The following is a 110,856-nucleotide window of genomic DNA, read 5'->3' on the forward strand; positions in this document are numbered from 1 at the left end:
AGAGCCAGTACCTGAGTCCTAATAGTCTAGCCCTTTATCTTATGACTTAATTGCTTTACTATCTTTAAAAGACATTGTTATGCTGAGTGTGGTGTGTATGTCTTTAATCCCAGCACAAGGGAGGCAGAGGCATGAATTCAAGGCCAGCCTGACCTACATAGTGAGTTCCGAGTTCCAAGACAGCCAGAGCTATATAGTGAGACCTTGTCTTGAAATAAGAAGACATCATTCGGTGCTGTTGTGTTAAGTATCATGGCTTATCTACTGTAGCCTAAGAATGTCTCTGCTTCTCTCCCATATTCTTTCCCTTTATTCCTGTCTTCTCTGGTAACAAGCAATAGAGGGAAAGTGAAGGGTAGGCTAGGATTAGGAAAGGCTATAGCTCTGTAGACTCTTCTCCCAAGGAAAAGTGTGGGGAGTGGGAGCAGAAAAAGTAGGTAAGAGTGAAGATGGATAAGGATATGGACCAGCAGCTGGATTTCTGCGCAACTTATTTTTTCAGTATTGTTGGGAAAGCTCAGCTTTCAGCTATAACCTAAATAGCAGATTTTGAGAACTGGCTGTTTTTCTTAACTAATCCACATAATCTCTAGTCTATTGTTTCTATTCTTGGTAATGTCTTTAGAACATTAATTGTATCCATGTGAATTGAATGTGATTTCAACCTAATAAGTTTATATTCCTTTTGTGTTCATTTTGATTTAGAAGTATCCATGACTGCTTTTTAAATTATCTCCCAAGAAACACGAAAACCTTTTATAGGAACTTTTGTTAACTCTGTCCATGGTTTCTTGAGGTAAAGTTTGAATAAATCTAATTATGGCAGTCAGTTGTAGAGTGCTTGCCTTGCCTCCATGAGGCCTGGTTAAGACTGGGTTTGTGAAAGATCTCTTTGGATAAAGAGGCCTTGTAGAGGAGGTATATTTTCAGGTTTGGTTGTTGAATTACTTTTTTTTCCCTTAAAAGTCTTTTTCCATACAATATGTTTTGACCACGTTTTCCCTCCCTCAACTTCTCCCAGATCCTCTTCCCTTCCTATCTTAGTGGTTTTTTTCTCTCTCTCAAACAAAATATCATAAAACCAAAAACATAAAACAAAATCAAAACAAACCTAAAAGCCAGAAAGAGATAGAAAGCCTGCAAAACAGAAAACAGTGACAAAAACCCTGGGGTTCATTTGTGTTGGCCGGCTACTGCTGGGCACAGGGCCTGCTCTAGAGTGCGGTTGACATGCCCAGTGTCCTCCACAGGGGAAACTGGTTTCCCTCTCCCAGCAGGTGTCAGTCACAGATAGCATCTGCACCCCTCCACTCAGTCTGCTGCATTACATTTTATCTCCAACTATGACCAAATTTCTGTTTTGTCTAATAGAACAGAAATTGTGTACAAATCATATTTAATATATACTCCTTAGTTTTTAGTTTTACTTATTAGGGTTTGAAGTTTAAATTTAAATACACACACACACACACACACACACACACACACACACACACTAGATTAGGTTATAGAGTACAGATTTCTTTTTCCCCCGGTTCTTTGAGAGAGGGTTTCTCTGTGTAACAGTCCTGGCTGTCCTGGAACTCCCTTTGTAAACCAGGCCGACCTGGAACTCATGTCTGCCTGCCTCTGCCTCCCAAGTGCTGGGATTAAAGGTGTGTGCCCCCACACCTGGGCTGAATTACAGATTGAATTGAAAGTATTTGAATAGTTTTAAATTTGTTAAGTAAAGGCCCAATTCTTGCTTTTTCTACTTTAAAAGGATGTAAATTATTTAGAAATCTTAAGTGGTTTATCTGCAATTAAATGAGAGTATATTTAAAGTACATTACATGATAAATTTTAATTGTCTTATAGTGGTAGTATATTAGATTGAAAAGGAAATAACTTACCTAAGAAGCCTTCCATTATAACTGCTTCATCCTTTCAGAAAGGTTGGTGTCTGTATAGTCTTCTGAGTAATATCAGCATTTGTTCGTTTATTGATTGACTGGTTAGTTGATTAATCGTGCTAAGGATTGAACACAGGGCCTTGCACATTCTTGGCAGGCAAGCAATATACTTCTGAGCTATACTCCAACCCAAATTATAAATTTCTTTTTCTAAGTTATTGGAATTTTAAGAAAAGGTAGTACATTTAGAAATTTAAATACTCCATAGATTAAGTAGGTAGAAACTAAAGAGGCAGTAAACACAAGAAGAACTTGGAAAGCTGTTTTGAATAGATCTTATATCGTTCATGTTTATTGGGTTAGTAAGTACTTGATCTCATTCACTTTTCTCTAGGAATTTGGTGTAGTCTCAAACACAAGATTGATCGCTGCTACTACTTCTGTATGTAAGTGCAAAAAGAATATTCTGTTTTAAGGATGAAATGTAAAGAAAGCTGTAACATACAGATTTTGTTTTGTGTTGTTTTTATGAGCCACATGCACGTGAATTTATTACGGCTCCAAAGACTATCTTTAGCATCATAGACAGGAAAAAAAAATGTTTGAAAAGCTGTTTTTACTGATGTAGTGATGTAGACCTTTAATTTCATTGCTTGGGAGGTGGAGGTAAAGGATTAGGAGTTTAGGGCTAGCTTTACCTACATAGTGATTTTTGGGCCAACCTGGGTTATATGAGATTAACTCTAAAAAGGGGGAGGGAAGTTTTTGTTTTTGTTATTTTAATTTATTTTCATTTTATGTTCATTGGTGTTTTGCCTGAATGTGTGTCTATATGAGGATGTCAGAAGCCCTGGAACTGGAGTTATAGACAGGTGTTAGCTGCCATGTGGGTGCTGGGAATTGAATTCAGCTCCTCCAGTGCTTTTAACTGCTGAGCCATCTCTCCAGCCCTGACATTTCTTTTCGATTTATATTTACTATTTTATGTGTATGAGTGTTTTGTCTGCGTATATATCTATGCACTACATTTGTACTTGGTGCCCAAGGAAGTGATGAGCTTCCTTGTGGGTGCTAGGAATTGAACCTGGGTCCTGGGCAACAAGAAGTACTCTTAACTACTGAGCCAACTCTCCAGCCTAAAAAAACAAGTTTTTATGTTCATCACGATATTGCTTTTTTTTTTTTTGAGACCAAGTCTCCTCTGAAACTTGGACTCCTCTAGCTTTTACTTACCAAGAAGGATTGCTAATCTCCTGGTGAGATTACAGGTGGGCCATCATGCCTAGTTTAAGACAATACTTTTAAGTGGTAAAAAAAAAATTAGTTGTAATGATGGGAATAATGTATTTCAAACCTTCAAGTTGTATGGTACAGAAAAGAATGTGACTGTGTAGATAGACAGTCATCTGAGTTAATTTTTGTTTGTTTGTTGGCTTTTTGAGCCAGGATGTCATTATACATACATATATAGCCCTGGCTGTCCTGGAACTCACAGAGATTTGCCTCTGGGATTAAAGACTTTTATCATCACATCTAGCAACACTTGTGTTTTTAAAGATTTTTTTTAATTATGTGTAGGTGTGTGTTTGCATGTGGGTATATGCATTTGAGTGTAGGTGCCAAGGAGGCCAGAGGCATCATCAGTCCTCGTAGCTGGAATTATATAGAGTTGTGAACTGCCTGGTGTGGGTACTGAGAACCAAACTCAGGTCCTCTGAAAAAGTGATCTTAACTGCTGATTTCATCTCTAGCCCCAGTTAGGTTAACTTTTACCCCATTTCTGTCTCTTTGTACTTGTGTCTGTCTCTATCCAGTTACATAACCTTTTTAAATAAGTTGCTCCACCTGTTGGCCTTAGTTTGGTTTGTTTGCTTTTAGACTTTTGAGACAGATACTCACTGTTGTAGCACTCGCTGGCTTGACTCATGATAGTTCTCTTCCCTGAACTCCTAAATGCTGAGATTACAGGCATAACGCACCATCTTTCCCAATTCATATCAAGCCTTTTTTAAATTTTCATGTGTGTGTGGTTTGCCATGTATGTATGCATATTTGTATGTGGTAGGCATATGTACTTGTGTGTGCATACACGCCAAGACCTGAGGTTGATGTATAGACTCCTCCTTTGTTTTTCTTCCCCCTTAATTTGTTGAGGCAGGGTCTCTCCATTAACCCAGAACTTGCCAATATGGCTAGTCTTGCCACTACAGCTTACTGTGGGGGAGCCCTGTCTGCTTTCTGCTGGAATCACTGATGGACTGCCACACATGAGATTTATGTGTCTGTAGCACTTCAACTGCTGAAACATCTTCCTAGACGACATCTTAGGCTTAAGGGTAGAAATTTGCTGTAAAACTTTAATTACACCATACATATGTCACCTTAATGATGCTTTGAATTGTTTTCTGGAAACATATTTAATCTATTGTCTAATCTGCAAGATGGAGAGTTACGATGAGGATAAAACCAGTCAGTATGAGCAGCATATTGAGCAATGCCTTGCTATTTCTTTTCTAGGATTATTATAATAAAATACCAGATTGGATTTTTAAACAGAAAGGTATTTTCTCAAAGTTCTAGAGTCTGAAGGTCCAAAAACCAAGGCACCGACAAGTTTGGTTTCTCATGTGGCTCCCTTGTTTGGCTTTTATGGTTATTCTTTCATTGCCCTTTGTGTACCTGCACCTTTATTTTCTTTCTTTCTTTCTTTCTTTCTTTCTTTCTTTCTTTCTTTTTTCTTTTTTTTTTTAAGATTTGTTTATTTGATGCGTATGAGTATCTTGCCTGCATGTACATCATGCTGGTGCTGTGGAGATGAGAGAGAGAATATTGTATCCCCTGAAACTGGAATGATAGACGCAGTGATGGCTATGTAGATGCTAAGAACCAAACCTGGGTCCTCAGCAAGAGCAGCAAGTGTTCTTAACCACTGAGCCATCTCTCTACCCATCCCCCATGTGTCTTCCACATCATATTAAAACAGCAGTAGTCGGGGGTGTGCCTTTAGTCCCAGCACTTGGGAGACAAGAGCAGGCAGATCTCTAAGTTTGAGGCCAGCCTGGTCTACCTAGTGAGTTCCAGGACAGCCAGAGCTACTTAGTGAGACCCTGGATGGGTTGGGGGAGGGACCAGCAGGTAGACATTCTGTTGCTGTGAAGAATATTGAGTGAAGCAGTTCTTTTGTTGTTGGCTATTTTGTCTTGTTTGTTGAGCAGTTTTAAAGGAAGGATTTATTTTGACTCATAGCTTCAGAAGTTTCTGTCTGTGGTTTGCTGCTTCCATCACTTTTAAGCCTCTAGTGAGGCAGAAACATCACAAGGAAAGGGTGTGACAGGGGAGAGCTATTTACTTCATGATGGCCAAGAAGCAGAGAGTGGAGGAGACTGAGGACAAGAAGTATCTCTTTAGGGACACTCCGCCAGGGATCCTCATCCTCTAATTAGGCCTACCACCAACAGCTCTACCACCTCCCATTGAGACGTTCAGTTAGGACTCTATCAGTGTTTAGAAACTTCATCTTTCAGCGATAGCATCCTCCAGCTGATGACTTAGCCTTCAACATATGAGTCACGGGGGATACTTTATGTCCAAACCACATCAAGCCATCCTTTGACCTAATTTAACCTTTACCTCTTTTTAAAAATGATTTATTATGTGTATGTGTTTGGTGTTTGCATGTGCATGTGGGCACCCGAAGAAGCCAGAAAAAGGGTGTTGCATTCCTTGGAGCTGTAGTTACAGGGAGATGTAAGCCCCCTCACATGGGTTGAGAACTGAACTCTGATGCTCTGCAAGAGCAGTGAGTGTTCTTAACCGTTGAGCCTCTTTATTGCTGTAAAGGTCTTCTCCAGCTATAATCCCCTTCTGAGATGATAGGGGTAGGACTTAAGCATGTAAATTATTGATTTTGTTTGTTTTAGTTTTTGAGACAGTTTTACTACATAGCCTTGGAGAGATGACTCAACCCGATGACCTGAGTTTGATCCCTAGAACCCATAAGTTGTCCTCTAAATTCCACCCACATCATGGTGTACGTATGTGCATGCACAAACACAGAATAAATAATAAATGTTTAAAAATGTGGATCCAGTGGTAGTTGTGTATGTCTTTAATCCCAGCACTGTAGAGGTAGAGGCAGGTGGATCTCTGAGTTCAAGGCCAGCCTGGTCTACACAGTGAGTTCCAGGATAGCCAGAGCTAAAAAAAAAAAAAAAAAAAAAAAAGTGGATCATATTATTTTAGCATAGGTGGAATAGAAGCTGATGGCATAAGGTAAATCTAACCTCAGTGGAGGTGTTAGTTAGGCCCGGCTAGCTCAGTCAGTAGAGCATGAGACTCTTAATCTCAGGGCCGTGGGTTGGAGCCCCACGTTGGATGCCAAATGTAGATGAACAGTCTTATTAAATAGGAAACACAGAGCCAATTGCAGAGTTGAAAGCCCAAGAGATCACAGCAATAGCTAAGAGCTAAAAACACTTTCTTACCCTTCACTGCCGCTGCTGTCCTTCCCTCAGCAAAGAGGCCTACTTCCTGTGTCTGTCCTTTTATTGACTTTCTGTTCTGCCTTCTCATTGGTTGTAAACCCAGCCACATGACCTCCTCATCACTGCCTGTCTGTACAGACCTCCAGGTCTTCTGTGGTTGGTATTGAGATTAAAGGCGTGTGTCTGCCATGCTGGCTGTATCCTTGAATGCACAAAGATCCGCCTAACTCTGCCTCCCAAGTGCTGCGATTAAAGGTGTGTGCCACCATCGCCCAGCTTCTGCTATGGCTTGCTATTAGCTCTGACTCCCAGGCAACTTTATTAACATACAAATAAAATCACATTTCAGTACAAATAAAATATCACCATATTGGTGGTATAGAAGCTGACGGCATAAGGTAAATCTAACTTCAGTGGTGTTAAGTGTCCAAATCCAGGGTTTAGTGATGTGTATCGATTACAAACTTTTTTTGAAACAGGATCTCACTATCTAGACCAGACTTGCCTCAGACTCAGAAAGGTCTACCTGCCCTCCCTATTGCTGCGATTAAAAGCATAAACCACTGTGCTGATCCTGTACAGACATTATTTTACCTTGTTGATTCTCTGCCATTAATAGGAATCTGTTTTATTTGTATATTTTATACCCTACTTACATATAAAGGAATTCTAAAACCCAGAAACTTAAATGGAAACATTTTCAAAATAAGGAAAAGAAAGAATATGAATTTCCTCATGTTGAAATAGTTCTAGGTTTCAGATCTTGGCAGATGTTACCTAAATTAGGTGTACAGTTCTTAATTTATAAAATACCCTTTTTGAAAATGTAATACAGAAAATGCACAGAATTTCCCTTATTTTGAGTGAAGGAAGTCACTTGTACCAACGGAAGGATCTATAAACCAGAGCTGCTGGAGCTGCTAGTTGCTACCCTAATTGGCTTAAAAGTATTGTAACCTAATGACTTGAATACAGTTTTCTCAATAGTACTTAAGTATGTGTAACTCTTGACCTCTTGAGGAGATAACAGTGGTTTTTCGTATGTACTTCATTAGTGAGTACAAATGGTAACAATGTTGTATAACAAAATGACTGCATGGATCATGGTGTAGCAGATCTCTATTACCTTGAGGCCTGCCTTGCTTACATAGTAGGTTCCAGGCTAGCCAAGACTATATAATGATACCTTGTCTCAAACAAAAAACTAACAATAAATAAATACATTATGTATTTGTTTATGAATAAATACATTTACATATTTATGTCTTGGTAAAGAAGCACTTGTATGCTCAGAAAATATCAATTAGTTTAAAAACAAATTCTTTAGTCTCAGATAATCACAGATAATTTTGGTATATTATCCTAACTTCCCTCCCATTTTTTTATAGGTTGCTATATAGGTGTCCTGTATTCATTCTAAGATAAATACAGGCAAACAGAAAAATACCACTCTAGAGTTGAAAAGATTTTAGAGATGTTAAAATCTAGTGATTTTTTTTCAGTCTTTTAATCTTTTAAAAAACAGCAGAAGCTTTTTCCTTTTCTTCCTCTCTCTCTTTCCATAGCCTTCCCTCCCTGCCTCCCCTCTTCCCTTTTCCTTTACCTCTGCAGTCTTCTTGCCTATAACTCCAAGTGCTGGGAGTGAAGGCACCTGGCACCATTCCAGCATGAACCTTTATTTGAAATAAATTTGAAGCTCTCCAATTGTATAGGCAAGCTCATCACTCAATCTTTGTCCTTCCTGGAAACAAAGCTCTAAATCTTTTAAGTATTTCTGAGAGCTCCTACTGGAGGTAATAAATACAGCCTACCTTCTAATATTTTGTGCTATGTTAAAGGAATTTTGGATAAATTCATTTTGGCATTTTCTTGATTTTAATTGTTTTGTTTTGTTTCTTATAGTAAAAACTAGATTTTCATATGCTTTTCCAAAGGAATTTCCATACAGGATGAATCATGTAAGTATATTAAATAAAATTTTACATTAACTAACTTCATTTTATATTAGAATAAACTTCATAGTCTCTTAAGAATGGGAGTTTCAAGTAATATAAAATATAGACATTATTGTACATTAAATCTCAGTAACTTAAAAAATAAATAAATAAAAGTTAGGCGGTGGTAATGCATGCTTTTTTTAATCTTAGCACTTGGGAGAGAGGCAGAGGCAGGTGGATGGATCTCAGTAAGTTCAAGGCCAGCCTGATCTACAAAGTGAGATCTAGGACAGCTAGGAATCTAAAAAAACAAACAAACAAACAAATCTCAATAACTTCTCTCTGTATGTTTTTTTCTGGTAATAGTTAACAGTAGTGATTTTTAATCTTAGATGCCAGTTAAATCCCCTTAGGAAGTTTTTGGTTTTTGTTGGTAGGGATGGGGGAGGGGTTGGTTTTTTGAGATAGGGTTTCTCTGTGTAGTCCTGGCTGTCTTGGAACTCTCTAACTCCCTCTATAGACCAGGCTGCCATCTGTCTCCTGAGTATTGAGATTAAAGGTGCATGTCACCATGCCCAGCTTAAATTTGAAGTTTCTAACAGTTCTAACAGGTTTTTTGTTGTTGTTTTGTTTTGTTTTAAAGTAGCAAGAATTCTGGGGTGGTAGCTCAGTAGTAGAGTAAATGTTTAGCATATATGGGACTTTGGGTTCAATTCCAAGTTACTACCACCATGATACTGCCTTCACCTTATAAGGATTTAAAACATGTAACAGTAAAATGCTATTTATTTATTTATTTATTTATTTATTTTGGCAACACTCCCTATTTGCTGTTTACTCTAAGCACTGGGGAGGCAGAGGCAGGCAAATCTCTGTGGCTTTGAGGCCAGCGTAGTCTACGTAGTTAGGCCCTGACTCAAAAAACAGACAAAACTCATAATTTTTGTGATTGTTAATGCTAATATAAGTTACTGTGTTTTTTTTCTTGATTTAGAAATTTTATGTAAGACTGGTAAATGACTTAATTTGCTTGTATCTGTAAGTTGTTAAACAACAAAGAATATTCATGTAATTATGCTTATTTTCACTGGATTTTTTTTAACAGATTCTAGAATGTGAATTTTACCTTTTAGAATTAATGGTATGTATATTTTTCATAATACAGTAAAACAATTTAATGAGTTTTTCTGAAGGGAGGTAAATTTTAAATTTATCCAAATGATACATGATGGCAAAATCATAGAAATATAATAGCATCATCACTTATTCCTTTCTGAGACCTATAAAATAATTTGTATATCTTACTTGTGCTTGAAAAAAATTCCTTTTATTTTATTACAACTATAATAAAGACTACAAGCAAAGAAGCCAGGAAGTTAAACCACTGTAAACTGTGTGCACAGTTTGTGTATGAGTGCAGAGTTAAAGGTAGATTGTGTCTTGGGGCAGAATTCTGCTCCTCTATGAGAATTATGGATCTCTAGGCTAGTAAGAGGTGTCAGTGTGTTGCAGATGTGACACTTTGAGTCTCTAAGGAAAAAATGGATGCTGACTGTCTGCCAACTGATTTACCAAGGTGTATTCCAGAGAAAGCACTGCCTTCACTACCACAGTAGTTCAGGGTCATATTTGAGTAAGAGAATAAAAAGGAAGCAAGTATGAGATAGAGAAATTAATCTGAAATACACAGAACAATTAGTTGGAAAATGATATGGTTTTGTGTTGTAATAAACCTGCTTTTATACATATATTTTTAAACGTTTCTAGGATTGTTGCTTGATAGTGTATCATCCTTATAGACCTTTGCTCCAGTACGTGCAGGACATGGGCCAAGAGGACGTGCTGCTTCCCCTTGCATGGTAACTAGAGCAGAAGTTACTCCCCTGTAACATGGTACTAGACGGAGGGTTGATAACTGAATGTGTGGTGTGGTATTATAAAGTGCCCCAAGACATTTTATAGTCAGCAGCTATCTGCTTGTGAAGTTTGAATGGCTACAGTGGTATAAGTCATAAAGATATACCTATTTGATAAGTGTTTCTTTTCATGTTTTATATGAAAACATGACTTTACATGAAAATTAAGAGTAATTTTTTTCAAATAATACTTTTTGATTGGATTCAATGTAAACCCATTTCAAATGGTTTTTTTATTTTACTTTTTATTTTCCAAAAATGTGAAAAATTTATTTTACATAATTAGTTGTGGGGTCCCAAAATCGAAAATAAGTTAGTTTCCTATTCAGTAGTGGGTATCACTTTGTTGTCACATTCACGCATCCATTGTTTTGCTCTGTTTTCATGTTTGTGGCTGTTCTCAGTAATAGAACAGGGTTGTGAGTGTACAAAGATGGGAGAAGTTCCATAGTCAGTGACGTAAACATGCTGTTAGTAATATTAAGATTTACATTTCTGCAGGAGGATAGTGAATGATACCTACCGCACGGATCTTTGTCTGCTGTATCCGCCTTTCATGATAGCTTTGGGTATGTAAATTTGGAGTGCCTTCATTGGTTAAGCTGTTTCTGCCTATTTACGTTATGCTAAAATACATCTCACCTGAGTGTAAATTCTGTTTTTATGCAGTAGACTAATCCTTGAATGTGAGCTTTCAGTAATGCGCACTACAACAGATTAGCATTATTGTCCCCTCAGCCCACTTCTTTGGTAATTTTTCCCCCTTTAGTTATTTAAAGAATTTTAATCAGTACCTAAACAATGTTTTTTTGTGTGCTTAAAGGGGAAAAGTCAGGTTTAAATCTGCTGTTATTAGTTGTCTTTAAGTATCTGGTTTTGATTTCCATTTCTGGATCCAAGAGCTTAAGGAAAGAAGCATCTGTGCTTGTGTTGCTAGGAGAAGTTAGCTGGCATCCCACATCGTGGAGAAGGGATGCAGTGATGGGCTAGAGGGGACTAGATTTAGACATTGCTTTCTTTACACTTGTAGAAACAGTTAGCTAATTTTTCTGAGTTTGTAAAGTTGTGGGAGGGATAATAACTTTATAAAGAATTGTTTCAGTAGTTAAGTGAAATCTCTAAATAATAATAGAACACCAAATGTCTGTTATATCCTAGGCACTTAATAGTTTCTGCTCCCTTTTTCTCTCCTGTTGATTTTCATGGCTCCTTTCTTACATCCCTCCCCCTTTCTTTAAATTAATCCAGACTTCTTTTTCTTTTAATTTTTCCTCATACTTAATTTCACTGGATGGATTTCCCCTCTTTCTTTTCAGTTACGTCTTTTTTAATTGTTCTTTTAGATTTATTTTATTTTATATGTATGAGTATTTTGGCAGCACATATATATATGTAACACACTAATGCCGTAAGCCCTTGGAGGCCAGAAGAGGGCACCAGATCCCCTGGAACTGAAGTTAGAGATAGTTGTGAGCCCCTTGTAGATGCTAGGAATTGAACAGAAGTCCTCTGCAAGAGCATCTCTCCAGCCCCGCTTTTCCGTTATTTCATAAACATTGCTGGTTTTCACCTTTATAGTAGAGGCACACATGAGCTATACTTAGCACTTCTGCAGAACTGGTGGCTCTTTTAAAACACTGGACTTGGTGGGATTCTGAAGTAACACCAGTGAGAAAAGATGCTGGCTTTGTATAGATAGGAAGGAAGAAATAGCAGGGCACATGGTATGATTTTGCCATCTGTGTGTAGTCTATGTTCCCCTTAGGTAGTCTTACTGAAATGTGTGGCTTTTGTAATCTTTTATGTGTTGAAACAGTAAAGTAAATGTGTTTATGTGTGAGCATTGGCAAGTTCGTGTAAAGGTCAGGTACACATAGTAGAGGTTAGAGGTCAACCCTTGTCATTCTTCAGGAGTCTTTTTTTTCTTCTTTTCTTTTTTTTTTTTTTTTTTTTGGTTTCTGTGTTTAGTCCTTGCTGCCCTAGAACTCACTCTGTAGACCAGGCTGGCCCCAAACTCAGAGATTCACCTGCCTCTGCCTCCTAAGTGCTGGGATTAAAGGTGTGCACCACCACTACCCTTGAAACAGGGTATCTTACTGGGACCTAGGGCTCATTTATTAGACTAGTCTGACTGGCCAGTGAGCCCCAGAAACTACAAGTGTTTGCCATCATGTCCAACCTTTTCTTCTCTCATTTTCTTGTATGTGTATGGGTGTTTTGCTTACATGTATGCCTATGCATTGTGTGCATGCTTTGCAGAAGCCAGAAGAGTGTATTGGCTCCTCATGATTGAGTAATAGTTGGTTGAGTCATCATATGGCTACTGGGAATTGAACCAGATACTCTAGAAGAGCAGCTAGTGCTCTTAGCTTGTTGAGCCATCTCTCCAGCCCTAGTCTCATGCCAACACCTTTATTTAATGTGGGTGTTGGAAATCGAACCAGGTTTTTATGTCTGCACTGCAAGCGCTTCACCAAGTACACTGTCTCTACAGCCTAAACCTGTTCAGCTCAGATCTTGTGCCTGATCAACTTTTCGTGTCCTTACATAGCTCCATTTGACACTTTACTGACACCTCAGACTCTAATCACCAATAAGCTCATTAGCCTTGCCCAGAATCTATTACCTTTTTAAATGTTGTTGCTGGTGTGGTGATTAGTGCTAGTTAGTAACTTTAGTTGGAAACTAACTAGTTTCCAAGTAAGGGTTCTTTGATCTTAGCTATAGTGTGGGTTTTTATAATCTTTTAGGTGTTGAAACATTAAAATAAATGTGTTTATGTGTGAGCATAATTCTTCAGGAGTCAACTTTTTTTTTCTTTTTCGTTTTTCTGTCCCTTCTGTAATCTAGCCATCTTTTTCATCCAGTTTGGTGATGAGTCTCCAGCATCCTTATGCTTATTAGAGTTATATCATATCCTACATATTATTGGGCTTGTGATTCTAAATACAAGCTAACATCCCTCACACTCTCACAGGGACTATTTGGCATCCAAACAGATGGACTTGGATTTTATAGTGAAATGATATGCTATTGGCATCTCATGGGTATAGAAGCCAGGGATGCTGTTCAGCATATTTTGTTTTGTTTTGTTTGTTTTTGTTTTTCGAGACAGAGTTTCTCTGTGTAGTTTTGTTGCCTGTCTTTGTTCTCACTCTATAGAACAGGCTGGCCTCAAACTCACAGAGATCCGCCTGCCTCTGTTTCCCAAGTGCTGGGATTAAAGTCCTGCGCCGCCACCACCAGCCCGCTGCTGTTCAGCATTCTTTACCACACAAGACAGTTTTGTTTTTTTTTTTAAGATTTATTTATTTATTTTATAGATATGAGTGTTCTATCTGCATGTACAACTTTATATCAGAAGAGAGACATCAGATCCCAGTATAGATGGTTGTGAGCCACCATGTGGTTGCTGGGAATTGAACTCAAGACCCCAGGAAGAGCAGCCACTGCTCTTAATCGCTGAGCCATCTCTCCAAACCCCAAGACAGTCTTAAAAGCTTGTCTAACCAAACATGACCATCATGCATAGGTCAATAAATGCTTAAGTGAAATTTAGCTTTTTAAAATTTAGATTATATCCCCTAAGGATGGGTTCCATTAATTGAAAGCTAAAGATTAAGGTCTAGGGATGGAGAGTCTGGGATAGACATTCTGGGGTATTACATTTGGGTGAGGTCTGCTTCTATAGACAGCCAAAGGCCACCAGGTCATTAGTAATATCCACTCCCAGCTTTCTGGATAGAAGCATTTTATTTGCTCCTTTAATTAACATTCCTGGTTCCCCCAGCAATCTGTGGGTGCAAGGACTTTTGTGCCCCCAACACACATTTTTAAGACTTGCAGTACGTTGGTGAGGTGGGCTGTGTTTTCTGTTACTGGCTCGGGGTGTGATTTGAATACTTAGCACTACTGTTCATAAGTGAATTTTCCTATTTATTTTTCTTGGTTGGAGTTGTTTCTCTTGTACAAGTCTGCCTTCAAGGCCCCACACCTGACCAGTATACAGTGAAGACAGGGTGTAAAGAACTATCCTGCAGCCAGAAGTTTTTCTGTATATCATTAAATTAATAAATGGTCCATTAAATATTGATACACAGTATAAAGTGTTTGTAATCTCAACATTGTAACTTACTTTAGAAAGAGTATTGGAAAGTATGATAAAATCTTTATGAAAATCTTTAGTTCTAAGACTGTTTGCTGTTAAATTTGAACAATTGTTTCTATTTTTTTTTTTTTCTAGCTTGCCTACATGTAGCCTGTGTTGTACAACAGAAAGATGCTAGGCAGTGGTTTGCGGAACTTTCTGTGGACATGGAGAAGGTACTCTTGTCTTCTTTTTAAAACATAGTCTCGCTGTGCAGCCCCACCTTTCCTGGAACTTGCTATGGAGATCAGGCTGGCTCCGATGCATGGAAATCCATCTACCTCTCCCAAATGTTGGGATTGAGGCATGTGCCACCATGCTCTGCATGATGTATGTTCTTTATATGCTAATACCTTGCTAGTTTTTACTACTGAAAGTTTTTCAAATATTTTCTTCTAGATTTTGGAAATAATCAGGGTTATTTTAAAACTATATGAGCAGTGGAAGAATTTTGATGAGAGAAAAGAGATGGCAACTATTCTTAGTAAGATGCCAAAACCAAAACCACCTCCAAACAGGTATATTTTAGACCTAATTACTGATTTGATTTCATTGTGTAGTGTACTCAATTATATTTTTCTTAGATTGTGCTATGTTTCATTTTTTTCTAAAAACTTATACTAAAATTTCTTGATTTCTGCCTGTGTAATTTCTGTCTTGATAAGTTGAAGATGTCTCAGTTTTAAGATCAATTCTCTGTCTAGCAACTTCCTAATGCAATGGAGGTCTATTACAGGTATCCCTCAACATATAGTCACATTCTGTACATAAATGGAACTGGGTTAGGCAAACTTATTTGAAATTCAGAGGTAAAAGGCTCAAAAATAATTCTTTCCTCTTCTTTCATTAATGATTATTTTATACATCTCAGTAACCATTTTCAAAAATTTTGATGATCTGATATATGAAAGATAATAAATTTTGACTTCTGAGTGATCCTATGATCCATAGCACACAGTTACATATAATTTTGTAAAAGTGAACCTCCTCTGCTAAGAAGTTTTTGTTGTTTTAATTGAATCTTCTCACTTAGTTGAGTGGCCCTCTGCCCTCACTGTGCAAATCATTCAAGGAAGAGAAAGGTGAGAAGGGAAATGAATGCTGTTGGCTTAGTTGTTACTTTAAAAGGTCATGAACACTAAGATGCACTTATAGACTGCTCTGGTTACAGTGATATTACAGTTGAGAAGAAAATGATGCTTACTGTTACTAGGAGCTGCTTAAAGCAGTCATTCAAACAGCTACCTTTGGATGCGTTTTTTACAGAAGCTCCCTGAGTGATTCTCCACTAATGGCAGGGCCTGAAGCTGCAAGATGATGATGGACAAGATAAGGCAATCTCCTATTGTCACAGTTACTGGTATTTTCAGCTTTAGTTATTTTTATTTTAATATTCAGCATTTTTTCTAGGCAATTACCATATTTTTTAATGTATAAAGGTTTGTTATTATCATATGATTTTATGATGTCATTGGACAGCAGGTTTTTTTGTTTTTGTTTTTGTTTTTTTTGAAAGACACTTTGGATTTTCCTAAAGAATAGAAGTAGAGTTTTACATGTCTGATTTGATTTTGTAGGAAATTTGTCCAGAACTTGTAATCTCTATGTTGAGTGATACCTGTAATAATAGTGAAATCCCAAGTGCTAACTTACATCTCTGAATGTGTATGGACACTAACTTCCAGAATGCTTGTTGTGTATGAGGGCCCAAAGTTACAGAAGAATAAAAACATAAAACCAAATGTTAGTTTTCTGGATTTTAATTTTCTACACCTGTGTCTTGTAGTCAGGAATGTCTTTGTTTTGTAGAATTGTGCCACAGAATAATAAACTTCAGAAACTAGTAGTATTATCAGGTGTTGAAAATGAATCTTTTAATTGGCATAAAATTTCTTTCTTCCCCATTTGAACAGTGAAGGAGAGCAGGGTCCAAATGGAAGTCAGAACTCTAGCTACAGCCAATCTTAAAACACCCTGAAGAATCCTGTAGTGGACCACTTGGAAGTAAAGCATTGGACAGTTTGAGTAATGTCTTCATTGGAAATCAGATGCAAACGAATAGCTTGTTTCTATCAAGCCTATTGGGAATTGACTTAATTTTCACAAAATAAGTTTTCCTTACTTAATTTGATTCTAGTGTGTAATTTATTAAATCGTAATTATAAAATTTAGTAAAGCTCTAAGGGGACATTTTAGACATACATAGACATTTCAGAGTTAACTTCTCTCACACACAAATGTATACACACACAATAATACTGGTTTTTGATTAGGATAATTGAAGTTTTTTACTAATAGCTTATTTTTTTAATTAAGGCAAGAGACATGAAATGTCATTTGTTTAAAATTCTCTTTGGACATTAAGGGACCAAGAAAATGGACATAAAAAGTCAGTAAGAGCCCTTCACCCTTCCCAGTTAAATTTTAAAACTTTATTCTTAAATAAATTAAATCTTAGGGAAAATTGTGATGTGTTGGGATGATATTTATAATTTGAGGGAGATTAATCAAGAACTTACTAATTCTTAATATGTATTTTATTCAATATTTTTTGTATCATCACAGAAGATACTAGCCCAACCTGTTAAAAAAGTGCAATATGTATAGTATGCTTTGACATTTTAAAGGTTATATTGACTTATTAGCTGCTTTGAAATGCTGTGAAACCTGAAAGAAAAAGTTATTTGCAATTAATTCAGTTAATAAGCATTTTAAAAGTTCAATTTGGTTAAACAACGAAGTTGAAATTTTGGTGAAAATGTTCATCTTTAGTCTGTACTGGAAATTTTTATGAGGTACATACACCCCATTCTTAATTTTGTGTTTTAGTGTGAGCTGACAGATGTACAGTAAGTATTCTAAATCAAAAATCTAGTCAGAGCGTGGCGGTGGTGGGGCACCTTTAATCCCAGCACTTGGGAGGCAGAGCCAGGTGGATCTCTGTGAGTTCGAGGCCAGCCTGGTCTACAGAGCGAGATCTAGGACAGGCACCAAAGCTACACAGAGAAACCCTGTCTCAAAAAAATAAAACAAAACAAAAACCTAGTCAGGTTTCAGGCTAGTGTGATACTGGCCGTTCTTAATTTTTATAAGTGTAGACTTCAGAATAAATGTTACATCTGTGGGACTGGTGTCACTGAAACTTCATAAATTACTCATTTTCTTCAGACTTGAAGGAAGAATGGCAAATAAAACTTGGAGTAATGGAATATTAATGTGTAGTTTTGCACTTTTAAAAAGTAAATCATGAAAAAAATTAAGCATTGACTTCCTAGTTAAAATTAGCAGAATAAAAGTTAAGTTCTTCAGCTGTATTTACTAGTGTCTTGAACTCATCTTGTTAAATTTTACTTAGGTTTTCTCAGAATCTTTCTGCATGTTAAATTAACGCCCATCATACTTTGTATAAAGGGGTGATTTCATGTGGTTTATGAATAGATTGTAAGGAAAGTCTTGATTCCTTATGGAGAACATCAGATGAGCTGGAAAGGAGACGACACATTGGCACCAGTATGGAACCTCCTAAGGCTGTATAAGATAAGAACAAGAAAACAAGCTCTCTGCAGGCCTTCAGGAGTGGATCTGAGCTTAGCTTGGATGCTTGGTGATTGCTCATCACAGTCATTGACTGTAGTTTTATCTTCAGGCCTTTTTTCTCCAGTGTATTTTCCAGTCTAACCTTCCTGTTTCATGGTTTTCTTCGCAATCTCTTATTGTCGAAAATTAAAAGTTTACAAGAGCAGACAGAGCAGTGTAATAAACCTCCGTGTGTGTATGATCTAGCCTCAGCAATTACTGATTCATAGTCAGTTTCTCCTTTTTTCAACTTTCACACCTGTCTCCAGTTTGCATATTATTTTGAAGAAAATTCCAGACATTATTTCATCTGTAAATATTTCAGTATGTGCTCCTGAAAGGAAATGGCTCCTTAAAACACTATAAAAGTACTTTTAAAGTTTTTTTAAAAATATTTTTTGTACTTTACTTAAAAGTAATGAAAATAATTATCAAATATTACATTAAAAGTTTCAGTTCCGAGCTGAGTGGTAGTGGCGCACGCCTTTAAACCCAGCACTTGGGAGGCAGAGCCAGGTGGATCTCTGTGAGTTCGAGGCCAGCCTGGTCTAGAGATCCAAGAGAGGCACCAAAACTACACAGAGAAACCCTGTTTCAAAAAGAAAAAAAAAAGTTTCAGTTCCCTGGGAGTTACAGAACAGTCTATGTATTCATTTATAAATCCTTTTACTTTTAGATTCATGGATTCTTCCTCCATGTTATTTAAAAAAAAATTCCTGGTTTTCATTTGTTAATCTATTAAGTCTCCCATAGCCTAAATTTTGCTGTGGGCATCCTTGGCATGCCATTTAGTGTGTTTTCTTTCTCCTTTGTTTTTTATAAATTGGCAATATGAAGGTTGATCGCATGGAGATCCTATTTGTTTTGGTAGACTACTGTATAAGGTGGCAGTCTCTTCCATCAGTAAGCACATAGTGGCTGTCGCTGTATTGTCACCCACATGACAAGTATTGTTTTTCAGAATCAATTACTGTCTTAGGCACACTGTCCAGTATCATAGCCACCAGCCACTTAGGGTTGAATGGTTACCGTGTGGCTTGTCTGAATGCAGATATGCTGTAAATGTACAAACATGTTGGATTTTAGGTACTTATTACAAAACAAAAGAATGTTAAAAATCTCAATTTGTTTATAACCATTATGTGTTTTAAATGATAATATTTTGGATACATAGAATTAAATAAAACATTATTCAAATTAATTTTTCTTGTTTCTTTTTAATTTTTTAAATGTAGGAACATTTAAAATCACAGAGTGGCTTGCATTGGACAGTGCTGCTGTCAGATAATAATGAGAATGTTAAGACTCCTGTCTCATTCCACCTACCTCTCATTCCCATTTCCTGCTTTTCTTTTTAACTTGTAGTCATTTCTCTGCTATTTACTTCAACATTTCCAGTTAGCAAGCTCCTAATATATATTATCGTTAATTTGAGCATTTACTGTATGTCAGATGCACATCGTGTGCTTAGTTTGAGCTAGTTCTCAGAGTAATTTACTTCAGAGATGAGAACTCATATCATATGAAGTAAGTGACAGCTTAGATACAGATTCTAATCCATAAAACCTGCTCATTGGAGCTCCAGACACGTTACCATGCTACCCTCCACTTACTCCCCCCATTGTATTTATTTCTCATTTATTTTCAATATTGAAGATTACCTAAATATGGAAGATGGACGGTCTTGTTTTCCCACACATTTCCCCCTCCCTCCTGTGATGGAATTTCTATCATTTAATTGTACAGTTTGAGCTGACCCACAGCTTTAGTACTAGCACTTAGGGTATGGAGTCAGGAGAGTCAGAAGTTCAAGTCTAACCTGGGCTACATATGAAGAGTTTGAGGCCAGCCTGAACTACCTGAGACAGTATCCCCAAATGACAATAAATTGTACAATGCTCAGTTATGTACAGATATATAGATAATAGTCTTCTATAATCTAATTTCTTTAGACTATTTTGCCTTTTATAATTGGCAGTTACCTTGGTTATAATTTGTTTAGTGTTTCTTGTTAGGTTATCCCAGAATTCTTTATTGTTTGTTCTTTACCATTCACACGTAGGGCGATTTGGCTGAATGTGTCATCTTCCAGGAGAGAATGACTGCCCTCAAGGCCGAGTGTCACTGCTGTGTAGAACTGACTAGATTGTGATCTCTCCACACACACCCCTTTATTCTCTTAGGTTGTTACCAAAGATAGGGGCATGTCAAGCCTTTAAGTAGCGCCTTGCTCTTGATTGAGAGTGCAGTTCATTCCCTGTCTAAGGGCATTAGACTTGTTGGCTGTTTTAAAGAGTTCTTTGTGCCATTTTGTTTTGTTTTTATCCAAGACAGTTTCTCCGTGTAGACCAGGCTGTCCTGGAACTCACAGAGATCTGCCTCCTCAGTGCAGGGATTAAGGCCTGCGCCACCACCCTGCTCTTTATTCCCTGTTTTAACAGTTTTCCTTTACAGCCCTTCTGTTTGGTTTAGTCACACTGTTGCAAGTTAGAATGTTGCCATAATTTAAAGGATCCTACATACTTGAGAAGACAAAGGTATTTGGAAAGTCTGTGTGTTAAAATAAGAGCAGCAGAGAATCAAGGATAAACAACTGTCCTCAGATTTGATCTTCAAAGAAAATAGGAACTTATGAATGCACTCAGTGAGATTCTACTAGGATATCATCTTCTGGAAGTTTCTCTTCTTCCACTTCTCCCTCCTTACTTAAATCTCTCTCATTTTCTCCTTTGCCTTGGTGCTTGCTGTGGGATTTTCACCAGACATGGGTGTAAGCCAATAAAATCTGTATTAGCTGGCTGGTGACTGCGCTGGGTATTCGGTATCCCAGTGTAGCCCTGAGCCTTTCTTGGGGGAGCTTTTCAGTACAAAAAAACACGTTCTGGGTTGACATACTTCAGTTAACACGAACAGTTAGCCAGAAGCAGAATTACAATAGCTAAAAAGCAAGCTTAGTACATTTAAAGACTTTCCCACAACTATATATGGACTTTGGTGGATTAGGCCTTTGTTTTTGTTTTGGCTTGTGGTTCTGTCTGCATGCTGAATTTTACAGCCCAAATGGAACTTCCATCGTGGCTGTGCTAAGGTCTAGGGCCCTGTTACAGTGCTGAAGCAACTTACAGTGTTGAAAAGGTCTTGGTAATTTAAAAGTATGTTTTTTTCAAACACAGGGAACAACTTACTTTGCTGGAAGGTATATAAATTGTTCACTTTTTCATTTGTATTGACTGATTGACTTAGGGTCTCCTTACACAGCCCAGGCTGGCCTCAAACACTGTTCTTGCCTCAGCCTCTATAATCCTGGGATTAAAGTTATGAGCCGCCAAGGTTGGCTTTAAGAATATAGCATTTGTGCCTGGCAGTGGTGGTATACACCTTAAATTGCAGCACTTGGGAGGCATAGGCAGGTGGATCTCTGAATTCAAGGCCAGCCTGACCTACAGAGCTAGTTCCAGGACAGCCAGATCTATACAAAGAAACCCTGTCTTGAAAAACCAAAAAAGAAAAAAAGAATACATCATTTGGGCTGGAGAGATGGTTCAGCAGTTAAGAGCACTAGCTGCTAGGTTGAATTCTCAACACTCACATGGCCCATCTGTGACTCCAGTTCCAGGGCATCTGATACCCTCTCCTGGCTTCTACAGGGGCCAATTATGCAAGTGATGCACAGACCTACATGCAGGCAAAATACCCATATACATAAAAATAATAACTTAAGGGTATTTTTTTAAAATAATACAGTATTTAGTGTAGGAGAGATGGCTTAGAGGTCTAAGAACATTTGATGCTCTTGCAGAGAACCCAGGTTCAATTTCCAGCACCCTTGTGGCAGCTTACAACCATCTGTAACAACAGTTCCAGGAGATTTGACTCCCTTTTCTGACATCTTTGGGCACTGCATGCATTCAGTGAACTACCAAGTGCAGGAAAAACAATCATAAAACTACACATAAAAACTTAAATCTTTTTTTAAAAAAGGATACAAAACTGCATTAGATGCTGAACCTGTATCCACTAAGTGTTCTGACACATACATAGTAAATAGCAAAAGAATACATTCTCACAGAATTGAAGAGGCCCCATGGAAATTATGAAAGTTAGTTGAGGAAGATGATGATGAAGGGAAGCTGAGGCATTTGGTTAATTCAGAATTTGGTCTATTGTTGCCACGTTTTCCATGGTTACCTCTGCTCCCTTGTAGATCTACTCAAAAGGTGAGCTCCCATGATTGAGATAAAGCAGCTACTCTTATAAATAAAGCATTAAATCATATGCTGTAGTTTTACATTTTGAAGCCTCTGACACCATGATAGTAACGGTTTTAATATCAGTCTAGAAGTGCTACTACAGGTCTTTTGGCACTTGGTAGGCTGGGGAAAAAGGATCTTGAGTTTGAGGGCACCCTAAACCATGTAGGGAGACCCTGTCTTAGAAAATGAAAACATCAGACTCCTCTTGTTTTAATTGTGGCCAAGTGCAGACAGTCATGTAAAGGAATGTGGTGGTGGTTGTTTTTGCTCTTTTTTGCAGGACCTGCCATCCAGATCCCAAATAAATCACACAGATGAATTCTTACTTGTAAATGCCTGGCCTTAGCTTGGCTTATTTCTTGCCAGCTTTCCTCAACTTAAATTATCTCATCTACCTTTTGCTTCTAGGCTCTTCCTATTCTCTTACTTCTGTAAATCTTACTCCATGGCTTGCTGTGTAGCTGGGTGGCTGGCCCCTGATGTCCTTCTCCTCTGGCTTCTAGACCTTGCCCAGATTTCTCCCTCTATATATTCTCTCTGCCTGCCAGCTCCACCTATACTTTCTCCGCCTTGCTATTGGCCAGTTCTTTATTAGACCAAGTGTTTTACACAGGCACAGTAACAGCTTCATAGAGTTAGTAACACACCTTAAAATACTTTTCCCCAACAGTATGGTAATCATCTAGGGTATTGCTGACTCATTCCATGGAACAGATGAAGATCACAGGGTAAGGATCTTCTCAATTGAGACTTAAAGAAGGCATCTCTTTGACTGTCTTTACCAGAACTTGGTTCCCAGGATAGTACCGGGACTGTCCTGTGTCTCATATCTAGGCCTCCCTGGTTTAAGTTTTGTAGCCAGAAGTTTTCCTGTGTCCCACCCAGTCTGCAGTTATTCAAGTAAACACACAGAGGCTTATATTAATTAAAACTGCTCGGCCACTAACTACTGACTACCTCTTACACTTAAACTCAGTCCATTTCTGTTAATCTCTATGTCTCCACATGTTTGGTGGCTTTACCTGTGTGCCATTACATGCTGCTCAGTCAGTGGGCTAGCATCCTGACTCAGCCTTCCTCTTCCCAGAATTCTTGTCTGATTATCCCACCTATACTTTCTGCCTGGCTACTGGCCAATCAGTGTTTCATTAAAGCTGTGTACAAAAGCATTATTCCACAGCAAAGTTCCAAAAGTACTTGTTGGAACTTGGATAGGTGGGTGATACATGCTGGTTAGTTTGAGGATCATGTAGCAAGTTACTTCAATGGACAGGCCTGGTGTACAAAACTGCTAAGGGCAATCCCAAAGGGCTAAGGATAATAACTTAAATCCAAGAAATAGGAGTTTCTTGCATTAGCTTAGTAAGGCAATATTTTTAGTAGCCTATTTATTCTTTCTACTTTTCTGGAAGACTGGTGATGCTGGGCACAGTGGAGGTTAAGTTGTATCCACAGTTCCTGGGAAACCTCCTGGAGTAACTTTGGCCTTGAAATCTGGCCTATTTCAACTCTGTATACTTTTAGGCACTCCAAACTTAGGAATTTTTTTTCATTTAGAAGAGTTACTACTTTCTGTGTCCTTTCCATCTGACAAGGAATGGTTCAATCCATCCAGTCAAAGTGTCCACTCATGCTGTAGGAGATGGTACTTTGTCCCCTGGTAGGTAGTTAATTCTTTTGGGTATTTTCTTTGCCTTTGCATACCAGGGAGAGGTAAGTGATTCATCTGGGAATTAGTCTTTTGGCAGGTCCCCACCTTTGGCCTATGTGAGCCAAGACTTCCAGCAGCTCAGTCCCCAAGAATATCTTTCTGGCTAACAGTCTTATTTATTTGGGGTTTCTATTGCTGTGAAGAGACACCCTGACCATGACAACTCTTAGAAAGAAAACATTTAATTGGGGTGGCTCACGTACAGTTCAGAGGTTTGGTCCATTATCATCATGATGGGGAGCATGACAGTACACAAGTAGACATGGTGCTAGCTATATCTTGATCAGAAGGCAACAGGAAGTGGACTTTGTGTCACACTGAAGAAAACTTGAGCAAAAGAGACCTCAAAGCCTGCCCCCACAGTGACACACTTCCTCCAACAATGTCACACCTCCTACTTCAACAAGGCCACTCCTCCCAAGAGTGCCGCTCCCTATGAGCTTATGGGGGCCAATTACAAACAAACTTCCACACTAACTGAATGGAGTTTTCCCTTTCCTGGTGATATATTTGGTGAAGGGAACTTTAGAATTTCCCATTGTATTGATTTAGACAACCATAAATGACAATTGGGGGCAGGCCACCATCTGTGGTGGTCCAGGCTGTAGCTGTTTTCCTGGGCTTCCTCTATCTTGGATGGAATGTGATGTGTCCTCAATAGAAGCAGGAAGTAGTCTCATAAGGGGGAACCTTTTCCTCTGTCCTGAGTGCCTCTGCCCTTGCACCTGCATCTGCTAAATTATTGCCCAAAACTGTCACTTTCTACATGCCTGGAAATTGGCCATCAGCTGAGAGTAATTGAGAGGCTTGGTCTTTGCTCTCCTTAAGCTCTCTGAAACACAATAAAGTGCTTTCTCTATGGTTTACCTGGGAGTCACCGTTCAAAGGAACTGCCTAGACTCCTGTGGGAACTTAGATGTGGGCCATGGTGGTAGTCATTATCATCAGCTACCACCCTCTCGGTTACCCTCTGTTTTTCCACTGGGGTCAAAGTCTTATCTGAAATGAACAAGAGCTGGGTGTGGTGGCACACAGCTTAGGAGGCAGAGGCAACCACACTGTGAAGCCCTATCCCAAAACAAAAACTAAGATGAGCATGACATCCCTCCAGGCCATGTCATAAAGACATTTAGATTCTGGAAGGCTTATTCCTATTGGTTGGGATTCTCTATGAACTACCTAATTCCATTTTGATATCTTTAAGCTCTGCTGCTAACAGAAGAGTCAGTGGATGTAGATGGGTCTTAATTCTCTCACCAACTCCTTGCTAGGGGAATAGCCCAGAAGCCTCACTCAGACTGAACTTCTCTAGGTTCTTCAGGCTATGGTGGGGGTCCAGGTGGAGCCAGGGCTGCCAGTTGGGGTGTATGGGTTTGAAGGAGCTGGGATGAGAAAAGGGGACTGAGGTGGTGGGATTACTGAGTTATGTAGGGGTCCCTGGTTTCAGAGGTGGGAGAGCTGAACTACAGATGATTGTCAAAATGGTGGACTCTGTCTGACAATAGCGGGCCAATTCCAGGCACTGTCAAAGATCAAAGTTGAACATAGGAACCTTGCACCATTTCCTCTGTTTTTGCAGAACTGGTCCAGTTGAAGGATGGTATACTTGAGGGCCCCAGGCAGCTTTTGTGTCCCACCACCACCACCCATTACCCAGGGGATATGGGAGAAATGCTGCTCAAGAAAATTGGAGTTTGTGTTTGTCTGAGTGTCTAATTCTGCGCCGTGAAGGCAGCCAAGTGAAGACTTGAGAGAAATCTTGGCATCTGTCCAATCTTCAATAAGGAGAAACAACAGAGAAGTCTTGGACTGGGGTCACCACTTCCCTACCCATATTCCCTAGGCCACTGGGGATAGGGGCCATCTCCAACGTGCCTATAGGACAGTATGTTCTCATCTGTCCCAGGGAGAGGGCAAAACAAGTAGTGAGATACCTTCTCCAAGGTTCCTCTGTGATTCATCTTGCTTGTAGAGACATGTCATCATGTGTCTGCCTACAGGGGCTCAGGCCCAGACACCCTATAGCTCTGTATTTAAGATACTTCTGGTGCTATGCTTTCCCAACACATTTGATTTGCCATCTGATTTCTTGCAAGAAAGAGTTTACAAAAACGTATCAGTCACAGAGATCCTCAATGGAGAGAGGCCATGCCTGGTGTAGTGAGTATCTAATTGGTAGGAAATAGAGAGGCCACAGTCTAAAGGACGATCAGGATAGAAGGGTCCTTGGTGAGCCAGGTGTGATCATCTGGTCTATCAAACCAGTTCCAGGACAGCCAGGACTACGCAGAGAGACCCTGTCTCAAAAAATAAGCAATCAAAAGATTAGAAGGGCCCATGGTGCAATCAGTAGATACTATTAGAGAAGTCTTGCAAGGATACTATTGGGCACTTAGATTACAGCATCCTCTGACCTCTGGATATACTTTGGCAGTAGCAATCAAGTCAAGGGCAGACTATAGAAAATTAAGCATTGGAAAGTGTTGACAAATGGTCGCACCACCCTCTATATTGCAGCTAAAAATGATTTTAGAGACAGAACATTATAAACTTGTTACTGCTGGATTTATAAAAAGATTGGACTTTAATTTGGGGTTGGGGATTTAGCTCAGTGGTAGAGCGCGTGCCTAGCAAGCGCAAGGCCCTGGGTTTGATTCTCAGCTCTGGCAAAAACAAAAAGATTGGACTTCATCCCTTTCTGCTCCAAGAGTTCCTTCACTCCCAGGCTTCCTTCGTATGATGCCAGGCACAGGCCAACCAAGAGGGTAGTAGGAAAAGTATGCTGAAGGACCATGGGGGACTTCATTGCTATCCTTTTTCATTTTAAAAGCTACCTGATCTAGTGTGCTTCTCTGTTGCACTAGAGGAAAGGAAGAGTTTATTTGGCTCACACTTCCATGTCACAGTGCATCATTAAGGGGCATCGGGGCAGGAACTCAGTGTAGGAATCTGGAGGCAAGAACTGGAGCAATCTGGAGGAACCCCATTTACTGAATTGTTCCCTGTGGCTTGCTGAGCCTGTTTTCTTACACTACGCAGGACTACCTGCCCAGGTCTGGCACTGCCCGCAGTGAGCTGGGCCCTCCCATGTCAATCAAGAAAATACCCCACAGGACAATCTGATGGAGGCAGTTCTTCCATTGAGATTTCCTCTTCCCAGATATGTCAGTTTTTGTCAGTTTGGCAAAAACCAATACTCTACCCCTCACACAGTTGTTAACCATTGATCTGGCTTCTGCATCTGCAAACATGGCACAAGAAGCTAGTCTTGGGAGGCTTCAGTTGAGAAACCAATCCCATGTAACTACAGAAGGGGTCAGAATGTCTGGGAGTGGGGTGAGAAAACAATAGAGCAGAAGCATGATCTTCCCCATGGTCCTTTCCCAGACTACAGTGATTGAAAGCAAATGGCCCCCATAGGCGCATATATTTGAATGCTTAGTTATCTGAGAGTGCCGCTATTTGGAAAGCCTTGGGAGATATGGCCTTTTGGGAGGAAGTGTGTCACTGGGGTGGGCTTTGAGGTTACAGAAGCCCAAGCCAGGTCCAATGTCTCTCCCTGTTCCTGCTGCCTGCTGATCCAGATGTAGAACTCTCAGCTCCTTCTCCAGCACCATGTCTGCTGCATGCCTTGAATATGGGTCTTCTCAAAACCCAGATGAGCCCTCAAGAACTATAAGGGTGTGCTCTTGGTCTAGGGAATGGCTGAGCATGTTCGGTGGGACAGGGAAGACAGAAAGCAACCGCCAGAGCTCTAATCAAGCAAGCAAGCAGCTCGCTTTGGTATGGGAGGCACCTGAGTGCTGGGAGTTGACTAAATGAACTCTGGATTGGGTATTTTATAGGCCCCCTAGATCCTCCCCTTTCCCTGTTGGTCCTGTTTAGATACCCACCCCCATGCCTTCTTGGCCATCGGTCCTCACAGTGTTTGCTGAGAACAAAAAACACTCTTAAGGAGTCCGTTCTCACTTTTCCTCTCTGTATGTACCTTGGACTCTTCCCTCAATAATAGACTCTATCCCCTAGAAAAGGTGGTGGTAATAAGTAACAGACATTAAATAGAATGTTAACAATGTTCTTAATACCTATGTTTCTCTTCCCTCAATGGAAACCATTCTGAAATTGGCATCTGTTATTTCCATAGCTATACCAAAATGCCTAATAAATGATAGCTATATGGTATGTTTCTATAATTTGCTCTTAATATAAAAACCTCTAGTTTTTCTTTTTTGTTTTTTTGAGACAGGGTTTTTCTGTGTGGCCCTGGCTGTCCTGGAACTCACTCTGTAGACCAAGCTGGCCTTGAACCCAGAGATCCACCTGCCTCTGCCTCCCACATGCTGGGAATAAAGGCAGAATTAGAACCTCTAATTTTTCATTGACATTAATCTTTTTTTTTTTTTTTTTTTTTTTGCCAGAGCTGAGGATCAAACCCAGGGCCTTGTGCTTGCTAGGCAAGCACTCTACCACTGAGCTAAATCCCCAACCCCAACATTAATCTTATTATGTGTGTCTAATCTGTTGTTAAGCCTGTTTAACATCTGTTGGGTGTTGTCTTTTGTTGTTATGTTTGGTTACCAGAAATCAGACCAGAGCCTTGTGTGCCCTGGCTAAATTTGCTATCCCTAAGCTACACCCCTAACCCTCTTTACATTTTTAGATAGGTTCTTATTAATTTGCTTAGGTTGGCTTTGAACTCATAATCCTTCTGCCCCAGCCTCCTGCATGACTAAGATTGTAGACATGCTTCAATGAGCCTGGCTTAGTTATTGTGTTTTAAGTTCTAGAATTCCTATTTGATACTTCTTGTGTTTTGATGTAGTTCCCCTTACTTTTGTCATCAAATTACTGAATATATTTTAGCTACTTTCCTTTTTTGTTGTTATAGTTACGTTAATCCTTGTGTCTGAAAGTCCAATATGTAAATCCTCTATGGTTCTGTTTCTACTCTCTTTTTTTTCTCTGAGGCAGTTTCGGATAGCTCAAACTTCCCTTGAACTCACTGTGTAGCTAAGGACCTTTAATTTTTAATCTTCCTGCCTTCACCTCCCAAGTGATGAGATTACAGACATATACCAACAACAGTCAACTCTTTTTTTCCTATTATTTTTCAATCATAAGATCATATTTATATAGCTGGGTGGTGGTGGTGGTGGTGGCGGTGGTGGCACACACCTTTAATCCCAGCACTCAGGAGGCAGAGCCAGGCAGATCTCTGTGATTTTGAGGCCAGCCTGGGCTACAGAGCAAGATTCAGGACAGGCACCAAAACTACACAGAGAAACTCTGTCTCAAAAAACCAAAAAAAAAAAAAAAAAAAAAAAAGAAAGAAAGAAAAAAAGAAGAAGATCATATTTACTGCTGGTGGTACATACCTTGAATCCCAACATTTGGGAAGCAGAGGCAGGTAATCTCTGTGAGTTTGAGGCCAGCCTGGTCTACATATTGAGTTCTAGGCCAGCCAGAGCTACATAGTAAGACCCTCTCTCAAAACAGAAATGAAAAAGACCCTGCTTACTGTGTAAAGTCTAAACATTCTATGTGAAAACTTTAGATAGCCTTTGGCTAACCACACACTGTGTCTTATAAGCTAAATTTGGTTTGTCACCTGCTGTTTTGGCCTGGCCTTGAGGTAAGAGTGCTTGCTATATTTTTAAATAGTTGATAGACTATTTGATGACACATGAACATATAAAACTTTGGTGTCCATAAGAAATTTTACTGGAATACAGTCACATTTCTATATATTCATCTATCATATGATCTGGAAGACACCTGTATTTAGTTGACTCAGTTCTTGAGGGGAGTGCTCAATTTGTGGCTTATTTGCACCTATTAGTTTGTAACTAAAAGCCTGGCACTTTATCCAAGTTCCTGTTAGTTCATGGGCCCAGTACTACCTTTCAGGGTCATCCTCTACAGCTCACTTTCTCCTTAAGAACATAGTTCTTTGAAAGCCTTGCTGTGGTTATATATTGTGTATCAAACAAAGCTTGCCTGAGGATCAGAGGACAGAGCCAGCCACTAGCTTAAACATAGAGGCCAGGCAGTGGTGGTGTGAGGAGACAGGAACTAAGGCCTTTTTGCTGAAAACCCAGAGCCTTTTGGCTGAGGACCCAGAGGCTTGCAGTCAGAGGACTCATGGAGATAGGATCTTACCTCTCATTCGGCCTGAGGATTGGGTAGTGGTGAGAAGTTTCTCTAGTGGCTTGTTCCTTTGTCTCTCTGATCTTTCAGCATTTACCCCAATATCTGGCTCCAGGTTTTTTATTATAAGACAGTTTAGAATTTGTGCAACACCTCACTGCTTCAGTAATGCCTTTAAGTAGGCTACCCCTTCCAACGCACATGTGTTGCTGCATTTCTAGTCTTCCAATGGCTTTCCATCTTATTTTAGAGAGCTTTGCTAGGTAGGTCCTACATCATTGAAAAGACTATATGAATGAAAGGGAAAAAAGAAAATGAGTCAGAAGAAGCAGGTAAGAAAACACACCTTTATTTTGCTGCTATTATGCCAGCACACTAACAAGTGTATAACTTAACATTCTAAAGAAATATACGCACACTAGAAGGAGTCAAACTGGGTAATTACTTGTTTTTATTCATTTTTAAATTGAGGTATATTACTTGTAAACACACATATCTTTTCGTTTGCTTTGATGAGTTTTGACACACACATGCCTGACATTTCCATCATGCCACAGAACATCTCTACTAGCCTACAAAATTTCCCGACCTCTTCCAGGTTAGTTTGCCTTCCATAGTCATAACCCGTGCAATTTTTATCCTCACATTAACTTTAATTTTTAAAATTAACTACATTGTTAATTATTCTGGCCACACCTTGCCATGAGTCTTCAGATGCTCTAAGTGTTTTCCTGTCCAGAGTTTACTTTGAGATCCTTTTCTTTTGAAACAGGGTCTCTGTAGTCCAGGCTGGCCTCAAACCTGAACAGCAGTCTGCCTGTCTCAGTCGCCTGAGTATTAGAACTACAAGTATGGGTCTAAAACTGATGCTTAGTTATTGTTTAAGATCAGGACTGCTTGTCAATACACTGTTTTCGCTTATAACATGATTGCACATAATTAGATAATGCAAGCTACCTGATCTTTCGGAATACCAAAGTACTTAAAAGTTAACTGTGGAATTTGTATATTTCAATGGCAATTCATATGATCTCAGTCCTCAATAGACTCTGAAAATGTTCAGGGGAGCAGTGTCTTCATTCACAGATGAGGAAAACAGTTGCCAAGTATAGCCTTTGGTGCTAAGACTGGAGTTTTCTTTTGCTTAATCCATTATCATTGGACACAAGGACAGAGTCTCTTATTCCAAAACTCAATTTTCTTGTTTTTTCTCTGACATTTCATAGGTTGCCCATTCCTTCCATCCTCCAGCATAATGTTGAGCACTGAAAATGTACAAAATAATGTTAGGTTTCAGAACAGAAGATTGAAAGAAACTTTGCAATAGCTACGCACCATACTATCTAGATTCTATACCTCTTTTTTAAAATGTTGGTTTTTGAGTAGGTTGGAAAAACACATCATGCCCTTGGTCTTTATACTGCTTTTATTAACAGTATTTTTTTTAACCCCTATGGTAATAGGGCTTAAATCCAGGGCCTTGTACATGTGAGGAACATGGTTTACCGCTGAATTATATCACCAGCTCCAAGACACCTGTTTTTTGTTTGTTTGTTTTTTGAGACAAATTATCAATTTAGGTCTGATAGGCTTTGAATTTTTGTCACATATGTGTATAGGTGTTTTGCCTGCTTGTCTGTACCCTACATGCATGCCTGGCGCCCAAAGAAGCCAGAAAAAGGCATCAGATCTCTTGGAACTGGAATTACAGACAGCTATGAGGTGCCATGTGGGTGCTGGGAATCAAACCTGTGTCCTCTGGCATTGCAGACAGTGCTCTTAACCATTGAGCAATCTCAATGTCCCCGCTCCCCCAGGAGATTCTTGAATAGACTAAGAGACGTTTATTTTTATTTTTGTTATGCTGGGGACTGAATCCAGGGCTTTTCACATCCTTCACAGTTATGCTACCACTGAGCTATAGTCCCAGCATCCCCAGCATCTACACAGTGTTGCAATCCACAGTGCTCAGTCCGGCCTTCCCTTCCTTCACATACCTGCTGAAGCCCAGTGATACTGCTGTGTCCATAGCCTTCTTACTTCTTATCCCAGCGAAACAGGAAAACACAAGACTGTCAGATTTGGATGGCTTCACTTCATGGTACTTCTCTTTGAAGTCCCTTGGATTCATCTGTAGGGCTTCACCTACCTCGTCCACTGGAAGAAAATGTTAAGGCATCCATTAAGTTTTGGATATAATCAGTTATTATGCCTACAAATGAATCAGTTTAAAACTCACATCACTTACATGGTATGTTGATTGATCCAGGTATTTTTCCATGCTCAATAATTTCCCATGCATCTCTAACATCAATTAACATAATGTTTTTGGAGTTCAATAGGGTTTTTAGTTCCCTATAAGTGACATCCTTAGAAAGAGCAGAGCAATGATGTCGGCTGCTTCCCCATATTGACTTCAAACCTATAAAAAAGTTTGGACAGCTTTAAAGTGACATTGGTCTTAACAGCTGTAAGTAGGTTATAGTTAGATGACAGAACTGAGTTCACTTTCTACTTTAATAAACTCTGGATACGTATTCTGTTCCTGGTTCCTGACTTGTAAGTGCATAGAACTTCTGAAAGTGGGAGATGATATCTTTCTTTTCATGAGGTAGACTCCGGTGGCCTAGACAGCTTTGGGGTGGCACTAATCACCCAAAAGCCCAAGCCATGAATAGAACTTGGATCTTTCATGCCTGGTCTTCCATGTAGTGGAGCGGAGCAAGGCTAGATTGAATTAGCAGTCAACAGTGCTTACATTATGGCACTTCCGTCAAAACCTTTTATTGATGGAGTCTGGAGCTCTCCTGAGTTAACATATCCATGCATTGCGAACATGGCACACCCCAGTTCCATGAAGACGGAGGAAACACTTACACTTAGGATTCCTCTAGATCTCACACCATGACTTCTTCAGCAGCTTACCCATCTGCATTCTTTAATAAATCATTGACAATAAACTGGTAGAAGTGCTTGCCTGAGTTCTGTTAGTGAATTAATGACATCGTGGGCATCTTTGATTTATGTTGGTCAGAAATAATGGTGGCCTGGACTTGGAAGTGGTGTCTGAAATGGGGACAGTTTTGTTGGAAAGCCCTTGTGGTGTCTTCAGTAACTCTGGGTTGTTGGTTCAGAATTAAATTTTAAGACTCAAATACAGAATTAGCATGGGTAGAAAACTATACATTTGGCATCAGAAGCTATTTGTGTGGGTACGTAGGGTAGGTAGCTCAGTAGTGGAGTGCTTGCTTATATAATATGTGAGGCTCCTTCCTGGCTCATCCCTAATATACCTAAGAAGAGAAAGGTGTCATGAGCAGAGCACAGAAAAACATTTTCCAATATGCACACATTCTGAGTGAGCAACAGGAGGCAGCCTGTCATCTTGCTCTGCATGCTTGACTGCTGGCCTTCTGACACTCCATAGTCCCTCAAAAACCCTTTAGCTAGCAAGGGCTTTGGAACATATCAAGCATTTAATCATTGTTATGAGTATAGTTTGTTAATCCCACTCTCAGTCAAATGACAATATGAAGAAAAATTTAACTTCATTTCCCTTTGCAAATAAAGATAGTAACTTGTATTCTGTTGTTGTACCAAAACTCCAGGACCAAAAGTAACTTGGGGAAGAAAGGGTTTGTTTCACCTTACAGCTCCTAAGTCCATCACGGAGGCAGGAACTGAAGCTGAGGCCATGGAGGAGCGCTGCAAGTTGTCCTGTTCTCCATGGCTTGCTCAACCTGCTCTTTATACACCCGAGATTACCTGCCCCCGTGGATAGGCCCCTCCCACATAAATCTTCAGTAAAGAAACTGCCCCGGCCGGGCATGGTGGTACACACCTTTAATCCCAGAATTTGGGGGAGCAGAGGCAGGTGGATCTCCTTGAGTTCAAGGCCAGTCTGGTCCACAAGCAAGTTGCAGGACAGCCAGACCTACATAGAGAAACTTTGTCTCTCAAAAAAAACTTTGTGTCAGGCCTGTAAAGCTTAAAAGTATTGATAATACCGAATATTGGCCAAGGTCTGTGGAAACGGAGTCTCTCACACATTGTCATTAAGAACTCCTAAAGGGCGACTAGAGAGATGGTTCAGTGGTTAAGAGCACTTACTGCTCTTCCAGAGGACCTGGGTTTGATTCCAACATTTGATGGTGGCTCACAGCCACCTGTAATTTCAGTTCTGAGGGATCCAGGACCATCTTTTTCCCTTCTTCAGGCACCAGGCATGTAAATGAGATAAACATGTGGACAAAATAGCCGTACACATAAAATAATAAAATATATATAGTTTATTGTTTTTTGAGACAAGGTCTGTCCTGGAACTCACTCTGTAGACCAGGCTGGCCTTGAACTCACAGAGATCTGCCTGGCTCTGCCTCCTGAGTGCTGGGATTAGTTTTAAATAGAACTTTTGAAGGGAATTAGCTGTAATACCATTTTAAGCATGTTTAGCCTTTTTGCCTCATGGCTTTACTTTTAGACATCTGGTCTACAGGAGCACGTGTGGGGTGACAGGACAACTTTTGGAGTCTGTTCTTCCACCTTTTCATGGGTTCCAGGATCCACATTAGGTCACCAGGCTTAGGTGGCAAACACCTTTACCCACTAAGCTATCTTATGAGCCCCAAGATGAGATTTAAAACTTTTTTTTTTTTTTTTTTACTGTAAGGTGTTCCCCCCGCCCATGTATGTGTCTAACATATGTGTGCAAATACCACATGTATATATCCCCTGGAGCTAGAGTTAGAAGCACTTGTGAGCCGCCTGACAGTGGCAATGGGAACTGAACTCAGGTTCTCTGGAAGAACAGTAAGTACTCTTAACCACTGAGCCATCTCTCCAGTTCAAGACTTATTTTTATATGTATCTGTGTGTACATGTGAGGAGGTTTCAACAGGTACCCTCAGAAGTCAGAAGAAGTGTCAGGTCCCTTAGAGCTGGAATTGTGGTTGGGAGCTGCCCCAAGTGGATGCTGGGAACTCAATTCAGGACTTCTTCAGGAGCAGCCTGAACTCTTAACCACTCAGACATCTCTCCAGCCCTCAGAATTAGATTTTTAAAAGTTCAGAATCAACCTACTCAAATTAAGGACAGCAGGCTAAATTTGCATTTTTTCTATGTGTTAGAAACTAGAAAACTATGTAATTTCATAAATTATGTTAAGCTTGGTTCTAGCACTGCTTACCAACATGGAAAATGTACCCACAACAAACAACTCTGGAAACTGGATCAAAGATAATTATTTTTCTGTAATCATCAGACCGACTTTTAACTTCCTATGATTCAACTGTACTCACTTGTGAGGTAGTAGGTAATAAAGACAGGTTTTCTTGTCTTTCCGTTCAGTGATCAAAGCCTGAAGCAACAGCATATTTTTCTTTCGTCTCACATTCCCCAAGTCTCTCGATGGTGTGAGCCTACACTGCACACTATTTATTTGCTTCAAGCTATAGGTGGTTTTGTATGCCATGTCCTCTACTTGTAAATTGACCACTGGGTCTGGTGTTCAACCAAAGACGCATTCATCATTGCTGACACTGAAGGAAAAAATGACTGTGTCTTAAGTTTTGGAGAATATATCTATATTCATCTATCTATCTATATCCCTTCTCAAGCCATGAGCCAAAATAAACCCCTTCTGAAATTGCTTTTGTCTGGTATTGTGTTATAGCACTGAGAAAACTAATGAATATATGCTGTTAGGTTTAAATAAAATAATGTATATACAGTGCAATCAATAATTATTGCTGTTTTCACGAACTATACCATACTGCTCCTTCTGAAAGAAACATCTCTCCCTTCATTTCTACAAGGGACACTGACTCTCCTTTCATATCTATTTAATATTTCTTGTCACTTTCCTATAACAATTTTATCCAGGTATCCATTCTAGTAAAATACTTGTTTGTGTACACAGGGTAGGGTACACAATGGTTATCAAATAATTTTATAATAAAAACCTGGAACTAAAATTTTTTATAAGTGACTGGTTAGTAAACTGTAGTATATCCCCACTATGGGATATATGCAGTTTTTAAAAACTAAATATCTATGTGAGTCAAAATATAGAAGTATATATACAATACACACATATAATACAAACTTTTATCTATGGAAAACCATATAAAAGCTTAAAAGAGTCATTATCGTACACATCTGAGGAGTGGAATGTGAGTATTTAAGGGAGATCTGTGGCTGTGCTATTTTTGGGGTTTTTTTTGTTTGTTTGTTTGTTTTGTTTTGTTTGCTTTGGTTTAGTGAGAATATAACCATGTACTATTTGTGTAACTTTTAAAATACACAAAGATGTCAGGTGGTGGTGGTGCCCACTTTTAATCCTAGCATGCAGGAGACAGAAGCAGGTGAATCTCTGTGAGTTTGAGGCCAGCCTGGTCTACAGAGAGTTCCAGAATAGGTTCCAAAGCTACACAGAAAAACCCTGTCTCAAAAAACCAAAACCAAATCAAAACAAACAAACAAAAAACCCACAAAGGCACCTTCCTCTGGCACTGTGCTCAAGTTAGATCTGAGGCTCTTTGCAGTTCAGTCACTCTGGACTGGGCTATGTACTTGTATCTGCTCGCCCGTCCACGTGCAGATGGTGAACTCCTTAGGGAGCTGTATCCTCTGCAAGAGGCCTGGCAGGTTTGGTTGTCTAGTATTGCTACACAACGGTGAAAGAAAACAATTTACACAGAAAAGCCCATCTTCAGTAACAAAAGACGTTAAAAAAGGAGCAAGGGAGGCTAGCTTGCTGGGGCGGGGAAGCTCCTTCTTTGGAAGAAAATAGACGTTAAAGAAGAGGCAGTGTTTAAAATAAGAAAATAATAAAATTTAAAAAGTGAAAAAAAAAAAAATAGAGGGGTGCAAGGAAGGTACTGAAGCCCTGGATTGAGCTTTAGACCCAGCTAGGTCAATAGCAACGACTTTCACTTCTTCTGTTTCCAAATTTGCAAAATTAATGGGAGATGGACCTGTTTTAACCGGGTGTGTGAGGGTGGAAGGTGGGGGACGGTCTGGTTCATGAAGAGATGAGCTCTGTTCCCCTGGTGGGTCACAATGGTAAGTTAAAAGGGTGGGTTTGTAATTAAGCCTCTCCGGAGCCTTCTTGCTGGCTCCTTTGTGTGGTGAATTGACCTTCATCACTCAAACTTGCACAATTCATTCTCATGATAAATAACCTTGGTGCCATGTTTACTCTATCGCTGTGTTCAACAGCGCATCTCCAGGCTGGGAGAGCATGGAATCTGGAAGATCAAAAGGAGCAAAAAGCGCATGTGGGCACTATATACCTACGTGCCAAGAGTAGGAGGCTTCACTTATATTATTAACTGGAAGTCTAAAGAGAGCACGCTCAATGTCATCCCCTCCCTGGCACCCGAAATCAGGTGGTTTTTGTTCCTTAGGGATCAAGCTCACCGCCAAGCGCAGCCTCCGCCGATCCGAACGCCACCCTGCGTGAGGTCCCAAGCACCCGCCTGGCCAACATCACCGTGGGCTTTCTGGGACCCCGGGCGCTGCTGACCACTTCCTTCTCGGCTCCTTCCTGGCTTCTCACCGCGGGCGCTGTCCAGGCTCTTGAGCGCCCCGCAGTCAGCACCGGCAGAACAGGGTACTGCCAAACAGTTAATATTTTACTTTATCTCAGGATGGTTTTTGGCAGTTTTATAGTGTTAGCTTTCCATTGCTACATTGACTAATCACCACATATTTACTAGCTTCAAACAACAGAAATGGATTATTTATAATTTTGAAGTTATCATACTTAACTGGAATAAATGTGTCCAAAAATATGTGTATGTTTTGAAAACTCCAGGGAAGATTTTATTTTAATTTACTTTTACCTGTTTTTCATGCCTTCTCGTGCTGAATTGTTCCTTGGTTCCTGGTCTTTATCTATCTTCAAAGCCATCTTAGCATCTTCACATCTCTCTGGCTGATCCTTGCACCTTGTAAGCCCTTTCATCTGCCTCTCCTCTCTTCTTCCTCTAAGGACCTTTACAATCAGACTACTGAAATAATCCAAGTCAGAATCCCCACTTGAGATGTTTAACATGTGATAAAATCTGCAAAATCTCTTTTACGAGGTGTGGCCATTTGAATAGGAATGACCTCCATAGGCGCAGGTATTTGAATGCTTAGGGAGTGGTATTAGGAAGTTTGGCCTGGTTGCAAGAAGTATGTCATGGGGGTGGGTTTTGAGGTTTCACATGCTTATGCCAGGCCAGGTGTGTCTCTCTTCCTGCTGCCTGCAGATCTGATGTAGAATTCTCAGCTCCTTCTCCAGCACCACATCTGCCTGCACACCACCATGTGTCCTGCCATGACGATAGAACATTGACTAAGACACCAGTTAAAGTAATACATTACAGGTTCCAGGGATTAGAACTCAGGGCATATTTGGGTGGGCTGGGGCTTTTTTTTCCACACAAGCCTTCTCATTACCTTAACTTTCTCCTCAGTTTAGTTGTCCAAAGATAATAAAAGCTGCATTGAACTGGAATTTATTGAGTTAAAAATTAACATATTAATTCAAACTGATATTAAAATGTATGTCCAAGGAATAATTCCATTAAATACACATTTTGAAATCACATTCTTTCTTTTTTTGTTGATTTTTTTGTTTTGTTTTGTTTTTTGTATTTTGTTTTTTTTTTGTTTTGTTTTGTTTTTTCGAGACAGGGTTTCTGTGTGTAGCTTTGCGCTTTTCCTGGAACTTGCTTTGTAGACCAGGCTGGCCTCGAACTCACAGAGATCCACCTGGCTCTGCCTCCCGAGTGCTGCGATTAAAGGTGTGCGCCATCATCACCCAACTTGTTTGTGTTTTTTGAAACAGGGTTTCTCTGTGTTGCCTTGGCTGTCCTGGAACTAGCTCTGTATACCAGGCTGGCCTCGAACTCACAGAAATCTGCCTGCCTCTGCCTCCCAAGTGTTGTGATTAGAGGTGTGCACCTTCACAGCCTGGCTGAAATCAGTCCATTTTCAATAGTTAAGTACTTTTTATTGTGTGTTAGGTGTACTGTGTACAGTTGTCTGTATGTGTATGTGATGTATGTACTTGTTAGAGTGGGTGTATATGTGTGTACAGAGGGTAGAAACTGATACTGGCTGTCTTTCCTCAACTGTACCACCTTTATTTTTTGAGACATGGTCTCTCACTGAACCTAAAGATGATCAATTTGAGGGGTACACAGATGTGGTACACAGACTATGTGAGCAAACACTCATATACATAAACTAAATAAATACAAAATCATTGTTTAAAAAAAGAGGAACAGTTAGGCTAGGCTGGCTAGCTACTGATCTTCAGGAATCAGCCTGTCTTTGTGCTCCCACCTGAGCCCTGGAGTTATAGGCACATCTGCTTCGTACATGGTTCTGAGATTTTGAACTCAAGTCCTCATGTTTGAATAGCAAGCGCTCCACCAATGGAGCCTTCATCTCCCTAGATCCAATAATTCAACAATTTATAAACCACATCAGATTCGAAATTCGAAGCCAATGCCATTATCTACTACTAGGTTTTTCCTAATCATTTAGAGTTTAAGTTTTTAAATTTAGGTGTGTGTGTGTGTGTGTGTGTGTGTGTGTGTGTGTGTGTGTGTAATGACAAGAACACATGCTATGTACCACAGTATGTATGCTATGTACCACACCACAACTTTATGGAGTCAGTTCTCCTTTAAACATTTATATGGGTTCTGGGGATTGAACCCAAGTTGTCATGCTTAGTGGCAGGCACCCTTACCTGCTAGGCTATCTTGCCAATCCTCTGTAGTATACATTTTTTTGTAGATTCCCTGTATGAGAGAAAAGGTGTGATGGTTAGCTTTCATTGTCAACTTAATGCAACTTAGAATCATCTGGGAAAAGTCTCAGTCTTGGATTGTTTACATTGGGTTGGTCAGTAGGTAGGTCATTGGGTTTGGGGACTACCCTAATTAGGTTAATTGATATAGGAAGACCACTGTGAGTAGCACCAATCCCTAAGCAGCACCCCCTCCCCAACTGTTTCAAGAGTGGAGAAATGGAAGGGCTGAGGAGATGAGTGAGCAGGGCACTGTGGCAGGAATCTTAAAAGGTCTTATTAATTAAAAACAAACCTGAGGCCAGTTATTGGGGTGAATGCTGGAAGATCAGAGAAGCAGAACAAGCCCATGGCTATCTCACCTTGCTAGTTCCTCAGGTGATCCTTTTTCCTCAGGCTAGAAGCTTCTGAGTCCTCCTCCACATGAATCTCAGCTGAACTGTGTTGCTCCAAAGCCTGAACACTTAACCAACCAAATGCTTAACTAACTACATGCTTTTCTCTCCAGTTCCTGGCCCTCACACCTTATATACCTTTCTCTTTCTGTCCGCACTCCCTGGGATTAAAGGTTGGGTTTCTGGGATTAAAGGCGTGGGTCACCATGCTTAGCTGTTTCTAAAGTGGCCTTGAACTCAGAGATCCACCTGGCTCTGCCTTCCAAGTGCTGGGATTAAAGGCGTGTGCTACCACCGCCCAACTTCTGTTATGGCTTGCTCTTCCTATTTTCTAGCCACCATTTTTGGCTTTGTTCTAGTGGCTGTATGTTCTTTGACCCCAGATATGTTTATTTTGGGGTACACATAATACCCACCACAGGGCACAAGGACTGGAGTTCAGTTCCTAGCATCTATGTTGCGACTCAATGCCGTTTTCTGACTTTGCAATCACACATGTAGACACTTGGCACTTACTCTCACACACATACATAAAAATAAATATTCTGTAAGCAGAGGTGGAGTTTTCTGTCCTGAGCCCTGTTCCCAAATACCTGCCAGCCACTTCCCAAATTACCCCATAGAGATTTATATAAATTATAAATGCTTGGCTGATTGTTCAGGCTTATTGCTAACTAGCTCTTACATTTAAATTAACCCATTTTATTAATCTATGTATCGTCACGTGGTTGTGTCTTTATTGGTCCTCTGGCATCTTGCTTCTTGGGCCGCTGGCTCCAGTCTCTCTTGGCTCCTCTTCTCTTCCTCTGAGTCCTCAGTTTGGTTGTTCCACCTAACCTTATCCTGCCTTGACAGAGACTAAACCGCTTTATTACCAATGAGAGTAATAAATATTCACAGTGTACAGAAGCTCATCCCACAGTAATATTCCGCTTAAAAATGGCAAAATCAGGGTTGGGGATTTAGCTCAGTGGTAGCCCTGGGTTCGTTCCTCAGCTCTGGCAAAAAATAAAATAAAATAAAATAAAAATAAAAATCAAGCTGTACACAAGCAAGTAAGCACCCATGTGTTCATTTCTCTCTGCTTGTGACTTGGTGTATTGTTAGAAATAAGTTCAGGGTTCCAAAGAAAGCGACCACCATTCCAACCTTACTCTTGATAAAGAGGGCATGCTTGGAAAATTGAACGCAGACAGGGAGTGCACTTGGTTTTTTTCTTGTTTGTTTGTTTGTTTGTTTTTGTTTTTTTGAGACACAGTTTCTCCGTGTAGTTTTGCTGCCTGTCCTGGATCTCGCTCTGTAGACCAGGCTGGCCTGCCTCCTCAAACTCACAGAGATCCACCTGGCTCTGCCTCCCAAGTGCTAGGATTAAAGGTGTGCACCACCACTGCTCAGCTTGTACTTGGTTTTTATTCAAACTTAGGTGGTGACTGTCTTTTCCCCATTGGCTGGGGTCTGTAGCATGAATCTTAAAAGTTCTTGTTGGGCTGGAGGGATAGCTCAGCCGTTAAAGGCTAGGCTCACAACCGAAAAAAAGTTCTTGTTAATAAAATCAAACGTGAGGCCAGGTATTGGGGTGAATGCTGGAATATCAAAGAAGCAGAATAAGCCACAGCTACCTCACCTACCAGTTCCTCAGCTGATCCTGTTTCCTCAGACTGGAAATGTCTCAGTCCTCCTCTAGAATGGATCTCAGCTGAACTGCTGCTCCAAAGTCTAAAAGCTTAACCAGCCAAATGCTTCTAGTCTCTGGTCCTCACCCCTTATATACCTTTCTGTTTTATACCATCACTCCCTGGGATTAAAGGCTCGCTTTCTGGAATTAAAGCAAGTCACCACGCCTGGCTGTATCCTTGAACAGATGGATTTCTGCCTCTGGAATGCTAGGATTAAAGGCGTGTGCTATCACTGCCTATCCTCATGTTTAATAGTGTGGCTGATCTGTCTCTGGCCCCCAGATAAGTTTATTTCAGGGAACACACAATATTTCGGAGAACATAATACCACCACATTCCCCCTTTTTTGTCTAAAATTTAAAAAAAGCTTAACTAATACAAGAAAAACTATCCAATTAGTATGTACAATATATACAGTCAAGAATTACATTAACAATGTTTAGTCCATTAACATTTGACAGATTCAGACAAAAAACTCCATTATACATATTAACAATGTCCAGTCCAGTAACATTTGATAAACTCAGACAAAAAAATTTTCATTACTTATCCTATTTAAAACTAGTTCCTTTTTAAATGTAGATTCAATAATTGACTTTTTTATCTTATCATATCCATATTCTATTTTTTTCTTTTCATAATAGATTCAGTAGTCTACCTTTTGTCATTTTTATATCTTCCCCTTTTTCTTTTTACAGTAGGTCCAGTGATTTACCCATTTATATTATTATTTCTTTATCTTTTTTCTCAGAGTAGATTCGATGATCTACTGAAAGACCCCCTCCAGTAGCTTGACTGCTGTAACGCCATTTTGCAAGGCTTAAACATAAAGAACAGGATATCTGCAGTTCAGGGGAAGAAGGCCAAACAGGAGTTCATAACTATGGTCGGCCACCCGGCCTTGGGAGAGAAACCATTGAGTCAAAACAGGATATCTATGGTGGGCCACCTGGCCTTGGGGAATAGACAGTTGGGCTAGGAAAACACCACTGTGCCCTAGACAAGGCCAAGTCAGCCGCACACATCCAAATTCCGAGATGTTCCCAAGTTCACCCTGGCCTTATTTGAATCAACCAATGGGAACCCTGTAACTATGCTTCTCGCTTCTGTAACCGTGCTTCTGCCCCTGGGATCCTATAAAAAAGTCCTTGGGTTCGGGGTCTCTCCTGAGGGAAGATCCCCCCCCTCCCCGGGAATCTTTCACTACCTCATATCTATATTCTCTTTTTTCTTTTTCTTTTTTTTTAAACAAAACCTCTGAATCTAATCTCCATGTTCAGCTTTTTTCCTGACTATTAACAATTAACAACTTGTAACCAACCATTGTAAACAATGACAATATTCAAAACTCATTAAACAACCAAAAACCTCCCATCCCACCTCTTGGGAACATGGGCGTCATTTTCTTAAAATTACTTCCTGCATCTTTAAGGAATCCTGAAAAGAAAAATTTTTGGGTTAATTGTCAAGTCCTAAGAGAGTTAGCTGTATCATTTGTCCAGTCTCTGCATAGTGGGAAAGTGCAGGGCTTGTTTCAAGTCCTTGTTCGAGTAGTCCGTCAGGCTGGATCATCTCAGCTAGCCATCTTGAAATTGTCTTGAGTGGTTTGTAGTCCAAAGCTGATCTTTCCGTGGTGTTAATCAGCTTAATGGCTTTACCATAGTCCAGGTGGCACCATCATTGTGGAGTCCCATCATCCTTTTGAAGATTTAAAAGTCGCTGTTAGGTGTAGTCATGGTTCTCTTTAGATTTAGTTTATTTATCTATTTGTTTGTTTGTTTGTTTGTCTATTTATTTATTTTGGTGCCTCCTCTGTGGTTTGGAGCAATCACAGTCTGATAAATGTCTGTCTCTCGGGACCATGAACGTTCTTCCCTAGAAGAGAACATCTTCACAGCAATTTCTCCCCAGCATTTGTCTTGTCAAACTTTTCCAAACTGACCTTTGCCGATGCTTTCTTGTAACACGATGGTCCTGGCAATTCTTCTCTGAACAAGCAGCAGTAAACCCTTTGTCCCAGGTAGCAGCATCATTGCAGTCACCAACACGATGAGAAGCAGCCGGCACCTCAGAGCAGCAGTCGATGCCTTCATGGTCCCACAGCTGCCACTGTTTGTGGCTTGGCCCTGGCTGAAGCTTCTCCTAGGTTGGTCTCAAACTCAGGATCCTCCTGCCTCTGCCTTCTTCAGTAAATCCAAGCAGTGTTGTTTCACCACAACTGGCTGAGGGTAGCTCGGGTTTGAGCAGGGGCCCTCAAGGCCACAGGCAAGCAGCTTTTTCTCGAATTCATACCACGAACGTTGGGTGCCAGATGTTTCATGAACCTTAAAAGTTCTTGTTAATAAAATCAAACGTGAGGCCAGGTATTGGGGTGAATGCTGGAAGATCAAAGAAGCAGAACAAGCCACAGCTACCTCACCTTACCAGTTCTTCAGCTCATTCTGTTTCCTCTGATCTCAGTCTTAACTGAAAAGAATTGGCGAACAGAAAATGAAGGAACTTGGGATCACTGCTCTAGGCCATCAAATTCCTCCAATACAGTAGTGGTTTAACTGAGTGCTGATGGAAATTAAAACATTTGAATAAAGTCTTATAAGTGGGGAGAGTAAAAAGATTTGAATTCCTTGCCCTAAATATAAGTTTCATGATATTTGATACAAAAGTTTTATATTTGATGTTCTTACAGTAGGATATTTCTTGCTGTCTTGAGTTCCTGCTGCCTAGACATCCCAACATGATGGACTTTTCTCCCCTAAATTGCCTGTTGATAAGGTATTTTATCACAGTAACAGAAATGAAATTGTAACAGGGCCCCAGACCTTAGTAGTCTTAGTAGACCTTAGCACAACTGACTCCATGGTGGAAGTACCATTCAGGCTGTACAATTCGGCATGTAGACAGCACCACCTACCAAAACTAAAACAAGGGCAGAATCCATCAAAGTCCATAGTACCATGAGAGTCTCTAAAGGTACTAACTTTGCTTTTTGGCTTCTGTAGTTCTTCTTTTGGCTAACTGTTCTTGTTAACTGAAATATGTAAACTTAGAACATGGTTTATTTGTGCTTAAAATCCCACCCTGAGAAAGGCTTGGGGCTACGCTGGGATCCTGAACAACACTCAGTGTAGTTGTTAGCTGAATAATAGACTTTTTTTTGGCTTGAAACCACGTCCAAGCAGTCTTCTCTGGTGAATCTCACAACAAAATGAGAACATGTAATATTATCTTTTTGAGTCTGAGACTTAACATGATCTCTAATTCCATTCTCTTGTCTGCTTATAGGCATTCCTAACTTCGAATGGGGATTGCAGTCTCTGGAGATTTTGGTCAGACTAAGAGTGTATCTGTTAGATATCAAGGCAGCTGAATGAAAATGGGCACAGTAAAGAAACCAAATTAGCCACTCCAGGAGTGGAAGGTTTTTGTTTTTGTTTTTTTTCAAAACTGCCAAGACTGTCTCCTGGGAAAGCAGGGAAAAGTGATGGGGGAAAGATTTCCAAAGTTAAATGAGAATAGGAGAAAGGGGCCTTGTGAGCAGGCACTGAGGGAGCCCAACCTAGCATTGACCTTGACAAGTTAATAGGCACCACAGTCATATGTTAATTGAGAGCCACTAGTTCTCTTGCCAGAGGTGAGAACAACTCCCTTCTTTTTTTTTTAAGCAAACAGGAACATTCCTCAAGCCCCCAGGGAATGGTGACTTTTGTCTAAATGCTGGACCTTGAGAAAAGGAATTTCTTGGGGGACCAGACAGTAGCCATGGGAAATTAAATATTTGGTGAATAATTGAAGAATTCTTAAATTTCTTTTTATTAAGAAGAGAATCTAAATTTTCATTTTAAAATTCAGCCCTTCTCCCTCTAACTGTAAACTGAGTCTTAAAATATGATACTTTAAATAGGACTTATTCCTGGTGCAATTTAATATGCAAATATTTTACATTAGCTCTTATGCCTCTTTTTCATATTCTATTTCAAATTCAATATTAACATATGATTTTTTATATTTATACAGACAATTTTGACTTTGAAATTACATCACACAACACAAACTGTTCTTATTGATGCAACATTTTCTTTCATCCTGGAAGGAACTCTCCTAAAAGATCATTGTGTATCCCCATGCCCAGCACGTTGACCCGCTTATTTGTATTCCACGGCATGTGTCCAATGCATGCTTCCTATAAACACAACGTAAACGAATAGCTAGCTCCTTCGACAAGTTTTCCCACAGAAATGAATTAGAAATTTTAAGGTAACAAACAGTCAGCTTTGAGCGCTTAACTATAGTCTTTTAACTTCAAACCCCTGCAAGAAGGACAGGCCAGAAGGACCAGAGCAGCTCATCCAAGCCAGCACCTGAACTCAGGCCCTATGGCCTTGTACCAGCCGGCTGCAAGGGGATAGATACCCTCTCATTGCATCCTCACTAGCTCCAGTTCGCTCTGACCTCCTCTCTTGCGGGAGACACAATCAGGATCCGAGCTTAGACTCAAAGGCCCGCCCCCAGCCCACCCAGAACACCAGACCCCGCCCTCGCCCCGCCCAGGACTCCAGGCCCCGCCTTCCCCGGTTGCCTGCCGCGCAGGCGCAGAAGCTCCTGTGTGTGAAGCTGCGGCCCGGCGGGCGGGGTGAGTCGGGGCCCAGGCTTTGGGGTCACTGCAACCCAAGTCTTCGCTTGGGCGGCGAGGCCTCCTTGTAGGTGGGCCAGCCTAGAAAGAGAGGTTTCCCACGTGCCCTCGCGTCCACAATCACAGCGGCGCCGGGCGGCCACCGGGCCGGGTCCTGGAGATTGCGGGAAGAGCCGGGGTCGGGGAGGGAACCAGGCCAAGTCCAGTCTTCACGGTGACCCGGGATCTGTTGTCCCCTTCGTGATCTATCCTTGCCCCGAATTCCACTCTGCTAACTTGGGGTGCATCAGTGGCTTCCCGAGGAAGGGAGCCTAACCACGGCTTTCTGGCAACACCGAATATTAGGGGTCGATCCTACCCGAGCCCACTTCTGGTTCCCCGGACTTCCGCAAGTCACTTTTACCCGCATCCAGTTTCAAGTGTCAAATGAGGATGATGAAATGATGACAGTGATGTATGTATCTCAGAGTAGTCGGGAGAAGGTTCTTGAATGTTTTGAGCCCGGGTATCTAAAGGAAGATGTTTACGTTTCCACTCCTCATGCTGGAGAATAGTCGCCCAAAACTTAAACGAATAGCATTTGGACATGGGATGCTTGTAGCCAGCTGAAAAGCAAAATATTAAATATACTAGCTGTACATACTGTGATAGAGAAAATGCAGATGCTAGGTAATGTTTAGGTTAAAAACATTTGAAGCTGATGGTTTGGCAGGTGAAGGCTTTGGCTGTGAAGCCTGATGGTTCAGTCTCTAGGACCCACGTGGTGAAAGAGTTCCTCACCGATGCAAATCGGAACGCGTGCACATCTTCACACACACACACACACACACACACACACACACACACACACGTAAATAGATTTTTTTAAAAAGCTGTAACACTTGATGTTTAGAAAACTTCACGGAAAAAAATAATAGCCAAAACATTTCATAATCAGGCCTGAGGCTTCTGTCATTTGTAGGGTCTGCCAGCAACCTTGGCCCTTGTTTGGCACCTGGAAACTTGGAGTTAGGGAGTGTTCTGATGTAGTAAATGTTCTATGCCCAACGTTATATTTTATGCCAAAATTACCAGTTACCATACAGATCACAGGTTCCAAGTCTCTAATGGGTTTCCCTGAGCTCAGATTCATAGCTGCTTGTTCCTTGTGAGGAGGAGAGTGTGTGCTCACTCACCGGAGAGGGAGAGAGCTTATGGAAGTTATGGAAAAGAGTCCTGGTCCATTCTAATCAGGTTGTAGACTCATTCAAATGCTCTATGAAATGTGCAAGAGTACAACCTACAACTATGTGCTGAATCCTTTGAATCCTTCTGTTGGCCAGGAGAGCCTTGGAGAGTTCCAGACACGACTTTGATAATGGAAAGTTAATGGATGCAGGTTTGTAAATTTAGAGATAGAAAGACCAGCTTTGCCATCTCATTGTGGGGAGAGTTGGAGGTTAAGGAGATTGAAAAGGGTTTGAAATGGCTAAGAAAAGTGCACAGAAGTTGTCCAGAGAGAGGTATGGTGGATAAGGCTAGGCCCAGTGTGCTTTCTTTCAAGACTTTCTGAATACATGAAAAAATGACGACTTTGTGTTCATCTAGAACTGACTTCTGCTGAATGGGTGGTGTAGTGTTTACTTACTTGAAGTTAAATGTGACCATGTGCTTTTCTTTAGTCAGCCAATAATCGCTTCAGGCCAAGCTTTAAGAATCAGCTTTGTATTAGAGCTTTACCCCTTACCCCATTCTGCTGTAGAATCGGAGCATTTGCTGAGATGTGTTAACAAGGACACCTGCATATACCACCCCCAACACACACATGCTTAAAAAAAATCATACAGGGAAAACAGTATTAAAAAAGAATGAAGAACTGTAACAGATGAAGTACAAATAGTGATTAAATCTTCATCCAGAAAACCCCTATAGAATATCCTGGGATTAGATAAGGAAATTAGAATACGTTAGGATAAAAGATACTAGGAAAACTTTTCCTACATATGATAGCGATGTCATGTAGGAGAATTGATTTTTTTTTTTAAACACATGCTTAAGTATTTAGGGATAAATTTTCATTATTTCTACAACTTATTTTCAGATACTTTAAAAAAAAAAATCATATGTAATAGGGCTAGAGAGACGGCACAGTGCTTAAGAGCATGTGCTGCTCTTGAGGAAGACCAGGGCTTGGTTCTCAGCACTCATACTGCGCAGCTTACATTTGCCTGTAACTCCTTGCAGGAGATCTGATGCTTTCTGCCCTCCACCGGTACCTGCATTAACATGCACATACCCGTGGACATACTCACACTTTAAAATTTTTAAAATTGTGTATTTCTATCCAGGTGCACACCCTTAATCTCAGCACTCTGGAGGCAGAGGCAGGCAGATCTGTGAGTTCAGGGCCAGCATGGTCTACAGAATTGAGTTCTAGGACAGCCAAAGCTACACAGAGAAACCCTGTCTTGAAAAACAAACCAACAAACAAACCCCAAAATTGTATGTTTCTTTACTGATATTTAGATAAAACAAATACAGCAAAATGGTAATACATGTGTAATCCAGATAGTGTATGAGTACTCACTCATTATATGGTTCTTTTAACTTTTGTAGATTTTAAAATTTTCATGATGAGAACTTGGAGAGAAAAGATGGCAGCTTAAAAACAGGAATTAATTTTTCTGTCACTAGTCCACTAGGTAGTGCAGCAATTAGGGCTCCTATTAGGTTTACAGTTTCTCTCCCCAGTCCAGTGGGAATCTTCCAGCAGCCCATTCTAAGAAGTAGTACTTATTTCCTTGATGAAAATTTTCCCTCTCAGACATCATGCATGCAGGGGGCATGTCTTAGTGTTGGGCATTTTTTTGTTTTGTTTTGTTTTGTTTTGTTTACTGTGCACTGAGTGGCTTTACAGCTAATATTAGTTAGTACTGAAGGCTGGCAAGCCCAAGGTGCTGGCAGATTTGTCTGTCCTTGCTACAAGCAAGGGTAAGGTAGACCCCAATTTAAAAAAGGTCTAGTTGTCTTGACATTCTTCTTGTTACCTCACATAAATGCCATGTTTTCTCTCTCATCTACTCTTGTTAGGGCTCATCTCCAAGTACTACTACACTGTGGATTAGATTAGATTTCTGTAGAAGGGTTTTCAGACACTTGGCGGGGGAGTGGGGATGGGGTTGGGTGTGGGGTGTGGAGGGGGTAGGGGTGTGTGGTAGTGGTGGTGGTAAAAACAGTCTGTAACAGAGTAGTTGGAGTGGGCTGTTTGTGTATTGTGTGTGCGTGTGCGTGTGTGTGTGTGTGTGCGTGTGTGTGTGTGTGTGTGTGTGGCAGTCCTGGGGTGAGAACCCAAGCTTTCATGCATGCTCCTCTACCATTGAGCTGTACTCTCAGTCCTGTGTATTGGTTTTGAGGTTTATTTTAGCTGATTTGTTTCCCTTTTTCTTCTGTTGAATTATAGACCAATCAAACTTGAATGTGCATTAAATACCTAAAAGTTTAATTTTGAAGATTAAAGTATCGTTATTTTTCTTTAAACTTTTTAGTAAATAACAGATGCGGGTAAAAGATCCCTCAAAAGACTTACCTGAGAAAGGCAAAAGAAATAAAAGACCGTTGCTTCCTCATGACGAAGATTCTTCAGATGACATTGCTGGTAAATTGAGAGGTTGGGGTAAAGAAGGAACAAGAGATGCATTTCAGTCAATAAGTTCAGTACTTTATTTTCACCATTTTCTACGTAAATCTGAGAACTAGCTTGTCTAGTTCCCCTCACAAAACCATTGTTGGTGTTATTATTGGGATTTTGTTTTAAGTTTGAAGTATATTAAAGTTGTCATATTGTTCTTTGTCTTTTCTCATGGCTAGAGCTGTCCTGCAACTTACTTTGTAGCCCAGGCTGGCCCCAAACTCACAGAGATCCTCCTGCCTCCATCTCTCGAGTGCTGGGATTAAAAGCGTGTACCACCACTGCCCAACTAGACTTGTGTTTCCTGAAAATGAACTTGGAATCTTTGTTTTCTATTCTTGTTATTTAATAATTGGAGGAAAGAAAGGAGGTTTTGGCTTTATGTCACCATTTGCAAAGTAGAAGGTTTCCATGTAGAGTTTTTATTTTATTTAAAATATAATACACCAGGCTAAGTATGGTGGTACATGCCCTTAATCCCAACATTTTCAGGAGGTAAAGGCAGGCAGATCTCTGAGTTTGAGGCCAGCCAGAGTTACATTACTGGTTTTTGCTTATTTAATATAAAAAAACTGTGGAAACTGGACTATTACAATTTTATATTCAGGAATATTCATCTAACCTATTTATCATATAAAATTTAGATAATTATATAATTTACAGAAACCTGAAGGAGATTTACTTAAAAACATAAAGAAAAATTATTTATATCTTCCCATGAAATGTTATCTTTAGTCCATGCACTTATTTCGAAGGTCACCAATGATTTCAGCCATACAAATCTGAATGGCAGCGTCAGAACATTTATGTTATCCTGGTCAGAACCCATCCCATGGATTATGGAGATGATGTCTAGAATAGAATGAGTTTTCTCTTTAGAATATTAAATTGTAAAGTTCATACAAAGTGATGACATTTGGTAAGCTGTTGCTCTGGGCTGCCTGGTCATTCATCAGCTTTCCCCAAATGTCCCTTTCTTTCAATGACACGGGTCCTTCCTAGTAGAATTACTCTTTTGTTTTGTTTTTGTTTTGTTTCTTTTTGAGCCATGGTCACTAGCCCTGGCTAGCCTCAAACTAACGGTGTAGCTGAAGCTAAATCGAACATCTGATTTTTATGCTTCCACCTCCCAAGTGCTTGGATTATAGGCTTGTGCCATAATACCTTGTTGTGGGATAGTGGTGCATAAACCTGGGGCCTTGGGCATGCTAGGTAAACATTTGCCTGAACTGGGAGCCTAAGGAAGTAGAACTAGTCCTTTCAGGTCTGTTTTTATGTTTCACCCTTGATGTAAAATTAGGAATTTTAATGTTTTACATATTTCATTGTAATTAAAATACCTAGTGAGGAATGACATTCATGTCTGAATAGAATTAATAACAGCTAGCTGCACAACTAACCTTTCTAGTTAATTAGTAGATGATTGTGGCTTTGTAAATGTAGTTTTGATGTGGATACCTGAGGTAGAGAAATTAAAGTGTCCAGGTATTTGAGGACAATATAAGTATTAACTAGACCCTTAGGAAAAGAATATAATTATTTGTATTTGTGCTTAGTTTAGCCATTTGTCTCTACATACAGTGGAAGCTTTTATAAATGATATTTAGGGACCAGACAAAAAATGTATCATGTGAGACTATTAAGAATTCTGAAGCCAGGCAATGGTGGTACATGCCTTTAATCCCAGCACTCGGGAGGCTGAAGCAGGTGGATCTCTGAGTTCGAAGCCATCCTGGTCTACAGAGGAAGCTCCAGGACAGCCAGACCTACATAGAGAAACCCTGTCTTGAAAAACTAAAAACGAAACAAAACAAAAACCTGTTTCCTGCAAATTATACCACCATTTGTTTTTCTGTATTCTAACGATGATGAAAATAGCAGCATAGCAAAACTAATGTATATAAAAAGATTTTATGTATCTTCAATTTTACTTCTTGGTACTAACAAATGAGCCCAGGGCCTGGTGTATGCTAAGTACCAGCTCTATCTCTGAGCTACACGCCTAGTCTAAATATATGCTTTCTTGCTATCTCTTGCAATACTGGAGAGTGACTGTATGGATACCTCTTTTAAGATAATTTTTATTATTTTTATTTATATGTTTGTGTCACACATATTTATTTGTCTTTGTCAGTGAATGTCATATGTGTATGGGTGCCTGTGAAGGCCAGAAAAAAGTGTGTTCCTTAGAACTGGAATTACAGGATTCTGTGAGCTTCCTGATGTCTGTGCTATGGAAGAGCAGAAACTGCTTAATGAACAGAAAGGACATTCAAAGTGCTTGATACATTATAGCTGTTCAGGAAATAGTCTTCTAAAAATATTTTTTTTGTTTCCTAGACAGGGTCTCACTATGTATCTCTGGCTGTCCTGAATTCATTCTGTAGACCAGGCTACACACCAATTCACAGAGCTCCGCCTCCCTCTGCCTCTAGAGTGCTGGGATTAAAGGCGTGCGCCACATCACCTGACTTAGTAAAATTAATCTTAATTGTATTTCTAGTTTTAAAGTAATTTTAGGTTAACATGAAGGTTTAAAGAAATACATAGAGGTCTCATTTAGCCTTCACTTGTCCTTTCCTAATGTTAACATCTGGCATTGCTATAATACAATTCGAAATTGATGGAACCATCCTTAACTTATTGAGATATCACCAGTTACATACGCATTGTATATGTGTTGGTATGTGTGTGCTTGCAATTTGATTATGTTTGTAGCTTTGTATACATCAGTGAGCCATGCTTATCACCATCCTATTATATGTTACCTATTTATATTCATACCCTGTCCTTATCTGCAGCTCCTAGCAACCACTAATCTCTTCTGTAATTACTCTATTTCAGGAATGTTATCTATGTGCATTTGTGTAATTATATGTCTTTATGAGTTACTTTGTTTTTGAATTTGTCCTTTTTATTTGCTTTCATTTTAATGATGCAGACTTTTGCTTACTGCCCTGGTTTGTTTGCTTGCCTTTTTTTTTTTTTCCGAGACAGGATTTTTCTGTGTAGCTTTGGAGGCTGTCCTGGAATTCACTCTGTAGACCAGGCTGGCCTTGAATCCACAGAGATCTGCCTGCCTCTGCCTCCCTCCTGAGTGCTGGGATTCAAGGTGTGCACCACCACCCAGCTCCTGGTCTGCTTTCTATGTCTTGATAAACACTGTGACTGGAAGCAACTTGAGGAGGAGAGTTCATTTCAGCTTATAGTTTATAATCTGTCATGAAGACAGTCAGAGCAGGACCATGGAAGCAGGAACTGAAGCAGAGGCCACGGAGGAACACTGCGTACTGGCTTGTTCCCTGTGGCTTGCTCAGCTTGCTTTCTTATACAACTCAGGACACCAGCCCAGAGATGGTACTGCCCATGTGGACTGGGCCTTCTCACATCAATCATTAATCAAGAAAATGCCTACAGACTTGCCTACTGGCCAATTGATGGAGACAGTATCTCAATTGAGGTTCTATCTTTCCAGACGACTTCAGCTTGTATCAAGTTAACGAACTAACCAGTACTCTTGCTAATGGTAATGCTTTTGCCCAGCAGAGAAAATGTTTTCATTTTGCCCCATATTATTCAGTAGGTTTAACGTGCCAACACGTCAGTTATGCTGTCAGTGTGAATCATGTGAAGAAGGCAGTAGCTGAGAATCTGTGGTCAGTTTGTTCAGAGTGCTTGAAAGAGAGAAGATTCTGTGATGGACAGCCAGTACTTCCCTCCGATGTTTGGTTGTGCCTCAAGTGTGGTTTTCAGGTAAGGAAGGTGTTATTTATATGTCGGTCTTTTCTTTTTTTTTTTAAAATGCCTACTATGAGTTGGACTTCTGGTGATATAGGCCTTAAAATGGATTCGTTTCATGTTTAGATTGTCATGCCAAGGCAGACTTAGGAATATTTAGAATTAAGTAAATATATGCTATGTTTAGAAGGTAATCATAATAGTGTAGTTCATAAATAGTTTTAAAAGGAATCTAACACGCTTGTTCTCATATCTAGACATGTTTTATCTTTTTTTTTTTCTTAAATTTAGGAAATGGATATAACCTTTTGGATTCCTTTTTCCATTCCTTTTAAACTTTTTTTTTCCATTAATTTACTCTGTGTGTGTCCGCGTGCATACCACAACACATTTGTGGGTGTCAGAGGATGGCGTACTGGAGTTGCTTCTCTGTTTACCCTCATACATGACCCAGGTATCAAATTTAGGTTGTCAGGATGGGCAGCAGGTACCTTTTCTCATTGATCCATCTCACCAGCCCTAATAAAGGAATTTTTCACTGAAATAAAAGTTGTGGAGCATGCCTTTGTTTTTCTTCCTTCTTGGAGCATGCCTTTGATCCCTGTAATTGGGAGGCAGAAGCAGGTGGATCTCTGAGTTTGAAGCCAGCCTGGTCTACAGGGCTGGTTATAGGACAACCAGGGCTACACTGAGAAACCCTATCTCAAAGATAGATAGATAGATAGATAGATAGATAGATAGATAGATAGATAGATAAAATAATTAAATACAGAAATTACGTCACTTCAGAGGTAGTGATTAATGCACAAGAAAGAAGCTCTCAAAATCAAGCCTATTTTCTTTACTGTGCTATCTCCAGCTTCCTGGCTTCAGAGTCCAGGGATGCTTCAGACATTATGTGTCACACAGCAATCTCCAAGCTCGTATGGAAGGAAGGAACAGCACAGCATAGCCCTTTCTTTTTGCAGATAGACGACCCTTTCCTAGACTCTTCCTCCCATGTAATACTTATTCCCTTTCTTATCTAGTGAGGGATTCCACCACCTTGGCCCTGTTTCCATGTTCGGTGGGCTTGAGGTGGAGGACTGGGAAATATATGTTTGGGGTGGGCACCCCTGGGTTAGCAGGATGCTCAGTGTCCCATAGTATATAATATCCAGGACGGCAAATGGTATGCATTCCTAAATGACAGAGAAATCAATCACCTGTATTATATAATGAACAGTAAGTTATTTACTTTACAAGTAATGAAATTTGGTAAAAATTTGTTAGTCTTTGAAACTGTTCCCTCTTGCTTGAAACTCAAACTCCTTAAGTACACTTTAAGATTTGATCAATTTGAAAGAAACTTATGTGTGAATCATACACATAACATGTTGTTCGTCGTCAGGGCTGTGGTAAAAATTCAGAAAGCCAGCATTCACTGAGACACTTCAAGAGCTCTGGGCCCGAGTCCCACTGTGTTACTGTCAGCCTGAGCACGTGGACCATATGGTAAGTGAGCTGTTGCCGGGACTTTATCTGCTGAAGATACTGACTGAGCTTTATGTAATATCAATGTATACATTTTTCTCTTGTACACAATCTGTGGGATAATTTAAGAAAAATAATTTTACCAATGGATATAAAGATTAAATTAAAAAAAAAATCCTACTTTCATATTTTCTTTGTACCATAAGAAGACCTCTGTCTTATTTAATTCTCTAAGCTCAGGTGGTTCAGGGATTCTCTAACCCACACAGTGATGGTTTTAAAATATTATTGGAGCCAAGTATGGTGTTCTACAACTGTAATCACAGCACTGGGGAAAAACAGGCAGGTGATTGTGAGTTCCAGATCAGCCTGTGCTCTATAGCTAGACCTGTCTCAGAAAGACCAAAAACTGGGGCCAGAGAAATGGTTCAGAGGTTAAGAGTGTGTGTGACAGGGCTGAAGAGGTGGTTCAGCAGTTCAGAGCCCTGCTGTTCTTCCGGAGCACTCAGGTACAATTCCCAGCACCCACAATGGTCTGTAACTCCTGTCCCAGGGATCGGCTGTTCTCTTCTGGCCTCTGTGGGTACTGCATGCACATGGTGCACAGACATATATTCAGACAAATACTCACACACACAAAATAAAAATAAGTAAGACTTAAAACAAAAACAAAAACAAAAACCAGGCATGATGATGTCCCAGCATTTGGGAGGCAGAGACAGGTGGATCTCTGTGAGTTGCAGGCTAGCCCAATCTACATTGAAAGTTCTAGGACAGCAAATGCTTTATAGAGAGACCCTACCTTTCTTTGTTGTTGTTGTTTTGTCTTGTTTTTTGAGACAGGGTTTATCTACTTCTCCAGAGACCCCACCAACACATGCACTCGCATACATACACAAGAATTGGGTACATGTATAAGTTGGGCTATATAACTGCTCTGCCTGAAGCCTTGTGACATTCTATGGCATTTAAGACAAACTGCAGAATTTGAACAGTGAGGATTTGTGTGAACTGTCTCTTGCTTATTTGCCCATCTTCTCCTTTGAGTTCCCTGTTTCTGTGCAATTTAAAGACAGAATTGTTAAGTGCATACTTTATATGTAATTATTGAAGGTGCTTCATAACATTGGCTTGCATTTTATCTTTTTCAGGTGTTATGAATGTAACGAAAAATTATTGACACAGTGTAACAAGAAGGTTTTGGCTCAGATAGTTGACTTTCTCCAGAAACATGTTTCTAAAACACAAACAGGTAACTTAAGCAGTTTGAATTAAAATATGGTTCACAATTTGCATAAAGAGTTCATAAAGAATACCATTGACCTTCCACACTCAGGAAGCAGAGGCAGGCAGATCTCTGTCCATTTGAGACTATCTTGGTCTACATAGGGTGTTCTAGGCCATCCAGGGTTATGTATTGAGAACCTACCTCAAATACAAAACAAATCACATCTTTGATGTCACTAGACTTCCCTCAGTCTGTAATTTGAGTGAAATTGCTGTCACACCTTCTTAGCCAGCAGTCCCATCATACGATCATGTAAGGTGTGTATATTTCTAATATGAGAAAGAGATGTGTGTAGCTGGCATAAGCTGTAAAATGTGAGAGTCCTAGTTTAAATTTAGTCTCCTATACTATCAGCTGTGGGTGTCTACTCCTTGGTTTCCTTATGATCAAATTGGGATAAGAATTCTATTTTGAGGAGTGTTGTGAAGCCTGACAGTAATACTTGGTGAAGATTTAAGAATGTTTGTGAACATACTGGACTCATTCCTGACACACATTTGTGGAACTGCTGTCTGTATTGTGTATTGCATCATTGCAGTGCTGTTCTGATCCTAGCTACTCAGATACAGGCTGGACTTCACTATTGAGGGACCAAGTTGCCTACCAGTCTGCTGCTTACTGGCTCCAACTTTTAAATTTTCAAGGATTTACATTTATTTGGGCCTGTGAGATGGCTCAGTGGGTAAAGATGCTTTCTGCCAAGGCTGATACTTTTGAGTTCAATCCCTGGGACCCACATGGAAGGAGGAGAGTCAGTGTGAGTGAGTATACATTCCAGGACACATGTGTGGAGCCCAGAGGACTACCTGTGAGAACTGGTTCTTCCTTTTCACCATGTGGGTTCTGGGGACCAGACTTATGTCATCATGCTTGGCAGCATGTTCGCATACCCGCTGAGCTACCTTGTTTGCCTTTGAGATGCCTTTGAAGAAATGAACTGCCAGCAACTGAAAGGTTTTTTAAAAATATAGTTATGATGAAAGTGCTAGGTTTGATTCCAGGGCCTTGTGCAGGGTAGGGAAACATCCTACCACTAAGCTACATCCTCAGCCCTTTAGTTGTTGTACAGGACAAAACAAAGAAGACCCCATAGTTTTCAGTTGAATTCCGGTGTGTAGTTGTCTTTGTTAGCTACCTACCACTCTAAAGAGGCAGTTGTGGAGAAGCCAGAGGAGGAGGGCTTCCGGCAGCAAAGGGAATCATTGATTTTATTACTTCTCTGTTGAACTTAGTCAACAAGCATTTGCAGGATTCCTACTTTGTCTCAGGTATGCCAGTCATGGCTCCATTTCTTCTAAGACAGGGACCCAGGGAGATGTGGTGAAAGACCTTGGGTTTTCAGCATTGCCTGCCTACTGTCTCTTGAGAACTGCACATTGCATTTGCTTTGTTGCCGGTAAGGACACATGCAGTCAGTTGACGCTAACGGTGATGGGGAAACTATTTTTCTACATTTCTTACCTTAGGTTCCCTAAGGCTAAGAATAAAGCCAGTGTAATAGCCATTCGGTTGTTCAGATTTCTTGAATACTTAATTTCAGGAAGAATATTAGGAAGGAGTATGTTAGTTTTTCATTGCTGTGACAAAAACCAGAGAGAAACAACTTATGGGAAGGATTTATTTTGCATCCTTATTGTCTTACAGTGTCAGATATTTCTGTCTATGATCAGCCTCCTCCATTGCTCTGGACCTCTGTTGGTTCAAAACATCATTGTAAGTTTTTTTCCCCCCAGACAGGGTTTCTCTGTGTAGTTTTGGCTGTCTTGGAACTCACTCTGTAGAACAGACTGGTCTTGAACTAACAGAGATCTGCCTGCCTCTGCCTCCCAAGTGCTGGGATTAAAGGTGTGTGCCACCATCGCCTGGCTGTTTTTTTGTTTTTTTGAGTCAGAACATTGTTGTAGCATGAGTGTGTGCCACAGCAAAGTTGTCCACCTCATGATGACTGGGAAGCAGAAAGAAAGAGGGAGTGAATTAGGAAGGGGCCAGGGCAAAATACAGCCCCCAAGGACATGTCCACAGTGACCTACTTCCTCCCCTACTAAAGTTTCTGTTACTAAGGACATCCCAAATAGCAACACCAACTGGCGTGCAAGCCAAGTGCATGAGAGATCAGTGAGAGTTCCATATTTGGATTAGTTACTTTTCTAATGCCATGACCAAAATCAACTTAGGGAAGAAAGAGTTGATCTTGGCTTATGGTTTCAGAGGCATTAAGATTAAGAGTCCATTACAGGGGAGGAAGCATCAAAGCAAGTGGCGAGATCAGAAACCAGAGGTCACATCTTCAACTACAGACACAAAGTAGAGAGTGAACTGGAAGTGGGGCCCTGCTGTGATCTCTCAAAGCCCGCCCCCTCATTCTTCCTCCAATGAGGCTGCATCGCTTCTGCGGTGCCAACCGCTGGAGACCAAGTGTTCACGTATCTGGGTGCGACATTCTCCTTCAAACCACTGAGGTATTCAGACCATAACAGAATGAGTCAGGGGCCTGGCATTCAGATGTCATCAGTCACCAGCTGTGTGACCTCTGGTGCTTATTGTAGCCTCGTTTTTTTTCCTTAGCACGTGGTTGTTTTTTCCTGGTCTACTTTAGAGACTGATGGGTAGTGAATCTATTCCTTAGGGTAGTGAGGGACTGGAGGAATGCTCAGCAGTTAAGAGCACTCACTCACTGCTTCTGCAGAGGAACTGGGTTTGATTCCTAGGACCTATATGGCAGCTCACAACTGTCTTGTTACTCTAGTTCCAGGAGGTCTGATGCCTTCTTTTGGCCTCTGTAGGCACTGGACTCATGTGGTGCACATACATGAAGCAAAGCACTTATAGATAAAGAAGATAACAAGACTTTACGGGGAGTTCTAATTGTTGTTTGGAGCCCTCCAGGTACTCATAAGCAGGCGTGTTCACTTGAAAAGGAAAGCAGTAATGGATGATCTTGGTTTTTTAGCAGATCTCTCAAAGGATAAATCATGGCCAGATGGAGATAAAAGAAATCACTTCAGGTGGTGGGAGAGTAATCCTTAGTTGGGTTTGAGGAGCCTTGAGTAGCACCTAGGAAATGGGACTTCAAGTTTGAGAGTAAGGGGACTTTCACAATGAGATAGTTTTGAATTCATGGTTTCCAAAAGTTCCAGCTACAGTATTTCTCAGGCAGATTCAGTTTTGAATAAGATCCCATGGCATGTTGGAAGAAATCTGTCATACTCTGGTATGACATTTCAATGTATTTTTAAAAAGTACTTTGGAAATAAGATATGAGAATTGCTGTCAAGGAAGAATTTGGAAGACTAGTACCTCTGATCTGAAGTTATTAAATAATAATTGTGAAGCCTCTATACAGATAAAATGCCACATACCATAATTCAAAGGGATATGTGCTTGGGTAGGGGGGAAAGAATGCTTGGGTAAGAAAACAAAGAAGAAAATTTTGAGATTGTATATTAATTACAACATTTCTCCATTTTCCTCTCCCCAAACCCCTCCCTGCTCTCCTTCAAATTCATGGCCACTTTTCATAAGTTGTTATTAAATGCATATGTATTTGTATCTAGAGTATGTATTCCCAATTATAACTTTTTGAGTCTATATAATGTTACTTGTATTGTTTTCAGGGCTGACCATTTGTCACTGAACAACCAGTTAGTGTGCGCTTCCCTAGGGAGGGCCTCCTCCGCTGTTCCCGGATTTCCTCAGTTGCCTGTCATTCTTTGTGTAGGAAAGAATGACATTAAAAATTCTTATGATTTTACACTCCATAAGCACACTTTAAGTTATGCAGGTTCTCCTTTCTAACACTTTTAATGTTACTTATAGAAAACCTAGGCTAGTTTCTCATTGCCCTCTTTGGGTCTCAAAATTTCGATGTCACTGCCCCTTTGTATTTTTAAAAAATGCTTGAGGCTTAAGGAGCTTTGGTTATGTGGCTTTGTCTGTCAGTCTTTGTTAGAAGTGAAACTAAAAAGTTTGACTGTTCACTGAGAAATATAAGTAATTCCATGACAGTTAACATAAATACTGTTTTTTAGGAATGATAATACTTTTCAAAATTGAATGAGTAGCATTGTTTACACTTTTGGGGGGTGGGTTGGAGACAGAGTTTCTCAGAGTAGCCTTGGCTGTCCTGGAACTCGCTCTGAAGACCAGGCTGGCCTCGAACTCAGAGATCCACCTGCCCCTGCCTCCCCAGTGCTGGAATTAAAGGCGTGCGCCACCATCACCCAGCAAAAATAGCTGCATTGTCGTCATATTTGCTTCTGTATCAGAAGTGCATCCAGCACAGGTCCAGGTATTAGACTGTCTCTGCAAGGGCTCACACAGGGACATGGACACGCAGAAAAACTGGGACTGGGTGGTCTAGGCTCTCTGATGGAGAAGCCCAGCAGCCTGGAAGCTCAGTGTATTTACTGAAGAGAGAGGAAGGGTTCTAGCATCCAGTTGAACAGGGAGGAAGGGTTATGTATGGACAGCTGACTCAAGGAGACAAGGTTGATAATATAGAGCTGGATCAAGGACATAGGTTTAACTAGTGGGAGAAGCAGTCTGTGGGGGAGCAGGCTTCAAGCTGTAAACATGGGGTTGGGGCTATGGTGGGACATTTTGTGCACACACTGTCAACATTCACACACAAACCCCTGAAGAAGGTTTTGCTAATTTGACTCTCACCTAGGGAAGGCTTTACCACTCCCATGGGGCTGAGGCACTGAGTCCTTGACATGGCCATGCCCATATCAACAACACAAATTCACTTAGGACCCCACGGGCTCAGTGCTTCCTCTACTGCCCACAGGTTTACAATGACGAGGGAATGAAAGGAGCATCTTAGACTTATGAAAGGACTTTTGGTTTTAGGGACCTCAGGCTTCCAAGGAGGAAGGAGGGTGTCTTCAGGCATATTGAAGAACTTCTGACTAATCTGTTTCTGTCTTCAGCTTTACTTACCTGTTGAGGCTCAACCGAATGACTACTTCAACATTCTTACTCTGTTTCCCCCACCCTTGTCTTTCTCTGAGTTACAGTGTCTGTGTAGTCGTGTTAGACTGTGATAGCAAGCACACTGCACTTGGTGTTTAGAGAGAGAGAGAGTTCTCTCCTAAATCCATAGTCTTTGAGGAGAAGACCCTAGTTGACATTTTTGTCTGCCTCTGATATGGCTAGGCAGTAGTACCTGCTGAATTAAACTGAAATTGAATGTAAACATTTGTTTCTGAGGAAATGACAGAAAACCTTTGTTATTTCCATCTTCCCCAAACCCCGAATATTAGTATCAAAATTATTTTACTTACCAACATTTTATGTTTGAGTTTCTGCTTTATGCAAGATGCTACGTATGATGCACTAGATGTTCAAGGCAAAACAGTGAATGGAAGTAACCTACTTGCCAGTTACTGTCGTTGCCAATCTGTTGGTATTACAAGGGATGTAAAGACATCACACTTCTTGTGTGCTTGGTTAGGTGGTGCTATGATGCAGGAAGTACAGTGGGCTGATGGTATCTAACCTCGACTAAAAGATCCATGAATATTTATTTAAAATAGCTTTCTAAGCCAAGATTGGATAATTACAGTGTGGCAAAAAGAGAAAAGATATATGTGTGAGGGAGAAGAAACAGGTTATTGAGGGTTCCTAAAGAGCAGGAAGGATGGGTTTGGTGGTGCTGATGGCGGTGGGTGGGAGGTGAGGATCAAATAGGAGCAGATGTTTAAGGACTTCCTACTTTTGATTTGTCCTTAGGACTGTGAAGAACCTGTGAAGTTTTCAGTCGAGAAGCGAATGGTCACTGTTGTATTTTAGACAGGATATTTGACTTGTAATATAAGACAGATAGAAATGGATATTCCAGCTGTTATCAGTGACATTTATCATATGACTGAATAAGTACATGTTTCTAAGGCTGATGATTAACTAGGAATTAAACTTTGAGAATAGGCGAATTAATTACTATTCACTTTGAAACTAGAGGAATTGTGCAAACAGTTTTTCTTAAAACTTCTTTCAGCTGTAGAAATGGGCAAATTAGCATTACTACTACATGACTGGTTTAGGTAATTGCATTAAGCAGTTGAGATGAGTCCAGTGCAGGTTCCCAGAAGAATGCTTACAGCTGTGTAGATTTCACATCTGCTGTTAGAGTGTGTGTGTGTGTGTGTGTGTGTGTGTGTGTGTACGAGCTCACCCTTGTGATGTGCATAATGAAAATGTCATATACAACACAAGATTGAAAAATTGGCAAAAAATATCCTTGCAAGATCCAACTAGAAAGATGTTAAAAAGTAGACCAAAGACCTGGAAAGAGTAGAAGAATGGATAAAGTTGGCAGAGCCTGCAGGGGGGGAGAACAAAGCGCAGAGGGCTTTTAGGGTCATGAAACTTCCCATATGATAAGGTGACTATCTGTCATTATGTATTTGTCCAGCTGAAAGGGACATACACCACCGAGAGGAAACTTAATGTAAACTATGGACGCTGGATGATAATGAAGTGTCAATGCAGGTTTATCATGCCTAACAAATGAACCATTCCGGTGGTGGATGTGGATAATGGAGAGGTTTTGAATGTGTGGGGATGGGGGTGTGGCTCCATTTTGCTTTGAACCTAATATTTGCTGAGGTTTTTTGTTTTTTGTTTTTTGTTTTTTTTAAACTGACTCATGCACTCTGAAAGATTCATTAAGCTGTACTACTTCAGCAGGCTTGTATAACTAGAGTATTATACAAATACCAAACACAGGAATTCTTAATGGAATACTGATGAATATTGGTTTGCTTTTTGTGAAAGTTCCATGCTCTTTCTACAGAAACTTAGCTCAAAATATCAGTACTAGCAGGATGCTATTTTTATTAGGACTAAAGAAAATAAAGTATATACAGTTGAGTTCACTATGCTAATATTTCTTGGGGCTTCAAAGACCTGAAGTATGTTTGTTTTAGAAAGTGTTTTTATGTCTTCCCCCACCGATATATAAAACAGTATTAAATGGCTTGATTAGGTTCTGAAGCCGAGGATTAAAATACTGTGACCTTTATAATAAAAATTAGAAAGTGGTTTAATGCCTTTTAAAAAGTTAAGTACAGTTTCTTCAGCCGTAAAGTGAGAGTCCTCTTATTTGCATTTCACAAGCTGAACCCTAGCTCATTCCCTGCCACTGCAGAGTCCTGGGAGGCAGAGGCTTACTGTGTTCATGGTCTGATTTCATTCGCAAGCCAAGGCAGAGGACAGTACAGCTGCTGGCTGGTAGTGCATGTAAATTCTGCTTTCTAAGATGTGCTGAAGACACATCCTTACCATAAAGGCCTGTACTTGGAATCTCTGTGAGGCAGCCACGCCCGTCTCTGTGTGCTTGTGTGGAATTTTGTTGAGCCTGCATGTGCCAGGTTGGTGGAGGCCCTCTGTGCTGAGCATCAAGTCAACCTAATGAAATGTCTTGGGGTTACTATTGCTGTGATAAAACACCATGCCCAGAAGCAACCAGGAGGGAAAAGGGCTGATTTCACCCACAGTTCCGTATCAGAAGCAGCGAGGACAGTAACCTGGAGGCAAGAGCTGATTCAGAGGCCATGGAGGGGTGCTGCTTACTGCCTTGCTCAGCAGGCTTTCTTTATAGAGTCCAGGACTACTAGCGCAGGGGTGGCCCCACCCACAAGGGACAGGGTCCTCCCATATCAATCCCTGAGCAAATGCCCTACAGGCTTGCCTGCAGCCCTGTCTTATGGAGGCATTTTCTCAATTGAGGCTCCTTCCTCAGATGACTCTAACTTATGTCAAATTGACATAAATACTAGCCATCATAACTGACCCTTTATCAACTTGACTCCCAACGATGTTAAGCCACATCGTTTCCTTTCTTTTTCATCCCCAAGATCACACATTAATATTGACATTACAACATAGAGCATTTTACATACTTGAAAGTCCCACATTCTTTAAACATTCCAACACTTAAAATCAGCCTCTTAAAATCCATAGTCTCCCAACTTTGGGCCGCTATAAATTAAAAGAATAACTTAAACATGTTCTCATTTCAAGAGGGAAGAACCAGGGCACAGTCACAATCTGAACAAACAAAACCAAACTCCAACTGTAAATAACTCAGTATCCACTATCTGGACTTCACTCATGACCTTCTGGGCCCCTCAAAAGGGTCACTTGGCTGGCTCTGCCCTCTGCAGCACAGTTCTAAGCTCCAGCTGGCTCCACTCCACTGCTTCTGCTGTTCTTGGTGGTCATCCCAGGGTACTGGCATCTCAAAAATCCGGGGTCTTCTGCTGCAACTGGGCTCCATTTTCACCAGCCTCTCATAGGTTTTCTTGATGGTGCCAAGCCTCAGCTTCTTTGCATGACCTCTTCAATCTTGGACGTTTAACTGACACTGAGGCTGCACTTTCACTCATAGCCTCTCCTGGCCTCTCGAAGTGCTAAGCTTCAGCTGCTCTCCATGACCCCTTCACACCTTCAAAACCAGTACCACCTGGCAGACTAGCTCCATCTGACCAGCATCTATTTTCCCAACAAAACAAGAGTTTTACTTTAGTGGTTCTGGACTCTTGTTAGTCACAGCTGATCCTTCAGTTCCAGTTAATCAGATTCTCAACTCAAAATGGCAAACAGCCCCAATAGTCTTTAAGGGACTCAGACTTACTTGAAACTTCACACGCCAGGCCTCCATTGTCTACACTGCTTTCAATGCTTTTATCTCCCAAGCTCCTACAGAACAGCCCACTGAGCTCTCAACACTCAATGGCTTTCCTAGTCCAAATTTCTGAAGTCCTTCTACAATCCTTCCCAAAACAACATGGCTAGGTCTGTCATAGCCATACCTCGTGATTCTGGTACCAATTTGTCTTAGGGTTGCTCTTGCTGTGTTCATCATCAAAAGTAGTGAGGGCCAGGTGGTGGTGGCGCATGCCTACTGTAATCCCAGCACTCGGGAGGCAGAGGCAGGTGGATCTCTGTGAGTTCGAGGCCAGCCTGGTCTACAGAGCTAGTCCAGGACAGGCTCCAAAGCTACAGAGAAACCCTGTCTGGAAAAACAAAACAAAACAAAAAAAAAGTAGTGAGGGCAGGATCCTGGAGGCAGGAGCTGATGCAGAGGCCATGGAGGGGTGCTGCTTACTGGCTTGCTCCGCCTGGCTTGCTCAGACTGCTCTTTGTGTATGTAGACTACAGAGTTATTACAAGAGCCATAAGACAGCCAGGACTACACAGAGAAACCTGTCTTGAAGGAAAAAAAGGTGAAGGTTTGTTTGCTGGGTGGTGGCAGCACATGCCTTTAATCCTAGTACTCAGGAGGCAGAGGCAGGTGGATCTCTGTGAGTTCGAGGCCAGCCTGATGCACAGTTAGTTCCAGGACAGCCAGGGCTAGTACACAGAGAAACCCTGTCTCGGAAAATGTTTTTAAAATAAGCCATAAGAAGTGTAGCTAGAAGGAGGCTTGGGGTCATGTACAAGTGTAGTGGTTCAGTACCAGCACAGTAACCAAAACAAGCAAACAAATGACAAGCTAGAATGCCCAAAGTCAGTTCTTTGTATTCTCATTCTACATAATTCTGTTAGTGTGAAAGAATAGATGATGATATTGTAGAAAGATGCTTTAAAATAAAATAACCTTGAAATCCTGGACTTAACCTTTCTAATGGTGGGTACCAATTTTTTTTTGTTGTTGTTGTTGTTGTAGGTGAAATGAGGTAAAAATAATGAACAGAAATAAAAAAAATTTGTATGCTCTCTTTAAATTTTTTTGGTAGCAGCTTTGCCCTTTTCATTCTAACACATTCCAAAAAAAATTCTTGGAGTTCAGTCTTTAGGGTATTTGGTTGTGTTTCTCAAGGAGGTGGAGGGGTTATGGTATGGCTTATTTTCTAGCATGCTTGCCTAGATTTGCCTAGGGTTCAGGCCCCAATAGCACATAAAGAGCAGAAACACACGTACATTTAGGTATAAAATATTTGACTAATTGAGACACCCCCCTGCTTTAAACTAGACTCTTAGCTCTCAGCAGATAGCTCATTAGTGAATAGATGTACAAAATGTATACTTAGGTCCTGAAAGTTATACTGGTACATAAATTCAAGGCTTTATGTACCAGCTCTATACTTTCTGGATACAAACCATAAGGGTTCTATATAAATATAAATAGTGGTTCATATCATAGCTGGCACACTGTGGGCATTCCATAAACTGAATGGATTTAAATTGTTCTGTATTCTAAAGCCTTCCCTATTACTTTAAATAAAAAAGTAGCTTTCAGAAAATGCTATGTTTTTCTGGTTAAATTAGCTGATGTATTTAATGCACAAGGCTAATAGCCTTGTTAATCTTGGATATTTTCTCATAGACTTACTGTAAAAGTGAACAGACCCTTGCCACTTGTGTGAAGCGGCTATTTAACCATGAAATCAACTGTGTTTATCGCTGCTGCCCTGTGGGCATGTTCTTTCTGGCAGCTCTGTCCATATTTGGTGGCTGTGCATGGAGAGCCAGGTGGTGCTGCAGAGCATCGCACAGTGAAGCGTGGATATCTCCAGACTCGACATTTGTCGTTCCTTACTGCTGAAGGGAAGGGGGAAAATCTGTTTTTCCATATGTTTATGCTTTTTTTCTTGCCTGCAGTTTTGTCCAGATGGTCTTATGAACATTGTTTACTTCGGGATGTCATCCCAGATGTTTTAAAAAGTGATGGATGAATGAAGTACAGAGATACATAAACTATATATAAAAAATTAATATTATTTATTTCTAGGACTATTTTTCCAAGTGGATTTGTGTATTATTTAATCTATGTGTAGTTACTTTCTGTAGCTTATTTCTCCCAACCATTGTTTTTTTGTGTGAAAAATTAAAAGAACAGGTCTGGAATGTAGTTCAGTTGATAGAGTGGTTGACTAGGATGTAAGAGTCCTGGGTTCAGTCCCCAACACTTAGTAAAACCTGGCATGTTGATAATCCTGAACACTGGAGGGGGAAGCAGGAGGTTTACACCCAGGTATGCTCCATGAGCCCTTGTCTCAGATATGCTACATATCAGAACAGCACTTACTATGGATGTTAAAGGAAGGAAAGTCTTTTGAGAATTCATTTGTTCAGAGTGGCATACACCCAAATCTGTAAGAATCTTAGCGGTTGATGGGGATTTAGGTTGTAAAGTGATGGATTTATAATTGGAATGTTACTGTTATGTCCCTGAGCAGATCACTTAACCTGTCTGAGACAGTGCTGGGATTAAAGGCATGTGCCACCACACCTGACATACATTTTCTTTAGTGGCCTAGCCACTTATAAGGAGCCATTGCTTTTGTAAATGGTCCCTCACCTGGGATCTTGTAGGAAACACTAAAAAAAAAAAATGGATCCCCAAAACACCATTGACAGTAAAACAACCATGGGACATGGCAATAGGATTAACTGGGAAACAGGGGGATAGGACAAAAACAGAGACATGAAAATGTCACAATGAAACCCTTTATTATGTATTAAATAAAATTAGTATATGTGATAAAAGAAACAGAAATCCACTATCAGTGAATATCCACAGGCTGAGACAGCAACCCTAGTAGAAACGTAGCCTTTTATGCCTGATGAATTCCTAAAATGAAGGACTTGGGTATCTGTGTTCTGGGAGTCTTGGAAACATGGCCTACTGTGGGTATATCAAGGGATGACTATAAACGTTTTGTTTGTTTTTAAGACAGGGTTTTATATATCCCAGGTTGGTCTCAAACTCACTGTGTAGTTGAGGATGGCCTTCAATTTCTGATTTTTCCGCTTCCACATTCCACATGCTGGGATTACATGCATATGCCACCAGCCTGGTGCTCTGTGGTATAGGAAAGGAACCTAGGGCTTCTTGTATGCTGGGCAGACAATCTATGAAGTAAGCTACATTTACAGTGCCCTGTATGATGATTTTGAATCTCAGTAATCTATTACATAGATATGATCAACATGTCAGTTTTAAATGTTAGGAATTGTTCTTTATTCTTACATTGTCATTGAACACAAACTAATAACGTAGTTTCCAGCTGGGCATGGTGTTACAGCACTAGGGAGGCTGAGGCAAGTTCAAAACCACCTCATCTACATAGCAAGTTCTAGGTCAACCACAGCTATATAGACCCTGTTTCCAGAGCTATATAGACCCTGTTTCATAAACAAATAAAATGCAATTTTCAGATCTATAGTAGTTATTTAGATTGTCAAGTACAAAGCATGGCACTCAGGTTTATTAGATATTTTATTTATTTATTTATTTTCCAAGACAGGGTTTCTCTGTGTAATAGTCCTGGGTGTCCTGGAACTTTGTAGCCCAGGCTGGCCTTGAGCTCACAGAGATTCACCTGCCTCTGCCTCCCCCATGCTGGGACTAAAGGTGTGCACCACCACCGCCCAGCTGATATTGTACTTTTTGTAGTATACTGTGATCCTATTAACTGTTGTAACTTCGAACTTCTCAAACTCATGGGAAAGCTGCCAGGTTTACGGAAGGGTGTCACTGTGAGAGGGTGGTTTCCTGACCTGGTCCTTTCCTTTGTCACTGGTTGTCATCTTTCATTAGAAAGGTTTCCCTCTGAGCACGGTGTGACGATGCTGTCCTTAGTCCCAGCACTCAGGACGCAGAGGCAGGCAGATCTTGTGAGTTTGAAGCTACCCTGGTCTACATAGTGAGTTCCAGGACAGCCAGGACTACCTAGTGAGACCCTGTCTCAGAAAGAAAGAAAAGATTCCCCTCATGGAGCTGAAGAGATGGCTCAGCAGTTAGGAGCGCTTGCTGCTCTTTCAGGGGACCTGGGTTTGATTCCTGCCGACCCACATGGTGGCTCACAGCCATCTCTAACTCCATTCCCTTTAAGGAACCCAATGCCCTCTTTGGCCTTTGTGGGCATCAGGCAGGAGTGCACAGGCATACATGTAGGCAAAATACCAATACACACTAAAATGTTTTTAAATTAAAATTTTTCTCTCACTGTTTAAGCTCATAAAAAATCTATTATCAATATGACTTCATTATGTAACCCTCTGGAACCAGTGTTTGTTTGTTTGTAGCCCAGGCTGACTTACCTCTGTTTGTATCTGGAGGTGGCCGTGGATTTCTGGTCACCTACCTCCGCTCCCGTGACCCAGATGTCCATCTGAACCCTTCCTTCCTCCTGGCACAGCAGCAGTTTTAGAAGCTCATTCATTTCTCACCTCCCATCCGAGGCTTAGAGCAGCTTGCCTTTAAGCACCCATTTCTTTTCTTGTGGGGATTGTATTTAGAAGGAAGGCCTTTTCTGTTTGTTTTCCCCTATTTCCCTTAAATTTTTAAATTCACCAGGAAATTATTTTGTAATGTGATGTAAGGGTACAGATACCTGTATAACAATGAATTCAACTCAATAGCTGTAAAATATGAAACTGAAGATATTTTGTTTGTGGTCTTGTCCTTCAGGAACACTAATTCAAAGATTCACTCTTACTTGATTTTAAATGATATATTTAAATTGTCAAGTGACATGTTTAATTTTACATCTCATGTAAGTTTCCTGTGGCTTATGTATGTTTCATAGGTGCATTTTCGAGACTCATAAAACTTTGTGAAGAAAAGCGTGAAGCAGGTGAAATAAAGAAGGGAAGAAAGGGCAGCTGTGTGCCGTCTGTGAAAGGAATTACAAATCTAGGAAATACTTGCTTTTTCAATGCAGTCATCCAGGTAAGTCATCAGCATGATTTGTAAACTGTGAACAAATATTTGAACTGGTTAATATGAGTGTAGACTGTCCATTGACTGTTAAGTGTTATTCTACAACGTTCCTTCTGTTTATCTTTGTTTGAGTTATTGTTGGTGATTATCGTATGTGTACTCAGTAGTACTGCCTGGGTGTCTGTTGTCTTGTAGTGCTTCTGTGGTCATATTACTGGAAACGTAGTGTACTCAGTTAAATCTCTAAGATTTTAGTGGACATGGTTTGCTGTGCTGAATGAGATTGGAAGCTTTGAGAACATTCACATCATCACATGGGAACCACACACTAACTGAACAGAGAACACTCAGGTCATCACATGGGAACCACACACTAACTGAATAGAGAACACTCATGTCACCACATGAGAACCACACACTAACTGAACAGAAAGCATTCATGTCATCACATGAGAACCACATACTAACTGAACAGAGAACACTCAGGTTATCACATGGGAACCACACACTAACTGAATAGAGAACACTCATGTCATCACATGAGAACCACACACTAACTGAATAGAGAACACTCAGGTCATCACATGGGAACCACACACTAACTGAGCAGAAAGCATTCATGTCATCACATGAGAACCACACACTAACTGAACAGAGAGCATTCATGTCATCACATGGGAACCACACACTAACTGAACAGAGAGCATTCATGTCATCACATGGGAACCACACACTAACTGAATAGAGAACACTCATGTCATCACATGAGAACCACACACTAACTGAATAGAGAACACTCATGTCATCACATGAGAACCACACACTAACTGAACCAGCTTGGCTCTGTTGTCTAGAACTTGGCCCAGACTCACATTCTCTTTGAACTGATGAATGAGATAAAAGAAGATGGCACCAAACTCAAGATTTCGCTTTCGTCAGCTCCTCAGCTGGTGAGTAACAAGCACACATACAGCCACAGAAACATAATAACCTGTTTCCAAAATGTTTCAAGTATCTTGTAAAAATTACCAGATAAAGCTTTCAGAAATTGTAGCTTTAAGGTATGCTGTGGATCCCCCCCCCCCAAAAAAAAAAAGTCGAGGCAATTTTTATTTGCACATACTGAAAAAAACAAGAGTCAGAACTTTTGTTGAGTAAAATGTCCAGGACTCTTGTAGTTAACAGTAACATTTATTTAAATTTAGGTCTTATTGTTACCATCACTTAAATAAAGTATAGCTTTAAGACTCTTAATAATATTTTATTTTAAAATTATGTGCTTCTGATATAACATTGATCATGTTTTCAAAGGATCCATTAGTGGTGGAACTTTCAAGCCCTGGACCATTGACTTCAGCCTTGTTCCTGTTTCTTCACAGCATGAAAGAAGCTGAAAAAGGACCACTTTCTCCTAAAGTTCTTTTCAATCAACTTTGCCAGAAGTGAGTGTGTCTGCATTCTTGATATGAACAATGAGGTCACAAAGTACTAATGAACTCCCACTAACAAGGGTTTTATTCCTGCTCTGTTGTTTTGGTTGCTGCCAAATACTGCCAAGACAAAGAAGCAACATTTGTTAGCCACATCTGTGTGCTTTATGCAGATTGTCCCCATCCTCTTTAGAAGTGATTGTATTAGAAGTTTATGTGTTAGGAGACAGAGACTCAGAAATGAGGTAGCACACCTAGTAGGGGGCAACAGAACTGAAAAGCAAATGAAGTCTGTCCTGACTCAAGTCCATGATGTAATATTATGTATGTCTGTATCTACCAGGAAGTTACAGCCATTTTTGTGTTTTGGCAGGGTGAGTTGCTTGTGCTACCTGGACATGTTGTTTCTTGGGTGGAACTGAATGATCAGACTGGGGCTAAGCCATTCTTCATTGCTTGGGGCTATTGCCCAACTGTAACATATAGAAAGTAGCATAACAAATATGTTTCCTTTGTTGGTGCCTTGCATTTGCGAGGCAAGGTCTACCACCAGGCTACATTCTCAGACTCTTAGCTTTTTTATTTTAAAGATGAGCTTTGAGGCAAATAGAGCTTATATGGATTTCTCCAGGTATTAGCATATATTTAAAAGCAAAATCTTCATATGCCTGGAAAGAAACGCATGCCATAAAGGGCTTACCTAACTGGATGTTTGTAAGAAAGTAAAGCAGAGAAACAGACCACTCGGTCTCAACAGGTCATCTGAGACTGACTGCTGTATTGAAACAGTGAGGGGCCTGGCCCAACCTTTCCATGGGATGAAGGTTAAACTCTTTAGAGGGGCGGAGGAATATACTATTAATCCTATTAGTTGAGAAAAGACCACTACCACAATTCTTGAGCCAAATTTGAAGCAAGCTTTAATTAAATGCTGGCCAGGATAATGGACTCTGGCTGGGTTCATTCCAAGGTTCTCAGAAAATGGCAACAAGTCACATTTTGCAGAGGCTTATGAAGGCAAACCCATGGGCTACTGTATTTCCCATCAGGTCCAATCAGGAGCAAACATAAATCCTAACATACTTCCTGCCTGCCTCCTACATCTAATCAGGGGCAAGCATATATCCTGATGTACTTCCTGTCTGCATCCCTCCTGCCTACATATAATCAAGCACATCCAGTGCAGATGGGTCAAGCAAACTTGTTTAGGGGAGAGAAGACATGTGACTTGTTATCTTCCATAAATAATAGCTTCCAGCATTTTAGGAAGTATATGTCCTTAAGCAAGGGGCTTACAGGTTAGAGGCATAGATCTCTTAGGCACAGTCATTAAAAGTTAAAACATACATATATACATGCATGTATATATATCTACTAGGAAGTTACAACTGTTTTTGAGGTTTTGTTATGGGGAACCCACCACTTAAACAATTTATAGCCAATTGAAAGTCTTTAGTCTTGCTGGCTAGGACTATACTCACATATTCAGTACCTCAGTGTAGACCCATGCGTTTAGACCAATAGGATTTTAAAGGCACAAACCATGTTCTGGCTTGCTTGGCAGCTGCAGGGGATACTTCACAGAAGCAAGTAGTTTAACAGAAGCTAAAGTAAGTGGTTAGCTGAAGGGGGTTCTGCACAAGAAGCTAAGATAAGTTAGCTGGGGCATCTTGACCTTGGGTTCCTAGAATAGAGTTGGGTAACTTTCCATGAGATTCTCCATCAAGGAGATCAATTTCTAGTTAAACCTGAAATGGCCTCAACAAGAATACAAAATGGAGGAGCCTTTACAATGTCTTGCTGCATCACAGTTTGGCAGGGTGAATTGCTTCTGCTGCCTGGACATATTGTTTCTGGAGGTGGATCAATTCTTTTTTTTTTTTTTTTTTGGTTTTTCAAGACAGGGTTTCTCTGTGTAGCTTTGGAGCCTATCCTGGAACTCACTATGTAGCCCAAGCTGGCCTTGAACTCACAGAGATCTGCCTGCCTCTGCCTCCCGAGTGCTGGGATTAAAGGTGTGCACCACCACCGCCGCCTGGCACTAAGCAATTCTTTATGTCATGGGGCTGTTGCCCAATACAGCCTGATGCAGATCCTCATGACCTGAGACTACTACCTGACATATCCCAATTCCGGAAGGGTAAAGGGGAGGAGTCATGGTTTTGGAGTGACTACTTCCTGTTAGAGAGGTGCTGCAATTTCAGTGGTGGAAGGGGAACATTGAGGTAGCTTCCAGGTTGGATAAGGGCTGGTCATTTACTTCTGGGTCAAAAAAGCTGGTAGTCCTTGTTGGAAGAACTTGGTGAGACAGTTTGGGAGCCAAGCAGTGTACAATTTGTTTCTGGTCCTACACAGTCTGCCTCTCTGATGGTAAGAGCTGGGAAACTGGAAGCCTGGCTATCTTGAGCTTGGTGGGACCTAGAGATGTGGAGTGAAATTGTGGGGGTAAAGCCAGGAGTCATTTATGGCCCTATTCATCCTCTCAATTTTCCCTGAGGATTGGGGCCAGTAAGAGATGTAGAATTTCCAGGGGATTTAGACACAGCTTGGGTAGTCGAAGAGATGAACTCGGGGCCATTATTTGACTGTATGGAGCAAGAGATGATCTCAGAGAGCAGCGTGTAAACTATAGTGTGGGCCCTCTTATTTGTGGTTGGGAAGGCCACAACCCATCCTGGAAAGGTATCTACAAATACTAGTAAATGCTTGTGTCTCCCGACTAGGAGCATATGGTGAAATCTAACTGCTAGTCTGGGGGTAACTGGACTCTCACTTGGTGAGATGGAAACTGGGAAGCAGAGATTGGGGTTAGGATTTGTCTTTTGGCTGGTCTCACAGAACGTGGTTCATCTTTTTAGAAATAGCCCACCAGTGAATAGCAGTAATTAACTTTGCAGAAAGGGGAGAAGAGTTTGATTAGAAGGGTGACTCAGGGAGTATGTTAGGATGTCAGCCATCAGAAAGAGGGTCTGTGTGCACAAGGTGCTTCTGGGGATGGAGGCTTTGTCGTCAGAGTAGAGCCAGGATGTGACAGGGGTTGAGAGGATGTGTGTAGGGGGATTTAGCTCAGTGGTAGAGCGCTTGCCTAGCAAGCGCAAGGCCCTGGGTTCGATCCTCAGCTTAAAAAAAGAAAGCATCTTTTCAGGAGGCAGATATTGGTGGAAGTATTAAGGCAATTCCACGTAGTTAAAAGGGAGGTTTATTTTGTGGGGTAACTTAACAAGTAAAGGGATAGGTTACAGGGTCCGGGAGAGGTGCAGTCCGGCAGTGTTCTCTGGAGAACTCTGCTCAGTCTACCTCCAGCATCCAGGATCCAGGAACCAAGAGAGCCCACACATCCGGATCTCGGGTCTTAAGGGCTCCTGTCTCTCGGCCCTGCCTCATAGGTGTGACAGTTACCGGAAGCCTCAATGTGGGTAGTACTTCCAGGTCAAAGCTGGAACAGCTACCAACTACAGGAAGAGGCAGGCAGATCTCTGTGAGATCGAAGCCAGCCTGGTCCACAAAGTGAGTTACAGGACAGCCAGGACTGTTACATAGAAAAACCCTGTTTCAACAAAACAAAACAAAACAAAACCCTAAACAAACAAAAAAGAAAGCATTTTTTAAGGATAAAGACAGAACAGAAATCAGTAGAGGAGGAGATGGAAGAAAGGAGTGTGCTTGGATTAGAGACCACAGGAAGGTGATTTTTCAGAGGTCCCTGAAGTACCTTTGGACTTTTGACATGTAGCGGCAAGGGTAGGAGTCCAAGGAGGGGGAAGCATAGAGGGTGAGGATTAAGGTTGGGAAGTAGGGAGATTATTCCTGGTGGGGGTATGTGTTGGGGCATTGTAGGGAGGAAGTTCATCAGCAGGATCAAAGGCCAGGGAACTGGAGTGGGAATTGGATTTGGGTCCAGACTTTTGGTGACAGAGAAGAACTAGGGGGCAGAACAGGAATTGCAGAGAGAAGAATGGAGTAAAGGGTTGACAGAGCCTTGGGCATAGATGTCTTAGTCAACATTCTATTGCTGTGAAGAGACACCATAACCATGGCAACTCTTTGAAAGCATTTAATTGGGGCTTGCTTATAGTTTCAGAAATTTAATCTGTTATTGTCATGGCAGGAAGCATGGTAGCAAGCAGGCAGACCTGGTGCTGGAGATGTTTAGAATTCTACATCTAGACCTGTAGGCAGCAGGAAGAGAGAGAGAGCCACTGGGCTTACTTGGGCTTTTGAAACCCCAGAGCCCACCCCCAGTGACACAAGCCAACAAGGGTACACCTACTTCAACAAGGCCATACCTAGTCCCCGTCAAGTAGCGCTGTTCCCTAAGGTCAAAGCATTCAGATATGTAAGCCTATGGAGGCCACTCCTGTTCAAACCACCACAACAGGGTGCCTTGGACCACTTGCCATTTCATTCGAGAAAAGTTGTCAGGTCTGAAAGAATGTCAAAACTGAAAGTTCCGAACTGGGGCCAGCAAATGACCATTATCAAGGGAGTACACAGCCAGATTTGAGTGGAGAATTTAATGAGTTTGATGGCTGGGAGCTCTCTGAGATGAAGATTTTTAAGATTACCTTGGAGACAAGCCAAAAGAGAGTCTTTTGGGATAGATAATTTAGAGCCTATTTTGAAAATTTGGTTTAAATTTGAAATGACAAACAGCTGGTTGAGAGCCTTATCTGCCGGCGTGGGGGGTCCTCCAGGTTCAGAGAAAAGATGAAAATGAAACTGAGGCTGTCCCCATATTCGTAAGGCTAGCGATGGGAGTGGCGTCACAGAGTTAATTATACGGGGCAGGTCCCTGGAACCTCCAGACCTTGTGATCTGGAGGGGTGAGAAGCTCCTGGACCTTCTGGAGTCTGGTCAGGGTACTGAGTCAGACCCAGGTGGTTACCTTGTCCTATAGATTTTGGGTGTGTGGATGGCCAAAGGGCGAAAGGCCTCTCTCTCAGCCTGGAGGTCCGAGTCCAGGAGGAAGGGGTCAGAGAAGATGGATGGGAAGGGTCCCGAGGAGAGCAGAGGGTTGGGATCAGGCCGGGATGGCAGGGAGCACCGATCAAATCCCACAGGCTGAGGTTCTGTCCACAGAGACGCAGAGGATGCAGAGATCAGAAATTCTAGGTTGAGCCAGGCAGTGGTGGCGCAAGCCTTTAATCCCAGCACTGGGGAGGCAGAGGCAGGTGGATCTCTGTGAGTTCGAGGACAGCTGTGGCTACACAGAGAAACCCTCTCTCAAACAACCAAAAAAAAAAAAAGATGCCAGGTTGAAACTGGTGGCTGTTTAACCTCTATCGTGAGCTCTGAGGTGTCTGTGCTTCCGAAGGAATGACCCCTTCAAGGGAGGAAGGAGGGCTTTCTGCCCAGAGGACCCTGAAGGGTCCTGCGTTTTGGCACTGAGTGTAAGGAAAATGAGGCAGAGAAGCAGACAAACTCAACAGACTGCTTTATTGGAACAGTGAGGGGCCTCAGTTTTTCCTTGGGTTGTATGCATTTAGAGAGGCTAGGGGATGTGTGTGTGTGTGTGTGTGTGTGTGTGTGTGTGTGTGTGTGTGTTTATTTGTTTGTTTGAGACAGGGTCTCACATAGCTCTGGCTGTCCTAGAACTCACTCTGTAGACCAGGCTGGCCTCTAACTACAGAAACCTACCTGCCTCTGTCTCCCTAATACTGGGATTAAAGGTGTGGCTCACCAATCCTGGGTTGCTAAACAATTCTTTATAGCTTGGAGCTATTGCCAAACACAGCCTGACACAATTCCTCATGACCTGAGGCTATTACCCAACATTGTTAGAATATTTACTTATTTCTTTTTCTGAAACATTGAGATTAATTATGTCCTATTCTCATGAATCTTATAAACTAGTTCAGCCTAGTTACTGAGGCATGAAGGAAGAACGTTCTTTAAGTAGGAACTTGCATTTTATAGTATCTGTAGACTTCAAAATTTTGTTTAAACTTAAACTAGCCCCAAATAGAGAGGAATTGCCATGCTTCATTTATTCTGCACATAATTTTTTTTTTAAATGCCTGAAGGCCAGAAAAGACTGTGAGAAGCATAGAGATGTGACTGCCTGATAAAGTTAAGTAGTTTTAGGGCATTGTATGCTTTAGAAATTTGTTTTAATTCTGACCAAAATAGCTTCATTTGTTTTTATGTTTCCTTCTTTTATTAAGATTTATAAAAATAAATAATATGTTCAAGTAGTTGAGTACTCCCAGATAAAAATTAAGATTTCTATGTACCCCATCTTCAGGATTCACTACTACAGGTATAATGTCTCTCACCTGATGTGCTTAGGGGCAGAAAGGTTTTAAACTTTGGGTTTGTTCAGATTTTGGAACATTTGCATAAATTATGAGCCCTCTTGAAGAAAGGGTTCAAGTACAAATACAAAGTTGACTTACATTTTATGTACCTTGTGAGCCTAGCCTGCCAGTAATTTTATTGATCTTTTTTTAAAAAAGATTTTATGTTTATTATATGTGTATGAGTGTTTACCTGCATGTATGTATGTATGCTTATACCTTTGGAGGTATATGTGTGCTTGGTACCCTGGGAGGCCAGAAGAGGGCATCAGATCCCCCAGAACTCCAGTTGAGATGCTTTTGCGCCTTGGGATGTGAGTGCTGAGAAGCAAATTTAGAGCTTTTGCAAGAGCAGCAAGTGCTCTTAATGCTGAACATCTGTTGGACATTCTTAGAGCATTTTGGGCAGTCCTATGAAATGCATTTGAAGTGAAGCTGATTCATGTCTTGCTGTCTTTCCTTTAGACTTCATATGTTTTAATTTCTCAGTCTGTAGGCTTACTTGGTGTAGTCTTTGCTTATTCACTTTTCCTCATTTTTGTCCCCACTTCTTTCTCACCTCCTTGCCTCATCTGTCACTCCCACACTTCCTTCCTCCTACTTCTCTACTCTCTGCTTATTCATTTTAAATCTCAAGTTGCTCTCACATAGCCCTTCTGGCTACCCTTGGAGATCAAAGTTTTCCTAATGTGCCATTTACTTTGTGGCCATAATTTGCATGTGTGGTATAAAGGCTCAGCTTTAGGTACTCAGGCTGTCTTAGTTCTTTTGTGGCCTTTGGGAACATTGTCCAGGGGGCTTTCCTTAAGGTTTAAGGAACTGTCCCCCATCCTTAAACAGTGAGCTTCATTTTGGTCCTTATGAAATACATTTATCTCTAGCTCCTCAAGGCTGAGCTCTTTCAGGTCCAGTATGGCTGTGTTTTGCTTTGCCTACTTTATGTTTGTGATCCATGGAATTCACTTGAACTTTTTCTTTTCTTTTTTTTTTTTTTGGCTTTACTACTACTACTTTATTATTATAAATAATAATAATAATAACAACTTTATTATTATTATTATTATTATTATTATTATTATTATTATTAGTGTGTGTGTGTATGTGTGTGTGTGTGTGTGTGTTTATATGGTGCCTGTGATACATCATGTGTCACAGTAACACGTGCTCAGAGAACAAATTTGTGAAGTCAGTTCTCTACTTCCACCTTTATGTGAATTCTAGGGATCCAACTCAGCATTGGGAATTGAACTGGGCCATCTGGATGAGCAGCCAGTGCTCTTAACTGCTAAACCACTTCCCCAGCCCCTATATCTTGAGGATTTTAAAAGCCCTCTTCTTTTTAAAAAATATTGTAAAAATTTGTGTGTGTGTGTGTGTTGTGCGTGTGTGTTTATGTTTACTACATGCATGCTAGTGCCTTGTGAGACCATTGGAGCACTGGAATTGGAGTGACAGGCAATTGGGAGCCTCCTGATGTGGGTACTGAGAACTTAAATCTGGTGTTCTGTAAGAACAGTGATTGTTTTTAACCACTGAGCCATCTTTCCAGCACTCCTTGCTTCTGGACAGCATCATTCTTGTTATATGATAGGTTTGAATTGAAATATCCTACAGAGGTTCATGTGTTCAAACACTTGGTCCCCAGCTGCTGGTGCTGCTTTGGGGCTGAGTTGGTGGATGTTAGGCCAAGAGGATTGTAGCCTGGCCTTGTGTTGGGCCCAGTATCCTCTCTGCTTCCTGGTCCACCAGGATGTGAATAAGCTGCATGACTAGCTCCTACTGCCACGAGCCAACCTGCTCTGGATGCCATTCCCTTCCCACCATAATGGAATGCACCCTCTGGAACCCTGAGCTCAAATAAAGCTCTCTTCCCTTCAGGTGTAGAATCTGTCAGATATGTTGTCATAAAGAAGGTAATTAATATACTAAGGCAATTTCCTATAAATGTTCCTCTTATTCAATAGGCTGAATGTCTTCATACATTTGGTATCTGTTTAACTTTCCTAAAAGTAAGTTTGAAGGTCTTTTGATATTGGTACCTCAGATAGTCTCCTTCAAAAATTTTTGTAAGTTATTGGATTATGTTTTCTAGTTCTCACTGAAAGAATGAAGAAAAAAAAAACCCACTAGGTTTAATTTTCTTCAGTGATTATTCAGAAGGCAATAAACAGTTTGTACATGGTTGAGATGGAGATGTGGGAAAGCAGCATCAGAAATGATCTCCTCCCTGTGTGTCTGTCTGTCTGCTCAAAGACCGCCTTGCTAAGGAAGATACCGGAAGGATTCCTGTTTCTCTCCTAGTTGATTTCACGAACATTGCTTGATATTGACAGCACAGGTCTGTTATGTAATTTCTGCCTCTTGTGATGCCAGCTGTAGAGGCTCAAATAACATTGGGATTTGTTTCTAGCCCGTTTCTCTGACCTACTCGCACACACGTTCTCTAACACGATGATGCATGTGCAGCTACCCAGCAAAGAGCAAACTGAAATGGCGCTTCCTCCCCTTCTGTGCTACCTTCACCGCCGATTCACTTAGCTCTGTGGCAGGCACATCAGTGCACCGGAGGGTGGACGCTAACTTTGAGAGTATGAGGAAGGCTATTTAAAATGCTGGATTGGGTTTTAGTGGCATTTAGCTTGTTCTTCTTCAGTCTTTTCAAGTAGAAAAATGCAGTGCATTTTCACAAAGTCTTTAACAGTGTTGTTTATATCAAATGAGATTTTATACACACACACACACACACATCATAGTGAAATTATTGTACATTTGTTTTGTACTGTGTTTCTGTGTTCTTTTCATAGAATTCACCTTAGATTAGACTGCATTCTAGGTTAGCTTTCATTTAAGACAAGACATTCATCTTGACATTAGAATTTATTACAGATTTTAGAATTTTTTATTTGTTATATTCATTGTACAAACAGTTGATTTCATGATGATATTCCCATCATGTTTGTTGTGGACAGATTTTCCATCCCCCTCACTGGTCCTTTCTTCTCCCCAAATATTCCCCTTTTCACTTTAATATCTTACTTTGTTTTATTGAGTTTTCCACATCTGAGAAAAACATAAAGTTTTCTTTTTGAGTCTGGCTTATCTGACTTAACATTTTGATCTCCTGTTCCATTCATTTATCTGCCCATGACACAAGTTTTTCTTTGTTTGCATAAAAGTCTCTTGTGTAGGAATACATTTTCTTTACCCATTTGTGTATTGCTGGACACAACACCTACACTAATTCTGTATACCATGACTCGGCTGTTGGGACTGGTGTTGCATGAACGTGAGTGTGCATAACTTTTATGTGCTGACCTAAATGTTCAGTCTCAAACGTGCTGGGTCATATGGTCAATCTGCTTTGGGTTTTCTGAGGAACCTCTGTACTGATCTCCATGTGCCTCTGGCACTGCACATTCCCACCAACAGTATATGAGGGTTGTTTTTCCTCCCACACCTTTGCCAGCATTTGTTGGCTTCTTGATGTTAGCCACCTGACTGGGTGCAACTTTGGTGTCTAGTTTCCATTTTGAATTTCCCTGTTCCTAAGGGTATGGAACTTTCCCCCTATATTTCTTGGCCATCTGAATACTGTCTATTCAGTGTTCATTTCTCCATTTATTGCTGGGTTATATCCTGTGGGTTTTTGTTGGTGGTGGTGTTTTTTTTTTTTTTAATTTTGTTCTTTACTTAGGTATTCTAGATATTAACCTAGTAGTTTACGGCAAGGATTTTTCTTCATGCTACTGATTGTTTACTTTTCTGTGAAAAGTTTAATTCCATGCAATCTCACTTGTATATCAGACACTGTTTCAGAAAGTCTTCGCCTATGCCTGTATCTAGAAGTCTAGAAGTGTTTCCCTGGTTTTCTTTTAGTAGTTTCTTATTTCAGGTGTTACGTTCAAGTCTTTTGTGCATTTTGTGTTGATTGTTATAGAGTGAAGGATGGCATCTAGTTTTATTCTTCTCCACGTGGGTACAAAGTTTTCTTGGCACCTGTATTGAAGAGGCTGTCTTTTCTCCGATGTAAGCCTCTGACGCCACTGCTGAGTGTGTTCATGTCTGCATGGTCTGCTCTTCTCCGTTGCTGCACACGACTGTGTCTGTGCCACTGCCACTCTGGCTTTGTTACTGTGGCTCTGCAGAATTCATTGAAGTCAGGTGTTGTGACACTCCCAGCACTGTCCTTCTGCAGACTTTAAAAGTTACCAAAATCAACTCAGTATTTGCCATTGGTATCTCTATGCGCAGCACTGAACATCTCATTCAGTCACACAGGAAATCTAATTACTAAATCCTTAGAAGGAGTATATTCACATAGTTATCAATGTGTAGTTATATTAAGATATAGTCAGTAACTGTGTGACTATTTCTTCTAAAATAAAAGGCAAATGAATATTTATATTAAGATACAGAATGGCCAGGTGGTGGTGGTGCATGCCTTTAATCCCAGCACTCGGGAGGCAGAGCCAGGCGGATCTCTGTGAGTTCAAGGCCAGCCTGGGCTACCAAGTGAGTTCCAGGAAAGGCGCAAAGCTACACGGAGAAACCCTGTCTCGAAAAACAGCAACAACAAAAGATGCATAATGTATCTTAATCCTTCTATTCTTTAGGTGAAAAGAAATCATAGAGACTTGGGTTTGAGTGCTGTTTTTCTTGCTGGCTCTGTGACATTGCATATTGTAATATCTCTTCTGGTCCCTGTGGTCTGACCTTTTTTTGGTCAGGACTGCTAGCTCCTCAATAATGACTCAGAGACTTATTATTAACTATAGAAGCTCAGCTGATCACTTAGGCTTGTTATTAACTAGCTCTTACAACTTAAATTAACCTTTTTTTTTTTAATCGATCTGCTGTTTGTCTTGTGACTTTACTCTGTACTGCCCAGGCTGCTTCCTCTCCCTCTGGCTGGCCACTCCCTTCTTCTTCCCAGCATCCTGTGTGCCTGAAAATCCTGCCTAGCTATTGGCCATTCAGCTTTTTATTAAGCCAATTAGAATAACACATCTTCACAATGTACAAAAAAATTATTCCACAGTAGGTCTCTCATTTACAACTTGAGGACATTGCACATCTCAGTGAGACTATTTGGGGATAAGGAGTTAAGTGTATAAAATTGTCAGCACTGTGTGTGACATGCCGAATCAAAGGTAAGTGCCTATACCCAATGGCTCATTTGCCCTGGAACAGGAATAACGTTGTGTCTGTTTAATGGAAAAGTAGTAGACTGACCATTAATTTATTTCAGAATAATCTGACATAAGATTGACACGTTATTGATGATCTGTGGGATGATTCTTCCTTTTGTCTTTCTTGCTTTGTTTTCACATCCTAGGGCTCCTCGGTTTAAAGGTTTCCAGCAACAGGACAGTCAGGAGCTTTTGCACCATTTGTTGGATGCAGTGAGGACAGAGGAGACAAAGGTCAGATTTCTTAATGTGTGTCACGTATTCTCTCTACGGCAAAGATACTAACCTGGAACACTTTCTGTAATTTTAAAGCATAGTGACAAGTAATTTTTATCTATATTTTTGCCTTTCTTCAGTAAGATTATTTCTTTTATACTTTTGTAGCCCCGCTTGTCGTTTTCTTAATGTCCCTCAGCTCTTAAATCAACTCAACGTAGCCTAGAGACAGAACTCACTGTGGCCTCTACCTACTGTCCCGGCTACTCAAGAGGCTGCGGCTGAAGGATTGCTTGGACCCAGGAGTTTATAGTGAGATACCTACCTCTCAAGAAAAAGAGCCAGCGTGATGCTGCATGCTTTTAATCCCAGCACAAGGGAGGCAGAGGCAAGCAGATCTCTGAGTAGTAAGACCCTGTCTCAGGAAGATAGGAAGGGAGGGAGGAGGGAAGATAGGGAAGGAAGGAAGGAAGGAAGGAAGGAAGGAAGGAAGGAAGGAAGGAAGGAAGGAAGGAAGGGGAAGGGAAGAAAGGAAGGAAGACACAAAAAGAAGGGTAGAAAGATGCTTAAGTGTGGAGGCTAAGGAAACAAACAACGATTAGAAAGTAGCCCCCTTATCCTCTTTTCTCCTCCCCTCTAGCTTCTTTGGCTCTTAGAATTAGTTCACTTCCATCAGATGACACAGTGTTTCTTTTCCCAGCACAGTGCTCGCTGTGATCTGCACGCTTCAGTGTGATCTGCATGCTTCAGTGTGATCTGCAGGCTTTAGTTTCTCTTATACAAAGCCTAAACCGGCTGTTGTTATTTTAAATGCTCAGAGTAAACCTCCACTGCCCCATACTGGCTTAGCTTTGACTCCTGGCTAGTGGAGTAAAAACTTCAGCTGTGTGAGTCAGGCACTGTTCTCCAGAAAGAGCAGCTGCTAAAGCAGGCTTCTCAGCGAGTGCTAGTCCACTCCTATGCTTGAGTGTATTGTTGTTTATTGGCTTTAATATGGCATCAGTGAACTGTATCTTATTGGGGTGGTCTTATGTAGATAGTATACAATTTATTAGAGAGGGTACAAAATAGTACGATGTCAGATACACAGCACATAGTCTACATTGCTGTGCTGTTGAAGTGTTCCCTGAAAGTATACATGTCCGTAACCTAATCATTAAAGTAACGTGATAATGGTACTTGGCAGTGGGATCTTTGGGGGTAATTTGAGTTCAATAAGGTGTGAGAATGAAGAAGAGGAGGGATCCAAGCCAGCACATTTGCATTTGTTGCACCCTAAGATGCTACCCACCACCATGTCAAATGCCAAGACCCTCGTAGGTGCTGTTCTCTTTTCTTCCTTGACTTTTAAAAGATGAGTCTCGCTTTGTAGCCCAGACTGGCCTTGAAATTGAGGCTAGTTTCATGCGTTTTGTCACAGAAACAGAAAATAGACTAACACTCTATTTTCTTCCTTTCTCACTTATAGCAGTCATTGCTAAGTGTTTATTGCAATTGGAAACCTACCTCCAGCTTCAGAATTATTGTCTAAACATACACTATGGGCCACTCTATTATAGGTAATAGAGTATCTTATAGGTAATATAGTAAAATACTTCTCATCTCCACAAAGCAAGCACACTACTCTATGTAGTAAGATGAATAAAGCAGTCAAGTCTAAACAGAGTGCTTCTGTGCTTACAATGGGTGTTATTGGGCAAGGTAAGTTCTCCTTTCTCCCTCCTGCACTCACCCCAGGGCCCTACAGAAGCTAAGCAAGCACTCCTAAGAGCCTACTTCTGCCAGGCCATGGTGACGCACACCTTTAATCCCAGCACTCGGGAGGCAGAGGCAGGTGGATCTCCATGAGTTGGAGGCCAGCCTGGACTACAGAGTGAGTTCCATGACAGCCCAAACTGTTACACAGAGAAACCCTGTCTCAAAAAACCAAACAGAAAAAAAAAAAGCCCACTTTCTTTGAACTGTAATATTATATTAATGTCCAGATTTTAGTGGAGAGAGGTAAGGTTCTAATTTTTTTTTTTTTAATTATTTCAGCTTAACAAAGAATGAGTTGATTTCTCTGTTCTACAAAACAGTGTGTGCTGTAACCATGCCCTTTGCTGACTTCCTTACTCACTTACTGAGTTCAGGCTTTGGATCTCCATATTCCCTTCCTTCTTTTTCAACACTCTTATGTGTATTTTGATTTGTAACCCTATTACCTTCTGTTAAGTTTTTTGTCATGACTTGGCGTGGTGTCACATTCTAGTAATTCCAGCACTCTGGGGGTAAGAGGGTGGAGGGTCATAAGTTCTGGATAAGCATAGGCTACATAGTGAGACCCTGTCTCAAAAACCAGCAATAGAAGGGAAGATTGGTATCACCTTCTAACACTGTTCTTAAGTATATGACTTCTTCCATTGTGCCCGGATGGAGTTCTGTGAGTGCTGTTGAACAAGATTATTACAGCTCCTAGTGAGAACTTGAGAGGGAAAGCCAAGTACCTGTTAGATAGGTTCTTTCTTCTGGCTTCCTGGGGATTTGTAGCTATTTAATGTTACCATTTGAATAAGTTGATGGGTAACTACTACATAATGTTATGCCTTTTTTTAATTTTATTTTATAATTTAAATTAATTTTACATATCAGCCACTGCGCGGTACTTATACCTGCTTTTTAAAGATAAATTAAGAAATTTACAATTAAGTTTTGGAGACATTAATATTCCCTGAGCTAAAATTTTATCACATTTTCTTACAGCTTTAAAGTTTTTTTTTTCTGCAGAAGTATGTTTATTTTATGATAGTCATACACCATTGCAAATTAATTAAATTTTTTTCTATGCATTGTTTTTCTCTGTTGTGCAGTATCATAAAAACTCAGACAGTATATATTGCTCTTATTCTGCTATTTGAGGGCCATAGACAGTTTGACAAAATTAAAATGTCGTGTCTATGGATGGATTTAGCCTCACAAGCGGAGCAGCCGTGCTGGTTGGTCACAGTGAGTCTGTAGACAGGAGCTGCATTGTCTTGCCTGGGAATGAACAGATGCTAAGTGTGCTGTTCACATGTGTCACTGCCTTGGCTTTCTTGATGGAAGAAAAGCTGCAGTTATTATGTCTGCCACCAGAATCATGGAGAAATGACTTAAAATTACTGACCTTTCATTTTGTTTCCTTAACGACTTTTCTTGTGACAGTAAGGTTGAGGAATATACTACTGCTAAATTGAATTCAATGCTAACGGGGCATGTGGTCAGATTATATGTTTGTGTATGTGCAGAATATATAATTACATTTACTGTAAGTCGTTCTTTTAGGGGCAGCCTTTTCACCTTCAGATTCATGGGTTTTGTTTTTCCCCCTCCAATAGAGCTTTCACTAAGGTTAGACTTACTATTCTAAAGATGCATCATCTTAATCTGTTGTTGAGTAAGATTATGTTAAAGGCAGAGTGTCTCAGCTAGCTGCACTCTATCACATGTGTTTAAGCAGCTCCATTCCTGGCCTTTCCTTTTCCTTTAACATGAATGTTTAGGTCAGTGTGTATGTGTGTGTGTGTGTGTGTGTGCATGTGTGTGTACACATGTGTACGTGTGCATGCGTGTGTGTGTGTGTGTGTGTGTGTGTGTGTGTGATATGAGTTTATTATAGATCCATAGGAGGGAGTGTGAGAGGGAGAGCACCATGCCGAGTGAGTGAGGCCTGGGAGTCAGCAGTGTTAGCCAGCTGGCCTTTTTCATGCCCCCAGTACTACAACTTGAGTGGAAGGCCTTGTGTTTGTCAGACAAGTGCTCTACCTTGTTACCTTGAGTTACTTCCTCCACTCTTGAGTCAGTTTTTAGTCCTTTATTATACTTCATAGAAGTAAGTTGGAACCATTTTTTAAAAGAAATTCTATGCCTTAACACAGGTTTGGTGGTAATCTGTGAAATATTTAGGCTTTTATTCTTTATTTTCCTATCCTCCTTCCCTCTTCCTGTCATGGGAGATAATTTTCTGTTTCTCCTAGAATTAATTTTAAAAATTGTATTTTCTTGGAAAATTACCTACTGTATTTTTTCCCAAGTTTCAAATGTAATTATCTTAGAAAGTATTCTCTTGGTTATTTAAATTTTCTTTAACTGATTGGCTTCTTTTATTTAAGTATGATATTAAGCTTCCTTTTATTATGGTAAGATTAGCTAGTACTTTTATTTATCCTGTACCTAAAGAATTAGCTTTGAGTTCATGTATTATTTCTGTCCAGTTTCTGTTTTCATTTCCTTTGAAGCTTTTCCTTCTACTTTTATTTGGTCTTGGCATCCCTTCTCTAAATTCATGATTTGACCACTTAAACCATTTGTTTTTATTATTTTTTCGAAATATTTAAGGTATGAAATTTCTTCTGAACATTGGGATATATCTTAGATCCTGATATGCAGTGTTTTTATTTTCTGTTGAGTATACCACACAGTGTCTTTTTGGCATTTGCTTTTTTGCCAGAGAATTCTGTGTCATTTTCACAGTAAAAGCCATTTCAGGGTCTGGATAGATAGCTCAGCATTTAAGAGCACTGGCTATTCTTGCAGGGCCAAAGTTGGGTTCCCAGCTCTCATACTGGGATGTTCACGAAGAGTTGTAATTCCAGCCCCAGAGGATCCAATGCTCTCTTCTGGATTCCTTGGATACCTGCAAATACACATACAACTTACATACATACAAACACATATAAATAAATAGTAAATCTCTCTGAGACAATAGTTTTATAAACGAAAACCTGTGATCAATATGTAGAAAAAAATGTCTTTTGAAAGATGACAAGCTTCTCCTTTATCCTATGTAACAATATGTTAGACTTCACAAAGTTCATCTTAATGAGAGTGTATGGCTCTCCCTCTCCCTCCCTCTCCCTCTCTCTCTCATTTTGGTACCTGCCCTAGATCTTTCTCTGTAGCCTCGAACTTACAGAGATGTGCCTGGCTCTGCCTCCTGAGTGCTGGGATTAAAGGCGTGCGCCACCACCATCTGGCGGTAGAACTCTTATGTTGTAGGCATACATGTGTGAGCCCCAGGTTTAGAGCTCAGCATCACATATGAACACATGCACATACACAGGTGTAGAAATATAAATCTTGTGATTTACTGCAAGCAGCTAAAGACATGGTCATTATTGACAACTGCATCATGATTGTGATGTGGGAAATTCTAGATAGGTGTTAGTTGACAGTCTGGATTTTAGGGTCCCTGTGTGTGCACTTTCTCTGGAGAGACTGCAGTGGTTAGTTTGATAGCTTCTTGTCTATGGAGAGGAAATTTCATGTGATCTGATCTTTTTCCCTTTGGTATTTGTATCTTGATAAAGAATGCCAGTTTAGAGGGAGGAGGAGGAAAGGGAGAGAGACTCTGACTCTAACCCTAAGGAGAAGCTGAACTAACTAGGTTACTTGCTGTCGTAACTGGTAAAAATGCTTTCAATCCTCAGAACCTAAACACAAAGTTGACAGTTATCTATGAAAATGTGGCATTAGAGAGGCTTTAGACCTTTTTCTTTTCTTTTGTTTTTGAATTTGTTTTAGGAGTACCACTCTGTAGTCCAGACTGGCTCTACCTTACAATCCTGCCCCTTCCTCCAAATGCTGAGATAATAGGCATGCACTGCCACGGCCAGTTAGAGAGTTCGGTCTTTGTGGAACCTTAGAACTGGAAGGTAAAATACACTTAATGTTTCTAAATGTGTATATGTTAGGGAAATCTCCAGAATAAAACTACATATCCCAACAATAAGAACCTATTTAAGATTCAAATATTTTATTTTCAGGGTAGAAACCATAGTATACCTTGCTATTTGAAAGTCCCGCTACTAAGAATGAGATCTTCATTAACCATCGCTGGATTCTCTTCTCTTTGTTTTACAGAGGATACAAGCCAGCATTCTCAAAGCATTTAATAACCCAACCCCTAAGACTGCTGATGATGGAACCAGAAAACAAGTCAAAGGTATGTGGACTCTGTGAAAAGTGCCTTCTAGAGTGACATGTAAAGGTTCCTTCCTCCCCACAGGGCTCAGGGGGCATCTAAGATCTAGGGAACACTTTCCCCTGGACATGGCCTACCTTGTACCCCTGAACTCTGAGCAGCTGTGATTTTCCAGTACCTTAACAAACCTGTTGTACAGAGTGGAGGGATCAGAAAATGCATCCTTCCCCGAGTACATAGATGCTGTTCATGGTTGCTAGAGGAAGGAGACTTTTTTCCAGAGGTCTAGCCACTGGTTAGATGCCCATGCATATGTAAATAACCAATCTGTACCCATGCTCCTGTAGGAAAGAGGAAGAAGGGGATCAGTGGAAGGGGGGGGGGGCACAAAAGTGTTACTGTGATAAATATGTTGAAAGACACATGTGTGAAAATACAATGAAACCACATTATTTATAAAATGAATGTATGCTAATAGCATAGAACAGTTTCTTTACAGAGGAGCAGTTGAGCATTGTGTGAATAAGTCTCTACTAGCAACCTTAAAAGGAGCCTGCATCTCCTGGACCCCACCCTAGTGGCATAGGGGAGGAACATAGGCGCTGCCTAGTGATGTCTGTCCCCTTTCCACAGTGTTAGAGATGCAGCTGGACTTTGTACCTGCACCTGCAGTATTCCGACAGCTCCTCCATCGGGGGCATTATGAATGTGTGCACTGCCGTTCTCAGAACTGTAGAGTAAACTGTCGGGTGGTTGTAAATGCACATTAGAATACACTACTTTAGTATTACATTGGGTTTTACAAACACAGCAATGTGTAGTGTTTAAGGCATACATGCGTATATATTGTAAAGATGCTGTTGTGTAGTACTTGAGTCTTGTGGGCAGTGACTAAGGAGGCAAATTATACAGGAAATAGTCCCACATCATTCAGTATGTCAGACAGCACTGTATATTTAAGAAGAAATTGTGATGCCGGTTTTACTTATTGATTAAAAAAATATCAACTGCAAAATACTTAATTTTCCTTTGAGCCCTTTTCCCTGTACAGTCTTCATAACCAGGTTCTTAAGAATCCTTGCTAACTTGAGTCTCTCAGTTATAAGAATTAGATAAAGCATATCTTTTCTCTTGAGGAAACTAATATTTTATTACATGTGGGTTGGTATATAAAAGTCAGAATGATTCAGTTCATCCCAACTTCTCAGAGACTTCAGCATTCTAGCGAGTGTTTTAATGTTGCAGGAAGGGATCCTGTAAGTCTGTCCATGTGGATGGTTTCTCAAGAGTAGACTGTGGCTAGAACCCTGTGCTGTGCTACAGGATGGAATATGGCTTTAGTTATTGTGTTACTGGGCAGGGCAGGCTTAGATACTCTTTTAAAGGGAAGCAAGAAATCTCCAGGGCTGGGCATAGAGGCACGCAGATCTCTTTGAGACAAGCCTCTTGTGAGTGTCAAAGCTACACAGTTGAGACCCTGTTTTCCCCCGAAATAAGGATCACGAGATGCTCAGTGGTTAAGAGAACTGCTTTCTCTTGCGGAACGCCTGCGTTCACTTCCCAGTGTCTGCATGGGTGGCTCACATTCCCTTAGTAATTCCAGTTTCCGGGGACCCAACACCTTCTGACCTTCATGCATATGGTGTACTTACATATATGCAAGCAAAACACTCATACTTTAAACACATAAATCTAAAACAAAAATTAAAAGGACTACTCTCTGAAGGACAAGTGGTGGTGACTGGGGGACAGGGATGGACATACTTGCTTTGTGCTGTGATCAACTTGACCAGAAGCCTTCAGAACTTGCTGGGTGTCTGTCACCTTCTAGTGAAGGACTTGTGTCCTGGCTTGGTAGGTGAGGCTGCTGAGGTGATGGGCATGCAAATGTTGCTCAGGGAGGTACTACTACTCTGATGCTTTGTGTTTGAGAAGAGTGTTTAATGGGTGCTGTCATGTGACCAAAGAAGTGGGTATCAGCAGTTTTCTGATGAAACCATGCTTGAAAACTTGAAAATGCTGACTCAGAGTCTGTCCACAAACAAGAATGCATTGGGACAGAAAGAGCACGTGACAATGTAGGTATAATTTTTTTCTTAAATTAATATCACATCTATGCTAGCCAGTAGTTCAGAGGTAAAGGATAAGGCCTCATGAGCTCCTTGATTGCTTGATGATGCTGGTCCTGTGTGGTCCTGATGCAGTATTGATGTGAGTTGATGATTACAGTAGTCGTATCACATCTTGGAAATGACATGTGGTAGCCCTTCACCCTGTCTTCTGGCTCTTACATACTTCCTGCTCCCTCTTCTGAAGTGTTCCCTGCCTTAAGGAGAGTGGTGTAGGTGACTTGTTTAGGGATGGGCCCACACTGGCTCTGTTTTCTGCATCCTGGGGCAGCCATGAGTGTGCACTCACCACTGTTTATTGTGAGGAGGGCCTTCTCTGATTTAGGCTGGGGGACACTTGTCTAAAGAAAGCAGTTTGCTGCTACGTTTAGTTTACCATCAGAAACACATTCCCCATTTGAATTGAGTCTACTGCCTTCCTGTGCCTACATTGTCACCTACATTGATACTTACTGTATCAGGCATTGGTTCACCACCTCTGTGGAGAGGGTATCAAGTTCAATTCAGAGGGCAGTCATATTACCTTGTTTTATCTAGACAAAATGTCTATATGCTCTAAAGACGTTGCATATCCACTGTCTATTTAAGAGACTAATAATGGCAGCATGTCTTGTCTGCTCCAGCCTTTCGCTGCATGTCTGTCAATGTAAGATAAGCCAATGGTTAAGCATAGCTTGTGTGGATGCTGCAGTTTGAGTTGATAGCCTGTGACATCCAATTCCTACTCTTAGTGTATGTTCTGCCTTGAAATACTGTCAGTACGAAGTAAGCGTTGTTAGAGGACACTGTAAGATGGTGTTTTATTTCTAACTTTTATTTTTGTAGTATTATACTGCTTATGACCATAATTTATAAAGAAGTGCTCTAACATTCTATTGTAGTTACAGGTTTAAAACACACTTCTCAGGATTGGGGATTTAGCTCAGTGGTAGAGCGCTTGCTAAGGCCCTGGGTTCGGTCCTCAGCTCTGAAAAAAAAAAAAAAAGACTCACTTTCACAGCACTTGGGAGACAAAGGCAGGTGAATCTCTGTGAGTTCAAGGCCAGCCTGGTCCACATAGTGAGTTCCAGGACAGCTAGAGCCACATACATAGTGAGACCCTGTCCTGGAAGTGGGGGCAGCTGGAGGACATAGTTTCTCATATGTGCCTTATTACCTGTGGTGTGATGCTGCCATCTAGTGTGTGTTGAGAGCAACAACCCTGGTTTCTTTCCGTTTGTGTCTGCTCTCTTTTAATCCCTTGATTTTTCTAAATGATGTACTGTATTTCCTAATAGTTACTATAAAATGTCTATGGGTACTAAAGTATGTCTTCTCTGTTATTAAGTGCTTTGGATACCTTTCTCTGCAGGTAGAGGCTTGCAAAGGATAGAAAGCAAGATGAACAGTTTTGTTAATAGACTTTCTGTTTCAGGTTAATATTGAGAAAACTTTAAATATCTGTCAGAGCAGGAAGATTAGCACAGTGCATTTACTTGTGTGTGTGTGTCACCTAACTTAACTAGGTCCAAGCATATTGCTTGGTCAGTTTCCTTCAATGCCCGGTTATTTTAAAGCAAACCCTTGGCACAATTTCCTTTGATCTATAAGTACTTCCTATACAGAACCATTTCAACTTTTCAAAGTCCTCAAGCACATGGTTGTATATGTTCGCATGAGTTATCAGCTGCCCAGGGTCACTTATACTGTGCTTCACATACTTGCTTTTTATATCCCTTTTTCATAACCAGGTTCTAGAATCTTTAGCCTCAAAAACAGCTATTTTCCCTGTTCTGTCTACCTTTACATTAGGTAAAAGGCATCAAGAAGATTAATGGGAGCAGCTGGAGTGTGATATGAGTTAGTAGTTATTGCTGTATTTATCTTACCTAAATAGTTTGGGCTGGCAGGATGACTTAGCAAGGAAGGGTGTGTGCTGCCAACTCTGACATGAGAGCGATCCCTACATGATGTTTATTCCTACAGATCATGATACTCGATAGTCATATATATCTCCTTTATAAAATTGTAAAGGAGGGTAGGAGAGATGACTCAGAGGTTAAGAGCACTGGCTGCTCTTCCAGAGGTCCTGAGTTCAATTCCCAGCAACCACATGGTAGCTCACAACCATTTATAGTAAGATCAGGTGCACTGTTTTGGTATACAGGTGTACATGTAGATAGATCACTCGTATACATAAAATAAATAAGTCTTAAAATTTTTTTAAAAGTTGTAAAGGAGAAAGAGCTAACATAATAAATACATTATTGGATATAATATAGAAGCTATACTTTATCTAGATGACATTTGAATAAACAAATAATGGCATGTAACTGTTGGATCGGTGATTTTTGTGAAATTTTAATTTAAAAAATGGATGCTTTTTACAGCCTATGGAAAAGAAGGCGTGAAGATGAACTTCATAGATCGGATCTTTATTGGTGAATTAACTAGCACAGTTATGTGTGAAGAATGTGCAAATGTATGTACCTAGAATTCACACAAATGTATGTACCTCAATCACATTGTTTTTGTTGTATTGTGTTTTAGTTCTCAAGTATCCCAGTGGTTATCAGTAGATATTGGATAAATTGATAGGCTTACTTTCAATAACAATTACTTTTCCATAGCAATAAGAATTCAGATTCCCAACATTGCTTCATACACAAATACAACCACTTAAAGGATATTAGTGATGTCTCAGAAGTAGCTAGTGCCTTGCCTTTATAAAGACTCAAGTACTTGCTCAAGCTCAAAGATGCTAAAGCTGGTAGCACATGAAACCTGTTAGTGAAGAAAAGAGAAGAAGACTGATGTGGTAGCAGCCATCACAGTTAACTTTCCTGTCGCCATCAGATGGCTAACGATGACCAGATGACCAGAACTCATTTGTTTCTGAGTGGAGTGCGTGGCCACTGAAATCAGCTTGCTGTTCAACTTTTCTGACTTAGAATAGCTCGTGATAATCAGCAAAGAGGTTTTCTTCTACATGCTGCCTTGAACAGTCATTAAAAAAGACTATGACAGGGGGCTACATAGTAATTCCTGTAAAATGTACCTTCTGCTTCTAAAAAGTGAGCACATTGTTAAGTGTTTCTAAGTAAACATGCTTGTTTATATGGTTTCATTTTTCCTCTTGACTTACCTGAAGTTATTCTGAGTCCATTTCTCTTGGCTGCTCTCCCCATTTTGCTGTGTATATGTAGCACAGGCTGGCTTTGAACTGGAGTTCTCCTGTGTCAGCCTCTCAGGTGGTGAGATTACAGGTATATGCCACCATGCCAGATAAGCCTATCTGACTATGATCGGACGTAATAGCTTCTAGTTTAGACTGAGGTGAGAGAGAAATTTCTGTGAAAATGAGTAACTGTCACAGTGCAGTGTTCTAAAATGTGGCAACATAAGACTATCACATTTGATTTAGAGTTTCCCCTTTTTTTTGTGGTTACGTGATATTCAGAAGGGGTATGTTTGTGTCTGTACTCTTGACTTAATTTTTGAATTTAGTACTAATTCTTATTATAATACTATCTTTGACAACATAAAATATGCATGAATTTTTATAGATTTTTTTCAACTGCTTGATAAGAAATATTTCTAAAAATGTGGCTGAGTGTGATAGGTTAAACTTTTATCAGATTTTATAGGTAAAGAGTCTGGGTGTTCAGTTTTTCTGCCCTCCCTAGTTTATAAAACCAGGATTATTATTTCTCCTCTTGCTTATGACATTGAAACATAGAATGTGACTATAACTTTTACTAAGATTTATAGAACTTTGGGCTCAGACACTGATTTCTCTCTTACATAGATATCTTCTAAAACAGAATTATTCTAAGAAATCGATCAAACATTGTTATCTCTGCGTTTTCCTTTTTCTTTCCTCCCTCCCTCCCTCCCTCCCTCCTTCCTTCTGTTTTTTTTTTTTTTTTTTTTTTTTGTTTTGGAAACAGGGTTTCTCTGTGTAACAGCCCTGGCTGTCCTGGAACTCACTTGGTAGCCCAGGCTGGCCTCGAACTCACAGAGATCCACCTGGCTCTGCCTCCCAAGTACTGGAACTAAAGGCATGCGCCACCACTGCCAGCTTTCTGCTTTTCCTTAACACTTCACATTGTGCTTTAACTTGAGATTTTAAGTCACCTGAGAAGTTTTGTTTATTTTGCTCTTAACCAACAGTGTGTATCTGTGTTAGAATTCTAACTGAAATTCTCAATCTGCTTTTTCTTTTTAAGATCTCAACTATGAAGGATCCCTTCATTGATATTTCACTTCCTATTATAGAAGAAAGGGTAAGGAGAAGTAATCATGAAGCTCTGCAAAGAGCATGCATTTATTCATTTATTTAAGCACCTGTTGAGCTTATTATCTGTATCTCAGAGTCATATGGTTTACACAGAACTGGGTTTGTGTAGTGTGTTTGATATCAAGTATTTAGAAATGTGTATGAAGTATATATATTTTCTTACTAGAATTAGATCTTTAAGCATTGTATATAGTTGGACTTTCTTTGAACCATCAGCTCCTGAATAATGACATGGAGACTTTTTTTTATTAATTATGAACGCTTGGCCTTAGCTTAGGTTTGTTCCCACCTAGCTCTTAAAATTTAAATTAACCCATATATATTAATCTACATTCTGCCATGTGGCTTGTTACCTCTCCTCATGTCTGACTTCCTCCATGTCTGGCTGGTAAATCTCCTGCCTCAGATTCTTTCCCAGAATTCCTATCTCTGCCGGGAATCCTGCCTAGCTATTGGCTGTTCAGCTCTTTTTTAAACCAACCAGAAGGGTGCCTTAGGTGGGTGAGGTAAAACAGAGACACATCTCTGCACAGTGTACAAAAAGATTATCCCAACACCTTTTTAAAATGGGTTGGAGAGAAGGCTCAGCAGTTAAGGGTATTGGCTACTTTTCCAGAGGACCTAGATCCAATTCCAAGCACCCACATGTCTTGTGAGCTTACAACTGTCTTGTCTTAGTTAGGGTTTCTATTGCTGTGAAGAGACACCATGACCATGGCAACTCTTACAAAGAAAACATGTAATTGGGTCTGGCTTACAGTTTCAGAGGTTCAGTCCATTATCATCATGGCAAGGAGCATGGCGGCATGCAGGCAGATGTGGTGCTGGAGGGATAGCTGAGGGCCCTATATCTTGCAGGCAACAGGAAGTCAACTGACACACTGGGCGGTATCCTGAGCATCGGAAACCTCAAAACCTACCCCTACAGTGACACACTTCCTCCAATAAGGCATACCCACTCCAATAAAGCCACACCTTCTAATAGTGCCACTCCCTATGAGATATGGGGGCCAGTTACATTCAAATGACCACATTCTTCAACTCCAGTTCAAGTTGCAGGACGTTCATCATGCTCTTCTGGCCTCTGTGCGCAATGAACTCAAGTGGTGCACAGACACACGTGCCAAACTACCCAAACTAATAAAACAGTCTAACAACTACTTCTTAAAATGAAAATCACCCTGTTACATTTCTGTTAAATTAGGAAATTTGAAAAGAATTTATTTGCTTAAAATGTTTTATGTTACATGTGGTGTAGGTTTCAAAACCTGTACTTTTGGGAAAAATGAATAAATGCAGAAGTTTACAGGACACAGACCGAGATCATAACAATGCCACCGTTGCTGTGGAAAATACCCATCAACCCAGAGCTGCCAAGATGCATTCCTCACCTAAGGCAAGTCAGATTGTGGTGGGGTATGTTTTTAATACTTTTGTTTTGAAATATCTCAAGCATGTTCACAAGTAGAAACTGCAGTATCTAAGAAACATCCTCCATCCTGTTTCTCAGCTTTACAATGACCATTTCATGGCTGATCATGTTTCCATCAGATGTATTCCATCACTGCCTCTTTTCCAACCCAGGTTATTCTGAAGGAAATCCCAAATATATCATAACCTCTAAGTACATCACTAAAAGTTACTTTTTAGAGGCCCTGGATAGAGCCCTGTAGTGGAATACTCCAAATGCTCAAATGTTCAACACCCAGAACAACAAAGAAATAAAAAATGAAGATACTATCTACAGACATTACCAAAGTACCAGCATATACTTGAAATTGTCAGAAACTCATTAGTAGTATCAGACCTGCTTCTGGGTTTATTATCTAAAAAAAAAAAAAAAAAGGTTCACAGATAACAGCAGTTAATTAGCACTTTTTTATTTTTCTTTATTAAGAAATTTTCTACTCCTTCCACCCCACAGCCCTCTTTCCCAAGCCACCCGCATCCCCAAATCCCCCAAATCGAGGTCTCCCATGGGGAGTCAGCAGAGCCCGGCACACTGAGCCTAGGCAGGTCCAAGCCCCTTCCCATTGCACCAAGGCTGTGCAAGGTGTCACACCACAGGCACCGGATTCCAGAAGCCTGCCCATAGACCAGGAACAGATCCCGATCCCTCTGCCTTGGTGACCCCCAAACAGTTTGAGCCAAACAACCGTCTTCCATATCCAGAGGGCCTAGTCCAGTCCCATGGGGGCTCCACAGCCACTAGTCCACAGTTCATGGGCTTCCACTAGTGTGGCCGGTCATCTCTGGACGTCCTCCCATCATGATCTCAACGTCCCTCACCTGCAGTATCTCTCCTCTCTCTCATCAATTGGATTCCCGGAGCTCAGCCTGGTGCCTGGCCATGGATCTCTGCATCTGCCTCCATCTGTCACTGGACAAAAGCTCTAGGATGACAGCTAGGTTACTTGCTAGGCTGGTCACCAGAGTAGACTGGTCCAGGCACCCTCTGGACCACTGCCTGCAGAAAAAGGTGGTGTCAACCTTGTGGATTCCTGAGAGCCTCCCCAGCACCCTGCCTCTTCCTATTCTCATGATGTCTTCATCTATCATGGCATCTTCCTCCCTGCCCTCCCACTCTGTCCCTGTTCCAACTCAGCCCTCCCATTTCCCCATGGTCTCATCCCCCACTCCTTGCCCTCCACCCCCCCCCCCCCACACACACACCCAGTCCATTCATGTAGATCTCATCCACTTCTTCATAGGGTCATCCATGTGCCCCTTCTAGGGTCTTTTCCTGTTAGCTAGCCTCTCTGGAGTTGTGGGTTGCATTCTGGCCATCCCTTCCCTCACATTTAGTATCCACTTATGAGTGAGTACATACTATGTTTGTCCTTTTGAGTCTGGGTTACCTCACTCAAGATGATATTTTCTAGATCCATCATTTGCCTGCAAATTTCATAATATCATTATTTTTTACTGCTGAGTAGTACTCCATTGTGTATATGTAGCACACTTCTTAAATCTTTTTATAACCTATAGATTCCCTTGTTTCAATCGATTTACCTAAGCAATGTGATCCTTTTGTTAAGTTTCCCACATTCAACAGTAATTCATTTGCTATTGAGTTCCCATGGCTCTGACAGGTTTTTCTCTCTCTGTTACTTCTTCTTTACTACAAATTAGATCTAGAGGCCAAGTTTTAGCTTTGATTGTTTATTTAATTTTCAGCAAGACATCTTCTAGCCAGGTGTGGTTGTACACGACTGTATTTCTCGCACTCCAGAGGCTGAAGCAGGACGATCCCAAGTTGAGCTTCATAGTAATTCCGGCCTGGGCTGAGCTACAATAGCAAGATTTGTCTCTGAAACTGTAAACAAAACAAAATGGGGGAGATGAAGCTGGGCAGAGGGAGGGAGATAATGAGTTTTAAGTGGTGATATATATATATATATATGATGTATACTGTATACTTTTTGGTGTCTATCTTTTCATATTGCTAGCTGTTCAAATATCTTGTCAATACTTTATTTTTCTAGAGACATGTCTGGTTGTTAACTATTCTATTAAAATAGAAAGAAATCAATCTGATTTGAATTTTATTTAAGGAGAATGCCTTTTATTTGAAGTAAATTGTACTGACTTGTCAAAGTGACAGAAGAAATTGAAGCTCCTCTGTTAGAAATCTTATAGGAACAAAACTACAAAAGATAGAATGTATGGATTTTCTCTTGTTTTATTTGTATCTTACTAGTTACCTGTCCATCCGTCTGTTTGGTTGGCTGGTTGATTTTGATTTTGCTTTGTTTTGTTTTTCTGAGACAGAGTCTTGTTGTATTATAATTCTGGCTAGCCTATAATTCAGTATTTAGCTCAGGCTGGCCTGAAGTTTGCTTCAGCCTCCCAAGTGCTCAGATTACAGGTGTAACCTTTAAATAAAGTCTGTCTCATATCTGCTCGTAAGATCCCTAGGGTGGTTGATCCTCTTGACCATGGCCTTTTCTAACAGTGGAGAATAGAGTGCTTTGATTGGAACTTTGTAGATGGAAGCAGTGAAGGCACTTCAGGTTCCGATGTGCTTTTCTAAAGCACTGGCTAGTAAAATCGGAGCTTGTGATGACTTTCCTTAGCTTGTGCTGTTTTGTTTTGTTTGGGGTTTTTGTTCGTTGTTTGTTTAGTTGTTTTGAGACAAGGCCTCTCTCTCTATAGTCCTGGCTGTATTGGAACTTGCTGTGTGGACCAGGCTGGCCCTGAACTCACAGAGATCCTCCTTTCTTTTTGCCTCCCAAATGCTGGGATTAAAGGTGTGTGCCACCACTGCCTGGTTATTACTCATCTTTCATTTTGTGCTCTTCACTAGACCACATACATAGTGGTGGAACTAGATGTCTTAAATCTATATGAAAGGTTTAAGTCTTCCTCATAGTCCTGTTCTACAGAAATCCCATTCCCTCCCCAACACATGGCAGCCAATGCTGTTAGTCTCCTGGGTACTAGATTAACTTTAAATTAGAGCACATTCATCTATCATCTGTTGATTCTTGTTTAGGTAGATTTTGAAATGGATCTAAGAGAAATGTTTATTTAGTAATTTAGTTAAATGGGACTTAGTGATTTGTTTTCAATAAGGTCACAAGATTCTTTTCTCTGAAACATACTTCAACTTACAGAATCAACTAAGTCATGACAGAAAACCTCTAAGAAAATTACCATCTGGAGAAGAGAAAACTGGTGTTATGCATCAGAAGAATGAAAACTTGGAAGGGAGCGGGTTTGCCAGCCTCATAAGTACTGAGTCATCCCTGAACGAAAGCCCCACCGACGGCAGCGAGAAAGAAGCCAGCCTTTCTGAAAGCAGTGCAGACGCCGACAGCGAGGCTTCTGAATCCGAGAGCACTTCCAAGCAAACAGTACTGTTCCGATCCAGTGGCGATTCCTGCGGGCACACAGATCAGCACCTCCACCTCTCCTTGGCAAGTGAGTCACCACCCAGCACGGAGACTCCCAGTGGTGACGCAGAAATGGCAGAAGCGATTGCTGGACTTGGTTTGGGCAGCACTGTAATTGGAAATAGAGACTGTGACAGGGAAAAACAGCCACTCAGTGTCCCCAGTAACTTGTGTTTTTCAGAGGGAAAACATATGAGGTTTCATAGTGCCCAAAATGCTTTTCAGACTCTTTCTCAGAGCTATGTAACTACTTCTAAAGAATGCTCAGTGCAGTCTTGTCTCTACCAGTTTACATCCATGGAGTTGCTGATGGGCAACAATAAGCTTCTCTGTGAGGACTGTACTGAAAAGAAACAGAAGTGTCAAAAGGAAACCAGTTCTGCAGGTAAACATCTAGCTTGCTTTGTTTCTGGGTTGTGATGCATTGTAGGGGACGAGTAGTTTATAATTCCGTGATGGGGCACTCCAGAACCTGCGTGCATTTAGCCACTTGGCGCAGACCTTGTCTTACTTACCTGTCTCTGCACTCACAACACTGGCTGGCAAATAGATTCCCAGTAGATGTTGCAGTAACTGAAGAACAAGAAGGACATGTCTCTGTCTTGAAAATACAAATTCATATATTCTAACCTGAGGGATTTGAAACCTTCCTGAAATAGCCTTAAAACTTATAGCTTAGCCAGGCGGTGGTGGATCAGGCCTGTAATCCCAGCACTTGGGAGGCAGAGGCAGGTGGATCTCTGTGAGTTTGAGGCCAGCCTGGTCTACAAAACAAGTTCCAGGAAAGGTGCAAAGCTACAGAGAAACTCTATCTCGAAAAACCAAACCAAACCAAACCAAACAAAAACTTCCAGCTTAATCACTAGTGGGATTTGAGATTACTGGTCTTCACAAATCCCCTCAGTTTCTTATAAATCCAAGATATGTATTTGAAGTTCTTAAATATGTTTATGCCATGAATCCAGTGTTTGCTTGATTAGAGAATAGTGGGAATTCTCACCAATGGATTTTCGATACATGACTCACATTAATGAATGGAAAGAGTATTCTCAGTGACTACACTGTTGCTTAGGATAGGGAGAGGGCCTAGCAGGTAAAGTGTTTGCTGAAACAAGCATGAAGACCTGAGTTCTGATCCCAGCCCGTGTGTGAAAGCCAACTGCAGTGGCACATGCTAGTCCTAGCACTGGAGAGGCAGAGGCAGGTGGATCTCTGTGGTCTACATAGTGAGCTCATTCACTGTGGCTGCATTCAGAGACCCTGTCTTTAAAAAACGAAACAATGGCAGTGGCAGTGGCAGCGGCAGCGGTGCACACCTTTAATCCCAACACGTGGGAGGGAGGCAGAGGCAGGCAGTACAGCCTGAGTTCCAGTACAGTCAGGGCTACACAGAGAAACTATCAAAACAAACAAAAAACCCCACAAAACATATGGTGTAATACTATATAAATAGCTTTTACTAGCTGTCTATCACATTCTAAGTAATATAGTCAATGGAATTTTACAAGTAAATTGGTTGTATTTTATACAGAAAAGAAAGCAGGAGGAGTTTATACTAATGCCAGGAAGCAACTCCTTATATCTGCTGTTCCAGCTATCCTAATTCTTCATCTTAAAAGATTCCACCAGGTAAGAGTCTGTTTACTAACACTACAGCCGGTTTCAGATGTTTGCAGAGCCATAAGACCTGTGGGAAATTGTCAGGCATTTCCTTGAATTAAAAAAATTGTCATGTGGGATGTCCTGCACTGGAAGGAAAAAGCTTGAAGAACAGTATTAGAAGATTTAAGTGGTAGGAACCTCAGTGATGTCTCTAAGTGGCATGTGGTCACAGGTGTGTTTGAATGGAGACTAAACGCATTAAGAGGAATTAAAGGAGCAAGAAGGCAAAGCCCACACAGCTTTTTGAGCTGTCATGACCAGGCTGAGGTGGTGTTTGGGCGGGGCAGTATTGACTAGGGACCCAGCACAGGAAGGCTTTGAGGGAGGGCCTATATGGCTGGGGGGACAGATGGACATAAATGACACATAGATGGTTTTAGTGTTAAAGGAAAGGTGGCTTTTCTTGAACTATTTATCATTTTAGCCTTGTGTCCTCTCTAGTGATGCTTTGTTTTTCTCTCTGGTGTTTGGTTTGAACCCAGGGTTTTCGGTTTGCTAGGCAGATGCTCTGCCACTGACCTACATCTCTTGTCCTGTTTTTCTTTTCTTTTTTTAAATTAAAGGCAGAGTCTTGGGAAGTTGCCCAAGCTACTCTGGAATTTTCTGGGTAGTCTGGAAAGGTCTTGAAATCGCAATCTTCTTGCTCTGCTTTCTAGGAAGCTGGATTATAGGCTGTGCCATCAGCCCTGATTACTTTTTTTTTTTTTTTTTTTTAAGGCTTATTTATTAGGTATACAGTGTTCTGCCTGCATGTATGCCTGCAGGTCAAAAGAGGGCACTAGATCTCATTATAGATGGCTGTGAGCCACCATGTGGGTGCTAGGAATTGAGCATAAACTCTCTGGAAGAACAGCCACTGCTCTTAACCTCTGAGCCATCTCTCCAGCCTCCCCCCCCCCTTTTTAAAGTGGCTTTTAATTTCTCTAGAAGAAGAAAGAAATATAGACTACTATGTACTGTATCTCTTTTGTTGTTGTTGTTGTTGTGTGTGTGTGTGTGTGTGTGTGTGTGTGTGTGTGTGTGTGTGTGTGTTTGAGACAGTGTTTCTCTGTGTAACAGCCCTGGCTGTCCTAGATCTTGATCTGTAGACCAGGCTATCCTTGAACTCACAGAGATCCACCTGGCTCTGCCTCCCAAGAGCTGGGATTAAAGGTAGGTGTCACCACTGCCCAGCACTAACTTCTTTTTTTAAGTTTGGGGGTTTTTGTTTGTTTTATATTTTAAAATAAAATTAGTAATTGAAGACTAGGAAGATTGCTCAGTTGGTGAAGTGGTTAGTAAAGGAAGGGAAGACTTAGCTATTTGTTAGTGACTAAAGCTCACACCTTTAACCTCAGCACTAGGAGGGGAGCGGGGAAGCAGGGGAAATCTTTGTCAGTTCAGGGACAGCCAGAGCTATATAGAGAGCTGCATCACCAGGGGAGTCTTGCCCTAGAGGAGCTGGGAATGGAGGGTGGGTTAGGGGGAGGGTGGGGGTGGGGGGTGGGAGAAGGGGAATCCATGGCTGATATATTAAATTAAATTATAAAATAAAAAAATCAAACAACAAAAGAACCAAAACCAAAACAAACAAAAGAACTCATGATTATCCATAGCCAAAGGTACAGAAACATTTTTCAAGGTTAGCTTTGGAAAGTAAAAATAGAAAAGGAGGTGGAGTCTTCTGAAGATCATAAAAGTTCTTTTGATTTCTGCAATGTGAGCTTTACTTTTATTGAAAACTTTTATTGCAAGTGTTCAGGTTCTTTCATAGTGAGTGAATTTCATTGAATTTTAGAAATGAAAAGAACCTAAAAAGATCTGTTTGTACCCATTTTTGACTTGACCTAGATAAGGTTGCCCACAGTCAAGTTCATTTTTGACTAGTCACTGAGTTAGGTACCCTGGACTCTGCTGACTATATTTTTTGACAATATGTGTCAGAGGATTAACTTTTAGCATATTAAACTTACTTTTCCATTAATTGTTGTAAAAACCACAAAGGAAGTAATTATTTACCTTATTCATGGTAAAATAAATCCCATATGAACAAATAACCTTTCTAATAACAATATATGAAATTAATTTTTAATATGTGAAACTTGATGTGACTACCATTAATCGTGTTTTATTTGTATCTATGAGAATAATAATTTCTAGAATTCTTCTTTTGGTTTTAATTGACAACATAGTACTTTAAACTTAACTAAGTTTGTTTTACTAAAAAAAATTATTTTGTCTTTTTAAGGCTGGCTTGAGTCTCCGTAAAGTGAACAGACATGTAGACTTTCCACTTACCCTTGACTTAGCACCATTCTGTGCTGCTTCCTGTAAGGTATGATATATTAAGGCATTTGATTAACTAGCAAGTGAAATGCTTAAACAAATACTTTTATTATTTATTAGACTATGCTTTTGTTTTGTTTAAATAAGCTTCTTTCTTAAATGAGCAATTGTGGCATATTAATATATCAAATATGACTTTTGTTCTTGGGAGCAAAGATGAGTAAGGCATTAGACATGGATCACAAACATCAAAATTACCTGTTCATTATTAGCAGATGATATAATGGCTTTGTGCCCTCCTGTTCCTCTGAGTAAGCCAATGAGCTATAGTTTTAGCATCTGTCAAAGTCTGTATCTTTTGCAAATGAACACAGTAGTGCGTTGTTTTTTTATGCCATTTCATGTATACTATTGATATTCGGATATTTGTCAGCTGAATACAATAGGTTCAAATTGCTAATGCCTTACTAATAAGGTTTATAATTGCTTACATGTACTTACATGTAAGATTTGTACAGGTAAAATTGATTCACATTTCATTGAGGAAAATAATTTTAGGGTAATAGAGTGTCATATTCATGGTTATTGGCCGGAAGTCCAGGTTCTGTGGTACGTCATAGGATACTTACTGGAACTTAATGAATCTAATCCATTGACTAGCTGAATGCAGCTTTCTGGTGGATCTAACTTACTTGATATGAAGTACCAGCTCTGCTGGTTACTAACATTCAGTGCTAACACTCAGTATTTCTAGAAGTAATAGATAATACAGCGACTAAGAATGAGGCTTTCTAAGCTCAGTGTTTTTGAGAACACAGTATTTTTGATACTACCCATTCTAAAGAATCTCTAACATACTTAACAGTAGACAGAACAGTACAATGAACCTCCATCATCCGTTCCTAAGATCTTGGGTCTGTGGCCGGTCTTGGCCCTTCTCCTCATCCATAGCTTTTCTACCTTGTCCTCTGTTACTTCTCTGAAGAACGGATCAGGTATCATCTCATTATGAACGTCTGAAATATAATAATTACTCTGTGCTCCTTTTCTGGTTTTGTTTTGTTGTGCTTATCTTTTGAGAAATGATCTTGCCCAGACTGGTCCGGACATCCTGAGCCCTCCACCTCAGCCTTCCATGTGCTGGGGTTGCAGGCTTGTACCAACTAACCACCATGTATTTTCTTCTGTAGAGTGCTCTTTTTGTGTGTGGGGCTGGCAATTGAACCCAAGACATGTCACCCTAGCCCTCTCTCCCATTTTAACACAACCACAGTGTCATTTAATATATCCTTCATACATTAGTGTTTATATTTCCTGTTGTCTCATAAATTATTGTATTCATTTTAAAAATTATTTTATTCATTTAAAAATCATTACAATAATTAAAATGAATTAGTTTACAAATAAATCAGTGATGCCTTGAATACTGTTTTAATACATAATTTCTTTTTTCTCCTTTTGGAATCTCTCTTGATTTTTGCCATAATTTAGATTTTGATGATTATCTCTTTGTCATTATTGTTTTCTACATACATGGAGTTGTAATTAAAGAAGATTGGATAGGTTTGAGTCTGAAAGTTCCCTCTCTTTGTTTTGTTATTCTAATGCTGTTCCATAGTGAGCTTTCTGTTCCTTGAAAAGCACGGAGTATCTGGTTTGAAGAATACATTGCTCTGATGTAGTTACATTTTTCATGCAGTGTTTCACTGAACTTTACTATCTTTTCCTTTGTTTGAAAGAATATAAGTGTGGGAGAGAAGGTTCTCTATGGTCTCTATGGTATCGTGGAACACAGTGGCTCAATGAGGGGAGGCCACTACACTGCATACGTGAAAGTGAGAGCACCCTCCAGGAAGCTATCCGAATCTATGACTGGAAGGAAAACCGTACCAGGTGAGCCCTCCTAAGTATAGTTTACTCTTAAAGATGAAAAGAGTTTATATTTGACAGGCTCTCCAGATGGATTTACTTTATTACTCCTAAGTCTGCCTAGATAATCTTAACAATATTCTCAAAGTAGTATCCTGTTAGGCAATATGAAGCGACAGGTGGTATTTTAAAGTTACCTCAGTGTTTTTTGGTTTTGTAAAACAGTGTGTGTGTGTGTGTGTGTGTGTATGTTTAGCATAATGGGCTGTGCTAGAGTGAAGTCCAGCAGTGGGTTCTGGTCTTCCACCTTGTTCTCTTGATTTTGCCACTGTGCTGTGTATTCCAGACCTGGGGACTTCTGGGTGGCCCTGTGTTTCTGCCTCCCATCTCCCCAGAGGACTGTTGGGATGACTGATATGCAACACTGACATCTGGCTTTTTTTCACTGGTTCTGGGGTCAAATTCAGATCACCAGGCTTGTGTAGATAGTGCTTCTGACCACTAAGCCACCTCCTCAGCAGTGTTGCCCAATCTTCGGAAGCTATATGAGGTCCTCAAAAGACTGGCTGGCTATGCTGAAAGGCCAAAAGATTTGCTTCCCTATCTCCTGTATTTTTTAATGTGTGCTTGTGTGTGAATGTGCAGGTGTGTGTGAATGTGCAGGTGTGTGTGAATGTGCAGCTGTGTGTGAATGTGCAGGTGTGTGTCAATGTGCACGTGTGTGTGAATGTGCACGTGTGTGTGAATGTGCAGGTGTGTGTGAATGTGCAGCTGTGTGTCAATGTGCAGGTGTGTGTCAGTGTGCAGGTTGTATGAACGTGCAGCTGTGTGTCAATGTGCAGCTGTGTGTGAATGTGCAGCTGTGTGTCAGTGTGCAGGTGTGTGTCAGTGTGCAGGTTGTATGAACGTGCAGCTGTGTGTCAATGTGCAGCTGTGTGTCAATGTGCAGGTGTGTGTCAATGTGCAGGTGTGTGTCAATGTGCAGGTGTGTGTCAGTGTGCAGGTTGTATGAACGTGCAGCTGTGTGTGAATGTGCAGCTGTGTGTGAATGTGCAGCGGTGAGTGCAGTTGCCTGTACAGTTCAGAAGAGAGCACTGGAATCCTCTGGAGCTAGAGGTACAGAGATGGTTGTGATGTGCCCAGCATGAGTGCAGAGAGCCAAACTTGAGTCCTCTGGAAGAGCAGTATGTGGTCAGTCCATGCTGAGCCATCTCTCTCACCTCCCATTATTAGTTCTTGTTGTTGTTGTTGATGGGTTGGTTTTTTTGTTGTTGTTTTGACATAGGGTCTCACTGCATAGCCCTGTCTGGCCTGGAACTCCCTGTAATAGGCTAGGCTGGCCTCAGACTCACACAGCTCCACCTGCTTCTTTTTCCCTCGTGCTGAGATTAGAGGCATGTACCACCAAGCTCAGCTCCTTTATTTGTTGTTGTTGGTGGTGTCTTTTTTTTTCTTTTTTGGAACTGAGGACCAAACCCAGGGCCTTGTGCTTGCTAAGCAAGTGCTTTACCACTGAGCTAGATCCCCAGCCCTTTATTAGTTTTTAAAATGTATTTATTATTTATGTGTCTGTGTGTTTACTGTATGTACATGTGCACGTGTTTGGAGGACAGAGAATAGTTTGTATACTCCGTTTTCTCCTTCCGCCTGTGTGTGGGTTCTGGAGATCACATTGGTGGTCAGGTTGGTAGAGCAAACCCCTCTCCTTCCTGTGCCATCTCTCAATCTCTTCCTCCTCCTTTTTGATTAGAGTGAATCTTTTCTCTGAGAAATTAAGTATAACAAGGCTAATATTTCACTAGATATTTAAATTAAAATTTTATTAACTGGAAGAAATTATTGGCATAATTTATTAGTGATATTGGTGCTTTGAAAGCATTAGTTCATTTCAGGTAATACTTAATCTAAGAAAAAACTCATATGATGTTAGAATTAAATATATTTAATGAAGAATGTGTTGCTGCTTACAATTTAGAGGACATAAACACACTAACTGTAAAATTGTACTTTTTTGTTCTCCTAGGTTTGAAAGAACCTGATAGTGAATTGGGAGGCCACTGGGTCCACGTCAGCGACACTTATGTGCAGGTGGTTCCAGAATCAAGAGCACTTAGTGCACAAGCTTATCTTCTTTTTTATGAAAGACTATTGTAATCTATGAACTGTTAATTTGCTCATCTTTGTTTTAATGCTGCAGTGGAAACCATAATCTGTAATGTGCCTTTGTAGTCTTTAGGAACAGTGCATCCTTCCAGTGTTGTTTAACATTTTCATCATATGGTGAATCCTTGAAAAAGAAATTAATACACCAGGCTGTTGGGGCACACACCTTTAACAATCCCAGCACTCAAGTGGCAGAGGCAGGCAGATATATGAGTTTGAGGCCAGCCTGGTCTCAAAAAATAAGACAAAACAAATTAATTAGTTAATGCTTTCAGAACTATATTCTTAAATGCAAAAATATGTTTCATATTAATTGTCATGTCCGTGGAGATCCCTTTCTCAAAAAATATTCTTTTTGATAGTAGTAGAGAAGTCACCTTTATGATATGACTCATCACTACAGACATTCAGAGATGATAAATTGAATCATACTTTAATATACTGCTTCCTAAATGTAATACAACTTTCCTGAGTGCATGTAATATATCTTGTGTTATAATTTATTTACTTTTTGTTTTAGCCTTTTAAAATCTTGGCCCTGTTTTGAATCATACTTAACATTTTTTATGTGCTTGTTATTTTTCTAGTAAAAAATTGAAGTGAGTTTATAACTATGAAAGAAAAACTGATCATCCTTGTACCACTCCACTTAAAATCATCTCAGGGCTTTGCAGTGGTGTGTGTGTCACTGTACAGGAAATGTTGCTAGAGCCGTCGGAACTAGTGCCTAATGTAACATAAAGATTTTTCATATTTTATGTGATTCAGTCATGTAAAAAGGAGCCACTGTAATTTTGGTAGTGTGAGTTTACAACTAGTGTATTGATTAGCTTATTGCTTAGAATATTTCAAAATATTGAAACATTTCATAAAGTTTGCAGTCTGTTAAAGATAATTTGTAAGTGACTGGCAAAAGCCAAAATAAAAATGTAGGTAATTGAAACACATAGAACTGGTAAATAGAAGTTGATAATCCATATAGGAACATAGAAATTAAAGTTTAAGGATATCTCTGACCATAAATTAACAAATTATATTTATAAATGGTAGAAAATCATATTCTTACCAGTAACAAGGAAATATAATACATTTTCTCCTTATATACTTTAGTAAATATTAAACAGGGTGTTGTTTTCTTAAGCATCATTTAAAAGTTCAGGTGTGTAGTGGGGAGTGTAGTTCTGTGGCTGAGCACTCACCTAGACTGTGCAAGACCCTGGTTCCATCCCCAGCAACATAAATCAAAAATTTGGGTGGGCTTGACTTTTACTTTAATAGGGCACAGGGTTGGTACTTTAAATGACTAAGGAGTAAAACAGAATAGTTTCCCCTTCTAGAATTCAAATTATTAAACTGTGAAACTTAGCATGAGAAATATTACTACCCAAAATTTAAATAATCACTGAGGTGGTTCACTGACACATGGTATTGAATGAAAATGTAAGGGAATGGTTCAATATCCTAATCATCAGAGCCAGTGTGTGATACTGTGGACAGATGTCAGGGGAGAGAGGCTGTAAACTGTGCAGACCTTTAGCCAGACATGGTGACATTCTGAAGTCACCAGTGTTGCCTCTTGATATATGGATGGGCGAAACTGTGATTTGTCTAATGCACAAATCTTAAAATACCATTGTATTAATAAATTCTATTTTTAAGTTGTCGAGGAAATTTCAATGATGATTCTTTTGATTTTTTTCATATTAAAGATGGAGAGATATATTTTATCTGCAGAGCTCAGTTGTGTCCTCTAAAGAGAACTTTTCAGTGTTTCCTGTTTCATTAAAAATCATTGACATGGAATATTCTAGCACCAGAACAATGAGTTAGAAAAGTAATTTATTTGTTCAAGTTGATATATTGGTCATAGCAGTTGTTTCCCCCCGCCCCCTAACTGTAAATAGTTACCTTTTTTCTCCTAAAAAAGATACTATTAAGAAATATATGGCAGGGAGGAGAGGGGTATACTGTGATGGGGATACAGTAGATGAGAGAATAATTAAAAAAATAGCTGGGTGGTAATGACACACGCCTTTAATCCCAGCACTATGGAGGCAGAGGCAGGCGGATCTCTTGAGTTAAAGGCCAGCCTGGTCTACAGAGCGAGTT

General features: G+C 40.5%; 3 protein-coding genes across 5 annotated transcripts in view; 2 read left to right on the plus strand and 1 right to left on the minus strand.

Moving 5' to 3' along the window:
- The window catches only part of Ccnc (cyclin C), a 20,671-nt gene extending 4,443 nt beyond the window's left edge, over positions 1 to 16,228 (plus strand). The window contains exons 3-10 of the mRNA XM_036178533.1: positions 2,287 to 2,338; positions 8,279 to 8,334; positions 9,419 to 9,454; positions 10,081 to 10,172; positions 10,731 to 10,798; positions 14,473 to 14,552; positions 14,776 to 14,894; positions 15,643 to 16,228. Coding sequence (XP_036034426.1) covers positions 2,287 to 2,338; positions 8,279 to 8,334; positions 9,419 to 9,454; positions 10,081 to 10,172; positions 10,731 to 10,798; positions 14,473 to 14,552; positions 14,776 to 14,894; positions 15,643 to 15,694 — 555 coding nt within the window. The 3' untranslated portion in view covers positions 15,695 to 16,228. The remainder of the gene's footprint in view (positions 1 to 2,286; positions 2,339 to 8,278; positions 8,335 to 9,418; positions 9,455 to 10,080; positions 10,173 to 10,730; positions 10,799 to 14,472; positions 14,553 to 14,775; positions 14,895 to 15,642) is intronic.
- Positions 16,229 to 30,494: 14,266 nt separating this feature from the next.
- On the minus strand, positions 30,495 to 37,647 carry Tstd3 (thiosulfate sulfurtransferase like domain containing 3). Its single transcript, XM_036177889.1, has 4 exons — positions 37,483 to 37,647; positions 32,312 to 32,485; positions 32,061 to 32,220; positions 30,495 to 31,328 (listed from the first exon to the last, which is right to left on the minus strand). The coding sequence occupies exons 1-4, from the start codon at positions 37,550 to 37,552 to the stop codon at positions 31,256 to 31,258; spliced, it is 477 nt and encodes a 158-aa protein (XP_036033782.1). The 5' UTR covers positions 37,553 to 37,647; the 3' UTR covers positions 30,495 to 31,255.
- Positions 37,648 to 46,508: 8,861 nt separating this feature from the next.
- Usp45 (ubiquitin specific peptidase 45) lies at positions 46,509 to 108,922 on the plus strand. 3 transcript variants are annotated; one of them, XM_036179910.1, is made up of 18 exons: positions 46,509 to 46,572; positions 50,097 to 50,206; positions 53,820 to 53,992; positions 55,368 to 55,471; positions 56,602 to 56,702; positions 70,280 to 70,422; positions 71,268 to 71,363; positions 71,725 to 71,855; positions 83,475 to 83,562; positions 89,425 to 89,506; positions 93,984 to 94,075; positions 95,823 to 95,879; positions 97,152 to 97,289; positions 100,510 to 101,173; positions 102,320 to 102,417; positions 104,678 to 104,764; positions 106,455 to 106,608; positions 108,608 to 108,922. In XM_036179910.1, the coding sequence occupies exons 2-18, from the start codon at positions 50,107 to 50,109 to the stop codon at positions 108,736 to 108,738; spliced, it is 2,439 nt and encodes an 812-aa protein (XP_036035803.1). In that variant the 5' UTR covers positions 46,509 to 46,572; positions 50,097 to 50,106; the 3' UTR covers positions 108,739 to 108,922. The 3 variants fall into 3 exon arrangements, with proteins under 3 accessions (XP_036035803.1, XP_036035804.1, XP_036035805.1); XM_036179911.1 differs by having other exon boundaries at positions 53,823 to 53,992; XM_036179912.1 differs by lacking the exons at positions 46,509 to 46,572; positions 50,097 to 50,206 and adding an exon at positions 50,220 to 50,260 and having other exon boundaries at positions 53,823 to 53,992.
- Positions 108,923 to 110,856: the final 1,934 nt, after the last annotated feature.

Source organism: Onychomys torridus, chromosome 2, assembly GCF_903995425.1.
Source record: "Onychomys torridus chromosome 2, mOncTor1.1, whole genome shotgun sequence".
NCBI classification, from domain to species: domain Eukaryota; kingdom Metazoa; phylum Chordata; class Mammalia; order Rodentia; family Cricetidae; genus Onychomys; species Onychomys torridus.

What these genes read in the sequence shown, in the direction of transcription:
- Usp45 (XM_036179910.1), top strand. Translation starts at nt 50,107, where the DNA reads ATGCGGGTAAAAGATCCCTCAAAAGACTTACCTGAGAAAGGCAAAAGA. An exon ending in CTGAGCACGTGGACCATATG is followed by an intron (nt 55,472 to 56,601) that starts GTAAGTGAGCTG and finishes TATCTTTTTCAG; the next exon opens with GTGTTATGAATGTAACGAAA. An exon ending in AGATGCATTCCTCACCTAAG is followed by an intron (nt 97,290 to 100,509) that starts GCAAGTCAGATT and finishes TTCAACTTACAG; the next exon opens with AATCAACTAAGTCATGACAG.
- Tstd3 (XM_036177889.1), bottom strand. Translation starts at nt 37,552, where the DNA reads ATGTTGGCCAGGCGGGTGCTTGGGACCTCACGCAGGGTGGCGTTCGGA. An exon ending in TGGATCAATCAACATACCAT is followed by an intron (nt 32,221 to 32,311) that starts GTAAGTGATGTG and finishes ATTTTCTTCCAG; the next exon opens with TGGACGAGGTAGGTGAAGCC. An exon ending in GTATCACTGGGCTTCAGCAG is followed by an intron (nt 31,329 to 32,060) that starts GTATGTGAAGGA and finishes GTACATTTTCAG; the next exon opens with TGCTCAACATTATGCTGGAG.